We start from the raw sequence: 144,179 nt of genomic DNA on the forward strand, positions 1-144,179 counted from the left end.
TACCATTTATCGAATTATTTAAAAACAAAAGGACACAATAATTATTTATTTCTATATTAATACATTAATTTATTTATTTTATTTTGAGTATTATGGCGTTCCATAGTCTTGCACTTTGTCTTCTGTATAATCGCCTTTATGTAAATGTTATTATTGTACTGTATTCTTATTTCTACGCAAAGCAATCCGTGAAGTGTTTTTCCGGTATATCCTATAATATTATTGTCAGGACCAGTCCCTGCCCAGTCCGGTCTGTCATCCCATCTTTAGCGTATGAGCCTTGAATGTTAAGTGGCAAGGACCCTCATCTCTGTCTTGTTATTCGCAGCCCCATGTGCTGCACCTGCCCCTCATGTAGCCCTTGTTATAGGTATATAGGTGTGCTGACCTTTGCCCTGCTCCTTGGCAAGTCATTGTGGATGTAGATCTGTTACTGGTGTGCTTGTGGTTTGTTTGTGCTACCCGAATTTTAGACCCTAGTTAGTGTTCTTTGTCAACGTCTCTCCAGTGCTTCCCTGAGTGTTAGTCCTGCTCTACCCACCTTTGGGTTTGTTCCCTCATGGTCCTTTGGTTTTGCCTGTAGTTTATTTCTCAGTAAAGCCCTGTTGTCTGTAAGCCGCCTGGATCATCACTCTGTCCCTGTGCCCCAACGTGACAATTAAGTACTTCATGTTTGGCACTGGACCAGAAGCAATTCTGATATGTTTGTACGTAACTAATGCGGTGATGAATGTTCAGGCATTGAATATGAAAACATATGAAGAAAAGCATTTTGAATGTAACGGGTTAGTTATGTTTTCAAGGGTAAATCTATAGATTTTTCTGTAAGGCTCATAGTTTTTATTGTGCGATTGTACAAAGTGCGAGGTTTTACCGGAATCTTCTCTCGCACTGTGGCAGAAATGCCTGCGCATCCCCCACCATCAATTTTCACCGTCACTTCTTACGACAAGACACATTTATTTAGCAGTCAGTGAAGTGTAAACGCACACCGACAACTCCAGAGGGCGACTGGGATACAAAATGCCCTTGACTGGCCAGGGGCTGCAGCCTCTGGCTGTATTCTCTGGCCTTCTGATACCCGCATTTTACTTTGGCAAGTTTTCCACTTGGGAATCATGCTTGTTGCTTTCGAAGAATGGATATAGTATGTGGATTGACTGAAAATCTATAGTCTTCTTCAGTGAGAAAGGTTATTTTTATCTACTGCTTTCACCACCCCTCCTCTCTCACACACACCCCCTCCCTTGGGAAAGGGTTATGCTCCTGTTACATGCATCCAGAAGGACACCCATATGTTTCGTTCACTCAAGAAAAACCTAATAGAGTCTTATATACGGGTGTGGAAGAAAAAACAGTTTTGTCAGCCGGGGGTCGGACCACCAGGGCCTCCCTTGGCCGCCGCAGTCCCGCATGCCTCTTTCGGGCTGGGCACCTCCAAGTCCGAGTCCATGGTTCTCAGCCGGAAATGGGTGGATTGCCCTCTTCTGGTCAGGGAGGAGGTACTGCCTCAAGTGGAGGAGTTCAAGTATCTTGGGGTCTTGTTCACGAGTGAGGGTAGGCGAGATCGGGAGCTGGACAGATGAATCGGAGCAGTGTCTACAGTTTTGCAGGCGCTTTACCGGTTTGTCGTGGCTAAGAAAGAACTGAGCCAGAAAGCAAAGCTCTCGATCTATTGGTCCATCCTCGTCCCTACCCTCACCTATGGTCATGAGCTATGGGTAATGAACGAAAGAATGAGATCGCGAATACAGGAAGCCGAAATGAGGTTTCTCCGCAGGGTGTCTGGGCTCTCCCTTAGGGATAGGGTGAGAAGTTCGGATATCCGGGAGAGTCTCACAGTAGAACTGCTGCTTCTCCACATCGAAAGTAGCCAGTTGAGGTGGTTTGGAAATCTGGTGCGCATGCCTCGTGGGCGGCTACCCAGAGAGGTTTTCCGTGCATGTCCTACAGGGAGGAGGCCCCGGGGCAGACCCAGGACACGCTGTAGGGATTATATCTCTCAGTTGGCCTGGGAACGCCTCGGCATCCCCCCCCGAGGAGCTGGTAGAGGTAGCTGGGGAGAGGGAGGTCTGGGTATCTCTCCTGAAGCTGCTACCCCCACGACCCGAAACCTGGACAAGCGAACGTTAATGGATGGATGGATGGATGGATGGATTGATGGATGGAAGAAAAACCAGAAAACAGAATATTAGTTAACACAGCTGATGCAGAGACTCTGTATGATATAATTCTATTGCTGTAAGCTAAGGGTATCTGAGCCATTAATTGTTCTCATTAGAATTATTTTTACTTGTACAAACACTAGGGAGTGTATATAATCTTATCCACGCACAAAAATGAATCCGTCTTTGTTTTACTAACCGTTTGGACCTTGGCATAAAGACAGAAGAACTAATTAGGCGCAAAGCTAAACACAGTTGGAAAAGCTCAAGATAGAACATCCTGCAACGCTTAGACACAAAAAGTATCACAAAGTTGGACTGCTGTCTGATGCCCCTCAGAATTTAATCCCTTCGAGAGTTTGTTCATCAGTGCTCACTGCCTTGAAACTTGTTGATGTGCACCAGTGTCCTGCTCAAGCAGTAAAGGGGAGATTCCATGCAGCTCTGAAGTAGAAAATAAAATATTCGCTTCATATAAGAAACAAGCCTCCCCAGCTGAAATTCATACAACATGGGCCATATTACATCGCAGGTTTGATGAAATTCATACAACATGGGCCATATTACATCGCAGGTTTGATGAAATTCATACAACATGGGCCATGTTACATCGCAGGTTTGATAGCAGCCTTTGTTGAAAGAGGGACAAAGAGTGCAACCCAAAGTACAACAGGAAATTTCCTAAGAGGATCATATCTAGGAAGCCATTAGCTCTGACATATAATCCTTCACATGACTGACCGATCCATGATGTACAGATTTCATTCCCCTTTGATCCTCAGCATCCACTTGTCAAGCCTGTTGTTGCAGGAGGTATTTTTGGGATCTGTCCGGTGCTTAAACTCTCTGGGAAACTCCCCAAAGAAGGGTGGAATACTGAGTGGCATCACATCAAAGGTCATTTGTCATAATTATGAGCTGTATTTCACATACAAGTGGTATCTTTTGATATTCAAATGTAGCTCTCAGGTGAGCAAATACATGCTAATACCCCAGCTTGAATAGGTGGACACGTGCACACAGAAAATGTGCCGGTTGTGTCTGCAGGAAAAGCAGGGCAATGGAATTTACTAAATGAAATTTGCCTGCATTTAAATTTCAGAAGCAATAGAGCCACTAAGCTAAGTGCAGGAAATGGAAAGGTTTTGTTACAAGGAAATTAGACCGGCTTATTCATATCAATAATAAAATATTATAGATTAGTATTTTTTCCAGCGCTGACCGTGTGGGAGGTTCTCCTTTCATTCAGAGGCCGCCTGCTGCAATGTCTTGTACAACATAATGTTGTCAATATTACAGGGAGACTGAACTTTAAAAACCGTAGTTATTAACTGTTATACTTATCAATATACGTATTTCCTTTTTTGTCTATCATGCCTTCAGTTGTCGTCTGCATTATTTCTTCCTTCGCCGCCTCCTACAATAAATCGGTGAATCATAACACGATTTCAGCGCAAAGTGCTGTGTATCAAATGATGTATTACATCAGTCAAGGACCACTGCCCTACGTGACAGGAGATATGTTACGCTTTTAAGTAAAACATGTGAAGAGCGTCTATGATTTATTCTGCATGCTGACTATAAGAACAGTGCTGAAGGTAAACCTTACGCCGTGACTCTGAGGTTTAATTAACTCCACGTGTAGTACACGTCACGCGGCTATGCATCCCTCTTGTTGTAAAAGGTGGCGCGTACATGTCCTATAGTAACCCCGAAAAACGGCTAAAGTGGTCCTCCATCTGGTGAGGGCCAGTCCGGGGGAGCCAAACCAAGAGACACAGGACAGAGCCGGGATGCTTTAATTGGATTTTTGAACGAGATTCAGCTCATGCCACCCAGCATTTCTACGGTCAGCGGTTGTGACTCACATGCCATTCTTTGCAGCTGTGAGAAGCGTACAATTTTAGTCGGCGGTCGTTATTTAGTATTTTTTATTTATTTAGTCATCTTTTTGTTGTGCATTTTGCTTGATGAATTAGACTAATTTCTGGGAAGACAGATGCGCAGAGAGAACTGCGCGCTATTGGAAAATCGGGGTCGGAGTGTTACATTTGCATCCCGTTTTCAGTCGCGTACTCCCTCCTTATCATTATTATAATGTCAAGATCTCCGAACATCGCCGCTTTTCAAGTCAATGACAAACTCAAGTAAATGCTTTACCCTTTAAATAAGTGACATTGTGCCTTTTCCAAGATTAAATTTTCCTTATAGCGTAACAGTGGAAGTGCTTCGAAAAATATTGCAGATGCAGTTTCAGTAGGCGTAACAAAGTGGATTATTACGTCACCATTATTACGTCATCCTATACTGTCATGCCCGGAGTTGCATTCTGTAGTTTTACAAAATTCCACCTGAGATTTTATATTTGCAGCCATGTAGAATCCCAGATACTAAAATTACCAGACGAATTCCATCCATATACGCATCCTCCATCCACTTATCCAGTATAGAGTTGCAGGGGTGCTAGAGTCTGTCCCAGAGAGCAAAGAGCACCAGGCAGGGAAACATCACGGACAGGATACCCGTCCTTCGCAGCAGGCAGGAGCAGACGGAGGCAGGGGGTTGCACCTGCTACTTTTGGTCGAACGATTGAAAGTGCCCCATTTTTGAGGTTCTGAGTGCTCCTCCTTTACTGAGGGCTATAGATACCGATCACCGGCAATCAAATAAAATGTATTATAGGGAGACCCTGTGCACAGTCCAGCTTCAAAGGGCTCGCGCACAGTCCCACCGTAAGACACACAGGCATTTCAGAGACACCAATTCACCTAAATGTATCTTCGTGGACTGAGGGAAAAACTGGCGTAAAAATCAGACGAACATATGTAAACTCCACACTACAAACTGACACTGGAAAACAAACTCCTGGGAAGAAATCGAACCAAGAACCTAGAAGGTGTGACATCATCATTACCGTTAAGTCTATTGAAAACGCATTTCAGGTTATCTGTAAATATGATTACTATCTTTATTTTAAATCCATATCACTGAGTATAAATAGCAATCATATATTGATGAGGAAAATACATCGCCACGAAATTATTTACCATATCCTCCTGAGTAATAATCACATTTCCCACAGGCTGCCTGGACAAGCTCTGTGATGTGCCCAGCACCCGGAGCAGGCAAATGAAGTTGTGCAAACACATCGGAGACGTAAGGGCGTTCTTCTCTTTCTATCGTTGATACAAAGTGATGGATGCGACGGAAGTGTTAAATAGAACTAGAGTTGTAATGTTTACCTGTGCCGTGTCCGCAGAGGGACCCTTAATTAAGGTGGTGCTCTAAACAGAGCTTTTCAATCGCTTCACTGATGTAATTGTTCGACAGATTAGCATGCTACCACAATTTGTACTTGCTACCAAGTTATCAATTATATTTATAACAACTGTGTTAATTGTGTCACACCTGTGTGTCAGAAAGCAGGTGTGAAACATAGCAGCTAGAGGCCAGTCAGAAATAAGACTTGTGATTAACAGAAGAGAGCCTCAAATACCTATATGAGCACCAACAGTCTTCCATCCACCAATGAACTTTTCTCTAATACTGCTGAGTAGCAATAATAATAAAATCCTTGGCTTTAAAAAAATAATTTTACGAAATTAACCAGCGCTGTTACAGGAAACGGGAGTGCGCCGACGTGCCCACACGTGAAATGATACTGATCTATCTCTGTCATTAGAGAGTGCGTTCTCTTATAAGGGGATGCATTATTCAGAAGATGCAGGGAGAATGATTATTACGGAGACCATTTTCTAGCAGCCCAGCTCTGCTCCAGCTTTCTACTTTATACTGCGGGGTGGGGAGCTGGCACTGACCTTGTGATAGTACCGTCAGCCTGCAAACAAAGTTAAAGCACTAAATCAGCTGCGCCCGGTGTACAAGCTTTCGAAAAGCTCTGCACTAATTCGCGTGCTACATTACAGCCACGTGTCATGTGGGTTAGCCTACGTCTTGCTGTGAAACATCTCGTAGGTTATATCTCAGGGTACAGAAAGCGGTCTGCTGAATAACGATCACTAATTAGAAACATAAGACTCGCATTTTTCACATGAATTTCTGTGCAGCTAAATGTTTGTATTTTGTGGGAGCACAATAGTACTGACCTAATGTTTAATAATAAAATAACAAGCTAAACAAACCTTCCTTATCTTACATTTAAGGAGTTGGATATAGTGGATGAGTGGAATATAACAGTTTCAAACGTCAGAAGGAAGCGTCTGCTGTCAATGTCAGAATAATGCGAATGAGGACATAGATGTACGCTGACAAAGGAATGCGCAAATTGAGACCCACATTTGGTTTCCCCACATTGTAGATGTATTCAGTGTATTGAACTTAAGCCATGTATTTTTCTCTTGGAGAGTGCTTATAGAATATTGCGTGTCATCTTTCTGATTAGAATGCCTAAATAAAAAAAATTAAACAAATTTAGCGTAAAGTAGTATAGCAGAATATTTTTGCTTGCTTTCTGTAATTGTCATGATTGTTTGTAGTCCCGGTTTATCCAATCAATGTTGAACTATCGTGATAAAAATGGCCGTGTTCAATATTTTTGCGATTCACAATTAAAGTATAGTACCTACAGTTCAAGCAGAGATCAAATTGTTATATTAGTGCCGTACGTGGTCTGAAAGATGATGGGACTCACTCTCAGAAATCTTCCAAACGAGAGTCTGATCAGACTTTCTGGGGTGCCAAAAGAAATATTTCTCACCAAATGATATATGAGATATATGTAATACACATTCACAAAGCATTGCTGTATTACATCTAGGAAATTAAGGCACTATTGTCCATTTATATGTATAAATATTAATACGTTGCAAATATACTACTTGAGACCAGCGATTTCATATCCCTATGGCGGCACTTTTTGTAGTTTTCTGCCAGAAACAATATCCCGTTTCTCAGCTCACCTAATCCCAAGTCATTCTAAATTGCCACCAGAAAAAGATAGAGAGGAAGAAATTTATATAAGGAGTAAGTTGTCGGAGAACGGCCACTAAATATTAGGAATCTCTGCCCTCTTACTTTCCTGTAAACCGCAACGCAGCTATACATCGCCATAAAAACGTCCAAAAAGACATGCACCCCCGAACAGTCATGATTGAGGGATAGACTTCACTCCCATACGCACACCCCCCCACACAAAGTCCTCGTTATTTGGTACACCGCATATTGTGCAACGATATGTAATTCAAGCCCTCTAAGGTTTAACTGTTTATTACACAAGCTAAAGTTATGAGTTATGAGTCACAGTCTGTTTTTGTTGGTCTACATCACGTTGTACATATTCAGCCTACAAGTAACATGCTTCAGTCATACCACCTGTAATTATTTGTCGCAATCGGCTGGGATCAGTGTTAGGCACAAATGTAATTTCTACAAGTCATATATCAAGATAATATAATACAGAGAATTGCGAAAGTTTAACATCAAAAGAAGCATGATGCAGTAGTCATAATGAATGTAACACGCATTTGAACTGCACAGGATAAGACGCAATAGACATGATCTGAATGTATAAGGCATAATGTGAGTGCTTGAGCTTTTCCCTCAACACAGAAACGTGTCCTCGTTGACCGAAACTGCGTCGGTTCCCGAATCAATTTCCGAGAAAATTAAGTGAGCAGAACACGCGGTTGCGGTCCGCTGCCCGCATGGCGGATAAACGGAGCAGGCGACGCGAGCTGAGAGCCCTGGGTTGGTGCTCCGTGCGGTCGGCACGGCGCCAAGACCCCGCCCGCCTTGGCCAGGGGGCGGAGCCTGCGTTAAGGTGGACCGGAGAAAGTTATACACTGTACACCAGAAAAAAATCCACTAATTTTATAAAGTTACATCAATCGCATAATTACATCTCAGCGTCGCATTACTAACTACTTGACATATGAGTAATGAGAAACTGAAATTACATTGTCGGTAGTAATATTAACAGTTTAAACACTAACCTAACGTCTCTAAAATCCCTAAAATGCAATCATGACTCCGTGACCAGAGTAAGCGGAGGGAAGACGGATGGTTGGATATACTTAGATTTCTCATTTTTATTAATGAGCTACTGCAAAGACAAAACATACTTTAATGGTTCGGATGCAAACAGATCGCCTTAAGCTAAAAAGAACAAGTGAAGCAAGTACATACTTCTCTGTAGCTACGTAGCCTACTGTATGTGAAAGCATACGGCAAAAACATATAGCCTACAAGTTAAATGACATTTTTGTTACTCGACCACATTTTAATTGTGATCAACGTTATTTATGATTTCTAATATAGGCCTATGCGCTAATGAAACCAATACGATGCGGAAAACGATCAGTCTGAATGATTCTAACAGGGATTTTTTTCTGTTACAAAAATGTGCATACATGCAATGTCTGCAATAACGCAAACCTCAAAATATTTGTACCATTATTTATGTTTTCTACATTCCCGTCTCCAACTTCGCGTAAAAAAAACCAACAGATAATATTTCCTATTCGTTATACGGTCGCCTAGCGGACATTATATAGATAAATACACCGGGAAGAAACAGCGTGGGAGTTAGGAATATCAAGCCAGAACTGAAATACAATCATTTTTATAATATAACGTTGCATAGCTATGTTTGGTTTCTTCATTAGCCTAATATTTTATTTAAGGAGTAAATTATTTGGATGTTTCTTCACATACATATAAGAAGCGCGCACACAGATAATACAGAGTATAAAACTTTAAAGACAGAGATATACTTTGTGATTTGCCTTGGAAATAAATCTGAATATACGGAAACTGACGACTTAAAACCTGAATTGCTTTATGCATTTCATTGATGGGGTGAAGAAGGCAGATTTAACTGCAAATAAATGTTTTTTTTCCTTATCACAAACTTCCGATGTGGTCTGATTGAATTGCCTGCTTTCCCCACCTTAATAGGATTGATGGGGTGTGTGCGAGGGGGGATAGGGTGGGGTGATTAGGTTGCAAAACCAGGATTCTGTCCCGCTGTGATGCGACGGATCTGCACTACAGCCATCGAGCGCTATATAAAGCAGACTCGATCCACCAACTGCTCACAACTTGACTGGACAGCGCCGAGGTGCTGAAACTACTTCAATACTGCGGCGGTTTCTCCCCGCGAACCAAGGGCAGGCAACGTGCAAGTACTAGGCAGACCAACATGAAGAGGATTTCTTTGAAACTTTTCCTTATTTCCTTCTTGTTTTTGGAGGGTTCTACTCAAGATTTTGGACAAACGCAATTCATCTGCACGTCCGTGCCCAAGGATATGGACTTGTGTACGGCTACCATGCAAAACAACGGACCGGCCGAGGATTTGAAGACCACGGTAATGCAGCTAAGGGAAACTGTGCTTCAGCAAAAAGAAACCATCATGAACCAGAAAGAGACGATCAGAGAACTAACATCAAAGTTAATTCGGTGTGAGAGCCAGGTTGGTCCTGACTTGGGAGACTCAAAAGCCGGAGGCAGGAGAAAGGAAACTGGCTCTAAAAACACCATGGGCGATGTGTCAAGGGGTCCGACGGATACGCTCGCGCAACTAGGGCAGACATTGCAGACCCTTAAACAGAGGCTTGAAAACCTGGAGGTATGTACGTATTTGCCCTGGCGCTGCTGAATTATGCAGTTCAGAATTACACTTGCATTTTCCTGATGCATGTGACTTGCTTATGTTATGTACGCCTTACATCCTCTGTAGCCCTGGGTTTCTTTCCATTCTCCGGAGCTTCGTCACTAATCTACTACTTTAAATATAGTTATTTTAAGCAGAGCTTTCTCCAACAGGTCTGTAATTACTCTCAACCTAATGAAGGAAACAGAGTATAAATGAGGATGAACTCATGGTGTAAATAGTAACTAAGGCCGCGAGGATAAACGTTTTTAATTATTTAAGCTGACTAAAACCTGGAAACATCCCGACACGTGTAGACGTGTTTGTTTAGACCAGCTTTTCTAAACCAGCCTTCTAACGCTTGCCATCCTTCCTCTGTCCTATGCAGCAGTTCAGCAGAAACAACAATTCAGCCCAGACCAACAGTCTCAAAGACTTACTACAAAACAAAATCGACGATATGGAGAAACAGGTTCTGTCTAGGGTCAATACTCTGGAGGAGAGCAAACTCGGTCAGAAGAACGAGACGGAGCAGCGCGGCAGAGTTGAATCGACTCTCACTTCGCTCCACCATAGAATCACCGACCTGGAAAAAGGTAAGTTACCTACGGAAAGCAGGAAAACCCATCTAATCTGTTATGTTGCGCCCATGCGCAACATTTTCTTCCTATTATTATTATTATTATTATTACCATCATCATCATCATCATAAACAACAATAACATTATTGCGGTTTTAGCTAACTCAAAATATTTATATTTATTTCGCTCTAAATCGTTCAATATATGAGCAGAATTGATTTCTTAGACGAACCATTACATATATAATATTTTAGGCGACCCGGGCTTCTTTTTTCCCCATCTAAAACATGAATAAGTCATCCTGATCCGAAGCCATTTGTCAGCCTCAGCCAGTAGTGTCGCAGAGAGCACGCTGCGGATAGGGCGGGAGAATGGAGAGCTGCATTGCTTTGCATATCCCCGTCCACATTAACACGTTTATAGCCTAATGGGCTACTTCACTGTCACAATTTTCAGACAAGCGGAACTGAAGCGAAAACTGCGTGATTCGCCGTTAAACGTTTCTTATTTGTTTTGGTCTCTTTCGCATTTTAAGTTAACAAACTTTGCAAGGGTGAAAAATAATAACCCATGTTATCCGTGTTTTACGTGGGCAGATTTGGGATATTTATGACGGCTTGCAGTTCCTATATTACTGCGCTCTATAAGTATTGTAAGTTTATCAACGTATAACAAATGGGAATGAAGATGGGTGAAACCGCTATTCGTGGTGTTGCATTCGCGATATTTTTTGGAATATGAATAGTAGATCAACGAGTCTTGGTGAACTAGAATCAGACTAGTTCAACCATACCACAAAATCAAATCTCAATACGCAAAGCGATGTCACCAATCACGTTATTGTAACAGCATATACTCTATTTATTTCTGTTTTATCTGAACGATTAATGTTGCAGTTATACAATCGTGTGGTCTGACGTTATGATTCTCAGAAAATCGTTACGTGTTCGGTTAATATAGGCCTATGAATCTCCCTGTGGGACACTCACGTAAAGTCACGTTTACATATGGTTCTTTTCTTCCTTATTGCAGGTCAGAAAGACAACAGGCCCCTCGATAAGTTCCAGCTGACATTTCCTCTGCGAACTAATTACATGTATGCCAAAGTTAAAAAAAGTCTACCAGAGATGTACGCTTTCACCGTCTGCATGTGGATCAAATCAAACGCGTCGCCGGGGGTGGGCACCCCGTTCTCCTACGCCGTGCCCGGCCAAGCGAACGAGCTGGTGCTGATTGAATGGGGGAATAACCCAATGGAGATACTCATAAATGATAAGGTACGGCTTTCCGATCATACTCCACTCCATGGTTATATAACGTGCAAGAATAGTACATGGATTGAAAATGACACCACCTAAGTTTAACGTGTTTCCGCCGTAGGTCGCCAAGTTGCCGTTTCTTATCAACGATGGAAAATGGCATCATATCTGCGTCACCTGGACAACACGTGATGGCGTGTGGGAGGCCTTCCAGGACGGCGTGATGAGAGGAAACGGGGAAAACCTGGCTCCTTACCACCCCATCAAACCGCAAGGGGATCTGGTACTGGGCCAAGAACAGGTAGGCCTACGTGGAATGAAACTATTATGCTATATTTCTTAATATGAATGACATGCATACTAAGGTATACCCTCCAATAATTAACATACATGACATCCCAGTCAAGTGATTTTATGCATATGCTCAGTTGAATATTAAGTTAAAGGCATCAAGCTAAAAAAAACGGTAAATAGACAACCACGTGGGCATTCTCCATAATGATTTCTGTGCCCCAGCATATCCTGGGACGGACAAACAAGACAATTATGGGTTTAACGACGCATGCTTTAGGTCTTTGGAGCGACGTCTGTAGTATTAAATTAATTAGATAAAACCCACATTTGCTGAGAAAGGGTGTGTGTGTATATATATGGATCATTAACTTGGAAATAATTGTGCGCTAAACATTAACGCCGTAACCTAAAACACATATTTTTTAATATTTTCCCACAGGACACACTCGGAGGAGGTTTTGATGCGACGCAAGCGTTCGTAGGCGAGCTGGCACATTTTAATATATGGGATAAGAAGCTTTCAGCCGGAGAGATTTACAACCTGGCGACGTGCAGCAGCAAAGCGCTGGTGGGCAACGTCTTTGCCTGGTCGGAGACCAGCATTGAATTGTACGGAGGGGCCTCCAAGTGGACATTTGAGCCCTGCCGTCAGCTCAGCTAAATACGTAAAGAAGAAAAAAAATCCAAGAAATGCGTTATTTCCAAGATTCTGTCGTTCTAGTCTTCATTTAAAATTTGGAGAAAAAGATATTCTTTGAAAATAAGCGCACAACTGGGATTTATATAAATATTTAAATATGTGCAAACACTAACTATGTTTTTGTTTTTTTTGGTCTTGAGAAATCAGTTTTATTTCATTCGTCTTGGAAACTTCAGTGGGACGGTGTTGGTATTGGCATTTTTTCTTTGTTTTCCAACGGAGTTATGTTCACAAGCGCAGTGTTTTATCGGGGCCTCCAGAGCGTTTCGTGTTTATTTCACCCCTGGAGCGGCAGCTGGTCAGTGTTTTCCCGGTGCGATGCAGGTACTCCCACAGCACAGTCCGGGTGGACACTGTGCACCTCGAACCACGAGGATGCAGTGATCCTTTATTAAGAAGCCAGATTACATTACTATACATTAAACCAGTCTTCACATATAGACATACACACACTACACACACATGCGCACTGTGTTGCACTGTGACTGAAACGTGAACCAGAAAACAAACGATATGTAAAAAAACAAAACAGACTGGGAACTACTGTTACCGTCATTGTTTGCTTCAAGTGTTTATGTAAGAATGTCGTTATTTGCCAACATGTTACAAGCCTGGGTGCCTTGGGCTGGTGCGGAAATTCAGCACATTCGTTATAGTTTGCAAATTATTTGTATTTATTTTGGAAGAGTAAAAAAAAAAAAAGAATAAATGTACTAAAAAGCAATTTGTTAAAAGAAATGACTTGTTTTGGCAGGTGTTTGTATTCTGTATTAGGAATGTTATCTGTACAGTGACAGCATGGATGACAAAATGCTGCAACAAAATTGACAAAATCTGCTTTTATTATCATTATGGGTTGGGGTTTTTTACTGTATTGTTATATGCTCAAAGCATGGCACTGAAAGAGTAAAAAGATATAATTTTTGTAATAAAAGTGTGATATCTATATATAATTCCCAGATTTCATTCCTGGTGCTTTGGGATGAGCCGGTGTGCTGGATGAGTGAGACAAAGATGGATGCATGGCATGTCTCTCATAGGGCTAGGGTGGGATGAGGGGAGAGAGGGCCATTTCCTGTCCAGTGTTCAATGAATGACGTACACAGGAAGGGACTGAGGGAGGCAGGTATGCACTCAACTGGTCTGCGATCCACAAAACTCCCACATGCAGGGCTGGTCAACGCTTTAGGTGACTTAGGCGCCCGCCTAGGCCGCCATCTTCTGAGGGAGCACTGACTTAACCAGCCAAATTCACGTTGTCTTGGGTCAGGGGCGCCACACGCAGACTCCCACCGGTACCGTCCCCACCGAAACTGTCCGTCATTTAGATTTATGTCTGTTACGCAATTTAAATGTCGTCATTCACTTGCCTCTCTTTCTGTGTCCACGTAGAACTGCTCAGATATCATATATTGAGAAGAATTGTAGTGCAAAGGATCTGCAGCCCTGGTTTGATTTAGAATTTATACAGAATGAAAAGCATTACTTTCAGGAAAGTCAGTTTGAAGTCAGTTTCACTGAAATTAGAAATCTGGAACATTTTAATAATTTCTGGAAAAAGCTGCTCAACTGTACCTTTGAAAGACATCATGTGCACTTTTTAGAACTCCTTTATGCTGGTGTGTTAGTGTGTAAGTTGGTGTGCAGTTATGGTGTGACAGGATGATGGACTGACCGATTATTGTGGCCGAAAGTGATTAGGAGGGTGAGGGACTGATGTCCTGTACTATTAGTGCCGAGAGTGATTAGGAGTGTGAGGGGATGATGTTGTGTACTATTAGTGCCGAGAGTGATTAGGAGTGTGAGGGGATGATGTTGTGTACTATTAGTGCTGAGAGTGATTAGGAGTGTGAGGGGACATATCCTGTGCTATTAGTGTTGAAAGTGATTAGGAGTGTGATTGTGTGACATCCTTTAGTATTCTGCTGTGAGCAATTATGTGTATGATTGGGACACACTGCACTCATTCATTTGACTGTAAGCTCTGCAGGTATATTAATTTTTGTTATATATCCTTTCAAAAGTCATTTCAAGTGTAGTTATTTAAGGGCAGCACTTCCTTTAATCTAATCTATTTAGATTACCATGCTAGTTCAGTGATGACGGATGGTGGCAGTGATGTTAACATTAATTCTGGTATCACTGCATGGAAAATTTTCACTCGACCCATTGGATCATCAGGCCATGGCTTACCTGTACATTTCGAAGTGTAATGTCACCAGTTTGCACATTAACAGGATTCTGTCTGTGCCCTTCACCAAACACTCGGAAGGTGACGTCGATTTAAAGCTGAATGTATCAAGTAAAGGGATCAGCGGCAATGTTTGTTGTTAGGATGCGGGATCACAGAAGTCAGAAACTCCTGGAAGGGAAGCAGGTCCAAGCACCAGCTCCGGAAGCTTCTCCTGTTAGCTCTGAATAAATCACTAGCAGCCCTGGACACAGACGCCATCTCAAGGTGCTTTTTTCCTTCTCCACCAAGGTCGAGAAACTCCCGTAAAACAGTCTGTCTCATGCAAGCCCCTGAGAATAGGTCTGCCCCTTTGGTGTTCATGAAAAATGGATCACCCCGCTTCCCCCCAACTCCCAACCCCCCCCCCCCTCCCACTGATGGAGTCCATGCATCTTTCAGCGGCGCATGAGGGCTGCAGTGCTGGGAGCAGGTGATGCAGCGAGACCCTCACATCCTCGGTTGTGTTTGGCCAGTAGCTTCTCACAGCGGTTAGGTCCTTCGATAGCAGCACTTCAGCTGAGCACAGATCATCAGACGTACCCTGGAAGACAAGCCCCGCCCCCTTGACAGTAGAGCTTTAGGACTGCAAGGTGCATGAGAATAACTACCTTATGAGACATTGTGAACCACCATCCCATATACAAGGTAATTCTCTATTAGCATAATGCTACGCAGCTCTACTGCATTAGTTCTGTGTGACTTTGTATTAATGGTAGTGTCACCGACAATCTAATTAAATGTGCCTCCTTAATTATCTTTCTTGTTATTGCTGAGTAATACAAATTGACTCATTAAACCAGCCACCAACATTCTTTTTTTGTTTCTTGCCCAATGATTCAAGCACCATTTTTTTTTCCTCAGATACAAGGTTTATTTATCAGGTTACCAGCTGGACACACTGCCTGTAAACCTTGAGCTCTCAGTCATATCCAGACATTCCTCAGACATCCTTAAAAGGGCTTTCCTGGCACCTGACTCCTTCACTGCTCTGTGCTTTTGTGCGTGTGACTGTGAGCTCCGGAAACAGCTGACAAGCCATTGTCCATTATCCCTTATCCAAACATCAGCAATCCACTCTACAGTGCAGGAGTGAAACGCCATATTCTGACACGTGACCCACAATGTTATACTAAAATTGCCTACCACTGCGCACTGTACAGCTACACTGCATGGCCAAACAGTGATCAACAGTGTATGTTATGTTACATGGCACAAGGTTTCCAGGCTTACTTGTCTGCTATATTTATCAGCCCTACATCAAATGGGGGGGGGGGTGGCAGTATCCAGCTCAGTATTTCAGGCAGATCATTTACACTAACACTCTCTAAGGACAAAGATTCTGGATATTTCACAGTACCACCAGCCCTGAAGCAAGAATTATATAAACATCAATACTTTGCCCAAACATAGGCCCGTTAGCCATATCCTGAAGCCATTACTTATCCTCAGTAGGACAAATCGTGTTGGATTATGCACTCTTTCTGAATGGCAAAGGACACATACACTAAAAATAGAAGGTTTCTTCCACAGCAAAGGTATCGATGTCATTGATTTTATTTATAATCACTGATGCTATTTTTAAATGTAAAACACACATAATAATGGCAATAATATCTCCTCATGGGAAATGTAGAATTGAAAAGAACCAAAAGAACCATGAAGAAAGAGTGGAGCCTATTCCAGGTAGCCAGGGGGGCGCCCTGGACCGGATGCCAGTCCATCGTCATGCACAAGCTAGGATATTATCAATTGCTATTTTAAAATATAACGCAAAACACACTGCATGATTTTTTAAAGCTTTTTCTTTAACTTGAATAAAATTAGGTCATTAAAATAAAATATTGGATAATTTAATGGCATTAAATGACAGCTAGGGGTAGCTTGTCATACTTCGCTGTGATGTTTTTGTAACCAGATATTTCATCTTAGTTTCACCGCAGGTAATTATCTAAGGGAAACTGATTTGAATGAAACTCTCTCTCTACGTCAGCAGGATTTAGTGAAACAAAACCTTATGAAAATACCTGCTATTACAACACGGAGGAATACGAATACAAATGTTAAGAAGCGGACACAGTGAATTTACTTGCAATGCTTCTTTCACATTTGTCCAGGAATGATTAAGAAAAAAGGGACTTAAAACATTATTCCATCCATCTGGATCTGCAGAGGATAATGATTCCATAAACGCTGCAGAGGCTGACAGTCACATAACTGGATCAGCTACAGATTGCCAGCAGGGGGCGGTACTGTAGCCCCTCTGGCCGGGCGAGAGCCGCACGGATGCCATAAGTCAGTCGCTTTCTCTCAGCTCCATGCTCTGATATGATGCCGTCTCTGAAGCTTCAGAGACTTGTCTCGCCCCCGCGCCCCTCATGGATTTCGGCATTGGCCTGAGCCGCATGCAAAACGGGCCGCTGACCTCTTTGCCTGTCCAAGCCTGAAGCTGGCCCTGGGCTCGGTCGGGCGTGAACCTCGGTGGTGCCGCCGTCCCAGAGGAGGCCGAACCTCTAGGTGGACCGGCTGCATGGCTCCAGCCCTCACGTCCAGCCACTCCTGCCAGGTGCTGGGAGTTTGATAAGGAGGCAGACTGACGGGCTGAACCCCATCCTATGTCTGCCGTCTGCTCTGAATGTTTAATGAGCCCCTTGAAAAATGCATGACCTGAAAACCAAACAGGAAGTCAAAGCGGGGCAGGAAGTAAGCGTGGTGGGAGTGCAGGGCGTCTCGGGGGGGGGGGGGTCGGGGGGGCATCTCGAGGAGGCTTCTGGATGACAGCAAGAGCTGGACTGGGTGCTGCGCTCCCCCCCACTTCCTCTGAAACATCAGATGGACTGTCGTGTGGAAGTGATCAGGTACTGAGAGCTCTGGATCGGTCCATTTCTGCCTTTGGGGGGACGAATGGAGTGTTAAAAGCGATGTCTTTAACAGGAAGTCTTGGTGAAAGAATAGAAAGAGTGATTGAGGCAGCGTGGGGTGTAATATGCAGCACACATCAGGCGTGGGCTAGAAATGCATTTATTCATAAAACCATATAAATAAGATCCACAGTGTGAGCACAGCTGAAGGATTTTGTATGTTTGCATTATTTTTACCTCACTTTAGTCATCTCCATCCATGCCAGACTGACCCCCCCCCCCGCGTATTTCTATGCGGCTGGTTCCCTGGCGACGGCAGACAGATGATGGACAGATGACAGGTGAAGCTGGTCTGGGAGACACGGCTTTGTTTTGCCCTGCTAGCCGTCTGCTGATCACAGCCACAAACTGCCAGATATCGTCTCATTAAGGATGAGTGCCGACTGTTACGTGAAGCGGCTTATCGCCACATCCTGCTTGGCCCCTTCTACTTGTCCTATCAGGCTTGGCCAGGCGACGCTTATTTGTTTAGTGCTAATCAGAGCCAGAATCACTTCGACTGACACATCAGGGACCGAAATGTGCTTTTGTGCACTTGGAAATTGCTCAGTGCTGATAGGTACACAGACATCGCTGACATTACACACGTTAACATAAGGTTCAGGAAAGGAAAAAAAAATCTCTCTCATTTATAGAAGACATTCAAGTCTTGAAAAGTATTGAATTAGTATTTTTACTTATTTTTACTTACAATTTCTTTTTGAAATACAGGAATTAAGTGATGGAGCACTTGACACTTTTACCAGTACCCAGTACCCAGTACTAAGCAAATCAAAGGACTGCTACTAAAAGGCATCCAGAACACCTGAACAATGCAATTAATAAGGACAGGCTTAAGAATACATGGCCAATTTGGTCATCTCCTAGAGTACTGAGTAATCAACCTTAACGATCCAGTATTCATTTGTCTGGCTCTTCCTATAATTTGGTCAAGATCAAAATTATCTTCTCTGTTTTTGCACAACTGAATTTTTTACAGCAAGCCTTGAACTAAATGGTATGTTTATGTTCCTGTCTCGCTACCAGTTTGCAGTTTACTCATTTGCTTGTGAGCTGAATAAAGAAGCAGGTTTTTAAATCAGAAGCTTTAGAATTACTGATTAATAGTCATTTTTGGAACTGACATTTAAATTTTTTAATTAATTATAAAGAGTCATTGTTAATGAGATTTAATATAAGCTTTTCCTGTCTGACCGGATCTATTTTTACCTGATTAAAATTCTGTCTTTAAGCAATAAATTTTCAATGGCTACAGCGTATGAAAAATATAGCCGGCTGCTCCGTTGTATCACATCTGCCTCCCCCTCACTCTCTTTGGACTTCAGCCAGGTGTGAACATGAATAAGAGCGGTCTACCCCCCCCCCCCCCCCCCCACACCTCACCCTCCATGTCTGAAATGGCCTTTAAAATGCCACCGCCCCATTTTTAGGGAACGGCGTAATTGTCAAATGTACAGTAGTAGGGACTGAGGGTGGGGAGGGAGACTGGGAGGAGAGTGGAACACAAAGGGGGGGGGGGGGTGGGTAGGAACAGGAAGGTCCCACCTGAAAGCCCCCACTGCGACCTGTCACGTCATCGAGGCAATGTGCTTGGGCGCCTCCTAGGGGTGGAGCATTTCGTGCCGCCGGCAGGCGATATCCTGACTCCGCCCCTCTGCATCTTTATAAGCGTGTGAGGATGTTTCCTAAGGGAAGCCCAGGCACAAACGGCTCTGGTGGGATGAGCTGAGCGACCGAGGAGCTCAGTGGCATTCCGATCCTGCCCACCAAACGCTCTATGTAGAAACATGCAAGCATGCATCTGCAAAGCTTCCTGTGTGAGAAACACTCATAAAGAAAAATGGCTGGGGGGGGGGCAGCCTGACTAGCAACAGAACAACACAGTGGCTATATTCCACAAATTACTAGGGACAGGTACTGGTCCAATCCCCACCCTCTCAGCAAATGGGCAGTGGGTGGCTGCTCTCTGTCACTATCCCTAACTTTCGATCAGCCTCTCAGCTCTACCCGTGCACAGCAGCCATGTCACGGCATCTTGCTCTCCACAGACCCAGCACCCCACTCCACAATTAGGGGGTGAGGGCGAGGTCCCCCTCCAAGATCCCCCCCCAGGCCCCCGAGCTCATGTGCTCGCACTCTCGCACCCTAATGACCCTAATGGAAGGCATATGGGTCTGCCTACCGCTGGTGTGACGCCGCATACAAATGGCTCGCGGGCCAGAACAGCGGGACCTCTGCAGATTACGGGCCGGGAGCCTTGACTGGAGGCCTTGCTGAAGGTCTGGAGTCTAATAGTAGCAGGTGACACGCTTAGTGTCGCTTTAGCGGTTTTTTAACATGGCGGCCATTAAGACGGTTATTAACTGGCGGCATCAAAGCACAGAAGGCGGCTACTACGCGCGCTGAGTAGGAAAACGGAGCGGTCCATGTTCCTGGGGGCCGGGGGGGGGGCCACGAGGGGTCGGAGAATGGGCCACTTTCGGCATGAGGACCACAGAGCGGACGCCTTCCCTGATGCAAGAGGCGTGAGAAGCCTGGAGCGTGAAGGATCGTACCAAGCAGGCCGAAACCCGGGGCTACCATGAGTAAGCCGGCTATTAGCAAGTCATCTGCAGAAAAACGGAGAAGATGACATGTTTTAGAAAACTGACTACTATTCACATCAACAGCGAACAGTGAGAGAGACTGGACATATACGCAGCTAGTGCCTGTGATTTGAGAAGACGTTCGGGAAGTTTGGGTAGCTTGATCTGATTGGGTCTTGGGTGATAGCAGGCCTCCCCCTGTGGGCCTACCAGAGGCAGGGCGTCCCGGAAACACCCGCAACACTCAGTTTGTGTCACAAGTAACAGGGCACCAGGAAGCCTAGTGGTCAGGAATTTTGATGATGTTCCAGAAAAAGCCAGATTGTGGTAACCAATAACCTCACCTAGAAAACAAAATTAACATTAACTAACAATAATTAAAATAACTATTTAAAATGTATTTATGCCTGGGGCAAAACTGGCTGCATGCAGTGTAGCTTGGTGATTACTGGGCTTCTTCATGTCAGAAAGTGAATTAGTCATGACACGAACCCAACTGACGTCCCAACGGAAACTTTAGCTGCATCCCTGGACCGACATGTGGCTCTCCGGCTCCCTCGGGGAATGACATCCCAGGGCGGCTGCAGATTGGCTGGCTGCTGGGGGTAGCGCAGGAGGGGGAGGGGGACGCTCTGCGGACACAAGTGCTGGTTCGGCAGGACACCTCTTTAGTCACTGAGCTGTGGCGGAAGGCGCAAGGGATCGAATCTTTGGGCTGGTTTGGAGCCACAGCGTCATTTTATATCAACCAAGAAAAGCCACTTGTAACACTCTCTTGCCACCTCTATCCAGCAGGCTTAGAGGTCCCCCCCCCCTCCCCCAGACAAAATGCCGTCAGTTACACCCACACATCCCTAAATCCCAGGAGCTGAGTTGGAGGGAAAGACGGAGTAAAAAAAAAAGGAGATACGGACAATAAATATGGAATGAAGAGTGCGAGACTGAGAGAGAGGGTCTGCGAGATGATTCAATATCGTGATGAACTAAAACAGCGTTTTTCCTGGTCTGATTTTCTTGCCATATTTCCCCATCCCCCTGCCCCCCCCGCCCCCCCCCGTGTGGGTTTCTGTAAGAGATCCATCTGATTAATAAATGCTCAACTGAACTAAAACTACACACCACTGCCTACAGACCCCCACTCACCCGGCCCGCTCAGCTCCACTGGAACAGGGACCGTGTGCCGCATACAACCAGCCTCTATATGGCACCAGAAAACAGACATGTCTGGTTCTGAATGGGCACCACATGGATAAAACTATGAACACAGATTGTACGGTTAAAGAGAACAGCACTGGCATCCCATCGAGGGTATTCCCTAGATTGGCTCCCCGAGCAGGATGAGTGGTTCGATTAGCGTTACTCAGCCTGGTCCTCGGGGACCCCAAGACAGTTCACATTCTGAAAGCTGGGAGGGAGCAAAAATGTAGACTGTCTGGGAAGGAGCAAAAACATGCACCCTCTGACAGTCGCTGAGAACCAGGTTAGCTGAGAAACACTGGGTTAGATGATGGACAAAATGAGGTGGATTAACATCAGTCCTTGTGTCCTCTGTAGATTCACTTTCACTTCATATATTTCTGAAGACCATCATACTCTGGCAAGCAGCTGGTGTGGAAGCCACCTTGTTACACATCCCTATCCTGGGGGGTTGATACACTGACCCTGTAACTCAGCTCCGGATAACGTCTCGTCTTCACCACCATTTGGCTGTAAAAGGGCGTTTTACAGATAATTTTTGCTTTAGGGTAGCAGGAGCTTCTGCTCAGTTTCATCAGAAATGGGCGGTTTTCTCTGCTGGCAAAATTCTTCAGGATAACAGAGAGTGAGGACATCAAAGTCCCAACCAGGTAGCACAATAAAAAGAAAAACATTCAAAGAGCAAAAGCCCACAATGAAAACAGAACTTCCGCTAGAAGTCTGAACAATGCAAAAAGAGAAATATTTCCAGATCTGACGGAGCGCATGCATCAAAGCACACGCATATCAAAGACATCATTAATTCCAATGAGCAGCCAGTGAGCGCGACTCGCAGCGGCTTGCGCGCATCCCGGCACCCGCGCCACGGCGAGGATCCGAACTGCGACACCGCAGTCAAAACATCTATAAATACTGCATGTCTTCCATGAGGGGCTGATTAGGGCGTCCCGAAATGTGCAAAGCAGATATAACGCTGCCTGAATGTTAACGACAGCCAAGCCGGCTTCATCAGCTGAAAACCTGAAGAGAATTCCCTGTGGGGTGGGAGGGGGTGTGACTTTACGCGTGAAGCCCCCCCCCTCCGCCACCCCTTCTGATGGTATATGGAGAGGAGAGCCCCACTGTCCTCATTCTCTAACACAGCAGTAAGCCTGTGGTGCATTGCCAAGAGAGAGGGGGGAGAGGCAGGCTGAGAGCAGAGGAAGAAAGAGGGATCACTCAACTATTTTTGAAAGGATGCACCACTTACATAAGCATGGTGGGGTGGAGAGGCTCCTCCACTCGCCTCCGGCACTCCCCCCCCCCCCCAAAATGTGGCTCATTTGGAGATCCCAGAGAAGGCTGCAATCTGCCATGGCTGACATAATGAGTTAATTAAAGGTAAAAAGCAAAGTACTGGGGGAATGGCGAACAAACAGGTCCTGCTCTGCCGGGTTCAGGGTTTGCCATCCAATCGTGAGGCCTGGCGCAGGTCACATGGGGCACTGGCTGACCTCAGGAGGGTCAATGGTGACCCCGCCTACTTGAGGAGGAAGGATCCCGCTCTGTGTGCGCCGAGCTCGTGATGGTTACAAAATAGCAGAGCGGCAGGGCTAGATCAGGACAGGCTGTAAACACACTCTCTGACAACCCACAGAGCCGCTCAGCATTGCCACAACATCGTCACGACAGGTCAATTTCAGTGAGCTATAACCACAACACGGTAAAGAAAAAAAATAAATAAATAAATTTAAAAAAACGTGACCGCTGCATATTGCAAAACTAAAAATATACAACGGAAAATCTTTTCAGTCCAAGAGTCTCAGCACTGAGTGCACGCCCACGTGAGCACAGACACGCAGGCACGGCGGGGGTGGGGGGGGCGGTCCTCTGCGCGGCTTGGGGCTCTCCCAGATACCATGTGCTGCAGCTCCACGTGCCCCTGGACTCCACGGACCCCGCTGTGAGAGAGGGAGATCAGTCAGTCAGACACACCAAGCTGCAAGGGACACTCAGGTACCAGAAAGCTGGGGGTCCTATAAAAGCACAGAGGGGAGACGCAGACCTCAGCCCAGGTCAGACTTACAGACGTGCTCGACGTGGTGCCATATCTGAACTGCTCCCCATCCTAAAGTCCATCACCTTCTAAAACATCCCAGACAAGCACTGCATCCCCCCCCCCAAAAAAAAAAACAGCACAATGCCATCATTGCACATCGTATTGCTAGATGAATCAATAGTGTAAACTTTTCTCTACCATGTACAATAGATTACATAAAAGCTGTGTAATCCTGTGTATACAAAAGAGAGTCCAATCATTAAGAGGAAGCAGCGCACTGTGAGCTGGTAATGCGGCGTTTATGGAGAGTCACACGAGACCCGGCTCGCATTCCGCGCTCCGCTCGAGGTCCATTTATCTGTTTAGCCGGGTCATTTATTTAAAGTTAACAAAGGAAGGATGGACTGCGCCTCGACTGGTGGGAGACAGCAACCAGAAAGGAAGCGGATATGGGCAATGAGACCACAGTCACAGACCCCGGCTCAGATAATGGCGGTGAATGAGTGCTTTATGCATCGAGAAAAAGGCCGTTTTACTGTTTCGGCTTAATTACGTCACAGGGGAGCCGGTAACATGACTATCGTTAGCAGTGCAGGCATGAACGTGTCCACCAATTCATATGAAGCCCCAATGCTTAATTATACTAGAGGATCTCATTCAACACGACCACCCGGGACTCAAAGTTAACGTTAGCATTAATGCTAAGGTGTGGTGAGAGCCAGCAGGAAGAGCTGTTCCTACCTGCCCACAGACCACCGCTCAACACTGAGAGGTCATCTCCCCAAAAAGCTGAAGGAACGTAATTAATTTTCGTGGGTGGCATTCAGAAAGGTGGCTGCGGAACATGGCTAATTTTGGGTGTGCGACACTGCGGGGCGAATGTAATGTAGCGAGGCGGCCCCTGGAGGGGGGGGGGGGGTGTGTGGGGGGGGGGGGGTGCGGATGGTCTATAACGAGAGTGTCGGACCAGCAGAGCAGGGGGATCGTTAGGACCTGTCAGGGCTTCAAACAAATAAGCAGCGGCTTTGAGTGACTTTAAGAAGCGGATTATGGGATTAAAGTGTCCTGTTGCTTCTCCTTCAGGCCAGGCAGCGGCCTGGTGGCCGACGGGCCAGCAGACACGCGGGCAGGACGGTGCGCACGTTTCTCACACACACACACACACACACACACACATAGGCACCGTCTGGCAGAAACGGGAAAGCGATTGATGCAGTGTGTGACTCACGGTGCCAAAGGCCATCCCTGGCTCTGTATAATGAGGTCTGTCATTGGGACGGAGTCAGACTTTAAGGACAGGCTTGGAATGTGACAGCTCCCATGACCGGACACCCCCTGCCCCCCCCCCTCACCAGGGCAGAGCCCCGTTTGGTCACCCCACAGATGTACTGGAGATGGTAAACACTACTAGGAGTGCTGAAGACAGATCTCACACAGGGGAAAGCCCTGTCGCCTCTCCTACCGCTCTGTGTGACGCCCCCACTGGCATCCTCATGCCAACCAGGGGCAGCACAGAGACGCCAGTGGCGGACAGTGATTGGCCGTTGTTGTGGCCCATGTTCACTGAAGCAGCGAGGAGCTTACAGCTGTGCTTGGCCATGGCCGACGTGTCATAACGACACATGTGCACACGCCGTTTCCCTCGAGAGTTGGGGGGTGGGGGCTCATTCCCCTTATCGGGGTTTATCTCAGAGGCCATTTCTGGCGGAGAATCAATGTATCTGCCACATGAAATGGAAGCAAGATGCCGCCATCATCTGCCTGAAGGGCCTCGCTGGAGGCTCAGATCTGCTGGGCCAGTGCCAGGGCCTCGCTGGAGGCTCAGATCTGCTGGGCCAGTGCCAGGGCCTCACTGGAGGCTCAGATCTGCTGGGCCTGTGCCAGGGCCTCACTAGAGGCTCAGATCTGCTGGGCCAGTGCCAGGGCCTCACTGGAGGCTCAGATCTGCTGGGCCAGTGCCAGGGCCTCGCTGGAGGCTCAGATCTGCTGGGCCAGTGCCAGGGCCTCACTGGAGGCTCAGATCTGCTGGGCCAGTGCCAGGGAAGAAAACAGCAGAAAGCAGAGAGTGACAGAACAGGTGGCACGCGAGGGAGGGGAGGGAGGGGGGCCCCTGATGGAAAAAACGGTGGGAAACCCCCTACCAGCGCTTTCCGAGCCCCGCCTCCAGACCCTCACTCCCGCAGAGGGGGGGGGGGGTATTCACTGCAGCATGACGCCCTCGGCAAAAAGCTCTCTCACTGCTCTGTCCCTCCCTCCCTCCCCCCCTCCCCAGCCGCCCATCCTCTCGCCTGCTTGTCATTCGCTCCACGTCGGCTTCTGACTCGCTGCTTGTGGAAGCCCGGGCTTCGCAGAGCGTGCCGGTGTCCCGCTTCCAAGCAGAAGGCTTTTTCTCCAAAGCGGCTTTCTGAGACTCGCTACGTCGAGAAACAATCTGCTTATACAGCCGGGCGTTTCCCCGTACACCGCTCAAGGTGCCCCGGCTTTTAACATTTCACCTCCTGATGAAAAGTCCCAGCCAGTGCGACAGAAACACCTCGAGCTGCAAAGCCATCAGACCAGGAGATTAAGGAAGATTTCCGGCTTCCTCCTTTAGGCTGGTTTATTCTTCCTGTTGAGTAACACTCTAAGTGGTTCCTTCCTAAGCCTTGCCTTGGGGGCGGAGTTAAACAGGTCCAGCAGAAGTCAGAGCAACCCCAGGTAGAACAGACAGCTAGGGGCATGAAAACAGGAGTGCGGAGGAGCTGAGGTACCCTCTTAGCCGAGGTGGGCGGGGCAGTGGCGCTCTCATTTCCCATTGCTGGGGGGACAAGGAGAACTAAAAAACGAAAACTGCTACCTGTTTTCCTGAATGAGGTCTCGGCTGGTGCCCACGGAGGGTTGGCGCTGGCCGCCTGTGGGCAGGTGCACAGGCATCGGCTGGGGGGGGGGGCAGCATCCTCTCTGTTGGAGCGGGGGTGGCTGGGAGGCTAGCTAGAGCCACTCTCCATGTCAGCATTCACATGTGCAGAACGCTGGCAGCACCGCGGGGCCGGGTGGGCGTTCAGGACAGGCCGGGGTCTCTGGCCCCCATGCGTTTTTGCTGCCCCTCTCTCCCTTTGCCCCATCAGGAGTGCAGCTGCTCCTGCCCCATCTACTCTCACTACCTTCCTGTGTGATGATCTCCTGTCCAGTACAAAATCAGATAAAACCCACATCTCTGCTGCTCTGGCTACTACATTTCATTGTTATGCAGCATATCCTTCACTCCTCTAGGCAAACAAAATATTACCAGGAACTTGCAACCCACAGAGGCGCAGTGTTTGTGTCCAAGCGAAGGACCTGCTGCCACAGATCATCTGATAACAGACTTATAGCCCTAATATATTCAGGCAGGGGAAACAAAACAAAACAAAACACAGCTGAAACAAGAGGAAGCCGAATCACACCAAAACAAAACAAAACAAAGCTTTTAATGAGGTTGCAACTCGTAGACGGCAAACCAACCACTGGTTTATGACTGGACCACATAACAATTCTCCAAGATGAGTGATTGATCAAGTCAGTAGACTAGTTAACATTTTGTGAAGATCAAATGTGGCCAAAGACATGTTCGATCTTCATGAGAGGGATGTACACACACGGCATAATTAATTCCTGGCTGAGAAATAATCGGTGGTTAGTCATTGCAAACTGAAGTGGAAAGATATCTTCCTGAAACGTACTGGTGACTCAAGGTAGCTAGGAGAGCAAGTCTAACTCCAGCACTCCACACTGAACCAGAAAACAGCATATAAATGCAGGGCTGGCAAAATACGGCCACTCATCCACCTTCCCATCTCTTATCTAGTGATTATCCAGCCCAAGATCACGTAGAGCCTGGAGCTCATCCCAGGCAGCATAGGACACAAGGAAGGAGGACACCCTGTTTGCAATGCTAGGGGTAAAATACATAATTAGGGGGAAAATTCTACTGGGGACAGTTCTAAACGTTGAAATCTAAACTTTTTTTTTAATGTATTGACTCATCCATCATTTATAGTCACCAAACAGACCTCCCAAGCTATTTTTCAGGTTAGGGTTTAAGGGCGATTCAGCATTAGTATACGGTCCTGCATAGGACAGCTCTGTATTGATGTAGCGCATTCCAGTAGGATGCTGAGTGGACGAGCCTTACTTCACAGAGCCGTGGGACAAGCAGTAACTCCGTGTCCCCCCACCCCATGCTCCTACTGGCCTGTCATTCCAGTGACTTCATAACAGTATCCCGGCTGTTCCCCGTCGCACTCAATCTTCTCCTTTCGTTCTAAAGCTCTTTATGTTAAATTATAATAATCTTCTGTTTCTGAAATGGAAACATACAGAGAATCACGGATTGACTTGCTATGCTTAATTCTCAGGCCAGGCGGATGTTCTCTAAATCTAGGGACAGAGTAAAGGTTTACAGATGGCTGTGGCACGTTGTATAACCACAGTCGTTAGACTAATCATGCCCTTGACCATGAGATGGAAACACGCTTTGTATTTCCTCTCAAAACACAATGCCACACCACCTGGAACAAATGCGTCGCGTGTGTCAACTTCCCATTAGGCAAGGTGCGACAATCGGACAGCAGGGGCATCGATTTTGCTCTCCAAAATTGAGAAATTTCATGCAGAGCATCGACCTGGTCATGTCCCACTGTGACGTACGAAGACAGCAAGACGGCTCCGGAGGCGAGTCTACCGGCTGGTGGCGTGACCGTGGATCGATGGACCGGCAGAGCCCCCACCACTTTGTGCAGATGCACTACTGCAGTAGCAGGAAATCCGGTGTCTGCCGGCTTGACTCAGAAGTAACTTCAGGCCCCAGATTCTGATGGCAGACTGGTGAGAGCTTCTTAATCACGAGGATATTGGCTGACGACCTCCGAGGTGCCACTCTGAGCTGCCGTACCTTCACGGCCTTTCCCAATGACCAATGTCCATCGTGCGCCTACCGCTTCACACACAGGGGTCTGAGGCTGCTCTCAACACCGATTTTCATAAGCGGGAAGGTAGGTGGGCGTATGCTGATAAGTGCCAGAGGAATCATTACAGAAACCGATAAACAAAAAAGGAGGTCAAACTTAATAGTACACTTGTAGGAAGCATCACCCTTGACCGGCAATGCTAATCCCTCATTAGCGAGAGAACAGCCACATCACGCAGATCCGGTGCCTCCACTTATCCTGATCCTTCTGTTTATAAAATCCCGTTCGTTATGACCCACCCCCCTCATCTGCAGTCCACGGCGCCCGTGTCCGTGTGACACCCTGCGGCTATGCCTTTCCTCCATCTTGCTGATGCCCTCGTCCAGCACAGCAGATGTCTTTTTTTACACCCCTGCTACAAGGGGCTATTAAAAGGTAGCGGCGACCCGACTGAGTGAGCAGCCCTGTTACGCACACCATGCCTTCCTTCTACCGCTTGGATCTCTGCACGCAATCCACAGCTCATCTCAAGGGGCCACCGGCCGGACCTTCTCTCATGCCTTTGCATTAGATTTTCTTCCAACCGATCGCTGTTTTCCCTGCTTATATAAGAGTCTGTGTTTTTTACACCCCCGGTAAGTCCAGACCCTGCTGAAGACTGACAGTCCCGATGGCTGAGAACCGTTTTTGTTTGATTTTCTTCTTCCCTGCCGAAACAATACTCTTCTACCTGCAATGACTTTGTTCCGGTCTCCCCATCTTTGGCTGTGCTTCCCTTTGTCCTGTAATAACCTGGAAACGCATCCCCTCCACCTCCCCATATCATCTAATTCTGTCTGCGGTCGTCATCCTGCAAACGGCACCTTAGTTTGGCTTCTCTCCAAATTATGCTGTGCTGACATGTCCAGTCATGTCATTGCATCCTGTAATCTGCGGTCTCACACACTATATCACACTTTACCCATCGTGTTCATCTCCATGGATATATAGACGAAAGTCAAGCTAATATCTTATATAAATATAAAGACACACTCCAGTGAAGCATGATGTCACCGTGAGAAAACTTGCTGACTCCCTCACCGACTTCAGAAGACGGAGCGGTTACTCAGCGATAGCTGTAAACTACGGATTTTAAGTCAAAAGGTTCCTCTGTATATTTCCCAAGCCGTCTGGCCTTCTGCTGCGTTCTTGGACCAACTACGGCTTTTTATGCTGTAGTGCCCTGCTGCTTTATGCTCAGTGCTGACTGTCTGTGATATACAGTGAAATCTTGCCTTGCCATGCTACCTCGGCACATGTGAAACACGTGGTGTTTAGCACCTTCTTTGTTAGGGCCTTGTTCTCGGTGAAAAACAAACAGCAGACAGCGGCCAAGAACGTTCCACAGCAAAAACCAATTTCAGAAGCTAGGACATCAAGGGACTGACTTTATTTAGTTAGGCTAACAATGTCATCGAATTATTATTAAGCTGCAAACAAACGGCAGGAGCTGTAGCAGTCTCTCTGTGCATTTAGAGAACCACATGGGTACTTCATAAGTACATTACACTTACGCTTAATAGGGGCACGTGGCTACATTTACCCATTTCCGGGCATCTCTGCAATTTGAACTGTTGCCAGGGTAAAACTGCCATGTTGTGCGATGTTCTCGCCAAAGCACCAGTCTAAGAATGGGAGCAGACAAGGAGTCGCTGCTTGGTGTAACTGAAAAGTAACTTACAACCTGGGACATTTTTAAAGCAAGATCTATTATGGCAGAGGTTCAGAAAGTACAGATCCAGATCAAGATTTTGTTTCAACCAATCAGTTGAGTATGACTGTGACTCTTTACACTCCGCCGGTTGGTTGAAACAAAACACTGGTCTGGATTTCTACTTTCTGAGTCTCATCTTTCTCCCTCTGTATGACGTGGGAATGCAGGTAATCGCAGAGAAGACCCAGTGACAACAAGGCAACAAGTACTGCACAGCTAACCAGCTGCAAATCAGAAATGACAGAAAAAGTCCAGGACACATGGCAACGGGTATAAATGGATGACTTGCATGTGTTTTCGTTATATTCATTACCTAGAATTTATTATTTTCGGCTCATTTTAAGGACGAAGTTAACTGATCTGAGAGCCGTATGTCCAGCTGTCCTTGTCAGGATGCGTGATTTGATCATCCACCTATCAACCTCAACCTCTGTAGGACAAGAATTCTCCTGTCGCACTAAAAATAAATTCCCTCAGAGATGCGCTTACCATCCCGTTATCCTTTAACTTCAGCGTTCCACTCTGTCTGGCTTAGAGTATATTAAATATAAAGAGTAATTGGATTCTGAATGAAGATCCCGCTTAATACTTTCTGAAAGGGTGAATCTGGAATCTGGCATCCTATTGCTCTCAGGCTCTGGCTGAAAGCATTAGCGCCACCGGAGCCCCCGCAGACCCAACATAGGAGGCATTTCTGGGAATCGTGGTTAAGCCACCATTGAACACGGCCCCCCACATAGACAAGCCCGTCACTGTGTTACCAATGGCCCACGGTGGGCTAAACACTCCCTCAAATCTTCTCAAGCATGTGGTTTTTAATCTCTGTAATGTTTCATTCCTACGTGGGATTTCTGTTCCCCCAAACCCTCCCCCTCAAATGTAACACCCCCACTGAGCACTTCAGGGAGTGGCCGATTGCATAACAGTGGGCATATCCCAGTGGAGTCACAGGAGTGGTGTGGGTCCTGTGGGGCGATTTTGATTATTGCTTGTCTCGGGGGTGGGGGGGCACTAGCCATTTATATGGTAAATGAGGAGTGCACTTAATTAAGAATCCCAGCACAGGGTTCTGAGAATGGATGGGAACCTGAGAAACTCCTGTATGTTGATATCAATATATGCACGCCTAGAACTTCTGACGATCTGGGTGCATGACCTCTCCTGTTCCAACAATCCCCACACACCACAAAGCCGGGGAGGGGGGGGGGGGGGAGTATGCCACCATACGCATCACACAATCAAAAATAGCAACACCCTGATGTCACGGAAATACACGTACACATGTCCTCCAATGACAACGGCTGTGCTGTTCCGATTAAGCTATTGATCTTCGGGGGAGGTGCAGGCAGGTCATCCAGCCCGCTGAGGTCTCTCTGTTCTGTGCCGTCGATAAGTGGCAACGAGTGGCATCGTGTTGAGTTTATGCAACCCCCCCCCCCCCCCCCCCACACACACACACACACACACACACACACACACACACACACACACACACACGCACAAATAACATTATGTGCTGGAGTCAGCAGATTCCACCCTGCAAATGAGTCTGCAACTGCTTTGCGATGCAGGTCAGGGTATTACCATCACAGAGGCTGTGTAAAATATTTCACTCTGGGGAAAAAAAGATTCCCATAAACATTTGCAATATTTTTACATTTTCTCTGCAGGCAGACCGTAGTAAACATATCTTTGTATGTGCTGGTGAAGAGCTGCTGTACTTCAGCATTAATAATCTCTCATTGGGGGCACCAATCACAGTCTGGGGGATTGCTTGAAGAGGCACAACGCCCCCTGTTGAACTTTGGTGACGAGTGACACCTCCGAGGCTCACATCCAGGCAGGTGGATGGACATGTACTGAGCCTCTTCTCCCACTCAGGGAGTCATGGTACACGACTCTTAAGGATTATTATTAGGTGGCGTCAAGTTGATCCTTGGAGACCTCATGGAGACAGCGCTCCTCCAGAAGGTCTTCTGTCTGTTTCTCCATGCTTCCCAATCCTCCATATTGCTAGTCATCCTCTACCTCTTCTACCTTCTACTTTTCTAAACATTGGGCCTTTTTTTTCCCCAAGGCACTAGGCCTCCACATCCATCCATCCATCCATCCATCTATCCATCCATCCATCCATCATCTAACCCCTCTTAGCCAGAGTCACATGGGAACTTGAAGCCTATCCCAGGACTTAATATATGCACGTTAGGGAACATTTAGATGGCAAAAAGCATGTCTTCATACTGCATGGGGAAACGTGTCACACATGTGACAGGAGAACACGCAACTCTGTATACCCAGAAGGGAGGTGGGATGTGACCCTCCCAGCTCTCGAAGTGCGAGGCAAGAGTGTTGGCCACCCTGCCGCTCTGCATTATATTAAAATATATAAATCTAGTCATTTATGCTTCATGTGAAAGTTATGGCTTGATTATTGTTTCTTGCAACCCATCAGTCTCCAGCAGCAAAGTTCACAGGCATCAATGTTCTTCTTGTCCTGCTTCACCAATGTCCAGATTTCACGCCCTACAATTTCACCAAAAGTGAGGTTTTTTTTTCTTTCCTTCTTCTGAATACCCAGCATGTAGTTCCCCATTGTCTGTAGCGTAATCAACTGAGAGAACGGAAGTATTTGGACAGCGGAGTGGAAAGGCGGCCAGCTCAGGACCTCTCCATCAGATTACAGATCCCAACCATGTTATGTCACATCCTGCGTGTAAATATGTATGATGATGCTCCAATCCAATCGCTAGCTTACTGGCGTCAAAAAGAAAAAAACACTACTGGAGGCTTAATCTGCTCACTTCAATTTTCGTGTTTTTTTCAGCTGGTTTTGTTTGTTTTATAACAGCATATGGCCTTGGATGTATTATGTAACAAGTTTTTTTTTATAATATATTTTCTTTGATATCATTCCTCAACATTTGCTTCCATTAATCAGGAGAGCCCCTCCTTTTATGATGACAGATGAGTTGCTCTTCATGCATAAATTAATCCCGTCCCAAAGTGCTGCCTGACTCGCCAAGTCGTAATAGACCTTTAGGTGAATCACTGAAGCTGAAGCTAACAGCCCAGAAGACTGTGAGGTACGTTTCCTATGCAGGGCCAGATACACAGACCAAAGGCAGCTGGTCGTGTCACATGACCGGAATTTCCTTCGACTCCGTCTAACACATCGACGAAATTCCTGACAGAGGCCAGAGAAAGACTACCTTCCTTTGATAAGATCCAAAATAACGAGGGCTGTGATGTAAGGTTGGACAAAAGTGTGTGTGTGTGTGTGTGTGTGTGAGAGAGAGAGAGTGAGAGAGAGAGAGGAGCCACACGAGGCCCAAATCATGAATAACAGCAACTTAATGAACAGAATATTCATCAGAGGCATTTTTCAGGACCAAGGCCATTGCATGGAGACCCCCTCAGAGACAGCAAGGCTGTCAGAACCATTCTCATGCATTAAATCTAACGGAAAAAGAGCCTGGAAGGAGAGAGATACAGTGAGCAAACAGACTGCTGAGTGCTGCGTGCAACGTCACTGACTATCAGAGACAGCTAAAGCACCCCCCCCCCCCGGCAATGGAGCCTCCAAAACCCTGCATATGCATCCCCCCCACTCTGACAACCCCTCCCCCCCTCAGCATTACAGCCAATCAAATCAACTACCCCAGGAGGACACATCTCCACGAAGGCAGTCATGCCCAGGCAGGGGGTAAGATGCCTCTCAGGAGGCTGCAGAAGAGGAGAGGCAGGGGGCAGGACAGGCAGCCTCAGGATCTGCGAGCAGAACATGATTAGAACATGGATGGAATGGAGACTCTACGTCAGGGTCACCCACAGTGCCAGGGAGGTGCGGGGCTTTAATACTGCAGATATGACCCTGACCTAACAACTCAATTGTTGTGCTGACTGGAGAAAAATCCCACTTATTTATAGTGCAGGACAAGCCTTTCAGACACATAACGGCATAGGCATATTAATTAAAGGACAGAGGATGCTAACTGTACCATCATATTAATGGGCGTAATCCCAGGCCAAGCCTAGGCAGGCCTGACCACAGGTTCCCCAGAGAGTATAAACTCTACTGCTCCACTTTCCACCGATCCAATGCTGCAAGCCTGCTGCTATTTTAACTCTCAGCAAACGGAGAAGGTTTGAGAACAAACCAGCAGTCAGTGCGCAGTGGTATCCAGGCCTGGAGATGGCACCCGGTGAGTGGCGGGATGGGTCACATGACCGTCCCCCACATGCACACGCGGCAACAGCCCCACGGGAGGCGCCATGCATCACAGTGCCTCCGCTGCATGCGTTTCTTCCCCCCCGTTCCTAAAGCCAGACATGAGGACGGCAGTCGAACGAGAGACAGGCCTACGGGAAAGAGCTCCGGTGGAGTGCGTACGTTCTCCCGATGTGTCAGTGCAGCACGGGGGCGGATGACTCCCGGAACCCTGCTCACGGGAAATAAGCAGCCGTTACTGTCCCGTACCGCTGGCCGTCCTCCTCTCACAGAGCAGAAGGCGTAGGCTCATCACGTCCACCTGCTTGGAAGACGTTCACGCTTCACATGGATAAACACGAGAAGCAACCAAACTAACAGAGAAAGCCCACTAGCGCAGACTGTACCCAGGCAAGACTGAACATTACGTAAGAGAATCCAAGTCACCAATTAACACACCGCTTTGATGCTTAAAGATTTTAAGCCCAATTCCATACCCAATTCCTCATGCGAAAAAGCAATGCCAGAACTGTAACAGCGCAGACACGGTGACTACCGTGTGATACCTTGGGATGTATTATTAGGTTTGCAGAAGTGACAAGGCCTATGTCAGCCCAAAAGATCCACTTCTGATTCACCTGTCCGCAGAATGTGGATACTGATCACGTCGGCTACCTTACCATATATCCACTCAGCTCATGAGGGCTGAGAGAGGTGTGCTGTATATCCATAGATATTGTTCTTCGGTTCTTTGTAGCTTCCAGAGAGTGTACACTTCATACTTGTACGGATGTTGGCAGTATGGCCACTTCTACAAAAACTCACTATTTTTTTTTTCATTTGAACATTGCGGTTTGCTGGTGCCCTGGAGTCTTCAGAGACTTTCTAGACATAGCGATCAACAGTTTCCTTCAGGAATTTCTTTTGATTGTGGCATGATGCAATTCTAGGACTTGCAAACTGACAACTTCACTCTGATGCTAAGAGCCAAACTTGGTCTTAGATTTATTTTGGGCAGGGCTGGCTCGAATCATGCCTGCCTGTTTTTCAAACTATTTAAAGTGCTGTCCCTAATTATGCCTTTATTTGGGAAAATACTTTCACAGCACTGCATTTGTGTATATATACAAGACACATACCAGTGACCAAGAGCAGATCTCTGTTATTGAATGTTCGAAACGGCACTAATAAGAGGAAGTTACCTAACAGCAAGCAAAAGCAGGTCAGAAAACAAAGACTAGCAGGTCCTCAGCCCTGTTAATTTAAATCTTGAGACAGCCTTGGACATTTCCTGAGCGCAGAGCACTGATGCAATGCCACTTGGGGAGGCTGGAGAGGCTGATGACCCAGACTGGCAGGAGGGGATCTGCAAAGTGCGAACGGAAAACAGAGATCAAGGAAGCAGAGAGAACCGCGGCGGAGGCAGCTCCAACAGAGACCTCAACAACAAGTTAGCCGATTACCAGCGGATGATGTTGGGGGCTGACAAGAACAGCGAAGGGGAGGAGAAACTGCTTGTCAAACAGCACTGACCCTAAAGCGGGCTAATCAAGCAGCGAGGAATTCAGAAGGGCGTTCGTGAAAAACAAAGCACAAACTCCCAAGACGGAGTTTCACTCAACTGTCCTTCCGAAGTCGTAATGTTTTAATTGAAGTGAACGAGACTATAGATTTCTACGAAAGTGATTAAAAAAAGGCATCGCTGAGTTTTCAATTCCAAGCCTATGTCAGTGTTTGTAGTAGAGGCAACAAGACCAGCGCAAAACGTAAGTCTTGCCGGCAGCAATGATATAGTGCAGCAACTAATCCAAGGTAGTAAAACATGTCGAAATGTCACCGCAGCGGCCTCACTACAGTAAGTGATATTAAACGGGGTACCGGAATGCGGTGTCTGTCCCCAAGGATGGAAACGTATCAGTCAGGCTTCTGAGATGCGCCGAGGGGGCGATATGATGTTTCCTGCTGTCAGGCAGAGGGAGGCCCTGCTAGCATGTCGAACGGGGTCACTGCCGGGCTAAAGAGCAGCCGCTAACAGTGGCCTGGGTGTGATGACACTGAGCCTCACTCGCTGAATGCACAGGGAATACAGTGTCCTCTTCAGGGATCCCCGTCTCCATTCCTCCACAAAGCAGGGATAAATAAAACGCGGCACACCGCACCGTGTTCCCGGAGGCCTCCTTCCCCCGCGTGATACTTTTTATTCCGCCTTCACCTTCACGCCCCGAAGATGTGTGCGTCATCAGTGCATATGTCAAGCTTCAAAGACCTCTATGGCAATACATTAGGTATCATTACACTTCAACACAAAGCAATCGTGGGGTATCATTTTATGAAACATGTAATATGTGACCCATTTATAAAGGTGGATATCAAGCATCCACAGCGCAGAACATTTTGGCCACAGACTCCCTCAGGCCCTGCAACATGTCTTCTGCTCTAATGCTGCACATCTTCTTTCGGTTACAAATTTAGCTCCTTGTACATTATGGCTTAATGTCTTTTCATTAAGCACTGCAGTCTGAGATGACAACAACAAAGACAATGTAAGTGCATCCTTGGTGACCCCCCCCCCACCAAAAAATATAGACACCCCATTCCTCCAATCATTTAATCAAATGCTTGCTTCTCATTGGCGGTCTGGTCCTTTTTCCCTTCTTTCTGACCTTGTGATCTTTTACATCCCTCTTTGTCCGCCCTCTTACTTTTTTACTCTGAATCATCACTCTCCCTCCGATGCTCCCCATTCACCTTCCTCCTGTCTTGGCAATTGCTCCTGCTATCACTGAGGTGTTCAGCACACCGCTGTCTTGCAGACTTCAAGCCAAGTGAAAAATGAAGCCAGCGCTCTTTATTTTTCAAGCCTCCACAGACGGACCGTTCTTTACGGAACTACAAGGAGGCCATAGGAAAGTGTGAAAAATGCAAAAAAATAAAATAAATACCCGAAGAACACCTAGTACATGAGAAAATGCATAAGGAGGGCTTGTGCTCACTAACGCCTGCTGCTCCTCTCTGGTCCAATGGGCCGACACCTTGCGTTGCAGCCTAGTTGGTGGAGCCCCCCAACTTCAGCTTCCATGCATGCTGTGGGACAAACTGCTTCCAGATATCACCACACTGGCTTCAGGCTGGGGGGCAGGGGGGGCTTTTCACCCAGACTTTTCTCAAACATCAATGTTTTATGTGGAGATAGAAGAACAGGAATTTAGGCAGAGGTAGATAGTTTAGATGCAGAATGTAAAAGTCCAGACCAAGATTATGTTTCATCCAACAAGTTGAGTATAAAGATTCAGGGTCACATAGTACTCAACTGTTTGGCTGGAACAAAATCTGGACTTGAATTATCAACCTCTGAATTTAGGGTAAGAGGCACGTTTTAAGCTCAACAAAGCTGCCCTCATTAGAGCAAAGGAAAGTGTCCTGCAGAATATTTAGTGTACCGTGATGCGTGGTGACCGGATAAAAGAGAAACTAAACCGTGTGTAACAGTAAAATTTGATGAGGAGAACAAGGGAGGAGGTGGAGAGGAAAGCCAGATAAGCCTGTGGGCCCGAAATCTGGGGAAAGTGAACAGCAAAGGGCTGCTACTGAATTATTCAGCATGGCAGAGAGCAGGCCCCCCCGACTCGCATTACCCCCAACAAATCCTCAACGGGGACAACCTGGCCTTCTGAAACGGTGGTAACCGTGGGGACGGAGTTTTGGAGCACTCTGCGAGGCAAGTCTCCTTAACGAGGGCAGCTTAACACAGCTACTCGCTCTGCCGGTGGCTATGTGCAGACAGGGTGCCCAGGCAGAAAGGCCTTTCCCTCCTCAAATGAGATTCCCCCCCCCCCCCCGCTTTTAACACAAACAGCTGACGACGACCTCCCAGACGACTGTGCTCCCAGCTATGTTTGCACTTTGTCGAAACTTACTAAAACGAAAAAGATGTAAAAGCCAGCAACTGTGAACCAAACATATGGTAAAAATTATCAGTTTTAGTTGCATTAAAGGTTAAAAAATAATCTTATGTCAGCAGGAAAGGACCTTCTTCAGCCTGGGCACACACAGAATGGGCAGGGACACCACGCCGAGAGACACACAGATCCAAAGCTAAGGAAGGCAGGGAGACGCCAGGGCGCGTAGGGGACAGGGGAGAGAGAGCCAAACATCAGCATTAATGCAGAGGTCTCCCGCATCCAGGACACGCAGATAATGACCCGCAAACTCCCTGCTGAACCAATCAGCGGCCGCCGCTGGGAGGCCCTGCTAAACACGTCTCCTGACATTTTCATGACATTTGCTTGTTTGGGAACAGGCACTAAAATATGTACGTGGGTATGGCCTTAATTAGAAACCCCTTCGCCGACCCCCCTCACTCTCATTACGAAGCTAATGGTCCCGGTAACCCCCCGCTCTCCCCAGGCCTCCCCGGGGCCGTGAGGGGAAGGAAGGCCTGGCTGGAAGCAGACGCAGGCCTTTCACCTGCCGCTGCGTTGCCAATTCCGGGAGGAGTCCATCACGGGGTCAGGCGAGCGTGGCCAGCGAGTTTATTAATGGTATGCTGGTGTCCCTGGGGTGCTAAGGGAAGACGACGGTGATTCCGGAATTCTTAACACTGTCGGGAGGGGGGGGGGAGGCTGGTAGCGTCAGTCACGTTCTTCCATCTTTCATCATTCCGGCATCCTCCAGCTCTCTTCCCATCTCCCCCCCACCGCCTTATCTTTCATCATCCCTCTCCATCCTGCTCTGCACCTCCTTATCCCGGCACTGCCGGTCCAAACCCAAAGCAGCTCCCACAAGCCTTCAACTGGCTGAATCTGGCTCCAACCCTTCGTTTCCCCCTCTCCCCCCCCCCAGAAATTAATTATTTCTCTGCCAGTTTTGCGGGACTGATCTGATGCTGTATCTTAGCATAACAACGGCAGTGTAAAGAAGGTCTACGGGTTTAACCTTTTTCGTATCGCTAATAGGTGGAGCGCAGACGCGGCCCTCTTCTGGCTGATTGCTCTGTCAAAGCCATCAGAGAACGAAACGTGTACCAGCCAGGGGACCCGTGGCATCATGAAGGCCCAAAAGGGCAACCGCGCATCGGCCTGTCTCCTGACGCCGTGGGCAATTTCCCACATAGAGCAGCGCCCCCCGGTTGGCCCCCCGCGCTCCGTGAGCTTCGCCACGTAGCAAAGCCGGCGATGCGGCGAGCGGATGCCGGCTTGCTGTCCACGACGTGACGGCAACCGTGTGGGAGGGCCGGGGAAAGCGGCGAGCCCGGCGGGAGGGAGGCGGCCGAAGTGTGCAGAGAGAGAACAGCTTGCTAAATTAATTTCTGTCAAAGAAAATCCTTTAGATGAGGACAACACAGCCACCTCTTCAAAAAGTTTGTGTTTCTTTTCTTTTGTTGCAGGAATGACAGAAAATTTGAAGGAGTGAGAGGGATGAAGAGAAATGATGTTTCTGTGGAGGAGAACGAGGCCGGGAGAGGTGCGGAAAATATTCATTTCAAAGGATCCCTTTGCAAGCCAGTGCCCATCGGGGGAGGGATTCTGTACTGTTCATGACGACGAACGGCCTTTGATGGCGGGATGGGAGGTGGGACGGGTGGCCCTTCTTATAGACACATCCTTTTCAGGATGAGAGGCAGATCAAAGGCGAGGCATGACCTCTCGCAAGGCTGCATCAGCAAGCCCCGCCCCTCAGCTCAGAACCTCGGGTTAGACGTGCACCACCCCCAAGAGCCGGAGCACAGGCACAATGTGGCCAGACGGAGGCAGCCGTGACGCCAGTCATTGTCACCTAGGACACAGATTGGTTGTGACAGTAGCTTACGTACATTACCAGTCTGTCCCCTGCCATACCTCTCCATCACCTGCGGCCATGCTGTTCATCTTCAAGCCAACCCACATGCATATCCCCCCACTCGTGTACTTTCTGGGGCTGACCTCCCCGCCCTAATCCCACCCACTCCTAATCTAAACCCCGCCCACTTCCAAATGGAAACCCCGCCCACTTCCAAATGGAAACCCCGCCCACTTCCAATTTAAACCCTGCCCACTTTCTTACTCCCACTTACCGGCTTCGTCTGCCTTCAGGTGCCCTGAGATGGGAAGTGTGTGCGCAGGTACTCCCTGGAGCGCATGTCAGCCTGCGAGTGGGAGCACATGCCAGCACGTTAGTCCCACTGCACACGCAGCCTGCTCAGCAAACAGGCCTGTCAAGGAATTGCTCCAGCTGCAATATTAGATGTCAACATTGACAGAAATGTACAAAAAAAATACATATATAAAGGTCAGCACATAAAAGAAACACGTGATTCTGGCGTCCCATAAACATGGAAGCCAGCTGACAAAAAATGAACTGGTCCCATTCATCTTCCAGGCACATATCTAGGTCATGGGGGGCCAGGGGCCTGTCTTAGATAGCACAGGGCACAAGGCTGGGGTACACCCTGGATGGGATGCCAGTCAATAGCTTAAATGCGAGGACTTATTTCCAGACGTTCTCATTTTTAAAGTCAGGAGAAGGTCAGCTGCTTTGAGCCTGGGAGCGTAGCCCCAGCCTGGCCGGAAGCCCCTTCTGATGCCAGGAGGCAGCTCTGAGACTTTTCATTGGCGTTGGTCAGGTTTGCTTATGTTGGGATTAATTTGTTCCCTGATTTATTTTATAGCACAAGACACAAATGAGTTCCCTTCACACGGCACCGTAATTATAGTCTGCCGAGAAGTTTAACCACAACAACAACAGCAGAAAAAGTCTTTTGCTGTTTATGGGAAAAGTTAGCATGAAAGTTAGGAAAAAAAACATCGGAAGACAGAGGGCCGTTTTCAAACTCACTGGCTCTGCGTTTGCCATCAAACTCAGCACTTATTTCCACTGCGCTCCTACTCTTCAGCCTCCTCCCCCGTTACAGGAGCGAAGCGAGCCGGACCGTCTGAGTAGGAGGGGAAAGCAGAAGAAGATGAGGAAGGAGAGAAAGAGAGAGAGAGACGCAGTACAGGAGTGCTGGGGGGCCTGGTAGGTTGCACTCTTGCCCCAAACTACCACCCCACAGAGCTGCATGTGACCCTAGCCCTACTTCGGAAGGGGCACAAGCATACACAGCCTGCTATGCAGTCCCCAGTCTCAAAGTCTAGTGCAATTTCCATCAGGCTGCCAGGGAGGATTATGGGAGTTCTGGACTGGTGCCCCGGCCTTACGACAAGATGCTCTGTTCTCCCACAGAAACCCTTCACACGTCCATCGGCTCCATTCTTTACCTTTTTCTCTCGCCTTGTTTCTGCTGCTCTGCAGACAGGTGATAAAACCTGCTTCTGCAGCGGTGGCTCTTAACGATTCGGGGTGCTGGAATACTGCGGCTAAACTGATGATTGATTCTGCGGCTTTGCCCAAACAAGCACCTTGGTCACAAGTGCCTGGAAGAAGACGAGCTCAGCGAATGATGCACACGAAGGACTTTAATGGTGCGGTTACAAAAGGTCCCGTAACAACTGGAACCCAACAGTACTGTGGTATTAAATAAGACCCACCACCTGCCAACTCAATTTAGAGCGTTTGGCCTCTGCTGCAAAGCAAATGTTGTGAAGAACACAGCACATTACCATTGTACACATAGTTGTGGTGACCAACCCTTAACCAGAAAGCAATCAGCAAATGGTGGTCAAATTACAGCATGAATAACAAATCTGTGGGCAATGCTGTTCTCATGCTTGCCTGGTACATCATAGTAGTGACTGGAATCTGTCACACTTGATTACCAGCCCTGAGAAGGAACGTAGATCCTGTGGACCAGGTGGCCTTTAGGTCTCAACAGGCCACTGGCATGAATTCCCTTAAGCTCCTTTGAGATGTCAAGGCTGACGACTGGATGAGTACTGTGTCTTTAGCTAGAACAATTATGACCAAGACGAGCGTCTGCCAGCAGCTGGCTTTTGGCAAAGTCATGCCGCGAGGGGACAGAGAGGGGGCTCAAGTGAGAGACCTTCTGAATGGAAAGGAGCAGGAGAATCCCATTTCCCATGCAGATTAATTGAGAGGCGAGGTCTCTCCAACGGCTCTTTGAAATAACTCAAAGCGAAATTCACATTCCGCCCGCGTAATGAGGATTTCCGCCTTTCCCATGAAACGCTCATTGTTCTCAGCAGACGACTGGAAATTAACTTTTTAATCATTGTTATGATTTATACTGTCTGCGGTCATCATCCGGTAGAGTCGGGAGAATTCAAGAGCCTTCAGATTGTTCAGCCCCTGTCTTTTCCCCCCTCCCCACCACGGGGGCTGATGAGACCTTTGTGAAGACCCCAAGTGTCCGAGAGAAGGGCTCACTGACGTGGAAGCACATCATCACACCTCAGGCTTACATCTCGTTATCACGCGCTATCGCCCAGAATCGACTGCAGCAAAGCCCACATTGGCTGATTTATGCGTTATGAGCGAATAACATACAGGTATGGGCTCGTTATCTATATAAGCCGGTGGATTAACAGAGGCTGACACACGGCCACAATGCACACAGGAAGTCCACACGTAGGAGTTACTCTGACATAGCAGAGCCTCTGTCTGAGCCCAGATCATGAGACGTAGTAGAGTGTTCATGGGGAAAGCACGACCTGAGGGCAAACAAAGCAACCGTGGCGTCCATGTATCCACTCATGTCACTTCCTACCGTCCACATGAGGACCGTCTCACAGTCGGCCACTGAAGCATCGATCTTCCTTCCAGAGTTTGTGAGTGTGATCACGACAAGAGGGGCAGGAGCCGGAAACGGGGGCGAGGCGGCGAAACGCGCCACAGGGGAAAAAAACATCCGCGTCCAGGAACAGCTTCCCAGAAATGCCTGAGTAGTCTTCAAGAAATTAGTTACTTATTGATAAGGATGCAAATGACGTTAATGGATTTCTGCGGATGAGACTTAACAAAATAAACTGAAAAGCTTTCATGCCTGTTGCTGGATAAAAGCCTGCACTGTGTATCAGCGGCTGCCTTACCGATAGTCTGCTATCAGAAATAAACCATGGAAAACAAAAAAATGCAACACTAGCTGGTCTTAGTAGCAGTGTGTCGGATACCCATCATGTGCTTTGCTAATTCAAATGCTGTGCAAGTAACTACTACAGCTTAATTGTGGATTTTCCACCACTCACATTACTTGGTGGGGTGTGGGGGTTCTCCAAAATATCACACTTCAGTTCCAGGCAGACCTTCCAGGCCTGTTCTGCATATTAGCTGATGATAGCGGCAGGGCCAGGTCTGATGTATCCAAGCCCAGGATTGTAAGCCGATCTCGGTCAGGACCGAAGACTTCAGCACCACTCTTACGGACTTCAACCACAATAATTACGGTATATCCAGAATACCAAAACGTGCTTACAGTTCTAACTCGGCCTATTTATACAGCTGGATGTGATACTGATATAGCGATTTGGGTTAACTGTCTCTCAAGGGTACCGACGCATCTTCAGCTCCCAGAATCTGAAGCTGCTGACTGCAGTTTCAGCTCAGCTGGTGTACGGCTGACCGCCCTACATTAATGACACTGTTTCGGAAGCCACTGAACCTGAAGGAAAGCGGCGGATCCCGGGGCGGGTGAAGGGATGACAGGCGCACTGGGCTGGGAGCGGGGGCCCTCTGTACCCGGGGGGCAGCCGTCAAGCACCATCTAAAAGCAGGGTTTCCGTGACCTTCTAGTGTCTTCCCAACGTGATTCTTCTGTACCATTTCCTGAACCCTCCCAAGATTAAATTCCTGCTCCAAGTCGCCTCAGGCTCTTCTGGGACGTCACTGCAGCACTAGCGGAGTGAAGGCCATCTACATTTCCCATGTACACCCGTGATTTCCAGATATCACATGGTACGGGACTCCTGCTGTAGTAGTAAGCCAAACTCTTAAATGACTTATTTGATTAAATTTGAATTAACGGCCATGTGTTCAACGCGGTCATAGACCAACGACGGAAACTCTGCTTGTCAGGAGGCAAGAGGTGCTGCTCCGGTCCCCTTTTTCCTGACTGGACGAACAGCTACAGACCGCGCCTCTCAAAGCTGGCACTCAAGCGCGAGTTTTCATCCAGCAATCAACATCCCTGACCTTGCCGACTCAAAAGTGTAATAATTCAACCAAAGTAACTTCTGGGAAGGTTTTTTTTTTTTAAATCTTGTCAACAAAGTTTAGAGCATGCTCCAGATGGCAAAGCTAGAACACGTGACCATAACATATGTGCTCACGATGCGGCCCAAGAGCTGTGTGAGAGTATGAGAAACATGCTGTCAGACAAGAGATGATAGACGGGATCAGCCATGGACCATTATCCTCTCCACGGGAATCCAATCCTGCTCCCATCCAACAGTTTAGCTGAGGCTAAGCCGCAGGAGACAGACCGGGGGCCCTGTCAGTGAGGCTTCCTGATTTTTCAGGGCCAGCTACCTCTTGCGAACAAGACGCCCATCCTGGATTTTCAGACAAAGTCACGGATAACGAGAAGCTCCTAATACCAACCCATAGAAATCCACTCTCCTCAAGGTAGACAGCCCGACGGGTCTGTGCAAAATGTCCGGCGTTAAGAGGGGTGATGAGAGGTCATGTCGCCTCTCGTGTCATGTCATCGTCAGGTTAAGGATCTCGCTCAGACTCTCGCCATTGTCCTTGTGCTGCTCGGCGGAGGCTCAGCCCTCCGGAGTTTGACAGCTGCTGGCACATCTTCACCCTGACCCCTCACGTCGTTATAAATCTGTTTCTATTTCTATGGCCACCACAGCTCCGGCCGGACCTCTGCGGCAGGACATTATGTGTTTGATCAGCAACAGAAACTCCAGAGTCCGGTCAGTGCCTGGAACTACAGGGTCTGATCAGTTACAGGAGATCAACTGCAGAAATGACAAGGTCTGCTCTCTACAGAGCTCTTCAGCAAGGCTGCAGGGATTTGATCAGAAGCAGCTTTTAATGAGCAGGAATTACCGTCTGTCCGAGCAGCACGTCTAACAGGAGAGCTGCATTCCCACTACACGAGCAAATGATGGCTGCGGACTCTTTCGGTGATGTAATCTTTCTACCCGTGTGAGAAACACGTGCTGTTCCTCCCTCCCTCTCTCACTCTCTCTCTCTCTCTCCCCCTTTCTGTTTTTAATGTGTGTGGTGAAATGAGGCAGAACAAACTGTACGCTGAGAGAAACCTCTCCCCAGCTGCACTGTTTGAGGTCGCCACACCGGCTCAGGACCAGCAGAAACCAAACACGCCGACTGGCGGACGGCCTGCTGTCCCTGGACCTTGCATCCTCCCCCCCCCCCACACCCCACCCCCACCAGGGCAACATTTAGGACACTTCCTGGCCATCGGCACATGCAGAGTGCTTCTAGAAGTCCAGCACAGCATGGAAGGTATGACTCCTTGTGCCCCCTTGACAGACCACAGCTAAAGCAGTGCCGGCTGTGGAAGCTGCCATCTGTGGGCGTGTTCTCAAGCAGCCGGAATTCCTGCCAAAGGGTCGACCTTGAGGGCCGTCTGGAAAGCAAAGCATCGCTGATACCCTCAGAGTCAACAGCGTGGTGCCTCCACATAAAATCTTATTGCTTGCCCTCTGGACACTGCAGACATATGCCCTCTGTGTCAGTTATATATAAACACACACCACTGGGGAATCATGGGAAAAGGCACAATGTTAATGACAGCTGAGACAAAATACAGCTTGTGCCACAGCTGCAGTTCCTCTGGACCTGGGATGAGTGCGGTGCAGAGTCAGGATGAGGCATGAGAACAAGAGTCTCATGGTGCTTCTCTTCTGCAGTGGAACAGCACAGCCTAGTGGTAGGAATGTGATAAGACACACTCCACTCATCTTCAGAGTACTCTAGGGGACACCCTGAGTTAAGAAGTAATTGGCCACGTCAGACATAGCTGGGGCAGACCTACATTTCCTCAGCTCGCCTCTTTGGACATCTACAGCAGAACAAATTAAGCTACCATTTGGAAGCTTGAAAAAGTAAGCTTCATTTTTCAGATTACGACAATGGCCAAGATTCGCAGTCGCAGAAGCCCTTACCTGCCTGATGGGCTCCGGCACTCTGTACCGGCTGCAGGCGCTGGTGAGCCGCACGGCTGTGTCGAGGCTGATTCGGTGGCCCACGGAGACGTACACGGGTTTAGTGCTCTTATCTGAGCTGCGCAGGGCCTGCGGAAAGAAGAGGTGAGGAAGCCAGAGCCCACTCAGAGTAGCACAAGGAACATGGTGGGGACCAACGCTCAGACCCCGGGTAGGAGGACTGCCGCTGTGCTCTGCGGCGTATGGCATGCGCCTCCCCGCGCCTCCTCACCTTGCCCAGCACTCTCCCTGAGGCGGCCGTCAGTGGGAAGGTGTCCCCGGCCTTCTGAAGGGTACTGATCTGTAAACAGAGAGGCAGAGGTGAGTCACTTCCTCATCCGCTGTGACTCCTACGGAGAGACGGTGGCGAATCACTCCCTCATCTGCTGTGACTCCTACTCTGGTGATCCCATCCATTCATTAAAGGCCCCTACCTCTGGTCACGTGACCCCATTCCAAATCCCAAAACCCACCCCCAGGCTGCCAAAAACATGCCTTTATGTGTGAAATAGTTCATCCTTGAGTGCATCTCGAATCAATTACAACAAATGTATTAAGACAAACTGGGCCTTTACAAAATGAAATCCCGGAGAGCTGGCAAAGCACACAACGCAATTTCTGAAAGTCATTTGAAGTAATAGGCTCCACTCAACATCAATCAGTAGGTGCAGCCTTTGAGACTTTAATGCAGTAATTAACACCACAGCAACGACGCGACAATCTGCAGATTACTTTCATATAAAAAATTGCTCTTTGCGCATGTTTGGTATAGCCTACCCCCAAAATAATTCATCCACTGCACTCCTGACACGCTCAAAGCTAACGGCGCTTTGAAAAACAACCAACATTAGCGTCGTACGCTTAGCAAATTACATCACTATGGGAAACAAGAGGTGATGGATATGTTGGGAAGGTATTGGCAGAGCGACAACATCCTTGTGACAGATCTGACTCGGCCGACGATGTGTTGGTTTAAGAATGGGGACAGACGGAGACCCCGCAGGATTCTGGCCCCCCAGCGCTGTGGAGGGGGGCTTCTGGTGAAAACCTGATGAGTGGAGCGGCCCGGAGCTATGGGTGAAACAAGCAGTCATCAATAACAAGCTTTTCTGTCTGGTTTCCAGACAGTAATTACTGAAGGGAGGATGGACAGGGACTACCCACTTATTTACACAGTTAAACGCCGCTAAGCAGGTGTGCTGAGCTGCCGGAAAGCCCCCCGGCCCCAAACGGACGCCGGCACCCACCGCACGCTGTAAATCACCGAGCGGCGGCCTGCTGCCAAGGAGGCCTGACGCCACGCGTACTGTGAATCAGGTACCTGCGCTTTGGCCGGACGCCTCCCACCCACCGCCGCGCACACGCACAGAAACATATGAGGCCGTTTGCAGCAGGTCTGTTTACATACAGCACACATACAGCCTGCTAATCGACAGCATCTTCTGCTTCAGGGATCGGCTTCCTCCCAGACTTTCCTCAAGCCTGCAAAGGACTCCCCCCTCTCCCAGACCCCCCCCCCCCCCCCCCCCGGAAATACTACACTGGGATGCTCCTGGGGGGAAATGGCGAGAGAGCATTTATTCTACTGGCATATTACACAATAAAACGCAAAATTAATTTCAGTATCCCAAGTACGTGTATACAAATAAAGAGGTTTATCTAGACATTAGTGCAAATACAAGAGCACATGTTATATATGTCATATAAAGTCATTTTTACAGCTTCCAGAACCTTAAAACCAATACGCTTCCCAGCCTACGCAGAGACTCTTTGTCCTTTAACAAGTTTTCAGAAAGAGGAAGAGATCCTAACCTATTCTGGGTACCGGCAGGGCCACACGGATCACGGCGGTCTTGTTCGCCCGCTGATAGCAGCAGAGCAGGTTTATGAGGTCACAGTCGATACCGGCACTGGAGTTTCGCTTTTATCTGGCCAGCAGTCACCTAAAGCCATATCTCGCCCAATTTACCAGCAATCACACAGACACAGAGCACAGCAGGCTACACCACTGGTGAGTCTCTGTCAGCTTCATGCCATTAAAATACCTAATTTCGGGTCTCCCTGGTGAAGATACCTGGGGGGTGGGGGGCCAAGGTGACCTCGTTTGCAGCGACGTCCGCACTTGGCTCTCCTCGCGAGCCGCTGGGATACCCTGGAGCCCTTCTCCACAGCGGCACCTCTGCAGTCGGGAAACCTGAGACCCTCGTAACTCAATGAAGGCCGGAGTGTCCGGCCCCGGAGAGGGAACAGCTCGGTTCCTGCGATGGACACTCTGCGGCTGACGAGCACAGGACTGCTCGCAGCCACAATTAGCTACAATTAACCAACCCGGCATCTATTTACGCCTCTCGTGATGGACGATGCGGGAAGACGCCTCTCCGTTGAGACGAGTTCAGCCAGAGTCTTCATTTAAATGGTCATGAGGCTGCTGGCAGCTGTGAGGGCTTGGGGGGGGGGGGGGGGGGTGCAGTGATGCTCAGTCTGACTCAGGCACATGCACACATGCATCACAGACGCAGCGAGCGCTGATCGCTGCGTAATTAGGCTCTTTCTATGTAATCATTAAGGACAAAGGATCTCCCAGGTTTCCACTGGCTCTGTGCCTACTCTGAGGTCTCCCAGCCCCCTGCGAAATTTGGGCACCGAACGACCTCTGCGAAACAGAAATCAGGCAGAAATGCGACCAGCTGACGCATCAGATAGACTATACTCATGCTCAGACTCCATGGACCTTCAAAGGTATTTTAGGTACACAGCTAAAGAATCACAAAACACCTACACAACATCCACCTCAAAGGCTCCATTAATCACAAGCCACTTCCAGATTTTTTTTTTAATCCAGCCCAGGTCAGATTTATATTACAGTATTCAGGAACTAAATGATTAGTGAGTTCATTTGACGCAGTGGGATAACTTGACAGTGAAGCAGTTTTCTGCACGGTCAGGGCTCAACTGCAGGGAGGCATTTCACTTATATTTCACATTTATTTAACAGGGCTTTTGGAATTTCGGCATTTTTGCAACTTGTGTGTAAAAGTGATGCCTCCAGAGATAATCAATCTGTATTCTTATTTAGGCACAACAATAAGTTAGATCTGTATGCTTCAGAGAGATCGCTCAAGCAGAGCTGAGTCAGACAGGGAAAGAGTGAAGGAAACTGTGTGCTTCACCCTATCTGGAACAATGAAGCAGGACCAAGCTGGTGTATGTGAAGGAGCCAGGGAACGTTACAATACAAGTGTAGAGTTTCAATTCATCATACAAGACCACGTTACCTCTGTTCTGCACAGATGAAACGACAACACGAAAGATAAAACGACGACCAGGGGCTCATTCAGCTCAGTTAATCCATTTAGTGACGTTTAGTGACATTTATGTGTTTTAATAGTTTGCCAGTGGCCCATGCAAGCCATTTCGGAGTAAGACGAGCTCCATTAAGTTAGGAAGAGACACCCGGGGGGGTGACGGAAGCAGTGAGGCGGTGACAGGTACTCCGGGCTGGACGCTCACATCCTCACTGCGCACAAACTGCTAAATCGGCCCCAGTCGGCCAGAGTCATCTCCCCCCGCGCTGCGTCTCCCGTTTTCCTGCGTCTCTCCCACGCCGGTCACCACCTGCTTTGTTTGCCAAGATCAACACGCAGATACAAAGCACACACACGGCTGTGTCCTTCGGTGGACGAGTGACAGCCATCCAGCCGGCCCAGAGCTAAGCAGTAAGGGCCACAGCAAGTTCAGGGCTCATTCATCACTCGGCTAACCATCAGCTAGCTAATATGTGCATGGATACTGCATGATGAAAAAGTGGGAATTTCATCAAATGTCACTGCAGTGAAGTCACAACACGACGGGCTTCTGAGATGTAATGCTTTTCCAGAAACACGCCTCACTGTTTACTACAGGGCAGGAAAATATGAGAATATCGTGACTGAGCGGAATAGCTTTGATTACAACACCTGAATATGTAATCGTAATGCATGAGGTGATTGATTAAATTACATTCCATGCAAATACAGTTCTTTCTCATTGCTCTGTGCACACATCTCCTACCTGCACAGGCCACTTAATTTCCCACGTTATAAAAACAGCGGAGAAGATTTATGGGCCGGAACGCCTGTATATAATCCACAGCAAGCCCGTACCGGGACGGATTTACAGCGCACACGTCTCCTCGTTAAGGGTTCACACCTCCCGGTAATTAAGTGGGGAGAGGCAGAGAAGCTGTACTGTGTGGAAAAGGGGTGATTTACGTGTGTTGAGGGCTGTCAGGAAGCTGCCAGCAGTGTGTGTTGCAGGGTACATAACAAACATTCGCCCCGGCTACAAATAAACGAGTGAGATTTAACAGTATAAAGAGAGAGAGGATGACACACTGTGGTCGGTCAACGGCCCGGCTAAGAGGTGGTGCATCATTAGCGTCAGCGTGCGCTGAATCAGGCCGCTGGAGTACAGCTAAGCTCCAGGGGGCGCTCCTCTTCTCTCTGCCCCACTCTTTATTACTCAGTTGAAGTAATAATTTGGATAGTAACTCACCTCAGCTGGTGATTCAGGTGCAAATCGGTCACTAATTAAAATGTTTTCTGAAACCCATAGATTGAGGCTCTTGAGGGGTTTGAGATTCCCCGCCCCTGATCCGAGTCGATAGTTTCATTAGCAGAACGGCCTCCCTGGTCCGACCCGGATCAATGACTAAATGGAGGCTTATTTCATGTTCTTTGTGAAATCCAGCCCGCCTTCCCGTAACGGTTGCCGCGCCGCTGGTCAGCCGTGGCGGCTCTCACCTGGGACAGGTGCTCTCCACTCCTCACCACCCCCTGGACGTGCAGCAGGTTCTTGGCCACGCCCACGCAGGGCAGGTCGGCCAGCACCCCGAGGTGGCAGGCCAATCCGAATTCTGCAAGGGAGACCGCATCATCGCTCGGAGGGCCGCCACACCCGTGACGGGAAACGCCCACCACATGCAAATCACTAACAATCAACCGTTACAATCAAGTTCACGTGGCATTTTCATTTTTTAACAGCTATACAAAGTGCACAGACGCTTTCTGATCATGTGACAGTGAGAGTCCTTCAGGGCTCATTTCCGGAATGCCGATCGATGCGAAACTGCGCGGGCGGCCCGCCTTTCCTGCTCTTTATTAATACCGCTGCCGTGTTCTCCGATACGACAACGACCTGAGAAAATACCCTCCTCCCACTGGGAGACACTGACAGCAGAACAAATAAAAGAGAGTGAAATAAACAGTCAGGACCAGGAGAGCATGAAGTGAGACAGAATGATAAAGCTGGCATTGCACAGCAGACACTAGAGACCCCCCCCCGTTCCTCCAGGCTGCTGTACACACTCACCTCTGTAATGAAACAATCCATTTCCGTCCACAAAAACGACCTTTGGAAACAAAGAAAACATTGATGGTGTTTAGCAGATCGACTCAGCAGAGAAGCCTCCTGCATCAGCACAGCTTATTAACTCATTTCATATCGTTTAATAATGAACACTCTCATAAGTGGTAGATGAGGCATAGAAGACACATGCTGCAACAGCGCCCTCTTGCTGTTATAAGGCGGCACTGCAAGCTTAACTAATACAGTTGTACATTTATATGGTCAGTAGTCACATACAAGCAAGGATAGCTTGTGGTCAGAGAACAGGGTCAGCCAGCATCCAGTATCCCTGGATCCGAGCTGCACAGCACCCCGGAAATGTCCGCCCGTGGCTCGGTTACTTGGGCCGCAGCCTCTGTCCACCCCCGGGCTACCCAGTGATAACGGCCGGGGCACCTGGGGCATCAGACTCGGCTTGTCCCTCTCCAGGCGCCGTAAGGCTTCCAGCAGGTGCGGCGTCTCGCGGAAGGCCAGGAAGCCGGCGATGTAAGGAGTGCTGAGGGTTACCATCTGACTGTCGGCGTACAGCACCTGGCAGACAGGCGGCAAAAATAAAACACCGCAAGCAGCCGATGCGGAATGGCAACGTTATGTCAAGTACGTACCAAGATGTCACAGGGAAAGAAACACAGGTGGAGAAGTAGGGCTCTCTCTCAATCTGAGATTTCATCACAATAGTGGCAGGAAGCTTCCTTATTCCGTCTAGGGGGAAGCATCAATGAAGTGCCAGGAGTACGGTTTGTTTGAAAGAGTGAGCGCAAAGAGAGTCTGATATTTCTACAAACATCACAGAGTGTCTGACAGTTAAGCGGAGTTACACACAGTTTCCTTCAGAGTAACAGCGACTGGGAGTGCGATAAACTTGCACCGCGACGCCCTTATTCTCACGTATTAATTTTATGACCTTACTTGCCAAAAAACTGTGGAAAAACAATATAAAACTCTTTACAGCATCGACTACATCTTAATCCATTATATAATGCTACGTAATAACAGCCAATTTTTACTCTGCTAAAATGTGAAGTCCTGTCTTTTCTTGTCCCTTTGCAGCTATCAAAAGCGAGTTCCTCTGATGGTCAGTATCTCAGAGATCGGTGTATTCTGCCCTCAGAGACACGGCGCTGTACTCTGATCTATGGCAACCCAGTTTACCCCAAAGATACACAGTTTCCACAGAGTAGGAAACTGTAGAATGGAGAGATGAGTAACACAATAATCCAATGTTTCTCGATCCGCTCCTCGGGGAACCACAGGCAGTCCACGTTTTTGCTCCCTCTCTGTAAAAACATGGGACTGTCTGTGGGTCCCCAAGGACGGGATTGGGAGAAAGGCAATCCCACTAGAAGGCTTGCATTTCATACTTTCATTTACACTATAAGGCTCTCAGGAATGCTTGCGACTGTACGACCGACCTCCAGCTGCGGGTAGCTCAGCACCGTCAGCTGGGCGCAGGCCTTGACGTCGTCTCCCTTGATGAAGGACAGATCCACGCCGCCGACTCTCTGCAGCCCCTTGAAGCCGCTCGCCCGCTGCCACTCCTCTGTGTCGCGCTCCAGCACCTGCTGCTTCAGATTCTCCTGCTCACTAAAGCAAAGAGTGCAGGTGTTACTGCCCTTGAACAGCACACTCCCCTCTAAGATAACCAAAGGCTGCTTTAATGGACAGGGAAGCGCATTCGCCAGACTTACAGTTTACAGACTTCCTCAATCCTTTAACAGTCCATAAAAAGTGCTTTAAAATGCTTCTTGGTTACCATGGTCACAAACAATAACCCATGACCCTATAATATAAATAAACACGCCTATAATATAAAAACTTTCACAGTATATCAATGTAATTCGGCAGCGGTCATTTGACCTTAGTTTAATAATGATGATTTCACAGTTTTTAATAGCGAATCAGCGCATGGGTATCAAATCACGCCGGTATTTTTGGCTCATTCTGGGGGAATGAAAAACAAGATCAGGGCAACAAACTTCAAAGTGTGAAACTCAAACGCCCTCCTGTAGGTCGCGAAGAGCCCAGAGAGCAGTGCAGGCTGCCAGGGGACCAATTTCATCTTCGTAGCACTGTTCCGGTGGGGGTACCCCCCGTTCCTGGGAACTTCCTGATAAGCGGCACTATGTTTAGAGCAGACAGACTGGATGATCGCCGCAGAGCAGACGGTGAAAGGATGAAGCGCACAGCAAGAGAGAAGGCACCAGAGCCAGTGCAAAGCCACACTCTGCCGGCCCTCACTGCATCTTCCCCAGTGGGCATCTGCCTCCGGTATAACACTGGGAAAGGGGACCATGACGGGAAATCAGATAAACCTTAGCGGGGTGCTCTCCCCAGATTAAAAAACTGCTGCTCTGTTAGCATTTAGCAGGCCGCTGCTCTCCCGCAGCTACAGGGAGAAAGGTCTCCCAGCATCCTCTCTGCTTTCCAGGCTATTAACAAGAAGCCTCAGGAGGCCACAGTGCTTCCCCACCACAGCACTGAGGCTCAGCGGACACCGGAGGCAATAGATCACTCCGGAAGCCTCTCCCAAACGCCCCGGCCCTTAGATGCATTATAAATAAGCTGAAACAATTAAATGGACTCTTCTGACGGGCAGAGACTCTGTAGAGGATGTCACAAGAACGCGATGGCAAGTAGAGACGTCTTCAAACGGCAGGGCGGTTCCTTGGTATCCAGCAGTGTAGTGATTAAAGAACTAGAAGGTTTACATCCCAAGCCGTTGCTGTTCTACTCTACTTGAATTCCATCCTTCCATCCATCCATCCATCCATCTTCCAACTGTTTATCCACTACGGTGTCATGGGAAGTGCACAGGACACCGTTTCTGTAGAACAATCTGGTGCATGTATGAGTAACATAGCAGGAAAATGCACTGTGGGTAGCCTAGGAGTTACACCCATGGATTGTAACATGAAGGCCTCAGGTAGCAAGTGGTGGCCCGCCGTTGTATTCTTAATAAGGGCATATAATCTGACTTGTTTCTTTTTCAAGGATTTAATTCCCACCTTGATAGGTTGAGTGAGGAAGCTAGGAGGCCTTTATTAGGCTTCAGAGACTAGGCAGCATGCTCTCTGCATGTGTGTTGTCACGACACATACACGACATTCCCGCCCCCGCCGTCAGCAGCTGGAAGCTGATTGGTCTTCACAGTTCTGATGTATGGTTGGACAGATTAACTACAAACGTGGGTAAAGGGGTAAGAGGGGAAAAAATACACCTTATACGATTTTATCGGGAGGTAACAGATTTGTTCCAGCAAGCAGGAATATGAATCCAGTATATGAAAATTAGTCTATATATTCGTATATGCTCACTGCTTTTTGACAGCTTAATACTGAAAATGTTCAGAAAGAGATCCTCAATAGTGAGGAATCTGAAATCACGACACTGGGAAGTCTTTTATCTGCTGGGGGGGAAAAATTAGCTACTGGATGAATATTTTAAAAGGAAAGGAGTGTGACTCGGCTTGATACCGCAGTGGGAGGGGGAGACTCTGGAAACAGGTTTATGGGGGGGGTCTTGTGGGCTTTTCATGCAATCTTGGCACATAATATATGTTCCGATAGCATGTTCATCCCCAAGTTTCTTACCGACATCAGATAAGGACAAAGACCTTCACTTTAATAATGACTGGACTCGTTTCACAATAACTGCTGTTTTACATCCCATTCACCTGAAGAAACATCCCATATCGGAAACTTTAACAGCATAAATGTTTGTCTCAACAGACAGGCTATTCTAACTTTCAAGTAAGTCTCAGGTAACACTCTTCTTGCCCTGATTTCAACTGTTTGACTGAAAAGTTATTCAGTCCAGTCTTGATCTACAGGGGCAGTGTGTGGCTCAGTGGGCTAAGCCTGTGTACCTCTAATCAGAAGGTTGCCAGTTCAAACCCAGCCTCAGCACATTTGCAAGTCCTTGAGCCAGGCCCTTAACCCCCAGCTCCCTGGGTGGTGCTATGGGTGGCTGCCCTTTGCAGACAACTTACTCTACAAAGAGTAATTTGCCCATGGGAATTAATGAAGTATCATTTGCTATCTTTAATTTCAAGCTTATTTCAAACATAACTGAAGTGCAATCATTTCTATTGCTGATCATCTGTCTACAATTTAGTCCAAGGTTCCCCAGTTCTGGTCCTGGATGGGCAGAACCCAACACAGTCAGTAGATTTCCCTGCTCATGAACTCCTATGAAACCTGGTCATTAGCTGATCAAGATGTGTCTGAGCAGGGAAATCTGCAAATTGTGTTGGATTCTGACCCACCAGTACTGGAACTGGGGAACCCTGATTTAGTCCCTCCTATTTAAACTCCCTCCTACCTAATTAATCTATACAGTATATTATTAAGTTATTCAGATAACCATCCATGAATTAAGTTGGTTAGTCTGGAACAGGTTAAAACATTGAAATTGTCTGAATAGTTCCTTCTCCATAGTTAATGCTACACAGAATCATTAACTCAGCAAAAATTAAATGGATTTTTTGGTAAACATTCGAGCTGAAGACTTACACTTCATAAATTCATCATTACTCACAAGTATTAGTATAGTTACTGTTTCCAACACAAACCAATATATCATAAAGCAGTTCAGCTTTCCCAATACTTAGGTAATTTGAAGTTATGATGTAATTAAGATTAGGAATTATACATTTTTCATGCCACACCACAGTTGATATAAGGCACATACTTTAATCTCGCTACTTCATATGACGATAAACATGCACTAAACTGCTCTTGAGATCTGTAGGGCGTCAGCAGAGTGTAAATAGGTCTTGGGTCATTCTACAGAAACGTCCACTTTTCTGTCCCTAGACTTTAAAGGATGGTTGCATTTTAAAAACACTTAATTATATTTTAAAATAAAACAATAAGTTATTTGAACAATTACACCTTTTTGAACCATCAATGTGTCAGTATTTCTTTTTAATCATTTTAGTAAATTTCCAAGTACCCCCAAAAATGCCCGCCCCCACTGTCATTCTGAGAAACTGAGGGCCCTATTCTGAAATCAAAAACATTTTTTTTTAGTAGTTAAGCTGCCATAATATATGCATAACTGTCACATATATCATATACATGACTTAAAAATACAAAATGTAAAATAAATATTATAAAATACATGATAAAAGTCTACGTCCCCTGTAGTCACGTCACTGGTGTTATTATGTGTGTTTTCAGGAACATTACATTAAACATGTCAAATCTGTCATGATAATGATTTTATATTTATTTTATTTTGCTGTACTCAAGAGTTCACATTGAAAGAATTTCATCATTACTTGTTTATAAATGTTTTTGATAATATTTTAAATTTTACAGCAAATACATGGTTGCGAAACTGAAGAAACATCATTCAAACACAATTTTAACAAATGTTATTTAAATAAATAAAATAATTATCTCCTGTTTATTTGCCTCATCATTGTTGTACTGTATCTCTGATTACATGTGCAAGAGAAGTAGAGAAATAATTTTTCATAAAAGTTGTTATTATTACCAAAGAAGGAAGGTAACACCAGTGACAAATAGACTGTCCATGAAATCTTTAAATAAATGCACAGAAAAGGAAAAAAATCATTAAGGTGTACCTTATGTGTATTCTTATAGCCAATTAGTAAAGTAATAATGTGGCATAAGTTTAAATACTAGAAAAAGAAAAACATTTTCAGGTATCCTGCCATGTCAAAAGTGGACGTTTCTGTAGAATGACCCTCTTGCATTAGTTTTAGTAGTATAGAGATGGAAATCATGATTGTGCTTTTGGGTCTATTCAGTTTAAAGATTTGTTCACATGCCCCCTTTAATAATTTTCAGCCCCATTAATATATTTCACGCGGATGGAGGGGGGAGTCCCCATTTTTCTTTGATAATGACTATTAAACCGATACCTGGCGAACTGGTACAGTCTGGAGAATCATTGAAAAAACTGAGCAATAATTCACAGAATGAACCGAAGAGTCATTGAAGGAACCGAATAATGACTCACTGAACGGACCGACCGAATCAGTGCAGTGATTGCAGCAATTTCGTTCACTAAAAAGTTTAGTTCAGAAAGAATAATTAGGCGACACATATGCTACCGGTTTATACAACCAGAGACCAACCTGGACGCTCGAAACGGGCTACTCCAGCCTGGTCAAACCACCACCGCATTACCCGGTACAAATTTACAGGCACCGGAAGGGCGGCTGAGAGCAGGCTAACAGCAGGCGGGCTTTGGATACCGTGGCTGTTTTCGGCTTTTTGCGAGAAGCAGCCGGGTAGAACAGAGAGTAAAGACCGCAGTGATTAAACAGTACAAAACAGTGTCAAAAGTGAAACTACCCAGCTAGCGACAGTACTATTTAAACGCCATGGCAGGCGGTGCAGATTCCGCTTACAAATACATTTTGATCATTTTGTAACATAAACAGTTAAAATTATGGACTTCGGACAAGTAATCTTGAAAGCGTCATACGTCATTCCCTAACCTGGTCACCGTATATGCTTAGATATTGAGATATACCGGGTGAAAGCAGGCACTAATACTGCATATGTAGATGTTTCTTAGCTAGCTGTCTGTCTGCTTATTAAATGTTTCTAACCTTTCCCACATCTTGATCAATTCGTCTTGCGGAAGGACCGACATTTACTTGAATGAAATTAGCCCCAAAGACAAGCGATCGCGGTGCATTAGCTTCGAGAGCGGCGCCTTCTCGCTGCAGCTGACAGCTCAAAGTCCATCAAGGCGAGTGACATCCGCATTGACCAATCAGACGCCGGGCTTCAAATTGGTCCCCGTAACTCCTTCAGTTCATTGGACGATGACGGAACAAACGCACGACTACGTTCATTTCTTAGAGTACGTATAAAATTAGACTAAGATCGCAAAGCGGGCCAGATTGCCACGCAAACTGAAAGTTTTATGTGCATCTTACGTAATTTTCAAATTTTAAATATTATAAAGGGTGAAACATCGTCTGGAGAAATGATGAGTAAGTGTTGCCCGATGTTCTTTATATTTTAGGAAGCATGGGAAATTGGGCAGGTAATAACTGTTAGTCTGCTTGGCTAAACATCCCCACCTAGTGGATCAAAAAAGAAAGCACATTTGTTAGAAATCACTTTGAAGGACTGAAATGTACTGATAGGGCGGCATGGTGGTGCAGTGGTTAGCGCTGTTGCCTCACACCTCTGGGAGTCTTCGAGTGTCCGCCTGAGTCACATGTGTGTGGAGTTTGCATGTTCTCCCCGTGTCGTCATGGGGTTTCCTCCGGGTGCTCCTGTTTCCCCCCACAGTCCAAAGACATGCTAAGGCTAATTGATGTTGCTAAATTGCCCATAGGTGTGCATGTGTGAGTGAATGGTGTGTGAGTGTGCCCTGCGATGGGCTGGCCCCAGTCCAGGGTTGTTCCCTGCCTCGAGCCCGTTGCTTCCGCGATTGGCTTACTCCGCGACCCAGTAGGACAGTGACTGATGGATTCATGCATAAAGAACTCAAACTGCGCATTCGGAATCAGTTAAATAGTTTTAAACAAAAATAAGCTGTACTTTTGAATCTGTACTCAAACTTTACACAAACAAACAAAGATATGCAGTATCATCAAAAAAACAAATGATGAATTGTAAATGGAAGACCAGACAGGACGATGTTACAAGAGGGCAGAAAAGACACAATAGCCCTAATCTTTAAGTGACACAAGAACATTGTCATAGATGTCAATACAAATATCAGAGCAGTTATCCAGTTCTCTGCCATTAGCACAGATTGGCTTACTTGACATTTGGTGTACTTAAAAGACTGAATTAAGTACATGTCTTTTACATGAAAAATTACAAATTGCTTCACAAGATAGTGATACTGTGTAGCACGTGTGAAAAGAGAAGTGGGAGAGGGGTGCAAAGAGGTGGGGGTGAATCATTCTCCAAAACCTTTAAAATAATGGGGGAACCACTAATCCTCAGCACACACATGTGCTTAAAACCCAAAAATGATGCATATTATAGTGAAATTGCCAAATATATAAAAAAAAATGCTGCATGAAAACACATTATTTAAAGAAAATGAAGGAGAATATTCAACAGACCCTGTTCTCCCTCTTAAAAAACAACAGAGACATTTTACATATTTCCAGACTGGTAGTTTTGGCCACATTAGAGATGGGACTCGAGTTTGATGATTTGACATGGAATGACCCAATACAGTATGTATATAGTGGAATAATACAATCACTGTGAAATGATGTACAATCATTTTTTTATATTATATTCACCACTGACTGGACTTACATTTCTGTACACATATATATATATATATTGTTTTGTAATTTGTGTCTGTCCTGTGCTGCCTTATGCTGTCTTACTTACTTCTGAGTAAAAAGTGAAATTTTGTTGTAATATCCATATGTTGTCTATGTGCACTTGTCTTTTTATATCTGCACATTGAGCCTGGAGATACACAATTTCATGCAGCTATGCATCCGTTGTTGTACTGTTGTATGGTGTGAATGACAAAGTTCACTTACTTGCTTAATTATATTACCCTTACCAGGACCTGAATGGTCCCTCACTAGGTGTGATGCCTTGTGTTACCACCAGAGGGTACTGGTGCTCCTGGGCGGAAGCTACTTTCTAATGCCAGAGAAAACTTATCTGACAGTGTCTCATGAAACGGACGATGACGTGACCTTCAAAAGGAATGGGAAACACTAAGTGCAGATGTTGAAGTGCACTGCTAGGACAGTTCGTGCCAGACTCCTGGAAGCAGAACCAATGTCCCATAAAGCAAGGAAGAAGCCCTTCATCAATGAGAAACAGAAAAGAACCAGGCTGCAGTTTGCACGCACACACACACACACACAGAGTCATGTAATCATATCTTTTTCTGGAGCGCTCATTCACACACACACACATATAGACACACACACACACTATATTGCCAAAAGTATTGGGACCCCCACACCAGACTCGCTCATCCATGTCCTTATGGACCTTGCTTTGTACACTGGTGCACAGTAATGTTGGAACGGGAAGGGACCATCACCAAACTGTTCCCACAAAGTTGGGAGCATCAAATTGTCCAAAATGGCTTTGAATGCTGTAGCATTAAGAGTCCCTTTCACTGGAACTAAGGGGCCAAGTCATGGGTGTAAATTATGGGGGGGTTGTAGCCCCCCCCCAATAAATCAAAACCAGCTAATACAACAGCCCAAAAATCATGTTTCCCCCGTAATGGGTGGAGACCTCAACCCCGCCAATGTTCCAGCCAAAGTTATGCCCTTGGGCCAAGCCCAACACCTGAAAAACAACCCCACACCATAATCCCTCCTCCACCAAACTTTACATTTGGCACAATGCAACCAGGCAAGTACTGTTCTTCTGGAAACCGCCAAACCCAGACTCGTCCATCAGATTGCCAGACGGGGAGGCGTGATTCATCACTCCAGAGAACACATCTCCACTGCTCTAGAGTCTAGTGCAGGGGTGGCCAATCTTATCCGCAAAGGGCCGGTGTGTATGCAGGTTTTTGGAATAACCTGTAGGTCAGCTGTTCAAACCCAGGTGTGAGGACTCTTCAGCCAATCAGTCCTCTAATTAGTAATCTAATTAGGGAGTTGCAGTGAAAACCCGCATACACACCGGCCCTTTGCGGATAAGATTGGCCACCCCTGGTCTAGTGGTAGTATGCTTTACACCGCTGCATCTGATGATTTGCATTGCACTTCATGTAAGGCTTGGATGCAGCTGCTCGGCCATGGAAACCCATTCCATGAAGTCCTCTATGCACTGTTCTTGAGCTAATCTGAAGGCCACACAAAGAAAGATGGGACACTCGTGCAGTGTGAAAGGCTGCGAATATCAACTTTAGAAGACAAAAAATGCATATTCAGTAATATTACATAAACAAAAAACATCTTAGTTGCCTTTATGAAAATGCCGAGAGCAAACACGCATGAAGGGAGATATCGCATTGAAAGTGATCTTCAGTCTCACCGCTGCAACCCAGGCCACGCGACGCCTCTTCGCTCCCCCCTCCATCCGCGTGAAATATATTAATGGGGCTGAAAATGCGGTCTTTCTGCAGTCCATATCCTCTTTTCCAAGTGGGAAACCGAAAAAATCTCATGTTCTGGTCCACCTTTCTGCTATTTCTACCATGTGATTTAGTATGACAGCCTTTCACACTGCACGAGTGAGTATCCCATCTTACCAAAGATAATAAAGGACGCAAATGCTCGCTCTTGCGTTGTATAAAACCAAAATGGCGATTTGACCCACAATACACTGCGGCTATAGCGAGTGTGACGTCAGCGGACAAAGACCGATTGAGTGGACCTGCTGGCTGGGCCAAAAGCACAAGGATGGACCACTTGGACGTTTGTTACATGACATCAGAAAGCAATACCCTGTGTAAATAGTTTTAATGGGGTGGATGTGTAATCAATGTAAAGTAATTTGATTTAAAAAATTAAGTTGTGATGTTAATACACATCCACTTTTCAAGCAAGAAAAGTCCAGGCTGGTGCTCGAGCTAAGGGAATCCACCGACCAGTCAGTGAGGAATGCCAACGCCATGGTTTCCACTGGCCGGAAGTGGAATGCCCAAGCGGAGGTTGACCAAGCCGTCAGCAGGCTGCAACACCAGGAGATCATGGGCAGAGTCCAGGTCGGAAGAGCAGGGCTAGGATGGGGAGAAGCGCCACGGTTCTGGTCCAAGGCTAACCGCAAGGAGAGGAAGGAGATGGTGGTGGCAGAGGTGTCGAGGACAGAGGAAGAGCGCTATAAGATCAAGGCCATGTCGCAGGGCCGACAAGGAGGCTGGACGACTTGGGAGGGAGTCGTCAGCCGGAACATCAGTTGGTCGGATCTGTGGAGGATCCCACAGGCAAGGATTAGCTTCCTGATTCGAGCAACTTACGACACGCTTCCCTGTCCTCGTAACCTCAACCAGTGGTTTGGGAATGAGGAAAGTTGCGCACTCTGCAACGCGCCCAACGCAAGTCTCCAACACATCTTGTCAGGCTGCAAGATCGCACTCTCTCAGGGGCGCTATAGGTGGCGCCACGACCAAGTCCTGAGGAAATTGGCTGAGGTGCTGGAGGGGCGTCGACAGGGCAGCACAGGACCACCACTATCAGAGGACTGCATCAGCTTCGTCACGGAAGGGGGGGGACAGAGTTACATCAGGCCAAGAGAGTTGTCGAGGCCTTTTTCCCCCGACCAGGAGTGGAACATGAGGGTTGACCTCAACAAACAGCTGAGGTTCCCCACGGAGATAACAACTACATCTCTCCGCCCTGATATTGTGGTGTGGTCCACCAAAGCAAGATCGGTGCACCTCGTTGAGCTGACCGTCCCTTCTGAAGGGGAGATTGAAGCCGCCTTCGAGCGCAAGAAGGCCAAGTACTCCGAGCTGGCTGAGGAGTGCAGGGAGGGCGGCTGGAAGACCACCATCTACCCAGTGGAGGTTGGATGCCGAGGGTATGTGGGGCTGTCAACCATACGCCTCCTGAGGGACGCAGGGGTGACTGGAAGAAACTTAAGAAAGGCCACCAAAGATCTGGCAGAAGAGGCAGAGAAAGGCAGCTTTTGGCTCTGGTTGAGGAGAAAGGACAGGAGCTGGGGAAAGAACAAAGAACCCCAATAACAGCTGCAGGGGGTGACAGGGAGACGTCCCTGTCACTGCTCCGCCACCAGGAGACGTTCTAGCGATTAAAGGAGCGAAACGTTGGTGAATGGTGGTTCCTAGCTGAAGACCCTGCAGCTGACCCATGGGCACCGGAGGAGGTGCGACAGGCAGCAATGCCAAGCAGGTTATACCATCTACCTGTATATTGACTGTATATTGACTAACGTGCTTCACATTAAATGTTTAAAATGAACTTATGCTGTTGTGTCATGAAGTATTACATGAAAGCTTATTTGTTTCACTTAAACAATGTTAACATTCATTGTTCTTATTAACCCCTTAAAAAGAACTCAGTAAATGTTTAAGTGAAAGAAGTAGAAGCTTACTCAGTAACACCACATTCATTACTAATGAGTTACAGTGTGTTTCACTTTATAATACTGTTCTTGTTCTTTAGTAACTCCTATGGAAGAAGTCAGTAACGCCACATTAATTACTAATGAGTTACAATTAGTTTTATTTAGGTCATTAGTAAGACCATTCCTTATTTAAAGATCAACAATATGTGGTGGAGCACATCATGTGGCAAAACACGAGTCTCTGATTGACCATCCCTTCAGTTGGACTTCAAAGCACAGTTTGAAGAACACTGGCACACGGACTGAAGTGAGGTAAATAATTAAAATGTAGGTACTGTATACATATTTTAGGCAGTAATATTTTGTAGAATAAGTTGTATGTCATACAAACAAGTAGGAAGAAACAAGCCTGTTATTCCAAAAAGAAAAAAAATGGCAAAAACCATTGAGAACAGTAGCCTGTAAGTTCCTGTTAGTCCAAAAAAAAGCACTGTTCATTTGATGAGTAATGAACTAGTAGTTATTAGAAATAATCCATAGTTAGTACATAATTCCCAATGAGACCAGCAATACTCAATAGTTCCTAATGAAGTAATAGCGAACTACTATAATAATTAGTTCACTATTACCTATTGAGTAATTAAGCATAACTCCTTAGTAGTTAATAGTACTAATTTAAGTGTTAATGAAGCACTACTCCTTTGTTGCCTCTTACTTCCTGCATATTTACCTGTTAACTACGGAACAGTATTATAAAGTGTTACCGGTGATTCCACGTGAGGTAGTGAGGGGGGCGTGGCACACGGGAGGACCAGACAGGCAGGGCATGACAGGTACATGACATGTACCATTACAAAACTAGTAATGCATAGCACAGACACTCCTCACTTACAGACTAAGTTCCATTCCTACAACTACCGTAGATCGTTAAGCGAATTAGCCGATAAGCAAGGAGCCGCCCCTTACCGATATATGCATACAGTATCAGTAGGGTTACCAACTCTCATGCATCTGGCGTGACACTCATGGAAGAAATCTTATGGAAAATGTATATTATTCCATTATAAACCTAATATTAGCTACATCAAAAGCGCTGTAGAAGTTTGCAAACCCTACAGACTATTTACAATGTAACAAAATGCTTACATACATGGAAATGAGTGCACAGACATGCCTCGAATAAAAAATCTCACGGCAGCCAGCTGACCAAAGTTGACAACCCAGCTGTACTGTTTTAATGTCACCTATGCACCATTTATAGCATTTTTAGTATATTGATGAATGTTTACATAGTAGTGTACTGTATATTGCAATAAAAAGTGTACTGTTCCCGCTATGTGTTTTCTCTGTATTAGACAGGTGATAATGTATGAGTGAAACTGTAATAAACAAAAAACAGGAAAGACTTTTGAGATCTCTTATCTAGCACAGTAAGGTTACAACAAGCTGGTCGATAAGTGCTCATGTATTAACGGAATTATAAATAAATGATACGCTAACATACACTCACCTAAAGGATTATTACGAACACCATACTAATACGGTGTTTGACCCCCTTTCGCCTTCAGAACTGCCTTAATTCTACGTGGCATTGATTCAACAAGGTGCTGAAAGCATTCTTTAGAAATGTTGGCCCATATTGATAGGATAGCATCTTGCAGTTGATGGAGATTTGTGGGATGCACATCCAGGGCACGAAGCTCCCGTTCCACCACATCCCAAAGATGCTCTATTGGGTTGAGATCTGGTGACTGTGGGGGCCATTGTAGTACAGTGAACTCATTGTCATGTTCAAGAAACCAATTTGAAATGATTCGAGCTTTGTGACATGGTGCATTATCCTGCTGGAAGTAGCCATCAGAGGATGGGTACATGGTGGTCATAAAGGGATGGACATGGTCAGAAACAATGCTCAGGTAGGCCGTGGCATTTAAACCATGCCCAATTGGCACTAAGGGGCCTAAAGTGTGCCAAGAAAACATCCCCCACACCATTACACCACCACCACCAGCCTGCACAGTGGTAACAAGGCATGATGGATCCATGTTCTCATTCTGTTTACGCCAAATTCTGACTCTACCATTTGAATGTTTCAACAGAAATCGAGACTCATCAGACCAGGCAACATTTTTCCAGTCTTCAACTGTCCAATTTTGGTGAGCTCGTGCAAATTGTAGCCTCTTTTTCCTATTTGTAGTGGAGATGAGTGGTACCCGGTGGGGTCTTCTGCTGTTGTAGCCCAGCCGCCTCAAGGTTGTGCGTATTGTGGCTTCACAAATGCTTTGCTGCATACCTCGGTTGTAACGAGTGGTTATTTCAGTCAAAGTTGCTCTTCTATCAGCTTGAATCAGTCAGCCCATTCTCCTCTGACCTCTAGCATCAACAAGGCATTTTCACCCACAGGACTGCCACATACTGGATGTTTTTCCCTTTGCACACCATTCTTTGTAAACCCTAGAAATGGTTGTGCGTGAAAATCCCAGTAACTGAGCAGATTGTGAAATACTCAGACCGGCCCTTCTGGCACTAACAACCATGCCACGCTCAAAATTTCTTAAATCACCTTTCTTTCCCATTCTGACATTCAGTTTGGAGTTCAGGAGGTTGTCTTGACCAGGACCACACCCCTAAATGCATTGAAGCAACTGCCATGTGATTGGTTGATTAGATAATTGCATTAATGAGAAATTGAACAGGTGTTCCTAATAATCTTTTAGGTGAGTGTATATAGGTATGTATTGTCACGCCCGATCGTCCAATCCTCCTGTGTGCCACGCCCCCCTCGTTAACCTTGTGTGAAATCCCGATGTCATCAGCTGTTTCTTGTTATTTCCAATTAGTCTTGTGTATTTCAGTCCGCGTTCAAGTACGTTTCCCTAGTCCTTTCATTGAAGTTATCAACGAATGCCCCGTCTGACATGTATTGCAAATTAGCATCACTGCAAGTCTCCCAGTGAATCACAGCGTTCGGGCGCGCTCCGAAAATACGTAATCAGAGGATATTCAATACATATTCCTTTAAATGGCGATTTATTGAATACTGTCACAATACACACAGCCTTTTTTTACAAAACATTTTTTATTGATAAAAATAAACAAGGGACAAGGAACACAGTCAATATACTATATACAAAACTTAAAACCCTGCAATTTTATTTAATCAAATGTTATAGCTCAAATTTGGAGGCCTACTTTTAAGGATAAGCTGTTTGAGGTGGGCGGTCTTACTGCTACAGGGACTCACGAGGGGCAGCGTACTGCGTGATGCTGGGGAGCGCCGGCACAACACAACAGCTGAGGCCGCTGCGGCCAACGCTCATTTCCCGGATGCTGCACCAGCTGTCAGCATTCTTATCGTAGTATTCCGCGTTAGTAGTGGTGGTGAATCCATTGAAGCCGCCCACCGCAAACAGCAGGCCATCAACCACCTCGATGCCGAAGTTGCTGCGCGGGTTGAACATGGCAGCTACGTCACGCCATCTGTTCGTTAAAGGGTTATAGGCCTCCATGCTGCGCAGGCGATTGGACCCGTCAAAACCGCCCACCTGGGAGAAGCCAAAGGAATCACTCAGATGCCAAAGACGTGGTGAAACATCAAGTTCCCCAAAATCATGCACTATCTGCCTAATGAATTTTAGGCCTAAGGAACCAGGTTTATAAACCACTAATTCTGAAGGTACAACAAAGGAGTCACTCACCGCATAGATTTGTTCATTATATGCCACGATTCCGATGCCACTTCTGCGATTTGTCATCGGAGCAATTGTGTCCCACTGATCGGTGAGTGGGTTGTAGCACTCAGCGGTAAAGAGGCTCTCAACTCCATTGAAGCCTCCACATATGTACACCTATGAAAATTAGAGTACATGTGAAGACTCTTATGCTTTATATGATAGGTGATGTATATCTACAAAGAGGTACTACACGTTTTGCTAACGCATGTCGAATTCATTCATCTTACAAGAGCATTTACCCAGTACTGGGACATGGTGGACCTGGAACCTAACCCAAGAAGCACAAGGTTTAAGGCAGGGGACAGACTATGATTAACAGTTTAATTTCATTACAATGCAAACATAGAATGATGTGTTATGTGCTAGGAACACCAGTTCATCTATCTTGGACTAGGAGAGAGCCCCATAATGCAGCCCCATAATGACTACAGGGTAATTTCATCAGAATGCTTTAGTATAGCGAACTTAGCAATTATAGTGTACAATATAGGAGAAATCAAACTGTTTCAATAATCCAGTCCAATAGGAAAAAATGGGTCAACACATCTGGATGCCCCCCACTAACCAACCTTGCCATGCAGAGCGGTGGCACTGGCGTCACTCCTCTGCTCGGTCATGGGTGAGATCTGCGTCCATTGATTGGCTTCCGGGTGGTACCGCTCAACTGTGTTGTGGCGCATGTGGCCATCAAAGCCACCCATGGCGTAAATGAAGCCGCCCAGCACAGCCACACTCACATAACAGCGACGGCTGTGCATTGGGGCCACCTCCTGCCATTTCCGAGTGACGGGGTTGAACTTGTCCACACTATTGAAACAGACCACACCATCAAACCCGCCGATGCAGTACACGAATCCATCTAGGTATGCAGCACCATGATAGGGCCGGGGTCTCTCCTCCCCCCGCGTCACATTCACCCAACGGTCAGCCCGGGTGTCGTAGGCCTCGATCGCATTGGTCGGGCTGCCGCGACTCCAGCCACTGATGGCCAGCAAGATGGCAGAAGGCAGGCGTGGGCGGGTCAGCAGGTTATCGAAGTCAGAAGGTGAGGGTCCATTCATGTTGAGGTTATACATGGCCTTCAAGGTGCTGATAAACAGGGGGTTATACTCCACCCTGTCCTTCAGCAGGTCATTGTTCTTCAGAGTGTACATGAAGTAATCTGCACTCATGCGACCCATGCGCACCTACACAGGAAACAAGGCAGAGAGAATTCCCATTTGTAAATACCTGGGAATGGGTAACTGCAAACAAAAGGGATACAACAGCCAAGTCCAAATTTTAGTGTTTCATTTCCATAATCTTTCGTAATGCTCCAACTGAAACCATTTACTTTGAAAGTCTCACGTATGTGTGCAAACACTCGTTAAATTTAAGAGTTTCCCATTCTTTTGTTTGCATTGCCAGTTGTAATACTTGGAAGCCTAGGTTGTAGTCACATGTGATATGGGAATGGAGGCTTAGTCTCCAGCAAAAGTAATAAGCACTGCAGACTTCAGCTGGAGAGTTGAATATTGAATTAGTATTCCATTGTCATGTCACATGTTAATGGGAACATTGCATGATTATGGTCACCTTGGACAGAAGCACAGAAATGTGGGCATTTCTACTGGCAGGTTCATGCCTGATCCAGTGAAGGATGGCGTCAAAGACAACATCCTCCTGACTAACATTGAGCTCGTCCTTCTCAATGATGTCACAGAGCTGAGGAAGCGTGAGCTCCAGAAACTCCTGGGAGACGGTGGCGACCTCCTTGAAGTTGTGCAGGATAAAGCTGAAAGAGGACTGGCGCAACTCGGGGCACCAGTTGATGCCGGAAAAATTGAAAATGCCAGTGCAGTTCTCTAGACAGAGGTGGCTCTCCAGGAACTTGCTGCAGCATTGCATCATGCCCACGATGTCAAACTGGTCAGCAGCCACCAACAGGCTTTCCACATTCTCGACTGTGACGGGCACAGAGTGTGTGTACGCGTAGTCAATGACTAGCTTCATTATCTCTGAGGGAACATCTGGGATGCTGAACTCATGCCTTCCAGTGTCACTCCAGCCACTTGCGAAGAGAGCCCTGATTAAGAATACAGAAGATATTGTTGTAAATTTACTACACGTTTCTCTGGACCAACTGAAATTGCAGTACAGACCCCCAGGCTGAAAACACCTGGGTTACGTCATTTTGGTCCTTAGGATCCAAAGTTAATTTGGGTTTTCGCCAGCGACAGAGATTATCCAAATCAAGGCTCAAAACTAATACAGTGGTACCCATACCTGTCAAGTTTTGGATTTGAAAATAAGGGAAATTTTCTGGCACCCACCGCAAGCCACCCCACCACCCCAACCAAGCTCCAGTATCCCTTACATTTTAAGACAGGTGTACAAGAAATCTAAAATAACCACTTGTCATTTACATTTTATTTTCATTACACATTTTCTTTTAATTTCTCATGTTCACTCATGTGGCTCTCTGGCATTCACTAATGACTTATTATACATATTTGTTGCAGACTTTGTATCCTTGTTGAAGTCGTCACAGAAGGTGAAAGTAACTTTGTTTTTTGCACACAGCATTGCCATTTTAACCTCCGCTTTTATGACCTGGTTAATGTTGTAAATGACCTGCAGACTACTGCAGGTGGCAGTCCTCGCGAGGCTACTGACAGTTCAGTTTGGAGAGGCAGAGGAATTTTTTTTTAATTATAATACGGGAGATTTACGGGAAAATACTAATACGGGAGGACGACGGGAAAGAGGGGTAAAATACGTTAGTTTCCCGGGAAAAAACGGGAGACTTTACAGCTATGGGTACCTCAGAACTCGAATTTAATCCATCCAGAACTCGGGATCGAATCCTAAAAAGTTCGAGTTGTAATTGACTTTTCCCCATAATAAATAATGGAAAATCAATTAATTGGTTCCTGGCCCAAAAAATTACATCTAATTATGTTTTTTTTTTTTAGCATTTAAACACAAAATGAACCGGATAAAACAAGAAGACCATATACTGTACTAAACACATCTAAGCACATTTATCAAAACAGTAATTTGTAAAGTAAGAAAATAAATGTATCAAAACAATGTGTAAAGTAAAAAAACAACAACAATGTGTCCTGCCCGATCGACCGATCCTTCCGTGTGCCACGCCCCCTCGTTAACCCCGCGTGGAATCCCCATGTGATCAGCTGTTTCTGGTTGTTGTCATTAGTCCTCTGTATTTCGTCCGCGTTTCAGTTTGTTTCCCTAGTCAGCTCATTGTATTGTCCATCTGCGTTTTGCCTGCCTTACCTGTAATTAAACCCCGTATTCCCCGATACACTGACATCTGCGTCTTTGTCTCTGTTCCGTCCAGCTTGGCACAACAATGTTATTATAATTAAAATGTATTAATGGTTTATTATTAATATTAAAATAATAAGAAATCTTTATTTTTAAATTTATTTTATTATATAATAATAATTACTGTTACTGTCTGTCATTATCTAAATGTATTTTTACTGTCTAAATATATGTATTCAGCTAGTGTAAACATGCAGGATGCTATCACAGCTAATGCCAGGCTGAGACTGAAGCATTACCCTTTGTTTCCGCTGAGAGACATGCTGCGTGACTAATTTCCCCGCGTGTACAAGATATCTTAGGTCGGCGTTTAGGTTGACTTCTGAGATTCAGATCGAGTTCTGGTTCGACTTTTAAGAAATTCGAGTTCTAATGAGTTAGAGAACTGAGGTACCATTGTATCGTTATCAGCTGAATAAATGTAAGCAGAAAGTTAAGATGGTACACTTAACTGTAACTGCAGCTTACAAATATTTCTTATTAACCATGTACTAAAATAGTAAAACAGAACTATGCCTTTAAGAAAATTTCTATTATCATAGAAAAAAATCTTTCTGTTTTGGCATCGTTAGAATGTATGGGTCGTAGCAGCTCACCGGAAATAGGGGCTGCAGCCGCACAGGATAATTTTGTGGGCGGTGAATTTTACACCGTTGACTTCAATGACCACATCACAAAGCGGTCCGCCCAGCCGCAGCTCATTAAAAATATTCCATGCGTTATTACGCTCCATGTTGTATCTGAATTTTTCCCGAAGTAGATGGTTCCTCCGTTAAACTTGCTTATATTTTCAGAAGCGGCCAATAGTTTACGTGTACGCCAGTGTTGTCAAGGAAAGTTCTAGAACGTAAACGCTCGCTTAGTACGCAGAAATGGGTACAATAATGGTGCATTCGACTATTTCTCTCCAAGTCGGAACTCGGATGAAAACGTCACCAAACACCACGAAAAACGTCACTTCCCATCGGAAACACGCCTCTGAAGTCGGACAAGATTTGTTGTCCGAGTTGCCCCTGTGACGTAATGGCGACTTGGTTCGTTTGCCGTTCGAAAAAAGAATATCGCTATGAATGTACTAAAATATTTTATAACGCTTTTAATGTGGTTTGACTAGTTCGTGTTTCTTGTTTGTCTCTCGGAAAAATCTCCATTTGGAAAACTCCAAATCTGCTAAAATATAAAGCAACAACACAAAGCAACGTGTTCATGGAGGCAGCCATGTTTGTTCCGAGATGTGGTATTGTGGTAGCTCGAATGGGAGATTGTCGGATTTTATATATTTTATATATTTTTTTCTTTGTGTTGTTTTTTGTTCTCTTACCTTCACCTTATGTCCTTGATCTGTAGTGTGTACTGTTGTTTGTATTGTAATTTTTAACTCTTGGGGGAAAAAAAATCAAAGAGCTTCTCTGACGTTATCATCTTCACTCTTGGGTTATAGTGCCATCTGGTGGTACAACTTTAAAGCAGCATGTTTTGAATTTTGAAGGAAATTTTGACATTGGTCCAACTTGGTCTTTAAGTGCAATCTATGTAGGTCTATGTATTGAATTTATTGTATACACAGGTTATTTTAGCTGTGTTAAACTATTTAGACATTGTTTTAACAGCTCACCAAAGGTACAGTTTTGTTCAATGAAAAAATTTTCAGTATTTAAGGTAAAGTCTAACATCAGAATTTAGTGATCAGTGTGCTACACCACAGTACACAGTGCACAACAACAAAATGCATCCTCTGCATTTAACCCATGAATTAGGGGGCAGCTAATTCAGCCCCTGGGAAGCAATGCTTGGGGCCAGTACCTTGCTGGGCAGGGATTTGAACCAGCAATCTTTCAATTACAAGTGCGCTTCCCTAACCATTAAGCCACCACCACCACCCTAAAGAATTACCACACGTGAAAACATGTGCTCCTGGCCACTTGTTAAGCTTTGTCATTGCACTGCAGTACAGAGAGGTTAAGGTGCATTTTCCTGATTGGTGCAAATAAATAGTGGAATTAAAGGGCTAAAAAATAATTCTGAAATATAAGTGTAGTTTATGCATGAATTTAAATATAAAATTAACTTGTGTACAGGTGGGATGCTTTCATTGTCATTATTGCATCATCAGTGTCAAACATGCAGAAAATGTGTAATGTGTAATGCTAGCACTGTACATCTTTGGTTTCTCCTACTTGTGTGTGTTCATACCAATTTCATAAGACTCATTCAGTGGTAGCTGAGTCACTAAGGGTTTCAGCCAATCTTTAGACAAGGGGTGGCCAGTCTTATCCACAAAGGGCCGGTGTGTATGCAGGTTTTTGGGATAACCTGTAGGTCAGCTGTTCAAACCCAGGTGTGACAACTCTTCAGCCAATCAGTCCTCTAATTAGTAATCTAATTAGGCAGTTGCAGCGAAAACCCGCGTACACACCGGCCCGTTGTGGATAAGATTGGCCACCCCTGCTTTAGACCATGGTGGAGAATCTCCCCCAGGGATCAATAAAATATCATATCTGAACTTATTTGTATTTTGTTTTATTCTTACAAATAGTCTAAGTGACTCCAAATTTGGAGCAAATTATTTACTGATATTTCTATTTCTTTCAATGCTTTTGGATGGTTTTAGGTTAGATTTTTTTTTTTTGTGAAATTTACCTTTTCTATGGTGTATGCAGAAGAACTTCAAATCCAAATGCATTTAAACTAATAGGAAGACCAGAGACCAGAAGTGAAAACAGCTCAGAACAAAGGATTTTCTAAACACACAACTCATCTACTCTGAAAGTGCTTCTGGGGGAAAGGTTGGGTCGTGCCCAGAACTAGCTAGGTGTCCGTAATAAAGTGGCCGCTGAGTGCATGATATCAATTTGATGAAGAGACCATATGAAGGAGCGCACCTGGCATTCTGCTACACTTTATTAAATGCAAAAGATGTACAACAGAAAGAGTAATAAAATGGGATAAAATAGAAAAAAATCAGAGGTGCAATCCTCAGTTTCACTGGCCTGCAGTGAAATGCGTACCTTTGGGTTTGTGCTGCAGGAATGTTCAAGGTCAAAGTGAAAATCTCAACAAAAAAAAAATAATACATTGCACGTTTAAAACATGACAAAAGCTTGCAGTTCATGGAAGTGAATAGCGTGCAAATTGTAAATTACAAACAGAAATTTCTGATTTCAGCATTCTGTTCCTTAATTTATCTTAAATGTGATAGCTAGACAAAAAATACTGATCAGGTAAGACAGTCCAGTATATCCTTTGTATATTTAACACAACAGCCTGTCTAATAGAACAATATTAAAAGCAGAACAATAACAATCACAAGACTTCAGAGGGCTGCATATTATATAGACCAAGTATTCTTAACTTAGTCAATAAGATATTTTTATTCTTAAGACAAGAGACCAGACATTTTCCTCTGCCTTAACCTTTAAGCTTAAAAACCTTGTATTATTCTATATGGTTTTGAAATATTGAACCACGGACAAGTTCAGCATAAATAAATAGTTCTATCACTCATCCACTTTCCCTGTTGCTGTGTTTTGGCTGCAGCTGCAAACAGCTGAATTTGCAATTAAAGCACAGGCAAGTGCGACACCCTTTCAGGCCGAGACAACGGACCCAGGCGGCGGGCACACAGATCCTCCTGGAAAGAGCTGGAAGGAGGGAGCGCTCAGTCAAGAGCAAATTACAGAAGACAAGAGTGCAGCTCAAAGCACCCAGACTGGCACACTTCACGGAGGTCAGGGCCGCTTTTTACTGGGACACCAATTGGTGTCTGGGTAGAGGAGACAATGGACTGTTTTAAACCTGGAGAGGGAAGAGAGGAACACATTGAGGGCAAGTTCCTGACACAGGAACAAATGCCAGTTTGACCACTGAAAGCAGGGCCGTGGAAAAGGCCAGATCTGTAGATGCACTTGTTGCCTGGGGGGGCCGTGACGGCAGCTCACCGTGACGGGTCCTCTGCCAGGGAGAAGCCCCCACCGATGCTGACCACATTCCTCCGGTTCTCGTACCCGCCATAGCTGAGGGTCACCTGCAGACCAAAGCCATTTCCCCATGATTCTAGTGCTGAACAGCCCCTCCCCCTTTTCTCCTACAGCAGTCACATTGATTGCAGACATAATGAACTCCAAATTTCCAAATTCTTCCACACAACACATGCCTTGTGGTTGATTGTTGACATATTTTAGGTCAGTATGTAAGCTGACTGATTGTTTCTGTTATGTGTTTCATCAGAAGTGAATTATGACCTTTTTGCAGAAAATGTTCTGGACTCATTTCTGTGTCAACAAATTCCACAGCAGACCTTGCTATATCCAGCACAAATTCCTTCAGCTTTTGGTTGCAAGTCACAGTCCACCCCAGGGGATGATGGGTAAGCATGCTTATCTCCAGTCGCACTTGCTAAAATGTAATTGCTTCACACAGTCTGTTGAATGCAGTTTCCATTTAATACTAGTTTTCTCAAGGATAAGTCAGTGAATTTATTAAATATCTTTGTTCATAGTGAATTTTCTGGCATGGTGAACATGAAGCATCTGTTTTGGACATTTATGGCTAATGCTCCCAAAAATCTGTTTGTCCTTTCTATTCTACAGGAAGGACAAAGATCCCTAGTGCTGACTTTCTGGGTGTTTTCCAGGCTAAGTGAAAACACTTAACAGTGTGGAGCCTTCTTCCCTTATTGTGCAAGTCTATGATATTTGCCAAAATATAAATAAAAAAATAACATCTTGTCAGCAGGCCTACCCTTGATACAACAATTTCCCCAAAACTGTATTTTCCCCCCAGCTAACACAAGCGTCATTATTCACTGGGTGAGAGAGGTTACCGATCTATGAGCTCATTTAACACTCAGCCTCAGCTGAATCTCGAATAGCCACTAGCTTTCACACCTCAGCTAAAACAAGCAAAGGAAGTCCAGCTTGAAGCGAGAGCTGGTCTTCCTTTGCTGTATTTTCATACCACTCATCGTCAACAATTAGCTACTCCAATGGTCTACCTTTATTTTTTGTCAAAAACCAATTTGGGTTTCATTATCGATTATATCACTAATCAAGTAATCTACCGATTAACCTGACAATTTGAGTAATCGTTTATAATATATTTTGCAATTGGTGCACACTCAGTCACACATACAGTTAATTTAGGTACTTTCTGGACAGTGGAGGGAAACTGGAGGATTTGCTGAAAAGTCACGCACACATAGGGCGAGCATACAAACTCCACACACACAAAGCGGTGGTGTACAGTGACAGCACTGCACACTGCACACCACACCACCGTGCTGCCCTCATTTTACAGGCTTGCACGAAGTGCTATGTTAATATCCACATGGCATTTCATGCACACGCAATTGTCACATCGCAAGGAACAAGACAGTCTGCTGGGTTCAAACCATCAATTTCCTGCCCTAAAACATTTTTACTCGGTCATAGGAAACGAAACTTGGCAAGCTTTGCAATTTTAATAATGGCTCCTTTTCAACATTATCTAGTACATATTATTTTTTAAAAATCAGTCTAAAGGTTACTACTGCTGCATGAGCTCTGCATGTGTCCTCCGAGCTAATCATAATCATTCTTGTCCTTGTTGTTGGACTTACTCATAGACTGGGTGGTGTTTGTATGGAAATATTTTGTATTCCATAGAGATGATATTGAGAAGTGTTTTGTCAGCGCTGCTGTGTGTCTGCTGTCACGGCAACGCCACCGACTTGTTTGACAGACTCTTTTACCAGATAACTTATATTTTGCTATATAGTTCATTTTCAACTCCCAAATATTGCAGAAACTTCCAGTATCGCAATGTGAACAACTTCTAGTATCGTTCATGCCTAACACACAATATGGCAACAAAAAAATAATTAGCATAAATTATTTTACATATATATTATTTCAAATGAGGTGGCTATGCGACTGGGATAACCTTCACTGTAGCAGGAATTCTTTTGACATGACTGCATTTTCATTCACTTTTAATGTGATGTACTTAAGCACAAACGTCGCTTTTGTTTTTTATTTGAACCCCCATCCGTTATTCACCGTCTTCCTTCTGCCATTTTGCCGAGTAATTGAGAAGGAAAATTTTAAATCGATGCTTGTTAATAATTACTTAATTTAATCGAGTAATTGAAACAACTCTACAACTAATTATTCTACAGAATTATTTAAATCAGTTCCTCTCTGATAGGTGTATGTTTAAAAAGTAGCTTTGACCACAATCAGAAGAGATCAAACTTGATAAATATGGTCCATAACTATCTAAAAACAAGTTTTAGTGTTTAATCCCTGTAAAGGCAACATTTATGCAAAGCAGTGTTTAAGACTAATATCACGCCCTCTACTTTCAGTGTTGCTTGTGCATGTATGAAGTAAAATAGACACATTTAAATACGTAGCTAATTTTACTTTGATCATAAACATGCTTTTATATGAAGAGTCGAAACGAGGCCTAGTGGATGCATCCTAGGGCGTTTCCCTGCGTTTCTTACCTGTCTGAGCACTGAGTTGGCAGGCAGCCTCTGCAGGTTCTCCAGGTGGGAGTGGAAGAGCCACGTGTGAGTCATGGAGACCTCCAGAAGCGCCTCGATGATGTAGCCGATGGTGCAGTCATCGGGGAGACGAATCTTCTCTGCTGTGCTGATGAAGTTTCCCAGGCTGGGACAGAGAGAAGAGGGCATTGGAGTAGTCTTGCATTTTAGAAGGTTTCTTTGTGCTCAAGACTGAAGAACTTAGGATTCAGTAATGGCTTCATGTGCTGCTGTGAATCTGTGAGTGAAAGGGGGCACCCTCACCTAGCCCAAGGACTCATCTTCAGCGCCAACCCCCTACTGATACAGAATCCAGCCCCTCCGGTCGCAAACCAGAATTTTACAGACACCTGCAAGTGCAAACAAGGAAGATGGTGCCGCGAGTCATGTGGCCGCCACAGACAGGAACAGAGGGCAGGGTCGCGTGCCACTCACTGATCCGTCGCTCTTAACCCGCTCGGCCGCCTCGATGGGATGGTCCAGGCTGGGCCGGCCCAGGTAGACGTCCTGCGTGTGGGAATAGGCCTGGAGCAACCGCAGAAGGCTGGGAAGGATCACGTAGTTGTCGTCGTCCACGTGACAGAACCACCTGCGGCAGCGTCACATAATGAGGGAAAGGTTACGCCACGGAGCGAAGACCCAAAGGCTTTTCAAATTCAGAAGGGCCCAGTTATGGTCAGAACCGCACTTAAGATGTAAAACTTCTGCTCAACAACACATCTATAAACAAATTAAACAGTGTATGAAGTCAAGGCATCTGCTAGCCACTCCGTAACAGACAGCCCTTGTGTATGAATGTAAAAATGGATACTCAAGGCTTCTACAAGGGTGTACTGGGGCAAGCAGACTTTTCCAGTCCCCTGTTCTCCAGCACCCCCCACCCCACCCCCCACCCCACCAAAGGAAAGGACCACTCAACTTTTTCTGCGATTCGATGAACTTGTCGTACTCCACGGACATCTTGCAGCACAGCGCCTGTCGGGTGTGTGCAGCGGAGCAGTTGGTGTTTATAACGTTGTCCCCTGTGACAGCGGGAAGACAGGGGCTTTAAGAGTGTGTCCATCTTTTGGTTTTAAGATTTTAAGAATTCGGTTGGGGGGGGGGGCATTATAGGAAATGGCAAGAAGATACATGTCTGAGATTTTCTGAGCAAAAAAAAAAAACAATCTAATTTCCATGTCTTGAACTGCCGCAGATGCATTTTCAGGATGGATTACCTGCTTTCCTCCTAAGCTCCCCGTCTTCTCCATCTGTGAATATAAACGTCTGAAAGAGAGAAGAACGGAAGGCAGGCCTGTGTGTTAGCTTTTCTACCAATAGCGGGAGCAGTCCACTCAAATAATGCTTATGGACCCATGTGCAACAATGTGCTCTTTGTCCCTGAATGGCAGCATGTGTGTGTCGTGGGCCCAGCCGAGATTGTCATTTCAGAACCACAGCAGAGCCGGGACACCCTACCGTTCCAAAGGGGGTGGTTGCATAAATTTAATTTCTTAAAAATAATGGCAAAATTTGGCTAAATCCATAATTCAAAACAGGCATGCGCTGCTCATATCGCTGGGGAAACAGTTTCCCGTTGTCCTCCCGCACACGCGGTGAACAAATGGCAACCATTCAAGACGGAAGGCAGGCAGCCGCAGGCATTTTGGCAGAGCCGAGCTCCCGGATCAAACACAGGCCCGACGTCGGGGGGTGTAGGACGAACGCTGACTTTTGGTACGGTAACCGAGCACCGAGGAGCACCGAGGAGCACCGAGGAGCACCGAGGACACGACGGCGCGTCTTGGGAGGTTACCAGAGTTTGGAGGCATTTCACTGCAAACTTTACAGACGTTTAGGAAAACGTTCAAAGTCCAAGAGCCAGGCTGTACTCTCATGCAATGAGCTCCACTTCACCTAAAATCCCTCCTGCCTTACGTTCACCTCGCACTGCCACCCTGCCAAATTCCTATAATTTTTCAACACATCTTGACAAACAGCTGGTATTTATTACTGTGTATATTCTGCACGAGGAAATCATTCAGCTCAATGCGAACAATGATCCTTTCATTCCCTCTCAAGCTGTGAGGCCTTTCATATTTTTTTTAAACCGGTCTGGTATCTTTTAACTGCAGGGAGCACCCACCATCACAGTGTAATACCCTTTACATTTTTTTTTACAGATGCAAATTTGAACTGTCTGACTGAGTTCTTTACAAGACTGACTTGTACTGCAAATGCAGGTCCTTCGCGCAGGTTTGGGTGTGGGGTTTAAGAAGCATGAAAGGCCGCACCCATGTGACCCGTTCAAGGATCTGAGGCAGGAAACTCCACTTGGAATTCAGTTTTTTTTAATACCTACATAGTATTTTGAGGTGCCTCACTAGAACCAGTTTGGTGACTTAAGCTGGAACAATGTTTGTTTCCGTTATTGGAACAGTTGGTTATTCAGCAAAGGGGAAAAGTTAATACGTGCACAGAAGCTCAATGTTTTATGTACAGCTACTGCTGATGACAAGTTCATGCCACGGTCCAACAACTTCTAGAAGTGCTGGCCAATCAAACCTGAATGGTGACAGGGCACAGGAGGCACAACACTGGGAACATTAAAGGAGCGAAGAGACAGGCGGTGAGCACCGGCCCCCACCGGACAACAGGGGGCCCCAGTTTCCCCTATGCTTGGGATCACTTCACTGACTTGCCAACCACCTCACCTGGCATTTCCACTTTTGTGCGCCAGTTAAAACTCCTGGCAAAAGCAGACTGGGCCGGAAGCTTCCATTAGCCTTTTATAAACACACGTGCACATGCCACCCAAGGGGGTGGAGGGGGGGTCCACACTGCCAGAGACCTGGTGTTCACGTTGCAGACATGAGCCGAGCCGAGTGACAGCCGCGTCGACGGAACACAAGCACGCCACGGGTTCAAACTGCGCGCTTTTGAGTTATTTTAAGTCTATCCTGCAGTTTCAGCGTGCTGAAGGGCCTACCTGTATATTACCTGTCAACATTAAACTGTCAATAAAATCCAAATATTTAAGCAAACATTAAAATACACTGCATAATTAAATTCACACACACGTGGATGATAAAAATGTGGCTGATTAAATTTTTTAAAATTCCTAATGTGCATTATTCTGTAATAGTGCAAAGCATTTTTGAAGAGCTGAGTTGCATAATGAAGCCAAACATTTTTCCAAGCTTCTCTCCATCCTCACACAGGAACTGTGCCAGCACTGATTTAGTGAAGCCCTCGGGTAAGGAAGCTACCAGAACGGCCTCCAAGTTCTCCGCTGTGATGCACTTATAAGCCACGGCAAACCGTGCATTTGATTGAAGCAACCTAGCAAGTGAGCCGTCTTCCCCGAAATGGCTATTGCCGACCACGGGGGGGGGGGGGGGGGGGGGGGCACAAAGACCACATTTCAGTCTTGGTTGGCGCAAGTATCCATTACGGTATCGACTTAGCAGATGTTAAGAGAATTTCACAAATGAGCATTTACAGTGCAGTTACTGCATTGACTTTGTATTCCAAAAATGACTGAATCATGTTCAGCAATGCGCCACTCGGATTGTTTGCTTTACTGGGTAATAAAAGTCGTTTTGTGTTTATGCAAAATACGTTTTTTCCCTTCAGTTGTCACTCACAGGGCTGATGGAGTCATGACTGGTATTGCTGAGGCCGGAACGGCTCTCAGTACAGGCTGGGGGAACACAATGGCATTGCAAATGGCGCTGTTAATGACAATGAGGTCCATTCCCGATTACCCACCTGCTCCTTTGCTTTGGAGACCCAGGTCTGGAAGAGCAGGTCCAGCCGGGATTTGTGGTATTTCTTGGTAGTTTTCACAGCAATAAAAATGTCACCCAGCTGCAGCTGATCCCTGAGATGGGACCGAACTGGACCCGCTCGGCGAGCATCCCCATCCAGAGCCTGAAGACTGTTCTGTCCGTTTCTGGCAAAGGTACCACCAGAGCCCACAGCTGAGCTGCTGGAATCAGCCTCCCCGGAGCGCAGGGTTCTGCTTGGTGGCGTAGCGCCGGTGTCCCCCGCCGCCGAGGCCCTGATGTTCAGGTGGAGTCCCGTGGCGAGGCCCAGCAGCTGGCCGGGTCGCCCCGCATCGCCGGCGGGGGACTGGGAGTGAGGCCGAGGCTTGGGGATCTCCACATGGCGGAGGGGCAGCTGCAGGCCAGGGATCAGGAGCAGGAGGAAGGCGCAGAAGGCCAGGGAGAGCAGGAAGCAGAGCTTGCTGACACCAACGCGGGAGAACAGCATCCTTCCAGGAAACGCCTCAACCACCAGGGCCTGCCTGGCACTCCTCAGTGCCGTCCATCCTCATCAAACCACGCGGGACCCTGTGAAGACGTGCAACACAGCCAGAAATTACTTACTCATTACATCATTCAATCAGCAGGTCAAGCCAAATTCTGTTTGTCAATCCTGAAGAATGACTCCATCTTTAGCAGCATGTGGCTGAGGGCGGCGTTCGGCTCGGTGGGCTAAGCCTTTGTGCCCGCGATCAGAAGGTTGCCAGTTTGAGCCCGGCCTTGGCAGAATACTGTCGTCTGTGAGCCCCTGAGCAGGGACCTTAGTCCCCGGCTCCATGGGCACTGCTGCAGGTGGCTGCCCGTCGCTGCCAAGCTCGCGCTCACCTACATATATATGTGCTTTTTGTGTCATGGAGAGCAAGATGGGGGAGGTGAAAACAGAATTTCCCCAGGGGGGGTCAATAAAGTTTCATAATTTCATGTAATTTTTTTTTCCATTACAGAAATCTATTATTCAGAGACATCATCAAAATACATTATATCTGGCAGAACATAATAGAATAGAATAATACAATACTTTATCCTCATGGGGAAATTCTCCCATCCTGCTCTCCATGAAACACACTGACACACATCCAGGTGAGAGTGTGGGGGTGGCGGCACCCCTGGAGCTGGGGGTTATGGGTCTTACTCAAGGGCCCTGGGACGTGTGACTATTGTGCTGAGGCTCAGACTGGTAACCTTCTGATCACAGGCCCAGAGGCTAAGCCCACTGAGCCACCCACCCCAAAAAGCTATTTTCTATTCAGCAAAACAAGATGCTACAGTTATCTTTGCATTGGATCTCGATGATAATAATACAATAAACTAGATACTAGCTCTCATTTTTACTCTGTGTATTTACTGCATTTCACCATAATTTCTTAATAGGGAACCTATAATATGTAAGCGATTTCCTGTTTTCTATTTTCAGTTTAGCTATGATATACAAACCAGCAATAGATGGTATTTCTGGTAGCCTGAAACTTAAATTATGATTTCAGTTTAGATGTGTCAGTAGTCACCATCTATTCAGATTAATTTCATTCCGGCGTGTACAGTGGACACTGTTTTGAACAGAAAACTTTTGGGTACACGCCACTCTTTAGACAAGCACTGCTGAATCCTCCTGGCGAACAGCCAATCAAGATTAGACTGCGCTTAAATTAACGTGGGATATCACCATTGCCAGCCTACTGCTCCCTAATCAAAAAGACAAACCAGTGTTTAGGCTACAAAAACAACCCGTTGCTATAAAACAATATCAAAACACGTACGAAAAAAATTCTGGACACACGTTTTGACAAAATACTGGAAACTCCCAAGTGGAATTTCCCCTTGACCGGCAACTGCCATCTTAAACAGCTGGGAAGTCGCTGCAAATACGCACTGAATAAATTAAGGAAAAACATCAGTATCGTAATGTTAACGATCTATCTACCCAAGCCTGGAGGAGCGGTAAGCGCAAAATCTCAAAGCGCGTTTCACACATTATCCACAAGATCTCTAAATGAAGCCTTGTTACCAACGCAAGATACTTAAAATCAATATGGCAGTGTTTCACTATCGGATCCTTTTCATTTCCACAAGTCTCCCCATCTGTAGATAAGCCAGGGAGTTTGTCGCACGGCAGATTTGTTATCACCGAGATCCTAACAGTGACACATCACCCACTTTAGAGAGAGGAAGCAGGAGACCCCGTTTTACAGCTGAATAAAATAAATCAGCAGACAACAGATCTACCTTATCACTTACCAAGAGACTGGTGCATGGTCACCTTACATTAAAATCTTCTCCAGTGAGACTAATGTCGCTATGCAGAAAACCTATAAATAGCAGCCGTCAGACGCATCGCAGCCTGTGTGACCGAAGAGAATGAAATCGCAAACGGCGTCAACGATTAAAGTTCACTCAGCGAGCCACCAACTCCATCCTTCTTCTTTCCTTTTGTTCAGTCTTGACTTTTGGTTGTAGATCCACACACACGAATCACCGCGAGCGACTGCTTTCATTCCCCGTGATCATTCTGCTCACTGCGGTATTTCTTTCTGCAATGCAGTTTAAAGTGGGAACCGCGATGGTTTCTAGGGTATTATGTGCGAATGATCGCGATTCTCCTTTCTGCAACTCCACAAACTCTGAAATTTAGACAATCAACCCCGTGCTAGTGGTGGCTGGGGAGAAGCGCGTGCTTTGAAAATGAGTGCCCCCTATCGTTCCCGCAGTGTAAGAGCTTCCCAAGAATCACGTCAAACCGGCTAAACTTCATGGATGATCAAAAAAGATGATTTTAGACGTCTGTTTAAAACGCAATTTGTGTGAACATACTGCTAATTTTTTAAAACCGATTTTTTTTTTTTAATAATTGAATTAGCAAGATAAATCCATGAATGAATAATGCAATATGAGGTGAAAGGAATGCATCATAAAATCTAAATATTGACTGTATTAATAGTGTTGGTTTACATGTAATGATGATAATGAGATTTTATTAATTTATTAATAATTTTATCAGAATGAAAGTTGTTCGTGGTCACTGGGAGGCAATGTTCCACCACCATTCAAGCAGCAATGGCATCATTTGACTTCAATTGATGGCAACAGAATAATTTAATATATAAATATTTACTCTTTTGGCTTTATTTCATTGGGTTTATCCAACTGGCAGCGACTGCACAAGCATCTCGCGCAATGAATTTTATAGCTAAAAAAATTACATCTTACATATCGTCTTAGAATCCAGAACTGCAAAATACTACGTCAACAGAGGATGTGAATTAAAAAATGACTGATATGTAGGATACATATATATTCTCTTATTTTTGTACACAATACACAACAAGCTCCCAAATTAAAACTCAAATTTTATGTACATCATACTTCTATAATAATCCGTGTCATATGTGCTAAATGCTACAGTACGTACGTCGTTGGATCTTATATTGATAACTAACAATACAAGCATGTTTTCTATGTGAAAGGCGGACTACTACTCAATCATCCTTGCATTCTCTGTACTGATCAAGATTACAGTTTCGCGAGGACTCACCTATAATTCTTTAGGTTCCTATCTGTGCACCAGTGATTAGAAGATGGAGCCTTTTATCACATCTTAAGCTCTAATTTAATGTTTAAACCAGCCTCAGATTTCTGTTTACCGTTTTTTTGTGGAGGTTACTATACAGGTGATACACTCATTTTCAAATACATATGCGCTTTTTAATAGTTTAGTTCTACAGCTCTATGAAAACCAAACATTTTAAATTGCTATTTTTTAGACTACAGTAAATCATATAATATTTTTTTTTCTGAAATCACATGAGACTAGATGCAAATGACCTTTTACCCAGTTAGTAGAAAGAGATTAAGTGTGAGTTTTTCAGTCGTCATATTGTCTCATCGGTCTTTCTTTCTCCCTGCCTATGATTCGATTGGTAGGTTGAGACGAATCACACCTTTGCTTAGACCACAAGTTGATCTGCTTATATGGGAAGTTTTTATTTCAAGTATGTAGGCTAACTTTGGAGCGGTAAAATGCCAGTTAAATTATTTAGCATTTTAGCGAAGGTATAGCATACAAAAGATCAATAAATATTTCAAAAGGTTCCTCTATATGCAAAATATGAAGGCATACCGATAACTATTAAAAATGTAAATATCAATTTATTCGATTAGATTTCGTATTACCGGCTTGGTAATTGTTTATGTGGAATGGTTTCTTTATTTAATTAGCTGTTATAAAAAAAATCACATTTGGTGACCAATACGGTATTATAACAATACTGGAAATAAGCTACTGATTTTTTTTTTTTTAATATCAGGGCAAGTTAGGCCTAGCTGAAATTGTTAAATAACTACAAGCGTGAAATGAGTGTTATAACAAGACGTTAATCTGTTTAACTTTATTTAATCAATTCGAGCTGTTATATTTGCCTTACGTATGTTTCACAAGCTCGCTGTCACATATAATTTTACTTAAACATTACTTTTCCTCCAAACGGAATACCTGGGCTATACCTGAGCACGCGCCGACTCCGCAGTGTCACGGGGACGCGCCGCCTACGTGAACTGCCGTGCCCCGGATGTGATCGCGTTCGCGAGCTCCGTCTCTCAGACACAGAAAGGAGGGGATGCCTCTGTCCGTGCAGGTCTTTAACTTTCAGGTAAACCGGTGCTTCCTACTTCTTTTCCCATAGAGGGGCCACTCGCGTTAGCGGGCGTCGGGCTGAGCGGCCAACATTTTTCAGTTCTGCCACGACTTAGTTGATGTTGTGGCTGGTAAAAGTTGAAATAATATCAGTAAGCATGACGGCCTCTGACTCCTGATAGATAATCAATGGGGGGACGCGTTCGGGCAGTGTTACGCTGCGTAAATTGCACTTACTCAGGATTATGTTTACGCATTCATACAGTGGCTCATTTTCATATTAATGTCAATGTGAATAATTCATTTTTCACATGCATTTAATAACCTGATATCTTCCACTGTAATTACTTCAAAGTTAAAACGAACTCTATTAAACTAAATTTTATTAAGCAAAATTAATATATATTTCTCCATTTACTTCCGTACGATGAACAGCTTTAACGTAACGTCGCAACGTTTATGTTGACGTACAACATAAAATGTGGGCAGTGAAGAAAAACCAACCTCACACACTTTCACACATTAGAGAGAGAGAGACATTGCCTTTTAACTATGACTTTATTTTACATATGAGTAATGTTTACAAGTATGTTGTAAAACTGCAAGTGAAAAAGGAGAGTGAGACTGAAAAATTACATGATATATATAAAAAAATAATAATTATAGGTTAAAAAATAAAAACTAATAAATAAATAAAGGCATAAATACTATGGTAAGAGGAGGATTGGGGGTAAAAGAGTATGACACTTGTATACAAGTTTAAGACCAAGCCCTCTTCTTGGTTTAAAACACATAAAGCTTTGTTCTTCCCCAGACTTTATAAAACATGTCTGTGTTGTGGGTCAGTTCATAAAAAGCAACCTCAATTTTTAAGCATGTGGCAACAAGCTTTTCTAAAATATCCTCAGGGTCCAGTGTTCCTTCCCCCTTCATTTTGTTTTTCCTTGTTGTCCAGATGCCGAGTTTTGCCTGACGCAGTATAAAATTAACTAAATTAACTAAAATTACAGAACGGACACTCCTTACCTCTGGTGGAGTCATGGCCACGGCCCCATGTACAATCCTCCACTGAAGATTCGCAGTACGCTTCTCCACAGAGGGCTTGTACAGGGACCTCCAGTGACCTTGTGGAGAAGAGCCCAACAGTCCTGACCACTTAGAGTCCTTCAGTCCTTTCAGTGACCCCACGTTCACTACCTTTACCACACTGTGACTTTTTTGGTTTTTGCAGATTTCTTAGGGAGAGCAGTTCTCCTTTCTCCTTCTTGTGGTCTTCTGTGTTTGGTGATATGTTAACAGAGGGAAAGAGATGTTCTGCCTCACCTGACCCGCTGTCTACTTCCAATGCATCCTTAAACTCTTCCGGTACCATCGTGAAGATCTTCTCCAGTATTCTGTTTAGGAAACGGCTGGACTTGATACTTGTGATTATTTTTAGGTCTCCCACTTTCCTTCATGATCCTCTGGCTCTCAGGGAGCTGATCTTCATAATTCCAGCACTTACAAACAATGAGCATACAGCTGGTGATTCTAGAGACTGCGTTTCTATTCTTGGATTAAAAAACAAAGGTTCAAGTTCAGCCCCTGTCAGGTTCTTGAAGTTCCTGTCCACCTTAAAAATTGAAGTCCAGGCATTTAAAACTGATTGATAAAACCGTGATGTTGTGGACAGATCCATGTTTTTTATCTTCAGCAGGAAAAGGTGTTTATCGTATCCCAGCTTTTCTATGCGATGTAGTGATGCACTCGCTGGTCCCGTCCATATCATCTCGCCCTGGTACAGGGGCCACTGTGCCGCCTGGATTCTGAAGCTTTTAATTCTGCTGGGAATGTCCATCAGCCCCTGCCCTCCTTGTTGCACTGGTAGATACAGCACAGGAGCTCTGGTCCACTGTTCCCCAGTCCAGAAAAAGTCCACTATTTTCTTTTGGATCTCCTTCACAAGAGATGTTGGGGGATCTAGTGCTGGGAACTTGTGCCATAACACGGACGCGATCAGGCTATTGGACACCAGAACTCTCCCCCTATAGGACAGCTGTGGCAGGGTCCTGGTCCATTTAGAGAACCTAGCACATACCTTCTCCACCATTCCCTCCCAGTCCATTTCCTCGTATCTGTCAGAACCTAGATAAACATCCAGATATTTAAAACCTTCTCTCATCCACTGTAGGCCTCCTGAAAGCTTTGGAGGACTGTTTCGTAACTATTGTCCCATTAAAAACCTTGAGATTTCTCCCAGTTCTCTTTCACTGATGATGCTCTTTCATAAATTTCTATTTTTTTTTTCAGAATGCTGATGTCTTCTTCCCCTCAAATGCATAATACAGCATCATCAGCATAAGCTGAGAGAGCTATCGGTTTTATTCCTTCTGATGACCACCCTGCATTTCAGTCCTCAGTTTGCACAGGAGGGGTTCTGTTGCCAGACTGTAGAGTTGCCCTGATATGGGGCATCCCTGTCTGATACCTCTGCCTATCATGACTGGGTAGCTGAGCCCACCTCCCACCTTCAGCATTATAGACACCTTGTTGTAAAGTAGCCTGGTCCATTGGATTACCTTTTCTCATAGCCCATATCCTTCTAATATTTTGAATAAATATGTGTGGTCCATTCTGTCAAAAGCTTTTTCTTGGTCAAGAGAAAGCAGTCCCAAGTCCTGTTTATAACTTTTGGTTAAGTCAATAATGTCTCTAATTTAAATAAAAAAAACATTGCATTAATGTGTTCATGCATTTCTTAAGCCTATTGGATAACATTTTGACAGAATTTAATAGTTTATATAATATTTCTAGTCTGAATTCAGCTGCTCTGTTTGTTTCCAGCTTTGGTAGGTTTTTGGTTAATTCCCTGATGCAGGATAAGTCACATTCCATTGCTTTGTACAGCCCTCTATAAAAGTTCATGGCAAGTTTTCTCATTTCTTTCGGGTCTGTAATAATATGTCCTTTTTCATCCTTGAGATAGATCATTCGTGCGTTTGACCTCTTTTTTTTTCTAGGTTGAAAAAAAAGGAGCTTGGAGGCATCCCTGTCTTTAACTGTATTGTAGTGAATCTTGCTCTTGAGGGCACTTCTTGTGCGTTCCTTCAGAAAGTCATTCAGTGCCCCTTTCTTCCTTCTGCCTCTTTGATTGCTTTGCAATCTTCCCCGCTCACCATCGCCTTTTCCACATGAAGCAACTCGTCCTCAAGTCTCTGTACTGCTGATTTTGTAATTTAAGTTAAAGGCTGTGTATTGCTGCCAGAAAGTCTTTATATTGGTTTTACCCATTTTCCACCATTGCACCAAGTTACTGAAGTCATTTTTTTTTAGACCTCCAGAATTCCCAAAAATGAGGACAGGCCAATAAGACAGGAGTTTAAAACAGGGTTGCTGCACAGATTTTAACTTCAAAATTAAGACTTTTTAAGACCTTTCTAAGACCTCGAAAAGAAAAAAATAATACTATTTTCACGGCCAAAAAAAAAAAAACATAGCTCTTGCCATTTTAAATGTACTTCATATATACATGAACTGCACAACAATTTTAAAAGATCCACTTTTGTTGCCACCAAGTGATGCTGTGCACATTGTGAGGAGTGTGGTTTAACAGAGGCATATAAATTTAAACCCTAAAGCTCAAATAAATTATATTCCATGTCAAAAAATTACGTTTCTAATGTCAGACTTGGCAAACTTAGAGGCTGCTTAAACTGTGATCCATAGTAGCGCAATTCTACAAATGTTCCAATCTCAGTAGTGGTCCAGTGTTTCATATGAAGGTCTACCTGTTTTGATTTAATTGATTTGTTTAAACTTTCATCAGACATAGTTACAAAGCTGTCATCATTCTCAGCTGACCTCAGCTCACGTTGGACAAACAGTGCAATACCGAACCTAGATATATATGCGGTCTTATCCCTGCCGGAGGTGAATGACTTTACTATAGCTGAATCCGAGAACATCACCTGAAACACTGTGTGTATTTCACTATTGGATTTGTATGAATGATGTTGGCTCACCGTGTACAGAGAACAAAGCACTTTGGCCTTAAGTGTTGCTCTTTTTGAAAACCCAGAAAAGGATGCCGAACATGATACTTCCGAAGCTGTAACTTCGGCAGTGGTTTGGACTTCCAAAGTAGCATCCGGCAGACTAGGCCCACACTGAACGTAGTTCTGGATGGGTAGTGAAGTCTTCTTTTAGGACTCATAGTGTTTGTGTTTCTCTGACGCACGATGTGTCTCAACCTCTTGAATACCCATACTACCAAATTGCACCACGAGCATTTAAAACCATGTGGGTATGTAGAGCATTGCAGCCAACCTGCATATTTGTCATTGTCTGTCCAATTCTCATTAAATTTGCATTTCCCCATGTTGACAACGGATAGTACTGACGCGAAATACAATGCTAACGTCCACTAATTTCGCTGAACCCACAAAATGAAAATGAGCTTGCGCAGGCTATATACATATACTATATACACACCTTTACCAACCATAGATATCAAAATATCCTAGATCGGCGGAGCGCAGTATTTTGATATCTATGTGCTATGCAAGCCAGAACTCGCGCGGTTATCATGCCAATAATAAACAAGGCATGCAAGCTCGGAGGTCATATGATTCAATAAACATTCATGATTTTATTAAAGATAAGACCATATGTGATGGGGTTTAATTTAAGACTACATGCCAGAAAAAATAATACTTTTTAAGACATTTTATGACCTTAAATTCGGCAATTCTAAAATAACTTTTTAAGGATCCGTCAGTTCAGTTAAATGATTCTTTCTGATTCCTTCACTGATATGTTCAGCTGCAGTTTGCTCAAATGTGCTGTTTAAAGGACAAACAAAAAACAGCTTGAGCTATGTAAAAGCATCCCGCAATTATACCCTGTATCCTTTTTTGTGTAAAATTATTTTATAATAAACTTGTATCTTTGTGTATGTTTGTGAATTATTATCACATCTGACCTAACACTCGCTACTGCTGTACACACTGAAATTCTGATTCACTGAGAACAGTGAAATGACTCGCTAAAGATTAAAGACTGAAAGATTGATTCACATACAGACCCAATGAAAGAATCTTCATTATAATCTTGATTTACAGACTCAAACATTGATCCACTAAGTAAAATGTGAATTGAATCATTTGATTCAAAATCTGATCCACTAAGTGAATAATGATCATGAGTAAATGACTCCCAATCATGCCTGAAAGGTCAAGTGATTGACAATGGCCTTCTTCTTCTGTAGAAGAATCTCACTGTGTGTGTATGTTGTCAAACACAGCTGTTGTGTCTTTTACTGAAGTTGAAGTGAAACACATGTTACAATGTGAACACGCTTGCTACATTCACAAAGCAGCAGCATAATCTATATATATATATATATATATACACGCACGCACACACACACACACAAATAATTTATATTTTCTTTCTTATTGGACTTTTCATACATTATAATATCCTTGTGTCTTCTAGTATTTCAATTAAATATCATTTCTGTTATTGTTTGTTTTATTGTATGCCTTAGTTATAAAGTACTTTAATAATTTATTTTTATTAAAATGAATTATTGCTAGTAATGTGCTGCTATGTAAATCAGGGAAAATGTGATGAGAAGTATTATGGTTTATTATTATTATTATTAGCTGGACTCATGAGAAAAGAGCTGCTGCAGTTCCTCATCTTGTCACTAGAGGGCCCTGTGTCTGCAGGAAAAATTAGGCTTTAATTGTTAGAACAATGTACATAATAATAATAATAATATATTTTATTTGTATCGCACTTCACATTTAAACAATCTCAAAGTGCCACAGAATAAAAACATTGTCATAAAAAGCAAAAATATATCTGGAAGATGGTAAAACTAACAAACTAACATAAAACTAAAAAACTAACATAAAATAATTAAATCAAGAAATAAACCTAGAAAATGATAAAAACTACAAACCTAACATAAAAACTTATATCATAAGAACACAGATATAAAAGATGAAAAGCAGCAACTGGGGTCAATAATATGTTCTGCTAAATAGAAATGTTTTAAGTGCTTTTTTAAAGTGCTCAGTAGTCTGTGGTGCCCTCAGATGATCAGGGAGGGCATTCCATAGGCGAGGGGCAGCAGAACAGAAAGCCCTATCCCCCATGGTACTGAGCTTAGTCCTGGGTTGGAGAAGGCGGTTAGAGTTCATAGAGCGGAGAGATCGTGTTAAGGTTTGTGGGGTGAGCAACTCATTCAGGTAAGTCGGCAAGTCGGATCCGTAACTTCGGGATAAGGATTGCCTCTAAGGGCTGGGTTTAAACAGGATCTTTATTGCTAGTGTGTTGTATAGAATATTTAATATGTAGAAAAAAATTAATCTAGCTTTGAATTTTCAGATTTTCAAATAAAATGACACTGCTGATTTCATTTAGAGAATAAATATAGATTTTTGCTTTCACTAATTCCAGGATGAAATGAAAACTCTTCCAGTGTGAAAACAGCTGTAGACTCCACAATTACATTTATATAAATCCATAATGTGGAGAAATGGAATTAGATTATGGAAAAATTAGAGGAAATGAATAATGGGAGCAAATCATATGTGAAAATAAAACCCTCTAACAAAGATTTAAGTTTAACTCTGTGGTTCCCAAACTGGGGGCGCAGAGGTTTTGCGGAGGGGCGCACCAATGGGATAACCTCAGGGGCATGTGCCACCCTAAAATAATCTCTTCACAGTATTTCAAATAAAGTTTGAATCTGAACCTGTGTAGCTTGAATGCAGAGAAAGTTTGGGAACCACTGGTTTAACTTCACTTCCAAAAAATCTTAACTTTGTTTAAGTGGGATTAATTTTGATACCAATATAAATCCCCAGACTCAACTTGACTCAACAGCAGCTGATACACTTCCTTATTGGTTCCTGCTTCCAGCCCCTAAGCCTGGGCCTCTACAGAAGCGTGTGGAACAGTAATGTGTGTATCATACTGAAGGATGTATCTGCAGTAGCCTTCTAATGATCATCTGTTTAAACTCCAGTGAATGTACTGAGACTAACAGAAAGAGAGTCAGCGCTGTTATCAGGACTGGTTCTCTTACTCCACACTTCCCTCTATTCGGCACCATAAGTTCTCCTTCTCTTTTGAAGTCTTTCTCTTCAGCAGTCTTTTTTGTCTTTGTATTCCTGTGTATATTTTTGTACACTTTATTTATTTATTCTTTATATTTGTTAGAAAATTGACAATAAAGACAAATAATGACTGTTTCTCTTGTTTTATTTTTATGTAGATGAACAGTGATTTCATTTTAATATGTTCACCAAAATTTTATTTTAAATCCAATTCAAAAAAAGAAATTCCCATTGTGCTTTCGAATGTCACCCCAGTCCCAAGGATCTTTAGCTTTACTTTAGTGGGACTAATTTTAATCCCAGTATCAATCCCAAAGACCCACCTTTAAATGAGCTGGACCAACTGCAACTGATGCATTCCCAAACCCAGCTCGAGTCATGGCTCCTGCTTCCAGCAGCCCGTTAGCATCAGCCTCTACAGATGCATGTGGACCTTTAGCCCCAACTGAAAAGATGCTCCACTTAGCTCCAACTCGTCCTACACCAGCCTCAGCTTTGAATCCAGGTTTAGGAATACGCTTCCCTGGTTTGTTTTCAAATCCACACGCGTATTCGTCGGTGCCAGTATACGCTCCTTTAGCGTAGCAATCTGCTGGTTTGTTGTAGGTATTGATCATTTTTAAAACGCCCTTTGCTCTTGGGCCTGGAATGTGTTTTAAAAATATAATTTTTGAAATTTTCTGAACTAAGTCAATTGATTTACACCACAGTGCTGTTGACTTCAGCTCTGATCACATTAATAATATTAATGCACTTGTTCCAATATGTTACCATTTCACACACACGCACACCCCTCCGGCAACTACCCTCCAACCGGCCTGCCCTTGGCTCAACACGATGCCTCGCCATCCATCCTGCGGCTGTGTGTCTATTAATCCTGCCATCGTGCATCAAGCACCACGTGCCTGCACCGGTCGGCCGCTGCATTGAGACATATATTTCAACCCCTGTATTAGCTTAGTCATTTCATCTTGTCTGTATTAGCTTAGTCATTTCATCTTGTTTGTTTGACTCATCTGCCGGCCCCTGGAGGATGGGCTCCCCCTTTGGGTCTGGTTCCTCCCAAGGTTTCTTCCTCTTAGGGAGTTTTTCCTTGCCACCGTTGCCTTTGGCTTACTCAATGGGGGGTCCTTACGAGGCAGAAATGTAAAGCGCATTGAGACAATGTAATGTTGTGATAATGCGCTATATAAATAAAATTGAATTGAATACTAGAAGTGTTTGAAATGTATGACATCCAAATCCACAGAGTACACAATTAATACAACAGATATTCAACGATATTTCAGAATATTAACTGAAATTACAAAGTGCAAATTTTTTTAGTGTTGAATTTTATTCTTGTTGTATGTAAGATGAAAGAAAACATTGTTTCTTCTTTTTCTTTTAATTACATTTAAGTTGATTTGCCTTATTTTGTGTTAAATACTTTGAAATGTGACTAAGCAAAATATATTTAACTGTAAACTTACATTGCTTAACAATATTATTTTTTGTGATTTTTGTCAGTAACTAGAAAATTATAAATCATTTAGTTAAAATGTTTTCTTTTTCTTTTGTTGTTATTGAGGAAAAAATGTAAAATTCCATGATATTGAGTATTTTCCTAAACAAAACCTCTGATAAAAATAATGTGCTAGTTACAAATAATAATTTAAAATAAACATAATATTATTAAAAAATGAATCATATTGAAAAGCAGGAATAGTACAATAGTGCAATATATATGTCAATATTATATATTAGTATTAATATAGTATTATATATTATAATAATCAAGGAACTACCATTATACTCACAATTTGATAAAAATGAAAGAAGAAGAAAATGTTATTCAGGCTTCATTAAAAATTCAAGAAAGATGAGAAGCTCTTGAGAAGTTACTAACGCTCATCTAAAGCAAATTCTTTACTTTCAGTTCAGTTATACACATCACTTCTTACGTCATTATCTCCATAATTGGAGTTGTTTTTATTTCACCTTAGGAAAGCGGTTTCACATTGAATCAGCATCCTGTTTTTGTGCATCATTGTTTAAGATATTCCCCATCCTCAGAATATTCCCCCTCCAGTCCATGTCTACTGTTTATTTCTCATTTACAGTAAATATCAGTCTGAGAGAGTGTTAGGTGACGAGTTTTAGGTTTTCACTTCACCCTGCTGCTAACACTCAGCACGACCAGCTAGGTTGTTAACTGGTTAAGACCTAAAGTACCTAATGATAATTTAATTCTGAAATTGTTCACTAGATCAAACACATAACTACAGTCACAAGCACTATTCAGAAATTACACAAGAGTTATGTACAGTCATGGGGGAAAAAGAAAGTACAGTGGTACCTCAGTTCTCGAACTCATTAGAACTCGAATTTCTTAAAAGTCGAACCAACCAGTTCGGAAAAAAAATTACCTAGTACTTGATCTGAATCTCAGAAGTCGAACCGTGAACGCCGACCTAAGATAACTTGTACGCGCGGGGAAATGAGTCACGCAGCACGTCTCTCAGCGGAAACAAAGGGTAATGCTTCAGTCTCAGCCTCGCATTCGCTGTGATAGCATCGTGCATGTTTACACTTTAGCTGAATACATATATTTAGACAGTAAAAATACATTTAGACAATGATAGACAGTAACAGTAATTATTATTATATAATAAAACACATTTTAAAATAAGGATTTCTTATTTTAATATTAATAATAAACCATTAATACATTTAATTATAATAATATTGTTGTGCCGAGCGGGGACGGAACGGAGATAAAGGCGCAGACGTCAGGGTATCAGGGCATACGGGGTTTAATTACAGGTAAGGCAGGCAAAACGCAGACGGACAATACAATGACTGGACTGGGGAAACAAACTGAAACACGGACGAAATACAGAGGACGAATGACAACACCCAGAAACAGCTGATCACACGGGGATTCCACACGGGGTTAACGAGGGGGCGTGGCACACGGAAGGAGCGGACGATTGGGGCATTTTTTAATTATTTTTATTTTTTTAACTTTACACATTGTTTGGATACATTTATTTTCTTACTTTACAAATTACTGTTTTGATAAATGTCCTTAGATGTGTTTAGTACAGTATATGCTCCTCTTGTTTTATCCGGTTCATTTTGTGTTTAAATGCTAAAAAAAAACAGGTGTAATATTTTGGGGCCAGGAACCAATTAATTGGTTTTCCATTATTTCTTATGGGGAAAATTCAATCTGAACCCGAACTTTTTAGGATTCGATCCAGAGTTCTGAACAGATTAAGTTCGAGTTCTGAGGTACCACTGTACTTAGCAAAAACTAAACCAACATTCAGGAACCAGGTGAGAATAAATAAAATACACCCTATAATTCAGTTTCACAATAACTTGAATTAAGCATTTTCTGTATTTCTGATTAGCAGTCTCTCACATGGTTTGGGAGAAATTTTAGCCCACTCTTCTTTACAACATTACTTCAGTTCATACATGTTTAAGGGCATTGATTACACGTCAAGGGGATTGAGGTCTGGAATTTAACTTGGCCAATCCAATACATTGATTTTTTTCTTCTTTGGCCATTCATATGTTGACTTGCTGGTGCTCTTTTTTTGTCAATTTAAGCACACTAGTTTATTCAAGTTGTATGCTTTTAGACAGTGGAAGGAAACCAGAGGATCTGCAGAAAATTTCCCACACAGGGTGAACATGCAAACGCCACACACACACAAAGCGGCGGTGTGCGGCGACACCGCGACCCACCGGCGTCATTCTGCCGCCCTGACAGTCTTGCACGATGTGCGATGTTAATATCAACATTCATGCACATGCAACCGTCACATCTTAAGGACCATGATAGTCCTTTAGATGGCCTCAGGTAGCTGGGTTCAAGATTCAATAAGTTGGGTTAAAATCTTTTTTTCAACTTAGAAGCACGTTCCCAGTGACTAACTCATTATTTTGTCCTGACAGCAAACAATGGGATGAGAACTGTGACTGACACAAATTCTATTTACCGCTGTTGCTATTTGTGCTGTGCTATATATATATATATATATATATATATATATATATATATATATATATATATATATATTTTTTTTTTTACTTTTGTCCTGTCCGGCAGCTTTAGCAAGCAGAATCATGATCTGAATGCACTGCTGGGTTATAACACTTATCAATACAGACTACAAGATCTTTACAAAGGTTTTGACAACAAGATTAAAATCAGGCATATATAAGATCATTAGTTCAACACAATCTGGTTTTCTTAAAGGAAGATCCATCCATAATAATATCCACCTGGTTCTGGACCTTATTCATTATAGCCACTTAATTAAAGATGATGGATTCATGCTTTTTCTAGACTTCCGCAAAGCATTTGACTCAATCGAACATGATATTATTATTGATACATTGAAACACTTTGGTTTTGGTAATACATATATAGATATGATTGTTATGTTGCACACTGATATTAACAGCTGCGTCTCCCTCCCAGAAGGAACATGTCCCAGGTTCAGAATTGAAAGAGGCATAAGGCAAGGATGCAGTATTTCTCCTCTTTTATTTATTGCAGCCACAGAATTACTAAATTTACAGGAAAAATAACATAAAATTTTGTAAATTCAGATATTGAAGGATTAGATATAAATAACCACAAGTTAATGATAAGTCAACTTACAGATGATACGACAATCTTTCTTAAAAATAAGGAGCAAATTCTAGGGACCTTAGAAATAATAAAGTTGTTTTCCCAAGCCTCGGGTCTACATTTGAATTTAGACAAATGTGAACTCATGAGTATCCATAGTTGCTCTGACCCTGCATTATATGATATCCCTATCAAAAATGAGATCAAGTATCTAGGAATCTGGTTAACCAAAGACTTAGGCACTAGTGATAAAAGGAATATCCAGGATAATATTGATAAATGCAAGAAAACAAAGTTATTGGTTGCAAAGGGATTTAACTCTGTTTGGCAGGACAAAGTTAACCAAAATTGAATTGTTATCTAGGTTAATCTACCCAGCATTCTCCCTTGCAATCTCACCATGGCTTATTAAAGAAATTAATAGAATTAATTTCAATTTCATTTGGGAAAAATAGACATCACTACATCAGAAAAAGTGATTTGATAAAGAACTATGAAGATGGTGGTATAAAAGCAGTTGATTTTGAAGTTATGAATGGAATGCTAAAGATTAACTGGCTCCGATCCTTTCTGAAAAATGGAGATGGTATATGGTTCTCATTGCCTTCTCTTGTTTTCAGCAAAATTTGAGGAATTGAATTCCTTCTAGTATGTGATTTTGAAATACCCATCAAACTTTCAAAATTTCATCAACAGGTGCTACTATACTGGAAATTGATATTTAAACATAACTTCAGCCCCCACAATGTCCCACTGTGGAACAATACACTGCATTCCAAATTATTATGCAAATCATATTTTTCTCAGATTTTCCAAATTACCTATATGAATTGCAGTCATAATTTTCCAGTCATCAACTATTAGAGTACAATTGAAAGGTTTTTGAACAAACTGCCCAATGATAACAGTATATTTAAAAAAAATAAAACACTCAAAATGCACTCAAATGCATGTTCCAAATTATGCACAACAGAGTTTCCAAACTTTTCATTTTTATAAAGAACAAAAAATGGTCATTTGTGAAATTATAAGCATTAGCAGGTTATTACAAACTGAAAGGTACAGTAACTGAAATCAAACAGTATTCAAGTCAAAACTTTATTATAGGTGATGTTACATTTGCACATAGGACCCCTTGCTCGAAAGGAGCTTCTGAACTCTCCCATCCATTGAATTTGTCAGGTTTTGGATGGTATCTGCTTCAATTGTTTTGCATGAGGACAGAATAGCCTCCCAGAGCTGTTGCTTAGATGTGAACTGCCTCCCGCCATCATAGATACTCCTTTTGATGATGCTCCAGAGGTTCTCAATAGGGTTGAGGTCAGGGGAGGATGGGGGCCACACCATAAGTTTGTCCCCTTTTATGCCCATAGCAGCCAGAGATGCAGATGTGTTCTTTGCAGCATGAGACGGTGCATTATCATGCATGAAAATGATCTTGCTGCGGAATGCACGGTTCTTCTTTTTGAATCATGGCAGGAAGTGCGCTTTGAGAAAGTCCACATACTTTATGGATGTCATTTTTACCCTGTCAGTGATCCTAAAGGGGCCGACAATCTCTCTCCCCATGATTCCAGCCCAAAACATTACTCCACCTCCTCCTTGTTGGCGCCGTAGCCTTGTTTGCATGGAGTGGCCATCAACCAGCCATCCACCACTCCATCCATCTGGACCATCGAGGGTTGCACGGCACTCATCGGTGAACAAAACAGTTTTGAAGTCAGTCTTCATGTATTGTTTGGCCCACTGGAGCCATTTCTGCTTGTGTGCAGTGGATAGGGGAGGTCGAAAGGATGGCTTACACACAGCTGCAAACCTCTGGAGGACCCTGCATCTTGTTGTTCGGGGCACGTTGGAGGCATCAGCAGCTTCAAAAACTTGTCTGCTGCTAAGACAAGGCATTTTTCCAGCTGGTCTTTTAACCCAATGTAATTGCCTGTTGGAAAGAGTCCTTGATTTTCCCTTATCAGCACGCACACGTGTGTGCTCTGAATCAGCTACATACTTCTTGATTGTGCGATGATCGCGATGAAGTTTCTTGGCAATGTTGATTGTTGTCATGCCTTGACCTAAACACTCAACAATTTGTTGCTTCTCAGCAGCTGACAGGTCCTTTTTCTTTCCCATTTTGGTTGAAAATGTAGGCTGCTTAATAATGTGGGACAGCCTTCTTAAGTAGTTTTGCCTTTAATTGGACACACCTGCCAAACTAATTAGCACAGGTGTCTGCAATTGCTTTCAGTGATATAAAGAGCCCCGACACACATCACCATCCATGAGTTCAACTGACAAACAAAAAAATTCTTACCTTATCACTCCTGAACACTTTTTGCATAATAATTTGGAACGCAGTATAGAGTAATTTTGAGTGGGGGGGGGGTCTGTGTTTGTGGATGACTGGATGGCAAGACATATTCGGTCAGTGGTACATATCATGGATCGAAATGGTAACATACTTGGACTGGAGGATTTTAATTCTAAATATGATACTGTTTGCTCTAAGGAGTTATATAACAAAATTATAATTAATATACCAGTAGCCCTTATTCAGGCAATTAGGAACAATTTTTTGTATGTCACAACACCAAATTTACATAAAATTAAATTAGATGGCTTAGACCTGGTAGACTGTAAATGTAATAAGTTCCTAAGGCAATACTTTGTACCGATGTATAGCTAAGAGCACACTTGCCCTCAAAACTTTTTTTGATGTCGATGATATTTCAAACATTCGTGTAAAGTACTTGAAATTCCCAATTTCACCTAAATGTAAAGAAATACAGTTCAAGATGCTGAATAACATGTACCCATCAAATTAATTCTTAAGAAAAAGATTTAAATTCCAGGCAGAGTGTTGTTATATTTGCAAAACGAATATGGAGACAACAGAACACCTATTTTACGAGTGTGAGACTGTTCAGAATGTATGGAAAGCTCTCCATCGCTGTCCCGCTGAATTCCATTTCCATGGAGACGATTGTGACGAAGGCGTTCTAAGACTACGTAGGCAATAGCCATGTATAAATTCTGAGGCGCAGTTCCCGAGTCTCAGGACAACCTTTTGCAGCACCATATCAAGTTCCATTCAGTTCTTTAATTATCTTTAACAATCAATTAAGCAGTAAAATGTGCAACCAAATGAAGGCAGTCTGGCACGTGGAGGTATTTTTTGATCAGGGGGGCAAAAAGATTAATGACAGCTTCACCATACACAGAAGCAAATCAAGGTGCTTCATCGTTGAACCGGTGGCTGACATTGCTGACAAGGAGCCTGTACAGTCTTTGCGGAGAAATATCATTTTGTACTTTCTCCACCTGGACCGCAACCCAGCTCATGGTCAGGAAATGTTTTATCCAAGAAAGCATAAAGACTTCACTTTCATGCAGAGAAATATCCCTGACGATTTCTGCAGTCCAGCTACAGCAGCTGAGACAGGTACTGTATCACCTGCGGATCACACACCTTTCAACAGATCTAGAGTGATTAGCATATGCCCATGGCCAAAGCTCAAGAAGAAGTTAAAGGAAGGTGGTACAAAGGCCTGTACTCACCCTGCATTATTGTTTTCAGGTGATGCAGACTGTGATCAGATTGGGCACCAGACATAGGAGGGTCCGCACTTTCATAAAATCCCTCCTCAGGATACCCAAGCTGCTCATCAAGGTACTGGGCTTAGTTTTAAGGAGTTAAAATGGTGCTGGATGCATTAGGAGTTATTATGCTTCAGGTAACACTAGTCTGATGGTTGGTTCTGCCTCTGTTCACCACAGAATTTGAAGGAAACATGGTTTCCATGTTCAACATAAGAATGTCTCCAACCACCAGACCTAGGGCAGCCCCAAATGAAGTCGTCCTGTCGCAGCCTTTTTGCAGCCTATTTTGTGCTGCTCTTATGGGCATCTCCCCGTAACCCTGCGCAGGAAGAGGAACTGTGGCTGCCATGTGCTCAGACAAAATGTACTCTACTTAAAATGTGCATTCAATAAATTTTTGCACCCTACTGTATTGTTGTCCGGTTATATTTGTATACATCACGTAACTAACTTTTGTCGCTGTTCTGTTGGCATCAGGACAGATAAAATGTTAACCCCAAGCAGGATTTATCCTTTGCTTATATTAATGGTTTTATCCATGGATGCTTCATTTATTCCCAATGAACGCAGTTCAAAGATCTGTGTTTTTTAAGGGTAAAATTACTTTGAGTTACGCCTATTTCTTCATTCTTTTTCAAAGCAACAAGGGGGCACTCAAAGAGCCGAATACTGCTCAGGAGCCTCGGGTTGGTCTAGGCCAGAGGGTGACTCGGGAGTGGATTTTCACTCTGGTACCATTCCCCTGCCACGAAAAATTCCTGTACCGTCCCGATCCCATGCAAAATAACGTTTAAAATCCTGTACCGCGCAATCCCAAAACGGATGATTCCTGTCCCATCTTGGTCCGATTTTTTTTTTGCCTGCTAAAAAAAATACTGTCCATGGGTTCCTATGCTATTTCTAGTAATGGCCAACTACTAGGCTATATAGTTGGATGATCAGATGTATTGACGAGACACATACACCAGTGCTGCATAGTTGGAACCTTTACTTGAAGAAACTGCCATTACACACGTTACTATTACCAGGCTTATAACCAAATGTCACACTGCCCACTAGTGGTGGAACTACACATAGCACATTACATATCAATACATCTCCCCTTTTGTTGTTTTAAATCAGGGGTGGCCAATCTTATCTGCAAAGGGCCGGTGTGTATGCAGGTTTTTTGTGATAACCTGTAGGTCTGCTGTTCAAACCCAGGTGTGAGGACTCTTCAGCCAATCAGTCCTCTAATTAGTAATCTAATTAGGGAGTTTCAGCGAAAACCCGCATACACATTGGCCCTTTGCGGATAACATTGGCCACCCCTGTTTTAAATAAAGATCATCTTATACAAACCTTAAAAGGCACAAAAATAGTCATACCCACATCCATGACATCACAAATGGTCAGATTAGTTCATGAAGGACATTTGGGTGTAGAAAAGTGCAAAAGACGTGCACGGGGTGTTATACTGGCCGGGCATGCACAAGGACATTGAGGCTTATGTACAACACTGTGAGACTTGCCAGCGCTACAGATATCGACAGCCAAAGGAGCCCATGAGGCCACAGGAAAAACCTCGAGATCCATGGAGAGAAGTAGGAATGGATCTCTTCCAATTGCCTGAATAAGGGCTACTGGTATATTCATTATAATTTTGTTATATAACTCCTTAGAACAAACAGTATCATATTTAGCATAAAAATCCTCCAGTCCAAGTATGTTAACATTTCGATCCATATGTACCACTGACTGAATACGTCTTGCCATCCAGTCATCAACAAGACAGATCGAGCAGCGCCTCTCAGCAGGCTGCACAAACTAGAACCGCCTCCATGACGACAGAACTTTGCCCTTATTGGCTGAAGAGTTTAGTTACACGAATGACGTTGCATCCCAGGAAGTCCCGATGCGTTATCTGCTATTTCTCCCGAGTATCACGTAAAGCAGTGAGAACTGGTTTTCAGTTAATTTACCTGGTAAAATAAAGTTTAAATAAACGACATAAATGCTCTAATAGTACACGTAAGTTACTGGTTTATTTATTGTTAGTTACTGCAGTGTTGCGCTGCTTTATTTAGGTATGTGAAGAAAAATTTAAAACTCAACCAAATTAAATGCCAATGGTACCAAATATTGGCAAAAGAAGTTCGCTAATTAGCCCTATTTTTTAAAATGGAATGTGTGTAGAAAACTGTGACCAAATACCTAACTTTTTATATAAAAATGCTTGTAGTTTCCTTAAAAATCAAGATATCTCAATGAAACTTTCAGGGAAGGTGTATCTCTTTATATTCTTCAATCTGAAAGAATAATATATATTCCAAGTATGTCCTTAGTCTGAAATAAAATTGATACAAGGTGAAGACTGGAATGGTGTATCAACAGGCGCCGCTGTTGGTTTAGGTCACGTGACCATGTGAATATCTCTTATCTTCTGCTTAATTAAATGCGACTCAGTGGATATAATCATCTTTTTCACATCTTAAGATATTTCCCTAATATCGTGGCATATTGATGCAACAAATCACTGATGAACATACAGCAGATTTCAGGATTTCTGGCCCGTGACGATCCTGTATACTGCCGGTCCTGGTCAGTAAACTTTTTTTCTGATCCATAGAAAGCTATGAAACTGCAGGATTAGAAAGATGAAATGATAAACAATATGTCAATTTAGCTTTCAAAAGCGTCACTTAATCTTTTGAAGTGGTTTTTGTATGTTGAAATCGAGTGTATTTTTCAACGTTTCCAGAAAAGGTCTAAATGTACACAGAATTGAAAAATTCAAAACGGAGGACGAAGAAGGGTTCCCCATCTATGTTATCAGTGGGAATACCGCGGAACTCCGCAATGCGATACAATAAGAATGCGTATTTTCCGGGGTATACCAAGCGCTCAGATGACCCGATGGTGGAACAGGAATCTGGAACAAAAAAGGCGGCCATGTTGGTCGCGCTCTATACATACCTACTTTATTTGTTTCATCGTTATCTTCTGGCAGTGCTGCCATTGTAGTCAGCTCTCGCAGATTAGGAGTAGAAGTTGTCCGACTTGGCTGCAGTCAGTTTATACTCCACCCCTGCAGCCGCCGGCAGATCTCGCTCCACGTCACGTCAGCTGCAGACAGACCTAAGCCCAAGTCGAACGCATATGGCAAGCCGTTTTAACATTTAATCAAGTCACACTCCTATCCGTAATTACATTTTAGATATACATAATATAATTTCTCCTAGTCAAAATTATATTCGTACTAGTCAGAATGGCAATTACAGATATCCACAATTGCATTCTTACTAGTAGAAAATGTATTTCAAGATATCTAAAACTTTATTTCTCCTAGTCATAATGCTATTTAAGATATCTTTAAATCTTTACAAAGTATAAGTGGCCGTTTTGACATTTAATCGCTAGACTGGATACGCATTGCAGATATCCGTAATTAAATTCTTCCTAGTCAAAAAGAGCATTTCAGATATCCACAATGACATTCTTCCTATCCACAATTGTCATTTCAGATATCCACAACGTCATTCTTCCTAGGAGAAATTACGTCACTTTTGCCATTCATGTCTATTGGGCTTTCAATTTCAGATATCCACAATTACATTTCAGATATCTAGAATTAACATTCTGGATATCCGAAATTGAATTCTTACTAGGAAAAACTCCCATTTCAGATATCTACAATCCAATTGTTACTAGTCATAATTTTAATTTCAGATATCCGAAAGGAAAAAAAACATTCCAGATATATATTATGTAATTTCGAATATCCAAAAATACATTGTGAATAGTAAAAATGTTATTACAGATATCCACAATTCATATTATGACTAGTAAAAATGCAATTGCAGATATCTACAATTAGAATTACGCCTAGGAACAATGCAATTGTAGATATCTACAATTGTATTGTGGATATCTGTTGAAGAGTAGATAAGACGCCGTTTTAACATAAAAACGATCCATTTACTATCCACAATTACATTTTAGATATACAGAATATCATTTCTCCTAGTCAAAATTATATTCTTACTAGTCAGAATGGCAGTTGCAGATATCCACAATTACATTCTTACTAGTAGAAAATGTATTTCAAGATATCTAAAACTTTATTTCTCCTAGTCAAAATTCCATTTAAGATATCTTTAAATCTTTACGTAGTATAAGTGGCCGTTTTGACATTTAATCGCTAGACTGGATATGCATTGCAGATATCTCTAATTCAATTCTTCCTAGTCAAAAAGAGCATTTCAGATATCCACAATGACATTCTTCCTATCCACAATTGTCATTTCAGATATCCACAACGTCATTCTTCCTAGGAGAAATTACTTCACTTTTGCCATTCATGTCTATTGGGCTTTCAATTTCAGATATCCGCAATTACATTTCGGATATCCAGAATGTTCATTCTGGATATCCGAAATTGAATTCCTGATAGTAAAAACTCCCATTTCAGATATCTACAATCCAATTGTTACACAAATTGTTTACAGAGTTTACACTATTATAGCATGTCTTATTTTTCAGTAGTACACGCTCATAATGAGGCACTGATATGGCAAGCCGTTTTAACATTTAATCGCTAGACTGGATATGCATTGCAGATATCTCTAATTCAATTCTTCCTAGTCAAAAAGAGCATTTCAGATATCCACAATGACATTCTTCCTATCCACAATTGTCATTTCAGATATCCACAACGTCATTCTTCCTAGGAGAAACTACGTCACTTTTGCCATTCATGTCTATTGGGCTTTCAATTTCAGATATCCACAATTACATTTCAGATATCTAGAATTAACATTCTGGATATCCGAAATTGAATTCTTACTAGGAAAAACTCCCATTTCAGATATCTACAATCCAATTGTTACTAGTCATAATTTTAATTTCAGATATCCGAAAGGATACCACCATTTTAGATATCCAGAATGCAATTTCGAATATCCGAAATACATTGTGACTAGTAAAAATGTCTTTACGGATATCCAGAATTCATATTATGACTAGTAAAAATGCAATTTCAGATATCTACAATTAGAATTACGCCTAGGAACAATGCAATTGCAGATATCTACAATTGTATTGTGGATATCTGTTGAAGAGTAGATAAGACGCCGTTTTAACATAAAAACGATCCATTTACTATCCACAATTACATTTTAGATATACAGAATATCATTTCTCCTAGTCAAAATTATATTCTTACTAGTCAGAATGGCAGTTGCAGATATCCACAATTACATTCTTACTATTAGAAAATGTATTTCAAGATATCTAAAACTTTATTTCTCCTAGTCACAATTCCGTTTAAGATATCTTTAAATCTTTACAAAGCATAAGTAGCCGTTTTAACATTTAATCGCTAGACTGGATATGTATTGCAGATATCCGTAATTCAATTCTTCCTAGTCAAAAAGAACATTTCAGATATCCACAATGACATTCTTCCTATCCACAATTGTCATTTCAGATATCCACAACGTCATTCTTCCTAGGAGAAATAACGTCACTTTTGCCATTCATGTCTATTGGGCTTTCAATTTCAGATATCCGCAATTACATTTCAGATATCCAGAATGTTCATTCTGGATATCCGAAATTGAATTCCTGATAGTAAAAACTCCCATTTCAGATATCTACAATCCAATTGTTACTAGTCATAATTGTAATTTCAGACATCCGAAAGGAAAAAAACATTCCAGATATATATAATGTAATTTTGAATATCCAAAAATACATTGTGAATAGTAAAAATGTCATTACATATATCCACAATTCGCATTATGACTAGTAAAAATGCAATTGCAGATATCTACAATTAGAATTACGCCTAGGAAGAATGCAATTGCAGATTTCTACAATTGTATTGTGGATATCTATTAACGAGTAGATAGGACGCCGTTTTAACATAAAATGGGTCCATTGACTATCCACAATTAGCGTCACCTCGCTCCACTTTCGTATACCGGAACTGTCCCAGACCAGCTCACACGCTGTGTATGAAGCAGGACTGACCTAGAAATAAACCATTTCTACTTGAATGTGGATTTGACTGCTCATTTACTTTGATGACAGGCTAAAGTTAAGGCTAAAACGTTCGTTCTTGGAGACAGCGGTGAGCGATTTCCTTGGAGCGGGATTAAAATTGGCCCGAGAGGGGGGCGATAATGAGCGAAGTGGCTGTGAGTGGGGGGAGCTGGAAGAGCGTACAGGTCCGTGAGCGATAAGCTCCACTTACATGCTCTGGTCAAAATTATGCATTTTGTGAATGAATGACCTGGGACGGTCATTCATTCACAAAATGCATAATTTTGGTCTGCATGGGACTGCACTGACTGCGAACAGCTGACAGCCCCTCAACACGCCACTTGTGCTATACTGTATATATCTGTGTCTATCAGCAGACCCTCTAGGTCAGAGGTCACTAACAGGCGGACCGCGGTCCGGGTCCGGACCCAGAAGCTGTCCCATACGGACACGGACCGACAGCCAAAACATTTAGTTATTATTTAAAACCTGACGGGGCGCTTTTATTTTAACCGGCGCAGCGTTTGTAGTCTTTTCGGTAGAGGTTTAGCAGTAGAACCGCCGTTTCCCACGCCAATGAACGTCGAACGCCTTTGAACGCCAAGCAAGACGTATAGTTCGGCGTATGCAGCCTTTGTCTGCGCTAATGTGCCTTTCGTGTTAATAGCAGCAGCGAAGCTAACACCCGCAAACAAAAAGCGTAATGTTCCTAACAGTGTGGCTGCGCTCTCCTGAAATCGTAAAGCTGGAAAGTTTTCAAATACAATATATACACGTTGGATAAATAGACGTAGTTTATCGTTGATTTCATGTTCGTTGAAGTTTCTGCATTTTAACATATGTATAAAGTAATGTTATCTGTTATATAAATATACTCATGTGAAACAAAAAATGTACGTTTTCAGGGTTGCCAAATCTCAAGCATCTGGCATGACACTCACGCTTTCAGACTCATGCTGGAAATCTTACGGCAAATCTATATTATTCCATTATAAAACCTAAAATTAACTACGTCAAAGGTGTATTTACACGGTTAAATACAAAAGCAGACTATTTACAAGGTAAGAACTGTTACATGTGAGCAGACATCTCGAATTGTAAATCTCACTCCAGCCAGCTGGCCGAAGTTCTATGTCACGTGACAATAAATATTGTCAAAACGTTTTTGAATTGTACTGAATTAATTTGATTGACAGTCAGGTACTGATTACATACAATGTTGATGCAACTAATAGGCTACTTAAATATATATCATACTATTAAATAGTTAGACATTATGATCTTCCGGACCTTTGCTTCAAGAATTTTTCTCTAACTGGACCTCTATAAATTTTAGTTGAATACTCCTGCTCTAGGTGACCAAATCAAAAATGAAACTGGAGCAAAACTAGTAAATCCAGCTAATACTGATTTAATTCCACTGGAGTCTGTATTTGTGCTGAACAGTGCAGATCAGCTAAACGTATCATGCTGATCACTTTCTGTTCTGCTGCATTAACAGCAAAAACTATATAGGCTATTCAGCAACGTGAAACAAAGAACGTTTTATATTTTACCGTGCAAGTTATTAGCTTTCTATTAAAACGTATGTAGTTATTAATTTATTTGTAATAAGGAGTTTATAGAGAACTGTCATAGCGACAGAATGGATGACATCAATTATTTAGCTGGCTTATATTTTTATATATTTTTACCGGATGTACGTCGCACCGCCATTCTAGATATCTGAAATGACGACGACAGGGAAACATACTGGCGGAATACACGTCATTTTTCCTAGTAAGAATTCAATTTCGGATATCCAGAATGTTAATTCTAGATATCTAAAATGTAATTGCGGATATCTGAAATTGAAAGCCCAATAGACATGAACGGCAAAAGTGACGTAATTTCTCCTAGGAAGAATGACATTGTGGATATCTGAAATGACAATTGTGGATAGGGAGAATGTCATTGTGGATATCTGAAATGCTCTTTTTGACTAGGAAGAACTGAATTACGGATATCTCCAATACATATCCAGTCTAGCGATTAAATGTCAAAACGGCCACTTATACTACGTAAAGATTTAAAGATATCTTAAATGGAATTTTGACTAGGAGAAATAAAGTTTTAGATATCTTGAAATACATTTTCTACTAGTAAGAATGTAATTGTGGATATCTGCAACTGCCATTCTGACTAGTAAGAATATAATTTTGACTAGGAGAAATGATATTCTGTATATCTAAAATGTAATTGTGGATAGTAAATGGATCGTTTTTATGTTAAAACGGCGTCTTATCTACTCTTCAACAGATATCCACAATACAATTGTAGATATCTAAAATTGCATTGTTCCTAGGCGTAATTCTAATTGTAGATATCTGCAATTGCATTTTTACTAGTCATAATATGAATTGTGGATATCTGTAATAACATTTTTACTATTCACAGTGTATTTTTGGATATTCGAAATTACATAATATATATCTGGAATGTTTTTTTTTCCTTTCGGATATCTGAAATTAAAATTATGACTAGTAACAATTGGATTGTAGATATCTGAAATGGGAGTTTTTCCTAGTAAGAATTCAATTTCGGATATCCAGAATGTTAATTCTAGATATCTGAAATGTAATTGTGGATATCTGAAATTGAAAGCCCAATAGACATGAATGGCAAAAGTGACGTAGTTTCTCCTAGGAAGAATGACGTTGTGGATATCTGAAATGACAATTGTGGATAGGAAGAATGTCATTGTGGATATCTGAAATGCTCTTTTTGACTAGGAAGAATTGAATTACGGATATCTGCAATGCGTATCCAGTCTAGCGATTAAATGTCAAAACGGCCACTTATACTTTGTAAAGATTTAAAGATATCTTAAATAGCATTATGACTAGGAGAAATAAAGTTTTAGATATCTTGAAATACATTTTCTACTAGTAAGAATGCAATTGTGGATATCTGTAATTGCCATTCTGACTAGTACGAATATAATTTTGACTAGGAGAAATTATATTATGTATATCTAAAATGTAATTACGGATAGGAGTGTGACTTGATTAAATGTTAAAACGGCTTGCCATACACTGAGGATAAAGAGGAGAACATTTCTATGTGACAAAAGCATTGCCATAATTGACAAAAGTCATAATTTGCTAATATAAATCAAACATCGAATAGCAGCAGGGGCGGGATGAAAAGATGAAACAGGGTGCTACATCCTGTCTGAAGCATTACATGCTAGCAGTCCAAGATAAGAAAACATTCATGGCTTTGGCGGTAATACAAAAAATTACAAGAAAATGCCACGAAATTGAAAGAGCCCTTAGTCAGGGAATTTGTGGAGAGAGAGAACGTCGTTCAGTTGACAGCTGTGGCAGAAATCTTGAGAGAATTGAACATTTATTATCTCCAGACACAAAAAATGAACTGAGTAGCAGTTTGGATGAACTAAAAATTATAATGGCTGCTAATTTCCAGGCAGACGAAGATCGAAGTTTCTCTGTAATGCGCATCAGTTCAGGTGAGTTCGTGTATCACGGCATTCATACAATGTAGATTACATGCATGTACATTTTTTTTAATAATTAGCGGATTTTTTTCTGCTCAAGGAGTAGCAGTTAATAGGCTACAATGTACTGGGTAAGGATATTAGCAGTCCCAGTCAGAGCATGTGAGCGGAGCCTGGCGATGAGAATTTCAGCTCCTCGGTCACGGAGCCGTACGCTCCCCCAGCTCACAGGAACTGCAATTAAGTCGCTCCGCTCATTACCGCTCCCCGAACTTTTAGTTCAGTGTAAAATTTATATATATATATATTAGAAAATGGTATTAGAAAATTATGACTGTATACTGATAAACACTGCAAATAAATAACAGATAAACAACTGTTGATTAAAATGTTTTTATTGTTAACTGAAGAATCATATATACAAACAGTTACTGTTCTCCCTTTAATTTTTTTGTAGGAAGAAGAGGCAGACCAGCCATTGATGTTACCAGAGAACATATCGAATTTCTTCTGAAGCAAGGACATACAATGAAAAGAATGGCCAAAATACTGGGATGCTCTACATCATTTCTTTACAAGAGATCAAAATCGATGGGTATACCTGTGAGAAGTAGGCTGTCTGCAATAGATGACAGTGAACTGGAACAGCAAGTGAGGCGACTTCAGGACCAATATCCAAATTCTGGGAATGAGGTAATTGGTAGTCTTCGTCTATTTTATTTACATTTGTGTGTCATTGTTTTGTAAGTTCATGGTCATTTTAACTTTCCAAAAATCTGTTTCAGATGATGAGAGCCCTCTTGCGTGCACAGGGAGTGACTGTTACACGGTCCAGGGTGCGTGAGACGTTGACAAGGATAAATCCAACTGCCGCTGCAAGGAGATGGAGCCAGACAGTTGCAAGACGGGTTTATCATGCACCATACCCCAACAGTTTGTGGCACATTGATGGGAACATGCGCCTTATAAGGTTAATTATCAGACTTGTCATATTTTGAATATTTATAAAACAATAACTTGAAGTTAAAATTTGAAGTTTACAGCTACTTTGTTTCCAAACTACGGTCCATATTATATTTGCATGATTTCCCAGGAATAATTTTATTTTTTACCCACCCTTTCTAGGTGGGGCTTTGTTATTCATGGTGCCATTGATGGACATTCCCGTCTCATTACTTACCTGAACTGCAGCACAGACAATCGTGCCATAACAGTGCTGTCACAGTTTTTGAAAGCAACGTGCCTCTATGGACTACCCTCGAGAGTCAGATCTGACCATGGTGGTGAAAACTTGCTTGTGGCTTTATTCATGAATCTAGTGCAAGGACTTCAACACAGGAGTTTTATAACAGGAGAGTCAGTGCACAATCAAAGGATAGAACGCCTTTGGCGTGATGTATTTTTGCATGTGTTGCAGCACTTTTACCTTACATTCTACTCCTTAGAGGATTCAGAGGTTCTAAACCCTGCTAATGATGTCCATGTACTTTCACTGCATATTGTTTATCTTCCTGAGATTCAAAACAGGCTAGAGTACTTTAGAGAGGCCTGGAATCACCATGCATTGAGAACAGAAAATAATCGCACACCAACTCAACTCTGGACAGAGGGCATGCTCACAAACATTGCAACAGACAACACAGCTATCAACAATGTGTTTGGGGAAAATCCCTACAGTGACCAAAATGTTGATGCCATCCTAGCTCAGCATGGAATTCAGACACTGCCTACATTTGATGAAGAAGAGTTCCCAGCTGTAACTGTAGAGCCACCTCAACTCCTCACTCAGCAACAACAGGCTTTTGTGTATAATGCAGTGCAACACATTTCTGATCTGAAGATAAAATATCAGGCTTGCTGTACTGCAATTAGCAGTATTCTACAAACTCAGGTATGAGCTAGTCATACAATGCCCAGGACAAAATCTCATTTATTGCATATTATCAACATGTAATTTGTTACCATTGTAATCTGAAATAGACAAGCTGATTTTTGAACCCTAAAACTTTTCAATAATGTGACTGTTATGGTTTATGTTAATTATTTGGTATAATGTCATATTATCACTTTGTGCTAAACTTGATTCTACATGTATTAATAAAACAAGACATGATTTTTCTTGAGCAAGATATCATTACCATGATGACCAGTTGCGGACATGCCAAGCAGGGAAGCACAGGAGTCCAGAATACAAGAAAACATGGGGTTTATTCACTGAAACAACAGGACGAGGTACAACACAGTAAAGACTTCAATGACAAAACTAGGGAAACATACTCAAATGCAGACTGAAATACACAGGACTCAATGGAAATAACAGGAAACAGCTGATAGCAATCGGTGTGATGGCCCAAGCGAGACTACCATCAAACCCATGGGGTAGGCCACAAAAGACAGGAGTACAGCAGACAGGACTCCAAAAATATATTTCTTTTATTACAAACAACAAAATTTCATGCCTCCTTGTAAAACCCAACACACAAAAAGGGGGGAAAGTGGAGAAGAAGAGGGATGTATCTGCACACTTTACCACCTCCAACTTCGGGCAGCCCTCCCTATATAATAATGTCCAGCACCATCACAACCCCAAAAGGGGAAGGGTGAGGAACACAGTTTACCATACATTAAACAAACACGACCCATCACCTCTTAACTTTTTTTTTCCTTTACAGAATAATCCACATAGTTTACATCACTACCAACATTCACCATTTTTATTTTACCTCGTAATCCCCGGTCATCACACCAAACAAAATACCCCCTTCCAACCTGTACCATATCGAAACGTCCAATTACTTGGTACCCCATAAAACATCCACATTTTGCCATGGGACTCCTTTGCTGGTTGCACCTCCCCTGGTAAGTTAGATGAACAGGTTAGTTCTGCAGATGTTTTCCAATTCAATCTATGCATCTAACTAATCAATAAACCATGTTATACCAAGTACCATGATGTCACTTAAGTGTTACTATGGGTCCACCTTAGCAGCACCTTTTCTTCCAGGTGTAGGATCACACGTGCACAAATAACAGAGCTTAAATTCCAGGTGGCCTGAGACAAGGCCTAGCCTGGTATGAAAGGTACTCGCTGGCCTATGCACAGAAGGGGGGTTAGTGACCCCACACACATAAACACACTTAAACACACACACACACAGATAACAAGGGAGGCCAGCACTCCAACTTTTATTGCCCAAAGATTTAGCAGACAGCAGAGTGGACCTCAAGGACAGGGGTCCCTCGACTTGGCACACAACCCTCTCCCCAGACATCCTGCCTTACATACCACTCACCCAACAGACCAACACCCTAAAAGAGAGTTTATTTTAAGTTTGGCTTTTGTATACCCTGTATATTTCTTTGCTTATGATTGCTAGCTCTCAATATACAGGTTATGTTTGTATGTGTCCTTAGACAATATTAATGTTTTGTGTGCCACCCTTACAACCATGTTCACAGAGTATCACCTATTTTACGCCTTTGCACTTGAACACTTACATTTTAATAAATATATAGGTATAGCTACCACTGCATATTGTTCTCATGATTATACCAGAAGAATCTTGAAGATTGAATAGTCTAACCAGGTATCTTAGTGTGTCCTAACTTTTGGAGATTCTTCTTTCTTTGTTTAACAAACCCCCCCTTCCCTTCCACATTCCTCTGTGGCACTTATCTGATCATTGTGTTAGCATTTCTTTACTTGCTATTCTGCATTAAAGGAACTGAATTAAGGTGTACATTACCCATTCTGGGGAGAAGATCAATTGGGATAAGCCACACCCACCAAAATATGTTGTTCCCAAATGTGCAACTTAAATTGGTATTACCACAAACTAACGGCCACGCCTATCTAAGGTAAGATGGGCTGTTTGAATGTGAATATGTAATGTGATGTCTGTACAAAGTGTAACATATCTTGAGATGCAACCCAAAACACCTGTATCATTTACTGATGTGAGTCAGTAACATACAGGATATAAGTAATTGTTAATTAATTAATACAGATGGTATGAGGTGTGAACCGCTAGGCTGGTATGGCATGTTTGGTATCAAACTGATGGAAAATCACTCCTCATTCCAAATCTGGTTACCATGAAAGTGTATGGATCAAAAGTTACGACAGCTTAATGAAAATCATCAGTAAAGGGGAATAAGTCTGGTGATAAATTCCAAATGGATTGCCACAGACATCCCCTCTGAAAGCCCGCCAAATGGATGGTCAGCCATTGGTTCAGGTTTCGAATTCCTGGTCATCCCTATTCATGAACTTTAGACTATAAAAACTGGCACCTCAGAACAAAGCCAGGGGGAGTAGCAGAGAAAACATCAGCCCGAAGTGAGAGACAGAAGAACATCAGCCCAGGAGAAGAGAAGCCCGCAAGAAGCCCTCCTGAAGCCTGCCGGTGAAGGTTGCTTCCAAGACAAAGCCATTCACCTTAAAGCTTCACAAGGAGAGAGAATCCAAGGAGCTCCACTCCAACAACCGCTCCAAACACCATGCCTTCCTGAGTGCCATCATCCCGTCAGCCCATCAGCCTCTGCAACCAACTGCCAAGACCCCCCCTCCCCACTCTGCTACCAAGTAAACCAACTTCCTCTTATTCTAACAACCTAAGTTGTTAGAATGTTCTGTTAACTTGCTATATGACTTTAGTCGTGTTTCCACAAACTGAGCTTGCTTTGCAGAACAGTATTTCCCTTTCAAGGTTACTCATTTAAATCCAGACATTGCATTTCCATAATTACATTGTTTGTTTCTATTCTGTTATTTCGTGTTTGTACTTGTGTTAAGTGTAATGTCTGTCTTATGTTAGTATAGTGTTAGCTAAGAATAAATGCATGTCTTTTACACAACTTCAGCTTCCGTTCATTAAGTGCTCACAATAGTGCCTGCCTCTGTGCTACAAGCTCTGAAACCTCAAACTCACCTGAAATATCGCAAGACTCACTCTCATCGGCCGGGAGGGGAGCTTCGCTACCGATCGTTTACCTGTCATTACCTGGTGATGCAGCTCGCTGGACAAGCCTTCTAACCCAGGTTACTAAGCGATATTGGTAATTAGTGAATCCCATTTAAGTCTCACATTAACAGACTTCCGGGGATACTGCAATTGAGTATGGAGGAGCCGACCATTCGGCATAACAATTGGTTGATAATCAGTATTAAATAATAATTAATTAAAGTGTAATTCATTTCAAAACATATTGATGGAGATATTAAAATTTACCTGAGCTAATAATTCCTACACAGAACTGCACGACAGCTTGGGGCAAGCATTTTGCCCGGTCGATCAGGGCTGTCACAATCGGGATTTCACACACTGTTAATGAGGGGGCGTGGCACACAGGAGGCTCGGACGATCAGTGCGTGACAATTACAACTGTAAAGATCTCTTTTTTTGTCTTAATTTCACATTTATTTATTCTTTCATTTAGTACTCTGAATGTTCCATGAATTGACAATGACAACAAATGAAAAGACACAAAGAATTGCTTTTTAACTTTTATTTCTTTCATGTCAGTCTCTGGAAGGATGATAAAACCAAATGAACTTAGGATATGCAAGAATATATCAAGAAAGCCTTTCCCTATCATTCTGTTCCAACCAATTTACTGTTGATGTATCTAATTTGGGTAATTTAAGTAAAAAAATTTACTTAAATTTTCTCTCTAAAACTATGAATTCAATGACTTTCCCACTAACATGTTTTGTTCAGTCAACTTAAGTTACTTAGAGCAACCTTCAATCCATGAGAAGTGAACATAGTAATGCAACTACGGATAATTTTCAAAACACATAACTGCAGTTTGTCTGCAATCTTATGCAGTAATCTATAAAATTACTCAACCAATAAAAAATCTGAACCAACATTGTTAGAGAAACACCACTAACAAAACACATGAACATATGCTAAAATGTTTTTTTAGGACTAGGAAATGCATCAATGGTGGCAAAAATGGTGGTTAACACTTTAACTCTGACGGCCCTGTTCATATATGTGTATTTTTCTTGTTTGGCATTCATAACAAATTATGCAACTCCAAAAGTTGGAGCTTGCAAAATTCCCTCTGTCATGTATTTCTTGAAAGTGTCATAGGAAGAGTGAATCGGCAGGTGGAGTACCAGAAGACAAGTATTTGCTTCTGGGAAGATTTTGCTGTCCTCATGGAGAAACTTTATTTGTGGCTGATGGGGAAATCCAAGTGGAGGCACTGCTGAGGCTCCTGAGATAAATTCCAAGACAGTCTCAAGAGTGATAGGGCCAGCTTCTTCTTCTGTTGGACACCAAGTAAAGAGTAATTATCTGACATGTTGGATTTTAATTCCTCAATTACGTGACTTAGTACTTAGGAATAATCTTTTTTAATGACAAGAATACAAAATACAAACCCTCAATGTCAATCAACCAGTCTCTCCAGAAGCATATTGTCTGGTTTTCTTGAGCTCTTCTATTGCTGCCCAGCCTGAAGAAGTCCACTGTGAAAAGACTGTTCAGATCCTTGGCCTGAAGTGGTTTTTCTTCACAAACAAACATCTCATGGAAAATAGAAGGGTATCTCTGGAGCTGATCAAGTAATCCAAGAGTCTTGAAGCCTTCAGCAAACCTGCAAGAGGGAGCCATGAAGGAATTTAGATTGATTGATTTTATTTAACAGACTCTGGTCCATAGATACATACATAGGAAAGGATAAATAAAAGGAAAACAGAATATAGAAACAGAAATATTAAAAATCAAGTGACATACAGACATCTCAGCCAGTACAACCGCAGTCTGGATGCATAACAAGAGTGAAAGTGAGTAAATGTCATAGTAATATCACTAATACATTTTCTGATGGTTTATATGGATATTGTGCAATCATGGTGATTATTGAGAGTATGATCACACAAATACAGTCAGTGATAGTCATAGTTAATATAAGGATCTGTTCACCTGCATGCTGCCGGTAAATGAGGGTGAGAGGGTCACTATATTTTTGGTTGACCCCCATTTTCTTTTGATTGCTGTGATTAGTTATATTTTTGTGCTTGTTGTAAATAGTTGATCATTTTTATTAATAAAAGTTACAAAGCAAATTTCTTTGGATCTTAGAGAACATACAATTTCATGATCAGCTGGAGACCCAACATTTGCATTTTATTGCAACCTATTATTCATTGCTTTTGAAATTTCCTTTGTGATTGTAAACTGACATATTAATTACTAATATATCCTTTGACATTCCTTCTGATAATATTGTTGTTTCTGCTGGGCAATTTTGTCCCATTAGGTACACCAGGCATGCCCTAAACCTGCCCAGCATAGCACATCTCATTTTAGATACTTATAATAATACTTATTATTATTTACCCTATGTACTTACATCAAGAGAAACAATGGCTTCAAAAAACAAGAGTTGAATAAAACCCTGTAACACGATATGAATATCACAAAATTGAAAAGTAAACATTTGTTTAGGTTTTGTGACAGATTAGATCGTGTAGGGAAACTTTAGACATGTCAACTGGCTACATGCTTTATTTACATTAATAATACAAAGCTATAACTGGCTTACTGCTCAATAGCATCCCTCATTCTTCCATTCATGAGGAACTGTAAAGCAGAGCGAACCAGGGAGTCCTTATCTTCCATTTTTGTCACATGTCTGAGGGAACCTATAATGCACAAGCTCTCAGCTGCTTCTCCAATGGCAATATTTGCCTCCTCGATTGTTTCTGCTTCTTGTATCTGGGTGAATTTAAAAAAAAGTATCGTATTGATTATATGCAAGTTTTAACGTGAATACCAAAATTAATACCTCATTATTGTTTAAACTCACTTTCATCAGCTGTTCCCGAAGTGTGTGATCATTAACATCTTCAATTTTGACAGGGGCTGTTGGTAGTCCACAAATTTGCTGGTATAGCCTGTCTGAGAAAAAATGTGGACCCACTCCTCCATGGACTACACAAACAGAAATCATTCTGGCCACCCACATATACATCTTTGCGTCCAAGGCTGCCGTAAATGAAGAGGCAAAGTAAACAATTACAGTTAGTGCACCCATCCACCGTTTAAAAGTATTTACCAAACTTACCTACTTAGCAAACAAAGACATTTGTAGCAGGAGTGGCACAGTCATGCAGATTAAACTTAATTACACATACACTCAAATGTGTAGAAAACCTGACATACATAATGACAAACGTTAATAGCTTTCTAACCTTCCGTGCTCAGTGCCAGTTGGCGGTCCTTTTCATGGCCCTCAAAGATATAACAACCATGGATTGCTTTCATGAGCAATCTCAGGAACTCTCTTGTGGGCCCACCTTCATCCACCGACCCCTCTGCATTCATGTCCTCATCAACAAAGACAACATCAAGTTTTGCTTCTGGGTTGAAGCGCCGACGCTTAAATGCTTGCAGGCTGCATTGTAAAATGTTGCTCCTGCAAACATTTATTTGATTGCTGGTCGGACACAAACTGAAGTCCACCCCATTGATCAATTTGATCAAGATGGTCTGTAGATTAACTCTGTAAGTAGCAAAAAGATAAAAGAGTGAAGACTTTTTCAATTCGGTATGAGCTCAATGTACAGTTCACATAATTTTTATTTATTATTTTCTTTTTTATAATTTTGAAGGTAGAATTGGACTGAATGCTATAATATCTATCAGCTGTTGTTGATACTCCAAATAGTCTTCATCCGCATTTTTAAAATTTGTAATGTACACTAAGTGAAATACTTTAACACATACTCATTCACAGCCTCCTCTGGTGGAAGGGAAGACAAAAGAGTCTCGGGAGTCTGAAGGCCAGGACAGACTTCATTGTCATCATCATCATCATCAATTATAATTGGTGTGTGGGCCAATGGAGATGACTGAGCTGAGTCTACAGTAAAGAATGGTGATGGTATGGAAGTAGGAGGTACATCTGGATTTGTGAGTAGCTCACTGGAGGCCAGAGTGAGCTGCTGTTGGTCAACATTCCTCTGATGAGAAATCCAGTCCTAACAGGCCAAAAATATGAACAAAAATGATGTGAGCAATGTTTAAGAGCTAGAATTTTGTATGCTATAATATTAATTTAGACAATCAGTTATACTCACCTCAACATCCATACTAGAAAGCCAAAGGACATACAGTGTAGAATTGGTTTGATAACCCTGATCCAAAATCAAACCACCTAAAGTGCTGTTGATGGCTGTACTACAACGAGCCTCCTGCACCTTAAAAACTTCACTTGCTGCCTCATCTTGACCAACAAAGTCAAACAGAACCTATGAAAATAATATAAATGTTTTGATAAGGGCACTGTGGCTTGTTTTCATTTAAACAATTTTTCCATGTTATTCATACTGGGGTGCAAACCTATCACCTTTCTACGAAATTCTGTTTTTACTTCAAAAAGGTAACCTACGTGAATTGTGTAGGAAGAAAATGTGTGGGGGGAGGGTTATAGCACATCACCCTGTGGAGATATATTTTTCCTAGAATGGCGAAGGCATGACCCGCCCTACTCTGCTTCTGATTGGCTTAATCTGATATTCCTGCTATAACCGTAACCAATCTCATTCCTCTTGTCTAAACCTAACCAACCCAACCGACAAAGGAAACCAGTACTTGCCAATCAGAACTTGGCCACTCTGTGTCATTACACTTAAGCCTGAGCTAACGTATTCCTGTTTGCTCTATCGGGCCCTGCTTCTGCTGGATATTCCATTTCATGTATTTAAATAACTTTTAGCTGCTTCAGGCAGTTAGCTACAATGAAGCCTGCTGGGAGTCCCATAGTAAAAATATTAAATATATATGTTAGTCTATGTGTCAATCCATGCCCAAGCCAATAGAACAGATTGGTAAACTGAGCACAAGGCTCACTAAACCAGCATTAGTACTGGTTTCAATGAACTCCGAACAACAGAAAATACTGCAGGTATAAAAAACATGGCCACGACAACTCCAGTGTACAAACAGCTTAGTCAAGAATGCAATGAATTTAGCTGCACATTCCAAAAAAATGGTGCACAGCTTTTAGAGAGTTCACGGTATCGGTTACAAAGCCCCCAAATAGTAAAGACAATCATTTACAGTATTCATTAGAAAAATAATTTAACCATGGAGACAGCAATTAGTTCAAGACACCAGTAATGTTATTTAATTTTACAGTATTGTTGGAACATTTATGACTTGAAATGACCTTCATTTAAAATGCAAAGTAATCTCTAGAGTCAATAAGTTGTTTATTTCTAATAAGGAGTTGATTAAACAATTACTGCATTGTTAAACATTCAAAAGGCCTTTATTTGGAGGTTTGATAGACTATTTAATACTTAAGTAAGTATACATCACTTAAACAGAGCTCATATAGAAAAACGTAGCATGCATCACGGGAAGGGGCCAGGGTGCCACACATCAGCCACAACAGTGAGGGCTTAAATGCCCTTTTAGTTCACTGTCAGAGTGCCACAAGCACCTTTTTTCAGTGTTCTTAACTGATGTCCCCCTTACATTAGATTACATTTATTCTAAGGTTCGGTTTTCCCCTATAACCTCATGTGAAAATACACGGTATATTCATAAATTTATAGCAGATATTTTTTCTAAATGTTCAGGGGTGCATAGCCCTGGATCCCCCTATGGAGTTTGCATCTTTGTCAGCATTTTCACCCCTGATGAGTTTGCACCCCAGTAATAACATTACCTGGATAGGCTCTGATTCAGCGAATCTGCCAATACTCATGGAACCATTAGGATACTTGAACTTCAAGGATATCCCATCTGACGGTTCTTCACGATCAGCCATTCTCTGACATCGTTCTTTTATGGCCTTACATGTAGACAAAGCTGTCAGTGTTATTAACAGAGTGCAAAAAATGAAACAAAAACAGCTTTTACATATAAACTAACCCTTCTACGTCGTTCCTCGATATTCTCAAGGGCCCGTTTCCTGATTTCCTGTAATTATAATAACATACAAGCCATATAGCCAATAATTATAGAATAGAAATTAAAAACCTGACCGAAAAGAAAATATACCTTCTGTTGGTCTGCTAATAGGGACCTGCAATATTCTTCATCCTGTTGGGAGCGTAGTGTTTCTGATTCCTGAAGGAAGTACACAAAGTTAATTATAGCATTTCTAAAGTATTACAATTAAAAGTTAAAAATAAAATGCGTTTATGAAATTTTGACTTTACCTGGGTGTAAGAAACTGCTTGACATTGGCCTGCTACTGTGGTGGTCTGAGAGACGAGAGGTAGCAATGAGCTCTCTGGTACCACAAGTGGAATGGACTAAATAGTCAAATAAGATAAGATATATCATAATTATGAACATTCATACCATCAGTTTGAATAACACATTATCATTGTGATATAGCTTAAACACTTGTTTTATTGCATAATTAACAGTTAAAATGCACTATTTGTACACAAATTCCATCAAACTATGAGTCTCTTGTTGGTGTAATGTATCATTATACCTGTAACATGCTCCATTTCTATTAGTACAACAACTTGGTCATCATAAAAACAAAAAACTCAAAACCACCAGCCATATTTTACTGTTTTCTACACATTAATTTTAGAATATCTTGAGAAATATCAATGAAAATAAATGCTGTTTTTGAAATGAGATTGAGATGAAACAGATTAAAATAGAGTTTCTTAAATTGTGTGCATGTTTTCATATATTACCTGATGTGACACTACATTTTCATCAGACACCTGTGTCTGACTGGTGGAAGAAGAGAACAATGAGGCTTGGCCCATCTGAGTAGTTGATGTAATCTGTGGATACAGATGAAGGCTTTACAGTTCCACCTGTATATATCAGTAAGACTACAATGTAGCAGTGCTTTGAAATTAAATTAATCCATACCTCCATTACTTCCACATGCGGCAATATGTAGAGCCTGCTTTTTCCAACAGATATTTTAAGCTCTCTCACAGAGCCAGCCTGTAGCTTTTGAAGCTTGCGCCCCTTGCCTGCCTTTGCCAAGTCAAACCCAATCAAATTTAGACTGATTAGCGGATAACATTGGCAAATGAAATTATTTAGGTCAGGCAGTGACCAATTCAATTCTATTTTAGAATTTTCTGACTCATGTGCTGGTCTGCCTAAAAAAAAAAGAAAAATATGCACATTAGTACCTAATTTTCTACAAGAAAAAAAATACTCATTCATAGCTTACAGTCTGACTGAATATAACTTCAGGCTTGCTACTAAGTGCCTATATTGTCTGATTCCTTTGGAAACAGCTTGATGATTGATAGATATGCTTTGAATATTACAATGTCTTAGCCTATCTAGCTGCCCATTACAAGACAACCATTGATAATAGGGATCAATGTTTGATTTAATGCCATTACCCACAGAGTTATGCAATGATGATCAGCACAAACAAACGTGATTGGGTAGTACAGATGAAAAATACTGAAATACTGACAATATTGTATGAACAGGGCCAGTTTTTAAGAGTTGCTGAATTCCATTCTATATTGCAATCTAATGTTTACCTAATCCAAGACTGGAAAACTTCTGCAGATCAGCTGTAGAAGGAAGAATATCAAAATGAGGGCCAGGAAGGAGGAAGAGTCTTGCCTGCCAAACAGGGTTTGCCCGCCTCCCAAGTGTTCCTGACAAACACAAATTGGAAAAAATTAATTGTTGCTGAAACAAACAAAGCACCAGCCACACTAATTGTGTGTCTTAATAAGGGCTTTATTTTATTACTGCTGGGGGGTCATCAAGGTTTTTAAGTATCTCATAGATACTCACATAGTGCTGCCATGTGGCCTGTTTTTGGGTACTGCCAAATCTGTCAGGGTCAGCACCCGTCCACCCCAACCTTTTATGTCTCTGCCCCATTTGGCCAGCAAGTGCTGCTGACCATTCTGTCCTCCCTGTTGCCCTTTAAGTCCCTAGTGTGTTTTTGCTAGGTACCCTGGACTGCTGCATAGCTCAATGGGTTGAGTGTGTGGTATAGAGGCTATTGCCCTATTAGTCATGGGTTCGAGACTGGCTTCCCTGGTTTCGTTTATTGGGTTTCTGTTTTCTATTTTTGTTTATCCTACTTTTTGTCAGTTTAATTCAGTTTGTTTTGTGTTCTTAGGCCCTACTACTGTTAGCTCTCTGTATTATATTCTTAGTATTTTTCCTAGTACATATATAGCCAATATTTCCTAGCTTTGGTATGTCTTGGGTAGTTCACTGGTTCTGTGCTTTGTTTTATTTAATTCACCTGTCCCTTGTTTGCCTTGCCTGCCTGTTTGATTAGTGTTCTTTAGTGTAAGTTACTGTACTCCACCTGGGGCCTGTTTCACAAAGCAGGGTTACTTGCTTAGCCAGGTAACTTGCCAGATTTAAGGTAGTCTGGGATAAATGTAAGTTGATGAAAATAAGGTCTATTTAGCCCAGACTACCTTAAATCTGGCAAGTTACCTGGCTAAGCAAGAAATCCTGCTTTGTGAAACAGGCCCCTGTTGCCTGTTTTCCCTGTGCCCTGTTATTTAGGGTGACCAGATAATCCATGTCAGGGAGGACACTCTGAGCTAGGACAGGAATTGTAAATTACCATTTCAATTAAAAGGACCTGGATTTCACTTGAGCACTGAGTTCTTGCTGTGTGCTGATTGGTCAGTCTCCTATAATCATGCATGTGTCACTAATGCTAATGTGAAACAGCTGGATGAGTCTTTCAGTCAAGGAAACAAACCAGTCAAAGCACAAGAAGAGCTGAACTATTTAGCCGAGCACAGGAGCCTTTCAATTTGAAAGTAGTTTGTAAAACCCGAAGTAGCTCAAAGTGTCCTCCCTGACATGGATTATCTGGTCACCCTACTGTTATTGATTTCTTGTCTATGTTGTATACCTTGCCCCTCTCCTTAGGGCAGTTGCTTTTTGGTATTTAAGTGCCTGCCTGCCTTAAACCTTGTGTTCTTTCGGCGCCGTAAGTGGATCATCTGGGTTTTTTTTTTTTGCCTGCACAATGCCCCGTCGCCATGACAGATCAGAATCTTAACAAATTTATCTGAAAGTAATAATATGGAGTAAGTTATAGGTGCTACGGTGCAGCAATCACATGCGCATTTTCTTCAGGAAATGCACTTGCATGGTTAAGTTTCGAATCTTTTCATAGTCAAGTAACCCACAAAAAGGACAGAGCAGTGAAGAACGCTTAGCATTGTCCATGCTTGTCCATAGTGCTAAAGCAATCATGCATACTTACTTTGAGTCACTGGACGACGTCGGAAAAGTCGCCTTGTAGTAGAAAGTAAATCTTCCGGACTTCGGGATGCAAGTTCCTGCCTTGCACGAGAAGCAGCATTAAACAGTCGATTAAAAGTTGAGGTTCTGTCCATGTCTCTTTCTCCCATTCTTTTCTGAATCCCGCCAAAGCGTTTTGTGACTGTACACGTCAGAACACTGCATCACTACGTTCATTATACATCAATTAGCAATTATCCATTATGGCAAGCGGCTATGGCATATGGCAAGCCGTTTTAACATTTAATCGCTAGACTGGATATGTATTGCAGATATCCGTAATTCAATTCTTCCTAGTCAAAAAGAACATTTCAGATATCCACAATAACATTCTTCCTATCCACAATTGTCATTTCAGATATCCACAATGTCATTCTTCCTAGGAGAAATTACGTCACTTTTGCCGTTCATGTCTATTGGGCTTTCAATTTCAGATATCCGCAATTACATTTTAGATATCTAGAATTAACATTCTGGATATCCGAAATTGAATTCTTACTAGGAAAAATGACGTGTATTCCGCCAGTATGTTTCCCTGTCGTCGTCATTTCAGATATCTAGAATGGCGGTGCGACGTACATCCGGTAAAAATATATAAAAATATAAGCCAGCTAAATAATTGATGTCATCCATACTGTTGCTATGACAGTTCTCTATAAACTCCTTATTACAAATAAATTAATAACTACATACGTTTTAATAGAAAGCTTATAACTTGCACGGTAAAATATAAAACGTTCTTTGTTTCACGTTGCTGAATATATAGTTTTTGCTGTTAATGCAGCAGAACAGAAAGTGATCAGCATGATACGTTTAGCTGATCTGCACTGTTCAGCACAAATACAGACTCCAGTGGAATTAAATCAGTATTAGCTGGATTTACTAGTTTTGCTCCAGTTTCATTTTTGATTTGGTCACCCAGAGGGTCTGCTGACAGACACAGCTATATACAGTATAGCGCAAGTGGCGTGTTGAGGGGCTGTCAGCTGTTCGCAGTCAGTGCAGTCCCATGCAGACCAAAATTATGCATTTTGTGAATGAATGACCGTCCCAGGTCATTCATTCACAAAATGCATAATTTTGACCAGAGCATGTAAGTGGAGCTTATCGCTCACGGACCTGTACGCTCTTCCAGCTCCCCCCACTCATAGCCACTTCGCTCATTATCGCCCCCCTCTCGGGCCAATTTTAATCCCGCTCCAAGGAAATCGCTCACCGCTGTCTCCAAGAACGAACGTTTTAGCCTTAACTTTAGCCTGTCATCAAAGTAAATGAGCAGTCAAATCCACATTCAAGTAGAAATGGGTTATTTCTAGGTCAGTCCTGCTTCATACACAGCGTGTGAGCTGGTCTGGGACAGTTCCGGTATACGAAAGTGGAGCGAGGTGACGCTAATTGTGGATAGTCAATGGACCCATTTTATGTTAAAACGGCGTCCTATCTACTCGTTAACAGATATCCACAATACAATTGTAGAAATCTGCAATTGCATTGTTCCTAGGCGTAATTCTAATTGTAGATATCTGCAATTGCATTTTTACTAGTCATAATACGAATTGTGGATATATGTAATGACATTTTTACTATTCACAATGTATTTTTGGATATTCAAAATTACATTATATATATCTGGAATGTTTTTTTCCTTTCGGATGTCTGAAATTAAAATTATGACTAGTAACAATTGGATTGTAGATATCTGAAATGGGAGTTTTTACTATCAGGAATTCAATTTCGGATATCCAGAATGAACATTCTGGATATCTGAAATGTAATTGCGGATATCTGAAATTGAAAGCCCAATAGACATGAATGGCAAAAGTGACGTTATTTCTCCTAGGAAGAATGACGTTGTGGATATCTGAAATGACAATTGTGGATAGGAAGAATGTCATTGTGGATATCTGAAATGTTCTTTTTGACTAGGAAGAATTGAATTACGGATATCTGCAATACATATCCAGTCTAGCGATTAAATGTTAAAACGGCTACTTATACTTTGTAAAGATTTAAAGATATCTTAAACGGAATTGTGACTAGGAGAAATAAAGTTTTAGATATCTTGAAATACATTTTCTACTAGTAAGAATGTAATTGTGGATATCTGCAACTGCCATTCTGACTAGTAAGAATATAATTTTGACTAGGAGAAATGATATTCTGTATATCTAAAATGTAATTGTGGATAGTAAATGGATCGTTTTTATGTTAAAACGGCGTCTTATCTACTCTTCAACAGATATCCACAATACAATTGTAGATATCTGCAATTGCATTGTTCCTAGGCGTAATTCTAATTGTAGATATCTGAAATTGCATTTTTACTAGTCATAATATGAATTCTGGATATCCGTAAAGACATTTTTACTAGTCACAATGTATTTCGGATATTCGAAATTGCATTCTGGATATCTAAAATGGTGGTATCCTTTCGGATATCTGAAATTAAAATTATGACTAGTAACAATTGGATTGTAGATATCTGAAATGGGAGTTTTTCCTAGTAAGAATTCAATTTCGGATATCCAGAATGTTAATTCTAGATATCTGAAATGTAATTGTGGATATCTGAAATTGAAAGCCCAATAGACATGAATGGCAAAAGTGACGTAGTTTCTCCTAGGAAGAATGACGTTGTGGATATCTGAAATGACAATTGTGTATAGGAAGAATGTCATTGTGGATATCTGAAATGCTCTTTTTGACTAGGAAGAATTGAATTAGAGATATCTGCAATGCATATCCAGTCTAGCGATTAAATGTTAAAACGGCTTGCCATAAACGCACCCTTAGTTTCCACAGCCCGACTCCCAGCAAGGAGCTTCCCGCGTGGCTCGAGGGCTCCTTGCGGCAAACCGGTCACACAACACATTAACCAGAATATATTGAAGGCATGTTTACTTCGGAAGATAGAACAGAATAGGGCAGGATCGCACGTGTGCACACTGATTCAAGAAGACATTAGGACAAAACGCGTTTGTGCGAGAAGTGTATATAATCTGCGTTTGACTAAAATAAACTACTAATAAGCAAAGTGTGGCCCATCACTATTCTGTTCAGTTATTCATATAATAATTGGTCCAGCACTGTTAAAAGCTGACAGAGTACTAGAGTGAAGCCTACTCCAAATCTAGTACGTGTACTTCATTATACCAGCATAACAATTACAACACGTAGCCTAGATATATTGAAAGCAGGCATACCTGTTGGAGCCGTTCTATTACAAATTTCTTTATTTTTTCATAATCCTTCTCGAGATGGCGAGAAACACTCCGTGCTAAGACTCCTTCGATCTCAATGCAAGTCGCACCGATGAGAAGCAAGTCCTTCGCCACGTCGATGAATTCTTGTCCTTCTATAAAAACAAAAGGTCTCAAATATTGCCTCCACATGCGAGCCATCGTGTTCCTGAGCCTGATCTTCACAATTTCTGGAACTTCTCGCTGCACTTCATTACCAAGCGATCTGCTGCTACAAGTGTGTCTCGACATGCTAATTGTCCCGGAGTCAGGTGCATATTTCACTATGACTTTGCACGTATTACAAGCAGCGTAGGGAGTTGGTACTCCATCTTACAAACTTTTTTAAAGTTGCGGACTTGCCCAACAGATCCTTAAAAGTCACGCAGGGATCATATATACTCCGACTTTACGTTGCAACGCCGTTTTCTCTGACTCCATGTTTTAAACTGACTGTCGCCGGCCGTTACCCACACGTCACGCGCTAATCAGGTGACCGCTTCCATTCGATCATCAATATTTATCATGATTTTTTTCTTCTTCTTTATGTCTCAGGCAGAGACCCATGTAATTGAGATTTGTATATTTATTTCATGGACATAAGGCAATAAAACGGACAGCTTCGCTATTTACTTAATTTTATGAATAATTTCAAAGTACAGTATAGGCTAGCTATTTCGAACAATTTTCAAATTACAGTGCTGTATAAATTAAATTACTGAACTGTGTATTATTCAAATAGGCTATATTAATACAATACAGTATCACTGTACATAAATATTCAATATTCAATTTTATTAACAGCGCATTTTCACGACGCTACGTTGCCTCAAAGGGCTTATTGTAGTTTCGCTGCTGCATCTCGGTGGCTTGTTTTTGGCAGCTTATCATAAGCTTTAATGAGCCTATATTTGTCACTGAGAGAAAATGACTGTCCTATCATGTTTTCTGTGCACACCGCATTAGCTTCGGGTATCTATAATCAGAAGCAGATGGGCTACCGCAAGGTAAAGTACTAGTAGGGCGATCAAAGTAAAGTAAAAAATAAAATACCACTGTTTTAATTTGTTGTCACGCTTAAAACAAACACTGTAAGCGGACTACTTGATTATTATACGCGAATTATTTAAACGGAATTTGTACAGTAATGATTTTGTCCCAATTGCTTTTTGAGCTATATATATGCGACTGATCACTATATGCAGTTTCCACCGTATTTATAAATATATTATGATTCCCGGTTCCGCTGCTCCCCTTTGGATATTATTTGCTTCCCATCCCCAGTCTAGGGGAAGTATAATGATTAATCTGCCGGCAACCCCCCTCACCCAAATCGTCAAATTTCACCTAAACGTCAGTCCGTGGCCGATTTTTGTCGCAGGGTTGTCTGGCCGGCACAGATTATCAGCATCGGTACAGGAAACCTTGTTATTGGATCGATTCGGACCGCAAAGAAAGTCATTGTGAGGATGGAAATGTTATTATGTTAAACTTCCCCTAGGCAAGCCATCGCTGTCACAACTAGGTATCTCATTGGCTGCATTTGCCACACGTGACGCTGTCCCGCTGAGTTCCATTTCCATGGAGACGATTGTGACGAAGGCGTTCTAAGACTACGTAGGCAATAGCCACGTATAAATTCTGAGGCGCAGTTCCCGAGTCTCAGAACGACCTTTTGCAGCACCATACCAAGTTCCATTCAGTTCTTTATCTTTAACAATCAATAAAGCATTAAAATGTGCAACCAAATGAAGGCAGTCTGGCACGTGGAGGTATTTTTTAAAACGAATAATTTCAGCTTCACCGTACACAGAAGCAAATCAAGGTGCTTCATTGTTGAACCGGTGGCTGACATTGCCGACAAGAAACTCAAGGAGTCTGTAGAGTCTTTGCGGAGAAACATAATTTTGTATTTTCTCCACCTGGACCGCAACCCACCTCATGGTCAGGAAACATGCACCCCTGCTGTCCCTGACGATTTCTGCAGTCCAGCTACAGCAGCTGAGACAGGTACTGTATCACCTGCGGATCGCACACCTTTCAACAGAGTGATTAGCATATGCCCATGGCCAAAGCTCAAGAAGAAGTTAAAGGAAGGTGGTACAAAGGCCTGTACTCACCCTGCATTATTGTTGTTTTCAGGTGATGCAGACTGTGAGGGAGACCCCCAGGCCCCAAAAATCAGACTGGGCAGCAGACATAGGAGGGTCAGCACTTTCGTCAAATCCCTCCTCAGGATACCCAAGATGCTCATCAAGGTACTGGGCTTAGTTTTAAGGAGTTAAAATGGTGCTGGATGCATTAGGAGTTATTATGCTTCAGGTAACACTAGTCTGATGGTTGGTGCTGGCTCTGTTCACCACAGAATTTCAAGAAATGGGTTCCATGTTCAACCTAAGAGTCTCCTACCACCAGACCAAGGGCAGCCCCAAATGATGTCCTCCTGTCGCAGCCTTTTTGCAGCCTATGTTGTGCTGCTCTTATGGGATATTAATATCCCCGTAACCCTGCGCAGGAAGAGGAACTGTGGCTGCCATGTGCTCAAATAAAATGTACTCTACTTAAAATGTGCATTCAATAAAATCTTGCACCCTACTGTATTGTTGTCTGGTTATATTTCTATACATCACGTAACTATAACTTTTGTCGCTGTTCTGTTAGCATCAGGACAGGTAAAATGTTGATCCCAAGCAGGATTTATCCTTTGCTTGTATTAATGGTTTTATCCATGGCTGCTTCATTTATTCCCAATGAATGCACTTCAAAGATCTGTGTTTTTTAAGGGTATCGCAGCAATTTCTTAAACTTTATCCAGTTCACACTCTTCTTTTCTCTCAAGTGCATGTGGAGAGTCTTCCCTAGCTAACTGCAATTAAAACGCTTCATACCAGAGTGACTTAGTAGATAGGTTTGAAGTTATACACATTTGTAAAATTCGTCGCACAGTGCTGTGCTTGCCACTGTTTCAGACTTTACACCCGAATCTCTATATCTGAAATATAAACATTAAATACACGCAAGATATGACAAAGGACATTTGACTGCTTGTTGTTTGATTGCTTCTCAGTGCATATTAAATATACAGGGAAGCCAACTGTAGAGGCTATGAAAGCAAACATACATCCATTCATCTTTAAATTCAAGATTTTCCTCATGTATTTTTAATTCTTCTTGGTAGCCAGTGATAAATAATGTGTGTTGATCCACAGTATTAATGTGTTACATCACACTTTAAACTACTGGTGGTTTTTTAATAGACAGTTAAGTCCACGTAAACTAAACCAGATATGACTGCTTTAACAGTTACGTTTTACTTTCCTCTAATAAAAATGATTAAAATTACTTTGAGTTACGCCTATTTCTTCATTCTTTTTCAAAGCAACAAGGGGGCACTCAAAGAGCCGAATACTGCTCAGGAGCCTCGGGTTGGTCTAGGCCAGAGGGTGACTCGGGAGTGGATTTTCACTCTGGTACCATTCCCCTGCCACGAAAAATTCCTGTACCGTCCCGATCCCATGCAAAATAACGTTTAAAATCCTGTACCGCGCAATCCCAAAACGGATGATTCCTGTCCCATCTTGGTGCGATTTTTTTTTTGCCTGCTAAAAAAAATACTGTCCATGGGTTCCTATGCTATTTCTAGTAATGGCCAACTACTAGGCTATATAGTTGGATGATCAGATGTATTGACGAGACACATACACCAGTGCTGCATAGTTGGAACCTTTACTTGAAGAAACTGCCATTACACACGTTACTATTAGCAGGCTTATAACCAAATGTCACACTGCCCACTAGTGGTGGAACTACACATAGCACATTACATATCAATACATCTCCCCTTTTGTTGTTTTAAATCAGGGGTGGCCAATCTGATCTGCAAAGGGCCGGTGTGTATGCAGGTTTTTTGTGATAACCTGTAGGTCTGCTGTTCAAAGCCAGGTGTGAGGACTCTTCAGCCAATCAGTCCTCTAATTAGTAATCTAATTAGGGAGTTTCAGCGAAAACCCGCATACACATTGGCCCTTTGCGGATAACATTGGCCACCCCTGTTTTCTCAAAGATATTTTTATTGATTTTAAAACATGAGAAAGAGACCAGCAACAAAACAAAAAGCACACACGTTATTTCAAAAGACCTCACTAAATATGACCTCACTAAATACGTCAATTCTGAAAGGGTTGCATGAAGAAATCAGATAACATTGCAGTAGAGTATTATAGAAAAAAATGATAATTTAGACATATTCAAAAAAACAGTAATGATAACAAGGTCTGCAACTCTAAACCCAAAAACCTTACCACATAATAACCCCATCCTCTTGCCAGATTGATTAATTAAAAAGAACACGACGACAATATTGTTTCTGGAACCTTACTGGGTATTACTAATAGACGGAGTCTGAGACCGAAGACTTGAAAAATACTCCAGGAAGGGCCCCCATAACTTCTGAAATTCTTTGCTGGTATCACTAATCGAGTAGCGTATCTTTTCGAGGCTTAAACAGGACATAAGGTCCATCATCCATTGAGCATGGGTGGGTGGAGCAGCACCTTTCCATCTGAGTAAGACTGCACGTCTGGCTAGAAGGGAAGCAAAGGATAGTGTCCGGCGTTTCACCGGGGTCAGACATGTATCAGCATCACTGAGGCCAAAGAGCGCGATCAAAGGGTCGGGGTGTATAGGCTGTTTGAGGACTAAGGACAGGGTTTGAAATATCCCCCTCCAGTATTCTTCAAGACTAGGACACGACCAGTACATGTGAATAAGCGAAGCATCCTCATTTCCACATTTGTCACAGCGGGGATCCACATTCGGGTAAATACGCGATAGTTTGACTTTGGACATATGAACTCTGTGCACAATTTTAAACTGTAAAAGACAATGGCAGGCACATAAAGATGTTGAATTAACCAACTTAAATATTGAGTCCCAAGTGTCCTCACTCAATGACACGTTAAAATCCTGTTCCCAAGCAGTTTTGATTCTATTAATAGAAGGACATTTCATACCAGCCAGTTTGTCATAAATAACGGATATTAACCCTTTGCGCGTTGGTTGCAAAGTAAGAAACATATCAGCTGCATTCATAACTGGTGACTCAGGGAAAGTCCGAATTAGAGATTTGAGAAAGTGTCTAATCTGCAGATATCTAAAAAAATGAGTATTTGGGAGATCAAATTTATCAGAAAGTTGAGTAAAAGATGCGAAGCTATTGTTGAAAAACAAATCATTAAAACACACAATTCCCTTTCTATGCCAATCATAAAATACAGGGTCGGATAAAGAGGGCTGAAAAAGATGATTTGATAAAATTGGACTCAAAAGAGAAAAACCAGTTAAATTGAAGTGTTTTCTCATCTGAGCCCATACTCTCACAGTATGCCAGACAACCGGATTATCAATTGACTTGTTTCGGGCTAAAGGAAGTGAGGATCCAAGAAGTGCCAAAACAGAAGATTCTTTAGCTGAATTCAATTCCAATGACACCCAGGATGGACAATTATCTTTGTTTTGGGAATAGAACCAAAACACAATACAGCGTATATTAGCTGCCAAATAGTAATAACGGAAATTAGGCAAAGCCAGGCCCCCATAACGCCTAGATTTCTGGAGATGAGCTTTATTCAAACGGGGATGCCTTCCTCTCCATATATAAGAGGATATATCTGAATCTAAAGAAACAAAAAAAGATTTAGGAATAAAGGTAGGTATTGACTGGAACAGATACAAAAATTTAGGTAGTACGTTCATTTTAACGGAATTAATTCTCCCCACTAAAGATACAGAAAGAGGGGACCATTGTGTCAAGGACTGTTTTGTATGATTCAATAGCGTAAGAAATTTTTCTTTAAAGAGCCATTTGTGCTTCCTTGTAACTGTTATACCCAGGTAAGTAAATTGGTCCTGTGCCAATTTAAATGGGAAATTAGAATATTCAGAAATGGGTGCTCCATCCACAGGGAACAACTGACTTTTGTGCAAGTTCAATTTATATCCTGAAAAACTACCAAATTGAGTAAATATTGAAATCATGGAAGGCAGAGATATTCTCGGGTTTGACACATAAATCAACAAGTCGTCTGCGTACAGGGATACTTTATGCTCAACTCCTCTCCTCCAGATACCTGAAACATCCCCACAGCTTCGAAGTGCAATAGCAAGTGGCTCTATAGCCAGATCAAAAAGCAATGGACTTAAGGGGCACCCTTGACGTGTTCCCCGTTGAAGATTAAAGGGTTGTGACTGTTGTGAATTAGTAAGAACAGAAGTGAACGGGCACAGATATAATAGCTTTATCCATGAGATAAATTTAGATCCAAAATTGAATTTTTCTAAAGTTGCAAATAAATATTCAAATGCCTTTTCTGCATCTAGACAGAGGATACATTCAGGAGTCTGACCGGAAGGGGAATATAATATATCAAATAAACGACGGATATTAAAATAGGAATAACGATTTTTTATAAAGCCGGTTTGATCCTCAGATATAGAGGGTATAATATTTTCCAGCCTGCGGGCTAAAACTTTGGCTAAAATTTTAACGTCAACATTTAACAAGGAAATTGGCCTATATGACGAACATTCAACAGGATCTTTACCTTTTTTTGGGACAAGGGTGATGCATGCCTCATTAAAAGATGAAGGCAGTTTACCACACATAAGGGAATCAGTCAAAACTAAACATAATTTAGGTGATAGCAGCGATGAAAATGCTTTAAAAAATTCAACAGGAAAACCGTCAGATCCTGGGGATTTACCAGACTGCAGAGAAGAAATGGCTGCCTCTATTTCCTCCTGTGAAATAGGTTCATCTAATCTCATCCTATTGTCAGAGGAAAGCATAGGAATATTCAAAGAGTTTAAAAAATTCTCCATCAGAGTACTATCTTGTGGAGCTTCAGAAGTATAGAGTTGAGAGTAGAAAGTCCGGAAAGTATCATTAATTTTAGAATAGTCAGAAGTGATGTTACCATTATCCAATCGAATTTTTGTGATATGCCGTTTTGCCTGGACACCTTTCAGCTGGTTGGCTAGCATCTTGCCCGATTTATCACTATGAATATAAAACGAACTCTTACTCCTCAAAAGCTGGCGTTCAATTGAATATGTCGAGAGGAGGCCAAATTTAGCCTGGAGCTCCACTCGTTTATCATACAGCTGAGGATTTTTGAACTTAGCATAAAGCTGATCTATTTCTTTAATTTGACTGGCCAACTCAAGCCGCTCTGCATGTGCCTTTTTCTTCAGGTTAACGGTATAAGAAATAATTTGTCCCCTAAGGTAGGCTTTTAACGTATCCCATATTACCAGGGTGGAGATCCCAGGTGTAGAATTTGTTTGGTAAAAGAATATTATTTGCTCTGCCATGAATTTCAAAAAGTTCTTATCTGTCAGGAGAGTTGAGTTAAAACGCCAATGTCTCTTGTATTGGGAGACATCGGGAAAGGTCATGGATAACACAACAGGGGCATGATCAGATATTACTATGCCCCGGTAATCACAAGAGAGAACTAGTGAGATCAACTGACTATCAATTAGGAAATAATCAATCCTAGAATAAGTACGGTGGACCTGTGAGAAGAACGAGTACCCTCTATCATTAGGATGGAGAAAACGCCATACATCAGAGACACCATAATTAGATTTAAAAAAAAGGACTGAATAAATGAAGCAGATTTACTAATTGTAACAGGGATAGCAGAAGATCGATCTAGCACAGGATCCAGCCAACAGTTAAAATCACTGCCAAGTATGAGAGAGTATGAGCTCAGATCCGGTAGTAGAGAGAAAACACGCTCAAAAAAATCTACATTATCAGCATTGGGGGCATATACATTGGCCAGTATTACTTTGGTGTTATATAATTTTCCTGAAACAAAAACATACCGACCATTGTCATCCGAGATTACATTATGTTTCTCAAAGGGAATGTTTTGGCTGATAAGAATTGAGACACCTCTAGCCTTAGCCTGAAAAGTAGAATGAAAATGTTGACCCCACCACCGGGACATAAGACGAGAGTTATCAGATCCTCGAATGTGTGTTTCTTGTAAAAAAGCAACTGCTGCTTTATACTGTTTGAGGTGTGAGAACACCTTCCTTCTTTTAACGGGGTGGTTTAAACCCTTGACATTTCAACTCACCAAGTTTAAATGACTACCCATTCTCCATCTTAAAAAAGCAGGTTAACATGTACATTGAAAGACAAGGTTCCAGATATGGATAACAAAATAGACCTGACATAACCAAAGCGATCTCCTGAGATTTGACTGGCACTAGAGGATGTACTGGCCGGGCATGCACAAGGACATTGAGGCTTATGTACAACACTGTGAGACTTGCCAGCGCTACAGATATCGACAGCCAAAGGAGCCCATGAGGCCACAGGAAAAACCTCGAGATCCATGGAGAGAAGTAGGAATGGATCTTTTCCAATTGCCTGAATAAGGGCTACTGGTATATTCATTATAATTTTGTTATATAACTCCTTAGAACAAACAGTATCATATTTAGCATAAAAATCCTCCAGTCCAAGTATGTTACCATTTCGATCAATATGTACCACTGACTGAATACATCTTGCCATCCAGTCATCAACACAGATCGAGCAGCGCCTCTCAGTCGGCTGCACAAACTGGAACCGCCTCCATGACGACAGAACTTTGCCCTTATTGGCTGAAGAGTTTAATTACACGAATGACGTTGGTATCCCAGGAAGTTCCGATGCTTTATCTGCTATTTCTCCCGAATATCACCTAAAGCAGTGAGAACTGGTTTTCAGTTAATTTACCTGGTAAAATAAAGTTTAAATAAATGACATAAATGCTCTAATAGTACACGTAAGTTACTGGTTTATTTATTGTTAGTTACTGCAGTGTTGCGCTGCTTTATTTGTTTCATCGTTATCTTCTGGCAGTGCTGCCATTGTAGTCAGCTCTCGCAGATTAGGAGTAGAAGTTGTCCGACTTGGCTGCAGTCAATTTATACTCCACCCCTGCAGCCGCCGGCAGATCTCGCTCCACGTCACGTCAGCTGCAGACAGACCTAAGCCCAAGTGGAACGCACCCTTAGTTTCCACAGCCCGACTCCCAGCAAGGAGCTTCCCGCGTGGCTCGAGGGCTCCTTGCGGCAAACTGGTCACACAACACATTAACCAGAATATATTGAAGGCATGTTTACTTCGGAAGACAGAACAGAATAGGGCAGGATCGCACGTGTGCACACTGATTCAAGAAGACATTAGGACAAAACGCGCGTTTGTGCGAGAAGTGTATATAATCTGCGTTTGACTAAAATAAACTACTAATAAGCAAAGTGTGGCCCATCACTATTCTGTTCAGTTATTCATATAATTGGTCCAGCACTGTTAAAAGCTGACAGAGTACTAGAGTGAAGCCTACTCCAAATCTAGTACGTGTACTTCATTATACCAGCATAACAATTACAACACGTAGCCGAGATATATTGAAAGCAGGCATACCTGTTGGAGCCGTTCTATTACAAATTTCTTTATTTTTTCATAATCCTTCTCGAGATGGCGAGAAACACTCCGTGCTAAGACTCCTTCGATCTCAATGCAAGTCGCACCGATGAGAAGCAAGTCCTTCGCCACGTCGATGAATTCTTGTCCTTCTATAAAAACAAAAGGTCTCAAATCTTGCCTCCACATGCGAGCCATCGTGTTCCTGAGCCTGATCTTCACAATTTCTGGAACTTCTCGCTGCACTTCATTACCAAGCGATCTGCTGCTACAAGTGTGTCTCGACATGCTAATTGTCCCGGAGTCAGGTGCATATTTGACTATGACTTTGCACGTATTACAAGCAGCGTAGGGAGTTGGTACTCCATCGCACTCTACTCCATCTTACAAACGTCTTTAAAGTTGCGGACTTGCCCAACAGATCCTTAAAAGTCACGCAGGGATCATATATACTCCGACTTTACGTTGCAACGCCGTTTTCTCTGACTCCATGTTTTAAACTGACTGTCGCCGGCCGTTACCCACACGTCACGCGCTAATCAGGTGACCGCTTCCATTCGATCATCAATATTTATCATGATTTTTTTTTCTTCTTCTTTATGTCTCAGGCAGAGACCCATGTAATTGAGATTTGTATATTTATTTCATGGACATAAGGCAATAAAACGGACAGCTTCGCTATGTACTTAATTTTATGAATAATTTCAAAGTACAGTATAGGCTAGCTATTTCGAACAATTTTCAAATTACAGTGCTGTATAAATTAAATTACTGAACTGTGTATTATTCAAATAGGCTATATTAATACAATACAGTATCACTGTACATAAATATTCAATATTCAATTTTATTAACAGCGCATTTTCACGACGCTACGTTGCCTCAAAGGGCTTATTGTAGTTTCGCTGCTGCATCTCGGTGGCTTGTTTTTGGCAGCTTATCATAAGCTTTAATGAGCCTATATTTGTCACTGAGAGAAAATGACTGTCCTGTCATGTTTTCTGTGCACACCGCATTAGCTTCGGGTATCTATAGTCAGAAGCAGATGGGCTACCGTAGGACTGGACGATATGGCAAAAATTTATATCACGATATATTTCTTAATTTTGGTCGATACGATATAATTCCGATATCGATATGGACAATATTAAAAAGCCTCAGGAAAAAACTGCCGAGGACACGCACAATGGATGTCTGCAAACTGAATTTGCAAAGTCTATAATACCTCCAGGCTCCTCCTATTAAAATTATATAATTTTTTTTTAATAAAAACAGTACAAAAAAAAAGGTTCACTTTTTATTTGTATTTAGCCTTTACAAACAAGAAATGTGAAATAAACTATCAAATAAATAAAACTCTCAGACTCAGCTTATTAACAATAATATATTTCCATTTAAACTAGAACAGGCTGATTATTCATATACAGTCGAACCCGGTTATGTCGCCGGCCTAGGGGGTTGCCAAAAAGCGTCGAGATAACCGATGATCGAGATAACCGAAAACCAATATGGCAGCAATATATTAGCATCTGCTTGAAATGTATTTATGTGCGTTAATAACTGAGAATGTACATGCACGGGTTTTTGGCATTGCCGCGATTTATTTGACGCGATCGGCATGCTATAAATATGTACATACATCGGGGCCGGTTCTAGACATGCATATATGAGGGGGCAGACAGAAATGTGAAGGGGGCACATGGTGGCGACAAAGGCGGGAAAGGGGTGGGGTGGTGCTCTGGATAATTGTTTTTGTCATGTAATTGGATTGCACTTTGTCAGGCCTCTGCCCTAAGACCTGTCCAACTTGGGTGTCCCACCTGAAGGCTAAGCTTCTGCTGGTGTAGCTCTTAGGGTCACTGAGGCACGCAAAGCCCCTGACCACAGTAAGGTGGCAATCCCTCAGGGGGAAAACTGAAAATTAAAACAAAAAATAAAATAAAATATTCCTCATCAGATTAAAAACAAGACATTTACCTTAATTGGATGGCCTATATCAAACATATTTGAACCCAACAAAACACTTTTCACTATTGCCAATATCACCAAAACTAAAAAGGGTAGGCTAAGTTATGAAAAAGAAAAAATCAATTCACCGAGTCTTGAAATATAAAACTGAAAAATAGGATCGGTCAGGGTTCATTTCACTACATGTTGTACTTGTTATAACTATGTATGTGACGAATAAAGAATCTTGAAATCACAACGAACAAGTCGCTCAATGAGAATGAATGACGTAACCGACTGGCTAAGCTGCTTCTAGCGCCAAGGTGGTTCAAATGGTACGATCCACACTAGGGGTGTCTAAAATCGTTTTACATAAAATTTTCCTACAAGGTGAGGTTATCTTTCTTAAAAAAAAAAAAAACAAGAAAAATGTTAATACCCCCCCCCCCCAAACTGCTATTTTTGTCTATTTGGGGGGGGTACAGTACCCCCCGATCAAGACCCCCCCAAATAGACAAAAATAATTCGAACCATGATCTCACTAGTCACTATGATTTTGACGAGAGAGATTGCTGTTTCCTCTAAACCTTCCGCAATCACGCAGCTCATTTCGCTCTGCCCTGCCTACTGAGAAACTGGCTCATTTGCATACTAACAGTGATTGGATGTTTAGCTGGGGGGAGGGTGAGTGGGGGATCTGCCGAGTGCTGCGTGAGCCCGCGCACAAACAGAACACGGAGGGAAAGAGCGAACAAGAAGTGAAACTTATCATCTCGTTTGTGCCTTTTTCAGTGGATTTTTCAGCTACTGTAGTAAATCTTGTCCATATTCAGTTTGTGGGTAATTATTATTTTCTTCCTCAACTTCTAAAAGTTTGATTTAAGGGGGCAGGATGTTTGCTTAAGGGGGCGTTGCCCCAGCGTAGAGCCGGCCCCGACATACATGTTGGCTAACAAAAGGCATACCACCAACTAACAGCAGAGATTTACCAGTATACAATAAAAACCACCGTCGTTTCTTGATACAAACCTTTAATTATATTCTCCAACATTGAAAACACAAAGATCGCTCACAAAATCACAAAAAACCTGCGGGGTGTACTGTAGTTCGTTTTTACAAAAAGCTAACCAGTGTCAAAATTAAATTCACGAGTCATTTCGCTCTGACACAGCTCTGAAAAGTATCATACACGTGGTTACTATGGTTTCTTTACAAAGTCTAAAATGCTTTGTTGCTTTTGCCTTTAACAGTCTGCTTGAAAACAAATGCTTCAATATTATTTATGCTGTCTAAAAAAGTTTTACCTGATCACGTTTCACAGCTGCGTTGTTCAGCAAATTACCATGCGAATGCGATTTGAATACGCGCTGTTTAGCACTTGTGATAAATTTTTAAAAGCCGGTGAATATATATAATATTCAAATGTATATCGAAATATTGGAAATGTGTTTAAAAATCGTATCACCGTTATCGAAAAAAATTCTATCGCGATATATATTGATATCGAATTATTGTCCAGCCCTAGGCTACCGCAAGGTAAAGTACTAGTAGGGCGATCAAAGTAAAGTAAAAAATAAAATAAAATACCACTGTTTTAATTTGTTATCACGCTTAAAACAAACACTGTAAGCGGACTACTTGATTATTATACGCGAATTATTTAAACAGAATTTGTACAGTAATGATTTTGTCCCAATTGCTTTTTGAGCTATATATGCGACTGATCACTATATGCAGTTTCCACCGTATTTATAAATATATTATGATTCCCGGTTCCGCTGCTCCCCTTTGGATATTATTTGCTTCCCATCCCCAGTCTAGGGGAAGTAATGATTAATCTGCCGGCAACCCCCCTCACCCAAATCGTCAAATTTCACCTCATCGTCAGTCCGTGGCCGATTTTTGTCGCAGGGTTGTCTGGCCGGCACAGATTATCAGCATCGGTACAGGAAACCTTGTTATTGGATCGATTCGGACCGCAAAGAAAGTCATTGTGAGGATGGAAATGTTATTATGTTAAACTTCCCCTAGGCAAGCCATCGCTGTCACAACTAGGTATGTCATTGGCTGCATTTGCCACACGTGACGCTGTCCCGCTGAATTCCATTTCCATGGAGACGATTGTGACGAAGGCGTTCTAAGACTACGTAGGCAATAGCCACGTATAAATTCTGAGGCGCAGTTCCCGAGTCTCAGAACGACCTTTTGCAGCACCATAGCAAGACCCATTCAGTTCTCTCTCTTTAACAATCAATTAAGCATTAAAATGTGCAACCAAATGAAGGCAGTCTGGCGCGTGGAGGTATTTTTTAAAACTACTAATTTCAGCTTCACCGTACACAGAAGCAAATCAAGGTGCTTCATTGTTGAACCGGCGGCTGACATTGCCGACAAGAAGCTCAAGGAGTCTGTGGAGTCTTTGCGGAGAAACATCATTTTGTATTTTCTCCACCTGGACCGCAACCCACCTCATGGTCAGGAAATATGCACCCCTGCTGTCCCTGACGATTTCTGCAGTCCAGCTACAGCAGCCGAGACAGGTACTGTATCACCTGCGGATCGCACACCTTTCAACAGAGTGATTAGCATATGCCCATGGCCAAAGCTCAAGAAGAAGTTAAAGGAAGGTGGTACAAAGGCCTGTACTCATCCTGCATTATTGTTTTCAGGTGATGCAGACTGTGAGGGAGACGCCCAGGCCCCAAAAATTAGATTGGGCAGCAGACATAGGAGGGTCAGCACTTTTATCAAATCCCTCCTCAGGATACCCAAGATGCTCATCAAGGTACTGGGCTTAGTTTTAAGGAGTTAAAATGGTGCTGGATGCATTAGGAGTTATTATGCTTCAGGTAACACTAGTCTGATGGTTGGTGCTGGCTCTGTTCACCACAGAATTTCAAGAAATGGGTTCCATGTTCAACCTAAGAGTCTCCTACCACCAGACCAAGGGCAGCCCCAAATGAAGTCCTCCTGTCGCAGCCTTTTTGCAGCCTATGTTGTGCTGCTCTTCTGGGATATTAATATCCCCGTAACCCTGCGCAGGAAGAGGAACTGTGGCTGCCATGTGCTCAAATAAAATGCACTCTACTTAAAATGTGCATTCAATAAAATCTTGCACCCTACTGTATTGTTGTCTGGTTATATTTCTATACATCACGTAACTATAACTTTTGTCGCTGTTCTGTTAGCATCAGGACAGGTAAAATGTTGATCCCAAGCAGGATTTATCCTTTGCTTGTATTAATGGTTTTATCCATGGCCGCTTCATTTATTCCCAATGAATGCACTTCAAAGATCTGTGTTTTTTAAGGGTATCGCAGCAATTTCTTAAACTTTATCCAGTTCACACTCTTCTTTTCTCTCAAGTGCATGTGGAGAGTCTTCCCTAGCTAACTGCAATTAAAACGCTTCATACCAGAGTGAGTTGGTAGATAGGTTTGAAGTTATACACATTTGTATAATTCGTCGCACAGTGCTGTGCTTGCCACTGTTTCAGACTTTACACCCGAATCTCTATATCTGAAATATAAACATTAAATACACGCAAAATATGACAAAGGACATTTGACTGCTTGTTGTTTGATTGCTTCTCAGTGCATATTAAATATACAGGGAAGCCAACTGTAGAGGCTATGAAAGCAAACATACATCCATTCATCTTTAAATTCATGATTTTCCTCATGTATTTTTAATTCTTCTTGGTAGCCAGTGATAAATAATGTGTGTTGATCCACAGTATTAATGTGTTACATCACACTTTAAACTACTGGTGGTTTTTTAATAGACAGTTAAGTCCACGTAAACTAAACCAGATATGACTGCTTTAACAGTTACGTTTTACTTTCCTCTAATAAAAATGATTAAAATTACTTTGAGTTACGCCTATTTCTTCATTCTTTTTCAAAGCAACAAGGGGGCACTCAAAGAGCCGAATACTGCTCAGGAGCCTCGGGTTGGTCTAGGCCAGAGGGTGACTCGGGAGTGGATTTTCACTCTGGTACCATTCCCCTGCCACGAAAAATTCCTGTACCGTCCCGATCCCATGCAAAATAACGTTTAAAATCCTGTACCGCGCAATCCCAAAACGAATGATTCCTGTCCCATCTTGGTCCGATTTTTTTTTTGCCTGCTAAAAAAAATACTGTCCATGGATTCCTATGCTATTTCTAGTAATGGCCAACTACTAGGCTATATAGTTGGATGATCAGATGTATTGACGAGACACATACACCAGTGCTGCATAGTTGGAACCTTTACTTGAAGAAACTGCCATTACACACGTTACTATTAGCAGGCTTATAACCAAATGTCACACTGCCCACTAGTGGTGGAACTACACATAGCACATTACATATCAATACATCTCCCCTTTTGTTGTTTTAAATCAGGGGTGGCCAATCTTATCTGCAAAGGGCCGGTGTGTATGCAGGTTTTTTGTGATAACCTGTAGGTCTGCTGTTCAAACCCAGGTGTGAGGACTCTTCAGCCAATCAGTCCTCTA

The 144,179-nt window shown here is 43.0% G+C and overlaps 5 protein-coding genes and 3 long non-coding RNA genes across 19 annotated transcripts; 3 read left to right on the plus strand and 5 right to left on the minus strand.

The window, feature by feature from the left end:
* The first annotated feature begins 9,149 nt into the window (after positions 1-9,149).
* Positions 9,150-13,564, plus strand: nptx1l (neuronal pentraxin 1 like). Its single transcript, XM_023790673.2, has 5 exons — positions 9,150-9,753; positions 10,166-10,373; positions 11,391-11,635; positions 11,739-11,918; positions 12,351-13,564. The coding sequence occupies exons 1-5, from the start codon at positions 9,325-9,327 to the stop codon at positions 12,570-12,572; spliced, it is 1,284 nt and encodes a 427-aa protein (XP_023646441.1). The 5' UTR covers positions 9,150-9,324; the 3' UTR covers positions 12,573-13,564.
* Positions 13,565-16,380: 2,816 nt separating this feature from the next.
* Positions 16,381-58,638, minus strand: LOC111832907 (endonuclease V). Of its 9 annotated transcripts, none has more exons than XR_002835619.2 (10): positions 58,492-58,638; positions 53,318-53,489; positions 52,302-52,436; positions 51,870-51,909; positions 51,302-51,414; positions 46,753-46,821; positions 46,482-46,610; positions 40,523-40,594; positions 33,921-34,031; positions 21,409-23,484 (listed from the first exon to the last, which is right to left on the minus strand). XR_002835619.2 is itself a non-coding variant. In XM_072712246.1 (9 exons), exons 1-8 carry the CDS (start codon positions 58,533-58,535, stop codon positions 40,538-40,540), a joined length of 759 nt encoding a protein of 252 aa, XP_072568347.1. In that variant the 5' UTR covers positions 58,536-58,638; the 3' UTR covers positions 16,381-17,508; positions 40,523-40,537. The 9 variants fall into 9 exon arrangements, 7 of the variants coding, with proteins under 7 accessions (XP_072568347.1, XP_023646445.1, XP_023646446.1 ...); XR_002835618.2 differs by lacking the exon at positions 21,409-23,484 and adding an exon at positions 37,464-37,628 and having other exon boundaries at positions 33,921-37,359; XM_072712246.1 differs by lacking the exons at positions 21,409-23,484; positions 33,921-34,031 and adding an exon at positions 16,381-17,508.
* Positions 58,639-66,934: 8,296 nt separating this feature from the next.
* Positions 66,935-72,314, minus strand: LOC111832913 (kelch-like protein 10). 3 transcript variants are annotated; one of them, XM_023790689.2, is made up of 5 exons: positions 72,260-72,314; positions 69,184-69,673; positions 68,178-68,795; positions 67,573-67,722; positions 66,935-67,419 (listed from the first exon to the last, which is right to left on the minus strand). In XM_023790689.2, exons 2-5 carry the CDS (start codon positions 69,598-69,600, stop codon positions 67,105-67,107), a joined length of 1,500 nt encoding a protein of 499 aa, XP_023646457.1. In that variant the 5' UTR covers positions 69,601-69,673; positions 72,260-72,314; the 3' UTR covers positions 66,935-67,104. The 3 variants fall into 3 exon arrangements, with proteins under 3 accessions (XP_023646457.1, XP_023646456.1, XP_072568921.1); XM_023790688.2 differs by lacking the exon at positions 72,260-72,314 and adding an exon at positions 71,535-71,905; XM_072712820.1 differs by lacking the exon at positions 72,260-72,314 and adding an exon at positions 70,888-70,976.
* Positions 72,315-73,821: 1,507 nt separating this feature from the next.
* Positions 73,822-85,854, minus strand: rfng (RFNG O-fucosylpeptide 3-beta-N-acetylglucosaminyltransferase). Of its 2 annotated transcripts, none has more exons than XM_023790683.2 (9): positions 85,765-85,854; positions 81,212-81,795; positions 78,679-78,727; positions 78,381-78,483; positions 77,897-78,050; positions 77,726-77,811; positions 77,423-77,588; positions 74,877-74,962; positions 73,822-74,733 (listed from the first exon to the last, which is right to left on the minus strand). In XM_023790683.2, the coding sequence occupies exons 2-9, from the start codon at positions 81,713-81,715 to the stop codon at positions 74,667-74,669; spliced, it is 1,215 nt and encodes a 404-aa protein (XP_023646451.1). In that variant the 5' UTR covers positions 81,716-81,795; positions 85,765-85,854; the 3' UTR covers positions 73,822-74,666. The 2 variants fall into 2 exon arrangements, with proteins under 2 accessions (XP_023646451.1, XP_023646450.1); XM_023790682.2 differs by lacking the exon at positions 85,765-85,854 and adding an exon at positions 83,503-83,954.
* A 24,501-nt stretch (positions 85,855-110,355) lies between these two features.
* LOC140590981 (uncharacterized) lies at positions 110,356-112,766 on the plus strand. Its single transcript, XR_011991866.1, has 4 exons — positions 110,356-110,762; positions 111,208-111,443; positions 111,536-111,720; positions 111,876-112,766. It is a non-coding gene; the product is annotated as an uncharacterized lncRNA (long non-coding RNA).
* Positions 112,767-116,344: 3,578 nt separating this feature from the next.
* On the minus strand, positions 116,345-125,254 carry LOC111845312 (uncharacterized). Its single transcript, XM_072712821.1, has 15 exons — positions 124,971-125,254; positions 123,259-123,378; positions 122,621-122,859; positions 122,437-122,529; positions 121,939-122,034; positions 121,778-121,846; positions 121,649-121,696; positions 121,443-121,568; positions 119,848-120,018; positions 119,495-119,748; positions 118,960-119,270; positions 118,575-118,753; positions 118,311-118,483; positions 117,145-117,359; positions 116,345-117,029 (listed from the first exon to the last, which is right to left on the minus strand). Exons 1-15 carry the CDS (start codon positions 125,116-125,118, stop codon positions 116,785-116,787), a joined length of 2,487 nt encoding a protein of 828 aa, XP_072568922.1. The 5' UTR covers positions 125,119-125,254; the 3' UTR covers positions 116,345-116,784.
* A 6,703-nt stretch (positions 125,255-131,957) lies between these two features.
* On the minus strand, positions 131,958-138,285 carry LOC140590861 (uncharacterized). Its single transcript, XR_011991735.1, has 2 exons — positions 137,732-138,285; positions 131,958-137,295 (listed from the first exon to the last, which is right to left on the minus strand). It is a non-coding gene; the product is annotated as an uncharacterized lncRNA (long non-coding RNA).
* Positions 138,286-141,375: 3,090 nt separating this feature from the next.
* Positions 141,376-142,800, plus strand: LOC140590860 (uncharacterized). Its single transcript, XR_011991734.1, has 3 exons — positions 141,376-142,218; positions 142,348-142,463; positions 142,571-142,800. It is a non-coding gene; the product is annotated as an uncharacterized lncRNA (long non-coding RNA).
* The last annotated feature ends 1,379 nt before the right edge of the window (positions 142,801-144,179 follow it).

This window comes from Paramormyrops kingsleyae, chromosome 5, assembly GCF_048594095.1.
Source record: "Paramormyrops kingsleyae isolate MSU_618 chromosome 5, PKINGS_0.4, whole genome shotgun sequence".
NCBI classification, from domain to species: Eukaryota; Metazoa; Chordata; class Actinopteri; order Osteoglossiformes; family Mormyridae; genus Paramormyrops; species Paramormyrops kingsleyae.

Coding starts and splice junctions, on each gene's coding strand:
- nptx1l (XM_023790673.2), top strand. CDS start 9,325: ATGAAGAGGATTTCTTTGAAACTTTTCCTTATTTCCTTCTTGTTTTTG. Junction 10,374..11,390: donor AATCACCGACCTGGAAAAAG/GTAAGTTACCTA, acceptor TCCTTATTGCAG/GTCAGAAAGACAACAGGCCC. Junction 11,636..11,738: donor AGATACTCATAAATGATAAG/GTACGGCTTTCC, acceptor TTTCCGCCGTAG/GTCGCCAAGTTGCCGTTTCT.
- LOC111832907 (XM_072712246.1), bottom strand. CDS start 58,535: ATGTCGGTCCTTCCGCAAGACGAATTGATCAAGATGTGGGAAAG. Junction 53,490..58,491: donor TTGATCAAGATGTGGGAAAG/GTTAGAAACATT, acceptor TCTTTGCTTTAG/TGAGCAGGAGAATCTGAAGC. Junction 46,611..46,752: donor CAGGGAGAGTGCTGGGCAAG/GTGAGGAGGCGC, acceptor TTCTTTCCGCAG/GCCCTGCGCAGCTCAGATAA.
- LOC111832913 (XM_023790688.2), bottom strand. CDS start 71,671: ATGGAGCGTAATAACGCATGGAATATTTTTAATGAGCTGCGGCTGGGC. Junction 68,796..69,183: donor TTTCTGTGCTTCTGTCCAAG/GTGACCATAATC, acceptor TTTCCTGTGTAG/GTGCGCATGGGTCGCATGAG. Junction 67,723..68,177: donor CCACCGCTCTGCATGGCAAG/GTTGGTTAGTGG, acceptor TAATTTTCATAG/GTGTACATATGTGGAGGCTT.
- rfng (XM_023790683.2), bottom strand. CDS start 81,715: ATGCTGTTCTCCCGCGTTGGTGTCAGCAAGCTCTGCTTCCTGCTCTCC. Junction 77,812..77,896: donor GGGTTAAGAGCGACGGATCA/GTGAGTGGCACG, acceptor TTGCACTTGCAG/GTGTCTGTAAAATTCTGGTT. Junction 77,589..77,725: donor AAGATGAGTCCTTGGGCTAG/GTGAGGGTGCCC, acceptor TCTCTGTCCCAG/CCTGGGAAACTTCATCAGCA.
- LOC111845312 (XM_072712821.1), bottom strand. CDS start 125,118: ATGGGAGAAAGAGACATGGACAGAACCTCAACTTTTAATCGACTGTTT. Junction 123,379..124,970: donor ACGTCGTCCAGTGACTCAAA/GTAAGTATGCAT, acceptor TGTGTTTGTCAG/GAACACTTGGGAGGCGGGCA. Junction 122,860..123,258: donor GTTTTCCAGTCTTGGATTAG/GTAAACATTAGA, acceptor TTTTTTTTTTAG/GCAGACCAGCACATGAGTCA.